At 43.1% G+C, this 144,179-nt stretch overlaps 4 protein-coding genes across 4 annotated transcripts; 1 reads left to right on the forward strand and 3 right to left on the reverse strand.

Moving 5' to 3' along the window:
• Nucleotides 1–530: 530 nt before the first annotated feature.
• On the reverse strand, nt 531–3,227 carry LOC139204905 (nestin-like). Its single transcript, XM_070834927.1, has 2 exons — nt 2,795–3,227; nt 531–2,692 (listed from the first exon to the last, which is right to left on the reverse strand). Exons 1-2 carry the CDS (start codon nt 3,225–3,227, stop codon nt 531–533), a joined length of 2,595 nt encoding a protein of 864 aa, XP_070691028.1.
• A 796-nt stretch (nt 3,228–4,023) lies between these two features.
• LOC139204906 (nestin-like) lies at nt 4,024–7,951 on the reverse strand. The gene is made up of 3 exons (XM_070834929.1): nt 7,148–7,951; nt 5,908–6,032; nt 4,024–4,096 (listed from the first exon to the last, which is right to left on the reverse strand). The coding sequence occupies exons 1-3, from the start codon at nt 7,949–7,951 to the stop codon at nt 4,024–4,026; spliced, it is 1,002 nt and encodes a 333-aa protein (XP_070691030.1).
• Nucleotides 7,952–15,114: 7,163 nt separating this feature from the next.
• On the forward strand, nt 15,115–30,969 carry capn7 (calpain 7). Its single transcript, XM_070835791.1, has 21 exons — nt 15,115–15,472; nt 15,775–15,883; nt 18,996–19,153; nt 19,258–19,325; nt 19,617–19,856; nt 20,293–20,379; nt 21,364–21,490; nt 21,872–21,957; nt 22,366–22,459; nt 22,597–22,743; nt 23,035–23,141; nt 23,337–23,457; nt 23,654–23,798; nt 23,968–24,067; nt 24,503–24,638; nt 24,756–24,831; nt 25,175–25,320; nt 27,227–27,289; nt 27,391–27,521; nt 28,872–28,964; nt 29,791–30,969. The coding sequence occupies exons 1-21, from the start codon at nt 15,371–15,373 to the stop codon at nt 29,933–29,935; spliced, it is 2,481 nt and encodes an 826-aa protein (XP_070691892.1). The 5' UTR covers nt 15,115–15,370; the 3' UTR covers nt 29,936–30,969.
• Nucleotides 30,970–37,193: 6,224 nt separating this feature from the next.
• sh3bp5b (SH3-domain binding protein 5b (BTK-associated)) lies at nt 37,194–91,361 on the reverse strand. The gene is made up of 9 exons (XM_070836016.1): nt 91,284–91,361; nt 86,890–86,952; nt 80,824–80,952; nt 47,502–47,666; nt 47,057–47,187; nt 42,580–42,622; nt 41,422–41,641; nt 38,685–39,032; nt 37,194–37,336 (listed from the first exon to the last, which is right to left on the reverse strand). The coding sequence occupies exons 1-9, from the start codon at nt 91,359–91,361 to the stop codon at nt 37,194–37,196; spliced, it is 1,320 nt and encodes a 439-aa protein (XP_070692117.1).
• Nucleotides 91,362–144,179: the final 52,818 nt, after the last annotated feature.

The raw sequence follows: 144,179 nt of genomic DNA on the forward strand, positions 1-144,179 counted from the left end.
CTCAAAGCGCTTTTACACATCCTTTTATCACATCCTCATTGACCCATTCACACATCATTCATTCAGGAGGAATGAATTTCTTTTGGACAGTAAATGCACAGCAGCAAAAAAGTTTATATGGATGGTAATAAAAAGAATTTCCATTTAATACAGACAAACCAAATACAAACATATACTAATAGTTTGTTTATCCAAAACTTTTTACAACCAAACATTCATTCTACACGTGTAAAACATGCAAAGATGAGTCAGTGCACAGTGAAATTAGATAAGTCACCAGAAAACACACTAAATGTTTGATATGCTGAGAAACAGAAGCTCTACAAGGAATCCTACCCTTCTTGTCTCATTCATTTTAATCAGTCAGTAAAATCGGATTAGGCCACAATCAATAAATGCCTTGACTTTCAAATGACATTCTTTGCTCTGTCTTCATGCTGTGCCTTCATACAGGAACACCCCAATCATCTTCCATGAAAGACTGGAGAGATGCAACAGGAGAGGTGTGCAACAAGAAACAACTTTGATATTCACAGTACTAACACTATCTCCTCCCCAGATGAGCTGGATTCACCCTCAGCTTCAGACTCCTCAGAATGGACCAGTTCCCCCTCAGCAGTATTTCTACAAATCATCTGCTTCACCTCCAAATGCATCTGCTCCTTCTCTTTCTTAGCAGCCAGGGCTTTAGATGACACATTTGTGTTTTCTGAATTCCCCCAAAACAAGTTGTCAGGAAACCCTAGATTCTTATTGGTTTGTTCAACAGCTTCATCTGGTTGATAAGTGGCACCACTCTCCAAGGAGGACATGCAGAAGTCATTCTTTACACCAGAGCTGAAGGAACCATGGAGACCGTTGTCTGTTGTCATTTGGCCGTTGTCATTTGTGTTCAGTAGTTTTGTTGAGTCCTTCACCACACAGGCATTGTTTTCATCAGGTACACTATCAGGCTCCTTTTTATGTGTCATAATGGCCTCATCAGAGCCTTTGACATCATTTTCAGTTGATTCAAATTCTTCACAATCATTGTTCAGATGTTTGATGTCAGTCTCCTCACTTGGCTTCTCTAGAACTGTTTCTGGAATTTCTGGAAATTTCTGACAATGTGTAACATCCTTAATTAGATGTTTTTGAGATACACAGGATGGTTCCACATGTACAACCTCTATCACCTGAGCGGGGGCAGCCACACCCTGCAGGTTTTCCTGATCTGCTGTTACCTGTAACACAGAGGTTGGGTCCTCTTTGTTGTTGGTTTCTTCCAAATCAGGCCTGCTGATGAAGTCACTAAAGCCAGAGTGATCTTCTGTTACATCAGCATGCGTCACCATGGACACATTGTGTTCATCATCTTTCTCTCTTATCTCTGGAGGGTCTTCAGGCTGGACCACCTCATTGGCCCCAGATTCTTTTTGAGGCTTTACAAGTGAAAAATCACTGGAATATGGGTGCTCATAAAGTTTATATATAACTGTAGTGGAAGATACATATTGATGATTTGCTATCACTTCAGGATCTGCACAGGAAGACATGTCCTCTGTTTTTGTTTTCCCAACCTCATCTTGCTCTGTCATTTCCTCAAAAGACATGTCTTGCAGATGCAGAATATTGTCACTCTCACTGACCTGCTGCTGTGCAAAGTGAGCGCTGTAGCTGTCTGTGGCTAGATTTTCCAATTTTTGTTCCACAAGTCTGTCTGCCTTTAACTCCTCAGTGTAGTCCACATTTGTGGGTACCATAGATTTGCTAAGTTCTTCTGAATGTTCTTCACTGACTTTACTGATAGTTTCTTCTGCATTTTCTGTATCATTTCCCAGGGTAGCATGCACACTTACAGTTATAGCATGTCTAACACCCCTGTCCTCAATATGAGTATAAACAAGATCATATTCCTCACCCAGTCCCTCCCCTTCAACTTCTTCACATAGATCTTCCATAGTTCCAAATCTCTTTGATTTGTCTTCACTCCACATTCCAGTTCCAGTCTCTATGATTCTCTTTTCCTGTTCATCTTCACTAGACTCGCCCATGTGTGATACCTGAGTATTGCTGTCGGTCTCATCGCTCTTGTACCGAATCAGAGGACAAGTGTCTGCCAGTGTGTTATCCTGAGCATAGCTGTTGCTCTCCGGCTCGGTCCTCCATGACAGAGAGACATTTTGAGGATCCTCCTCGTTATCCTTTTCTGCGTTTTCAGGAAGCAGTGCATGCTCTTGGTCCAACGCAGCATGCTGTCCATCATCATCTGATGTGTCTGACATTGAGGCCAGATTGTTGTCTTTCTCTACTGTTGCAAAATCCTGCCTAATTTCCTTTTCATTCTCTCTCATGCTTGCTGGTTCAGCGTGCTGTTGTTTTTCTTCATTTTTTTTAATGCCATGATTTGTCTTCAGATCAGTCCTCTTTTCTGTTACACTATTCCATGAATCCATCTCTTCTCCATCTGGGTACAACTTATCCTCAATGTCCATCTCATATGTTCCTTCTATAGAACAGCTTATTTCTTGCCTCATCTCAACTGCATCTTCCTTTAAGATGTTTTCATCTTGGCGAAAGCCTGTCACTTTTTTAAACACACTTTCTCCGAGGTCATCTTCAGACACTGGAGTGCTTGTCTTGGATTTGAAATTTGGTTTAAGTGCTGCCTCAGTTTCAGAATCTGAGGTTTCCACTTGCTTGTGCTCTGCTTCTTTGCCTATACACCTTTTCTCTTCCCATGCATCAATTGGAGCATGTGGGACTTGCAAATCTTTTTCAACATGTACATCCTTGTCAGATTCATCTGAAGAACCATAAGGCTCCTCTGTCATTCTGACATGGTATGGTGTGAGGTTGGTTGTGGTAAACGGATGCTGACTAACTTCATCATTGAAGGGTAGATCAGCGCTGAGGCCAGACTCAATCTGATAACTGACAACTGACTCAACAACTGGCCTTTCCTCAGAATTCCAATATTGTTCACCTTCACCTTCTTTGTCGCCCAGTGTTGTTTCAGCAAGAGCCTCCTGCTCATTAGGGGGTGATAGCGGCTCTGCATGGGTGACTTTCTCATGAACTTCCTCTGGTTTGACATTTTCAGCAGCTCCATTCTGCAGTAATTTTGGAAAAGGGTTTTTCCATGTTGCTGACTTAGTAGTGTCATCATATGCAGGTTTCATGGACACGTTTGGAGTTCCAATTAGGATAACAGGTTTTCTACTCCAGCTTGGTGTTGCAGTTATCATTGCTGGTGGTGTTCCTGTTATGCCACGGATAGATGACCAGCAACTAGTTTCTTGGCTAGCACACAGCTGGGTCAGGTAATTCTTTCTAACCCCCAGAGGACTGAAAACGGTATCTGTGGAGGACAAGAGCTCATGAATACACAATGAACTAAGTTATTGGAATGAAAATGACTTGCATTGATGTCTTGTGAATACACTGAGTTTATATAAAACCAACCAATATATTAACTATATATATTAGTACTATATTACTACTATAATAAATTCTGCAAAATATACGATATAGAAATCTGATATTTCTATACAGCATTGACTAGTATTTCACATCATGCCTCATATCCTTAACATGACATAGATACTGTGGAGAAATCTGCCTCCACAAAGCATTAATAAAACACATGTTCTTAATGGAGGTTGGGCACTAATGGGGATATATTGATCGCCATTTCCTTTCACCGTTGTCTAAATTACCAGCAAGCAAAGCCATATGGCTCACTTATCACTGGGGACTTCATTAGGTGGCTTGCACTATAGGACTCAAAGTGCCTACCTCTGCTTTCTTATTCAAGCTCCCTACCCACCCTGCTCAGTAAGATTAACAGGATTACAAATAGTATAAAACATGTCTCCCACTCTGAGGGGCTTTCAGTTAGACTAAGTAAAATTAAACCCTTACAAAGGGGAAGTATTAATGTAATGTGGAGATGACGGGAAGGATTTATGCAAAACATTGAGGTTCTAAACACTGCAGCAGAGAAATCATTGACATGGTGCTGATATATTAATATGTGTTATTTTAATTACCTGTGGTGGAACGGTTTCTTAACAATGAGATGTCTCCCCCGAGGCTTTCACTGTCCAGAACAGCTCTGTAAAGACAGACAACAAGAAAAGTACAGCATGTGAATATTGTGATATCTATAAATTGGATGAGTCATGAATAGGTCAATGCCGTCATGATCCTGGGCACAGAGTGGTGGCTAGGAAGAGGAGCAAAGGATGACTTTTGTTGCTCTTAAGCAGCAGGAACAGACTGAGGTCTGTTGTTATGATAATGAAGGAAAGGCTATGGCTCAGTGGTAGAGTGGGTCGTCCCTCAATCAGAAGGTCGGGGTTTCGATCCCCAGCTCCTATGGGTCAACATGTCGAAGTGTCCTTGACAAGACACTGTCCTTGACAAGACACTGAACCCCAACTTGATCCAAATTACATTCCTCCTGTATGAATGATGTGTGAATGGGTGACTGGGTATGGGTAAATGGGTAAAGCGCTTTGAGTAGTTGAAATAACTAGAAAGGCACTATACAAATACAGACCATTTACCATTTACCATTTGCCCTGTCAGTGAGGAGCAACACACTCTGCCATCAATTCCTTACATACACACACACACACACACACACACACACACACAATGACAGCAGATATTATGAACAGCCCATGCAGCACTAATACCACTGTCTCCATTCACACATGTGGACCACACTGATCTCCATTTGTACACATACTCATTTTGTGTCTGTCTTTCCTTACAAGATCCTATTTGGTGTGAATATAGTTTTGAGATACATCTAGGTGTAACAGCAGTTCAATGAGCAATGAATGACATTGAAATTTGTCCTCTAGTTTATCCTCCTCCCTCCTGCTCCCCTTTCCTGTTATTCTAGACTCCCATAGCTTCTAAACCAGTAGCTTCTCATTTGAAGGGTGAGGATCAATATTTTAAGGAGGGGGGAGAAGGAAAAGGGAGACACCACTATAGAGCTTACTTAGAGAGTAGCTATAGAGAGTTACACTGTTCAAGACATCAGAGACTGCTCTTTCAATTAGATGATCAGATGGCTGCACCCACTGTGGGCAGCTCTTTCTTTGTCAAGATCTCTTGCAGATGGAAGGGTGTTTGTCTTCACTATAACAGAGCAGCAAGACTAGAATGGGTTAAACCAATCATCTAAATTAGTGTTGACAATGATGACAGCTCAGCTGGATGGTTGTGGGGTCTCTCCAGTCTTATTATTATTATGATTCATTAAAATTCTAATATATGTGAAACTTTATTCTCAGCATAAACATCAAAAACGTTGTTCTGCTCACTGATCATACTAAAATTTCCAGTCTAGAACACCTGCACATGTGGAGGCAAATCTGATTTTCACCCAGTGATCACAAGATTACAATATCATTGATGGAAGTGCAAGAAAAGCAACATACAAAGCTGATATGTCAATATCTGAATAGATCAAACAACAGACTCTGCACATCTGCATTTCTTTAGATGTCTTGGTTAAGAAATGTAAAGAGAGGAATGCTTTCAAGTGTGAATGGAATGACTATATATTTACTCATATGAGACTTTTTAGCTTGGTTATATATGTCCCATCTCCAGCACTGTACTTAAGAGACAGACAGTAGATTGATATTGATTATCTCATCTCATTAATTTTTCCAGAGCACAAATAGAGTATGACATTCTGGATGGAATCATGTACATATTTTCTTATTATTGATCACTGACTGATCAGCTTTATATCAATAAATGTAATCATATACACAAGGGTGTGGAGATGGTGACTGTTTTGTTCAGGGACCATACCCCATATCTTGGAAAAGTCAATGTATGTGATTTGCTTTTTAAGGTTGCTCTAGAATCACACTTGCTTGATGTATAAAAGCAGCGTACCTGTACGTTGCTACCTCCAGGCCCAGTGAGATCTTCACCTGAAGTAGGCCTCGCTTCTGGTGGAGAACATGACCAATCTGCTTGAGCAGCTCCTCTTTCTCTGCCTCCAGGCCCTCCAAGTGATCCTGCCACAGGAAGTGACACAGAAAATAAAAAGGCGTGCAAGTTCTCACAGTGAAGTATAGTGCGTAAAAATGAACAGTCTTTGTTCTACTCTTCACACTGAATGCTGTTCATATTGCTCATAGTCATATCCTGTGGGTTGTTTAAATGGTGTTGCAATAAAACTGCACAAGTTAACACTGCAAGCACTGCACAAGACCCACAAATGATTAGTCCTTGTTACAAGTCATCCAGAACCACAGTGGGAGAAAGCAGCATTGTCCTAAAAAGAGCTTGATTTGGTTGCTTCACTCTGCTGACCTCCCTGTGACCCAGAACTAATCCCAACAGACCCAATTTATAAATATGTAGTCCATTAGTCCTTCTCAGTCCCAAATGTCCATTAAAATATTAAATGAGTATACTGAGGGAGGAAAGCCCCTGGGGGACTGACTCACAGATGCTCCTTAACACCTTCAGTGGGTCTATTCGCCAGGAAATGAGATATAAAAAAGGGTTCAAAATATCAAAAATATCTTTTGATAAAGTATTTGACAAGTCACGTAATTGAGATTCAATAGCACAACAGGTTCTGTATCCATAGTATCCATATTGACGTAAGTAAGGCAGAACCTGATAATCAGCTGTTCACATTTGCCTGGTTGGTCACTGCCTTTATTTTTAGGATCCATTGCCTTGTGATACTATGACAAAGACATCAAACACTGTGAAAGGTTGCATGCTTAATGAGATGACCCTGGGAAGATTGTTCTGACATGAAAGAAGTTCCCTAATTTGCAACAATTATTTTTCACAGATCTAAATAAATAAATAAATAATGGAAGGACTTTTCGCCTCTGCAGTAGTATATATAAATCAACTGACACTATGCTGACATATATGTGAAGTTTACTATTATGCTGAATGGCTTATTTGATTTATTGATTGGTAGAATGACAAAATTAATCCATCTCATCACAGAATAACTAGAATGAGTTTTTCAAGGCACCACCTTGGGCTCTGATCAATTGTGATTGCCATTTGTCATTTTACAGAGTTAACAGTTTCCTCATTCACTGAGAAAAGACGTATGGGCTGCTACCTGCTTAATGTTTACAGGAAGGTATGCTGCTCTCACCTGGAGTTGCTGGTATCTGGCTTCCTGTTGGGCTACAGTCTTCTTCAGATGCAGTCTGACATCATGAGCTGAAGCAATCTCCTTCTTTAGGACTTGTATTTTCAACTGGCTCTCGCTCACCTCCTGACCCACTTGGGTTAAATGCTTCCTGGCCTGGTTAAGTGAATTTTCTAGCCAAGCTAACTGCCCCTGATGGGCCTCTGCTGCCTCCTGCCATACCTCAGCAGCCCTCTGAGAGTACTCCTGTCCCAGTTGTAGGAGGTTCGGCATCTGGTTGCCCCTTTGAGCCTGTATGGGTGGCACTGTGGCTCTGGACTGGTTCAAAGTGGCTTCCCAGGGGGCCATATCTTCCTTGTGGGTTTTAATCAGGTACCTCATCTCAAGTTCCAGCTGATTGATCTTCTCCCTCAGCCAGATCTGGGCCGTCTGTTCCTCCTCCAACTCCTTCCTGCTTTGCTCCAGCTTCATCTTGGCCTCCACTTGGGCCTGAGCCTCCTTCTGCCTCTGCAAGTCTAGGGCTTGGAGCTGCTCTGCCAACCTGCTGATCTCTAGCTCTGTGAAGACCCTGTCCCTCCAGGCTGCATCCACCTCCAATCTTGCCTGCTGTAGCTCTTCCTCCAGACCATTCCGTCGTGTCAAGGCTCTGTGAGTTTGGACCTCTTTAGCAAGTAGCGCATTTTCCTCCTCAAGCAGTTTGACCCGGCCCAGGTAGGTCTCCAGGCGGCAGTTCAAGTTCACCATCTGGTGCTTCTTATCACCCAGGTTGCTGTGGTGAAAGGGTTTATGCACACTGTGGAACTCCATGTCAGTGTTAGACAACAGCCTCACTCAGTGCGCCGCTGATTTGATAGTCGAATGTATCTCCCTGTCCAGGCCTGAGTCAGTTTGTGTGAGTGAGGCTCCAGTGAGGCTCTGGTAGTGAGACAGCTGGCAAGAAGCTTTCTTTTCATACTTTAGTTAATGAAGGGGTTGGACACCCGGGCATAAGGGGAGGAGGAATGGAGAGGGAGGGGACTGAAGGCTGGAGGGGGGAGGGGTGAGGGTGGATAAGGAAGGGTGGAAAGGCAGAGAATGCATTAAGGAAAGAGGAAAGAATGGTGAGGGAGAGATTAGATTAGATGTAGGGTGGAGAGAGAGGCAGCGATGTAATTTAAGGTTAACTATTTCACCGCTGGTCCTTTTTCCAGATGAGGAAAAACCTCTGCTGAACAGAGGATGATGGATACAGACATTCAAATGTCATTAACATTTCTGTTGTGTGAGACATATGACTGTTCTGTCATATGTCTCACACAAGAATCACGACTGATTGAACATAAAAAAGATTTAAAAAATAGTAGTTTGCACCTAAATGTGTTTACCACGTTTTCAATGGACCTCTCTCCATCACAGGGTGAGTAAAATGGATGACTCCTCAAAAGTGTTGAGGGGGCTGCTGTTGAATTAGAATTTAATATGACCATAGAATGTTTCAGGCCTTCTCAAATAAAGTTACTCTCTCTCTAACAATTGGTGCCGTGACCCGGATTGGCAAACTCCGAGACGTGTCCCGTTGAGGAACCCCGGAGTGAGTGGAGGAAAACTTTTTCAGACAACTTCAAGGCGCGCCTGAGTAAGGGTAAGCAGAAAACCTTTTTGAGATAGAATTTCTGCACATTGGCCATACTCAAATCAAAGTTGTCTGAATAATGTTGTTCCTACATTCGCTAAAACATAAACCAAAACTGAGTATAACTAAACCGCATTGAAATGTTGTAGTCACATGTAAAGTACAGAACCACATAGTCACAGTTGAGGGAAAAGAAAATAAGTGTCCAAGGACAGCTAATTTGGCCTGATAAGGGACATAGAACTCACTGGGTAAATAACCACTGAGAGTTGTCTCCCAAATTTTAGGGCAGGACATTTTGCTTTCCTCCATACTGTACACTATTGTATATATTTTCCGGGTAGCTAACCGATGCCGCAAGGGCGATGCCGCTGATGAGAGCGATGCCGCGATGCCACTGATGAGAGCGATGCCACTGATGAGAGTGAGGAATTTAAAAAAATAAAATTAAATTAAAAAAATAAAATAAAATAAAAAATAAAAATAAACAAATAAGTAAATAAAATGAAAATAATAAACAAACAAGGACACAGGGACAAGTTTGTTATTTTCCATGACAATGTGGGCAGTTTCCTGCCTGGATGATATTGTAACTGAATAACGGGACACAAACTAAGATGTCTCAGAGTCACTGTGAATTAAAACGAGTGATAAGACTGGGAGAACCCCCAGCAAACAAGCGCACAGACTAATAGAGTCTGTGTAGAAGCTTCTTGTTTGGGTCCTCACTCGGGCATTAAGCCAATCACCGACTCAGATATGGCAGCAAGGACAACAGCAGGGTACAACCCCTACAAACAAATGATTCACATAACCCCTGATGACAAGTCACAGAGGGAATTGTGTGTGCAGAACATTAAAGAACTACAGAGTGACCCTCTTCTCTGTTGCTGTACTCCCTGCTTGGATGATGTTTTAACTGAATGAGGTGTTTGGCATTGATCAGTCACTACTGATTGGGGATCCCAACACCTGATCCAGGTCAACAAGCAGCTCTGTCGGGGCAATGGATTACTAAGGGGACAATTTGGTTTGGGTGTTTCAGAATCACTGTGAATTAAAACGAGTGGTGAGACTGGGGGAAACCCTACCGATCAAGCACTAAGACTGGTAAGAGTCTGCGTGGAAGCTTCTTGATTAGGTCCACACTTGGGCACGGGGCACTGTGCCATTCACTGATTCTGTACAGGTACGCATACAATATTTCACTATGTTAAAGCGAATGAATAAAGGATAAAAACAAGCATGGAGAGATAAAGGACTGGACCTTAAGAGAGGTCAACAAGCTCAATCGGTTCCCACCCCTTTGGGAGGGACCCCACATGGTAGCAAAGGCTGCCTCACACTAAAGAGAGGACTGACAGACAAACTGAATGACTGGATCCATGAGACTCACTGTTCCCTGACACAAGGCCTAAAAAGACAGGACGTTGACTGAGGTTCAGACTGACGTAAGAACCTCTACACCTGACCTAAGACTCTACTACTGACCCTGATCCTGGGGACGACCCCCCACCACCACTATCACACCCAGAGAAGTACATTTAACCTTTACTAGAACTCACACACCCACATAGATGCAATTGACATTCTCAGAGGTGTGCCTGATGAATATAAGTTAGCCGACATGTTAGCCGCTGGTTTTGAATAATTTCTCTACTGGTGGGTCACTATAAACAAAAATGTGGACATGATTAACTAAGTCCACTCTGATATACTACAAAAACGACCCTGGATTTTCTTTTAGCAGAAAGAGGTGGTGTTTGTACTTTATTTGATAAAACATTTGGCACATGAAAAACACTGATTAGCTCTATCTTTATCAAGTCCAGTCTGTGGTTGCAGTAACTCTTTCAGTAACTCTGTGGTTGTTGCTGTACTCCTTGCATCAGGCACCTCTGTCTAAAATGTATTACAGCTTCCATCAATGATAAATTTCCACCACCTCTGTATTAATTACTCCACTATTCTAATGAAGCTCTTCCACAGATTTCTCTCTCAGGATGAAGAGGATCCTGCCCTTGGCTGCACACACCATAAACTGCTAACGTTTAATACATACCCATATACAGCTATCCACACACTTAGAGGTGTGATACTTATAGATGTTACTGCTTATTGTGCTTTTAATCATATGGTTTAATCACTTTGTTTAGAAATTTCCACATGCACTGTGCAAGGAAGACTGCTTGCTGCTATTAACTGCAATTGAAGATCAGCTTACACATATTTGCCCACATATAGGTCACATTAATTTTTGCTTGCTGCCTAGATACATGGTTTAATCACTTTGTTTAGAAATGTCCACATGCACTGTGCAAGGAAGACTGCTTGCTGCTATTAACTGCAATTGAAGACCAGCTTACACATATTTGCCCACATATAGGTCACATTAACTTGCACTGCCTTTCCTACATATTGTATATTGATGTAGTAAAGGTATACCAAAAAGGGACGCCGACAAGTCTCCCATGTAATTGTGCTGCTTTCTGATGTGGTTGGTTGTTTGCAGATTGGGGCCCTGCTAGACGACTCGCTGCTGAAGAATACAGTACAATACACACAACATTCCTACTTCTTATTGGATTGACATGATAAAATCATGTCAAAAGGGGAATTGTTGAATTAGAATTTAATATGACCATAGAATGTTTCAGGCCTTCTCAAATGAAGTTACTCTCTCCTTATGAGAGTGAACAGAATATGTCTATCTGACCTCCACAGACGTGGCTTCTTCTGTATCGTTTTGTTAAGAAGATAGACAGAATGGACCAGACGGACCTTGATTGTAATAATTTTGTTGTGCTAATCATATTCTAAAGTTATGATTAGAGATACACGCCTACGCAAACAACATCCACAAGTGTTTGAATATTATATGATCACACCAGGGATGCACTATCTGTGACGCACACACCGAAATGGCCAGTTAGAGACAGTCACGTATAGTACTCGGTCCAGCCAACCCTTTAAAAAGCATATGCATGAAAGAGTCGGGGCTCACTGCCAGAGATCCATGAGGCCTCTGTCACTCCGAGCCCAGCGCTGTATGTACTTTACCTGTGACTTCTGTGACTTGAATAAAACTGCTATTGAGAAGTGCAGAACTCTCCGGCTGAAATTCTCAGACTGTCAATAAAAGAACTGGGAGAATCTAACACTGCCTTGAAACAAGGGGTGGCTCAACTTCCCCACAGGCTCAAATCATCCCTTTCTTCCCCACAGTCAATGATTCATCCTAAATACTAAACAATGTATGAAAGCGATTTGTTATCTAAACTTTTGTTCATGTAGTACTTTTCTATGTGAGATATTACATATACTATAAGAGAGGAGATTTCAATGATTATTATTAATGATATATGAACTATTGTCATGTTTTTCACTATTACCATATTGCTAATTATTAGTCACATTCCTATTGTCAGTGCTATAGTTGCTGTTAGTATGTTGGTTGTTTGTTGTGGTCTCTCTCTTAATTAAAGAATCAAGTCAGCTTTTGTTATTTTCAACACGTCCCATGATCAGACCCAAACCAAAACAACCAACAAGTGCATCCTGATATATCTCACTCTGTGCTATAGAGCACCAGTGTCGTCCCTCAACTATAGAAAACACAGTTGCACTTGGTGACATGTTGCTTCATAACCATGACCTTTGGAGTGGTCACTGTGGTCACTTACTAAAGAAAGAATTTGGGCCATTCATTTATATTGTTATTATCATGTGTTTTGCAACTAAAACCTGATGTTTTTCATAAGCCATAACTCAGTTGTCCTGGTAATGCCGGTAGGAGTGATTCATATGTGGAACAGTCATCATCTTTCAATTAGGTCATTGTGCAGTGTGCACCCCCTACATGAGACTGTAAGAGCCCTGGAAAGCTCCATCAGTGACAGGCTTCGTCACCCACGATGCTCCAAAGAAAGGCATCGCAGGTCCTTCCTCCCTGCTGCCATCAGACTTTACAACCAAATCTGCTCCCAGTAGACCAAAGACCAAGAAAAAAGGAACAAGTGCAATATTTCATATATATTTATATATTTATATTTTCCCCCATGTGCAATAGCCTTTCTATCACCTCATTCTTCACCATACATTATTTTTTTGTATATACTGTACATGCAAACATACATATATTTTATATTTTTTTATTCCCTTTCTTTGTATGTGTGAACTGTATCCTGTTGAATCAGAACTGCTGATGACTCGAAATTTCCCCATTGTGGGATAAATAAAGGAATATCTATCTAAACATTCTTCACCACTCCAGGAAATAGGACGTATCATAGATATGAAGTGGCAAAGGGAGATATTTCTAGTCCGCTCAGCTCACAGATCCCTTCGGCTCAGCTGTTAGTGAGAAGGCTAAGGTTACACTAGCAAGATTCAACATAAATTACGCTGCGTCCAGTTGACAATTAGTAAATATAATTTCACAACAACAACAGCTAGGTAATCAGCCTTATCACTGTACCCAAATTAATATGAAGATTTTCACAAACAAACAACAGGCCTCGTGTAACTACTGCCACTGCAGCCTGAGGCAGCCAGTTGAATGTGAGATGTGAGATGACCGTTGGTGCCGACTTCACCTACAGGATTACTGCCCTGATTTTCATGATCGCAGACCAAAGCTCCAAATCACAGGCTCTCTCCCGTGAACGGCCGTTATTAATTTAAATGTAAGTGTCAGTGAATTCAGAAGGGATCAGCCTACTTCCTGCAGCTTGTGTGTCTCCATCCTGTGGTGCTCAGAGGATGAGAGCAGCTACAATCACTGTTGGAAACAAACAAGCTTGATAAGCAGAGGCTCTTTCCATGTCCCTGTTGGTTATATGGGTGAACAGTTTCACTGGAACTACAAAGTAGGTGTCCATTATCACTTTTCACTTTTTACTTTTCGCCAGTCAGAATCGAGGATTCATCCAGACCATGGTATAAAAGTAATTACTGATAGAATTATTGATAATGATTGATCTGATACGTAATAACTGTGCTGATGTGCTTTTCTTCTACTTTATTAGAGATGCAGTGATTAAATGTTTTATATCAGCTGATAGATTGATGAAAGGGACCAATGTAACTCATCCTACTCATTAAAGCTTTCTATTTCTTCTTGTAAAGTAACATTTTAACTTGTTGCTGTTGATTGGCCACCAGGGGATGCTGCATTACAAATTCTCAACAGAATGTTCCCACAGCCAGTTTGTTTAAGGACTTGTTCTCCAGTGTAAAGAATATCTATATGTTGGGAACTGTTAAGTGTTATTTGACTATTTAGAGGCAAATTCTTCTAGTCAATTGTACTCATTAGAAATGTTTCAACAGGATGAGACAGAGGCAGGTCTGGCCTCAGTGTGTCCTGCTGTGTTTGCTCCATCTGGAGTTCTCATATCAGTTGCACACATTGTCAGTCAGAATTAGAGTGCCACCGTTATTAAAGTTGTGTTCTAGTTCTACAAAAGAGAAGAAAGGGTAAGAAGTTAGGCTATGTAGTAACTTTTCAGTAATGGTTGAAATTACCTGTTGATTTATAATATGAATGAGAGAGAGAGACAGCAACTGTATGAACAGTAGCCTATCTGAAAATTGTGTGCATGAGTATGTGTTTGTGTGTATTCCATTTAATATTCCATTAAAATAATGTAAACTTACTTTCAGTCAGTAAGTGATGGAGATGTTAAGTGTTCTGTTTCTACTCAGTACTAATAGCCCACTAAAGCAACAGTAAGGTGCATAAATAGTGTCTGTGAAGACATACCTTTTCAACTCACAAGTCTAAACTGCAAACCAGCAATATTAGCTGTTGCTCTCAGAACAATAGTAAGCTCTGTGGACACTTGTATTTTTACCTGTAGTGCAAGTTTCTTTGTTACTTTACCTGCAGAAATAAGAAAAAATGTTGGCTACACTAAATATTATTTGCTATACGTTTCAGAAGTTATTGCCTGGCACTGTCAGAGGCCAAAGCAGGGACTGTCTGTTGAAATGTCTTGGGTCGCTAATTTGCTAAGAATCGTTAGTAATTATTGTATTTACACAGTATTTTTTGTAGTTGAATTTGTATTTGTACTAGTATTTAAACAATCTAGGGGTTATTATAGGCTGAGTTATACCAGTGTCCGTTTCTATTGTACTATAGTATACCAGTTACTAACGGACAAGAATATGCTGCATTTCTGGTAAAACAATAGAAAAGTATGACTTTTTATTTTTACCAGGCTAAAAGCGCACTGCATAGTAGGACAAAATTCTAAATGGTCAAAATAACGGAGAATGGCACTTCTTACTCCCCGTGAATGCAGCACAGCCTGCGTCCTCAATGCGACTGCGCAGATTTTGTCTTCCGGAAACAACATATTTGTTCTTGCTTTGGTATCCGCTGGTCTAGTTGTCATCTGTCAAATGATGAAGCAAAACTTTAAGTAGCCATTTTTTACCACAGGATTAGGTTAGGACTATCTTTACTATGCTTTGCCAAGTTGATGAAACGAGTTGTGTTTCGAGCGGAAGATAGACGATTGTTAATTTGGCGGAGTACGGCAGTTAGCGGGTAGCTAGCTACCTGGCTAACTCAGCGCCTGTCCTTCTGTCAAGAAGTTGTGCTCAGCATGGACTGCACGGCGCTGGAGCTCGATGCTGTCAAATTTGCCAAAACAGCTGTTACCTATGACCAGAATGGCAAATATAACGAGGCTGTATTTTATTATAAGGTAAGTGTCCATGTGTTTGGACTGCAGAGGCGTTGGCTCTTGGCTCCTCTCACCTGCAGTGGGAGTAAACACTCACTTTCACTGGCAGGAAGCAGGTTGTCACGGCGGACGGAACCTAAATGTATGTTTAATGACATCAGAGGGTAATAGAAGAAATGTTTTCTTCATGTCAGATGTTCCATTTACTTAATGACTGTAATAGTGTAATAAATAGGTTTTTGAAGTCTGAGAATACCACTGACTGCCACTTATAGCTGTATCTTTTTATAACCAGTGCAAACTCTCTCCTGTTTTCCCTACAGGAGGCAGCCCAGGCCCTCATCTATGCTGACATGGCCGGCTCCAAACTGGAGGGGATCCAGGACAAAGTGAATGAGTACTTGGATCGAGTACAAGCCCTCCACAATGCTGGTAAGCTCACCTGGGGATTCACTGCTTTATTTAGCTTTTCTGGCTTCATCACAGTGATGTGAACAGTAATTACAGAAGAAACTGGGAGTTCAGTTTGTTTTTTTTTACATTATTTTCCATCCTTCCAACAAAGTAGAAATAATTAGAATCTTTTTTTTGCAAATCAGTATGCAGTTGTCATGCTGCATGTGCTCTGGGGCTGCTTTGCTTCTTCAGGCTCTGGAAACCTGCAGCGTTTGGAGGGCCAGATGGATTCAATCAAGTATCATTAAAACTACTTGAGTGTCATTGGACCCTCCAACAGGACAATAATCCCAAGCATTCCTCAAAGTCCACCAAGGCTTCAGGAAAAAGTCCTGGAAGATACTAGAGTGTCCGTCTCAGTCGCCTGACTTGTGTCCCACAGAATGAGTGAAATAATGACATTGAGTGCTGTGTGTAGCTGTTGCTTGTTCTTGCTGCTTCGAACATTATAACCTTTATGAAGGAAAGATTTATTGCTATAATGGACTGTATTATGCTTCATCAGTTTTACTATTTGGCAACTGAATGTAAGTACTACTGCTGTATTATTCAATAGACTAAATTCAGGTGTATATCTTTTTAACCAAAGATGTTTTAGGGAATGTGTTTTGCGAGTTAAAATTCTGTTTACACACCACTTCTTTATGTATGGTGCACTGCTAAAGTAAGGAGAAACATGTGGATAGACAGAGGTTCACTCTGAGTCTTGATGGCACACTGTGGCCTTTTGGATCAGGCAGATGAAAACACTGCATCCCTTCTTAAACTAAATCCCAGTCCAATCATCAATCACTCAATCAATATACTTTATTAATCCCCGAGGGGAAATTCCGTACTCGCCATGGCTTTACTGACTTAGTTCCAGAAGTCAAACGTGGGCATAAAAGACAACCTCTGTGGAAAAGATGCAACAAAGCTGCCTAGAATGAAAGGCTTTCCCTGTTTGTAGTTCAGTAAACACCAGAGTTAGAACAACACTTAACTATCCATCCATCCATCTTCAACCGCTTATCCGGAGTCGGGTCGCGGGGCCGCAGTTTCAGCAGAGATGCCCAGACTTCCCCGGCCCCAGTCACCTCCTCCAGCTCGTCCGGTGGGACCCCGAGGCGTTCCCAGGCCAGCCGAGAGAAGTAGTCCCTCTAGTGTGTTCTGGGTCTTCCCCGGGGCCTCCTTCCGGTGGGACATGCCCGGAAAACCTCCCCAGGGAGGCGTCCAGGAGGCATCCGAAACAGATGCCCGAGCCACCTCAGCTGGCTCCTCTCGGTGTGGAGGAGCAGCGGCTCTACTCCAAGAAATTCTGTCCATAAAAATAATGAACAAATAATGAACCGGTGACAAAGGGCAGCCCTGCCGGAGTCCAACATGCACCGGGAACAGGTTTGACTTACTGCCGGCAATACGAACCAGACTCCTACTTCGGTCGTACAAAGGGCCCCGGACCCCATACTCCCGAAGCACCCCCCACAAGATGTCATGAACCCTCGAGCACCCCATGGAGAGTGTGGAGCTGGTCCAGTGTTCCGTTACTGGGACGGAACCCGCATTGTTCCTCCTGAATCCGAGGTTCGATTATTGGCCGTATCCTCCTCTCCAGTACCCTGGAATAAACTTTCCCGGGGAGGCTGAGGAGTGTGATCCCCCTATATTTGAGACCACCACCCCGGTCTGCCATTCCAGAGGCACTGTCCCCGACTGCCAAGCGATGTTACAGAGATGTGTCAACCAAGACAGTCCCTGCACATCCAGAGACTTGAGGTATTCAGGGCGGATCTCATCCACCCCCGGTGCCCTGCCACCGAGGAGCTTTCTGACCACCTCGGTGACTTCGGCTTGGGTGATGGACGAGTCCACTTCTGAGTCCCCAGCCTCTGCCTCCTCAACGGAAGACCTGGCGGTGGGATTGAGGAGATCCTTGAAGTATTCCTCCTCCGACGACATTCCCAGTCGAGGTCAACAGTTCCCCACCCGCACTGTAAACAGTGTTGGTGGAGCACTGCTTCCCGCTCCTGAGGCGCTGGGCGGTTTACCAGAATTTCCTCAAGGCCGACCGGTAGTCCTCCTCCATGGCCTCCCCGAACTCCTCCCAGGCCCGAGTTTTTGCCTCCGCTACCGCCCGAGCTGCAGCACGCTTGGCCTGCCGGTACCCGTCAGCTGCCTCAAGAGTTCTACGAGCCAACAAGGCCCGGTAGGACTCCTTCTTCAGCTTGACGGTATCCCTTACTTCCGGCATCCACCACCGGGTTCGGGGGTTGCCGCCACATCAGGCACCAGAGACAACCACAGCTTCGAGCAGCCGCGCCGACAATGGAGGTGGAGAACATGGTCCACTCGGACTCAATGTCTCCAACCTCCCTGGGGATCTGTGAGAAGCTCTCCCGAAGGTGGGAGTTGAAGACCGCGGCGACAGCGGGTTCCGCCAGACGTTCCCAACAGACCCTCACGATACGCTTGGGCCTGCCGAGTCTCTCCGGTTTCCTCCCCTGCCAGCGGATCCAACTTACCACCAGGTGGTGATCAGTTGACAGCTCAGCCCCTCTCTTCACCCGAGTGTCCAAAACACATGGCCTAGAACATCCTGGAGCCACGTGCACCGATGGACGCCCTTGTGTTCGAACATGGTGTACGTTATGGACGATCTGTGACTAGCACAGAAGTCCAACAACAGAACACCACTTGCCGTGGGCAAAGGCCCGGCCACCAGGTGTTCGCATGTGAGCCCCAACCCCGGGCCTGGCTCCAGGGTGGGGCCCCGGCTGCGCCATACTGGGTGACGTCACAGTCCTTGTTTTTCCAGTCATCATAGGGGTTTTTGAACTGCTCTTGGTCTGGCCCGTCACCTAGGACCTGTTTGCCATGGGAGACCCTACCAGGGGCATAAAGCCCCAGGCAACATAGCTCCTAGGATCATTTGAGCACTCAAACTCCCCCACTACAGTAAGGTGGCAGCTCAAGGGGGATTTAACTAATGGAGGTATATTAGCAGTCAGTGGGCTGAACATGTATAATTGAGGGACAACCCCCTGGTACTCTGTTAAAACAGTGTCTGTTGTTAGTCCTAACCATTCCTTCTCATGACCTTTGACCACAGTCCAGGCTCAGAAGAGTGACCCTCTGAAGTCCCGGCAGCAGGTGGACCTGGAGCGAGCCCACTTCCTGGTCACCCAGGCCTTTGAGGAAGATGAGAAGGGAAATGATGATGAAGCAATTGAACTGTACACACAGGCTGTGGAGCTGTGCATTAATACGGTGGGTGCCCCCCCATCATCACTCTCGGACAGAGTGACTAATTTACGCTCAGTCTTCCCTCACATTATCCACTTTTGTTTCTCCTTCTGTGTTTGCAACAACAGTCTAACGAGACATCTGACCAGGCACTGCAGACCAAGCTGAAGCAGCTTGCACGTCAGGCCTTAGACAGGTAAATGTTCCTGAGTTCATACTGTTATCTTCTTGTAGGTATGGTTGTTTGCCCACCAGACAAGGCTGTGTCACGTCACGATGTGTGGCTCATCTCTGATACAGTTTGAGATGCTTTCAGTTAACATTCTGAATTGATGTGTTTTCAAGCACCCTATTCTTTGGCCTCCAGATTTTGTGTTCCTTTGTTCAGTATCCATAGATTTGTGTTGCATTATTTTCTGAAACACTTTTTAAAAGTGAGTAACTTTTCCATATTGAACTCACAAACTCCTCCACTGTGTTCTGTTAGGGCGGAGGGTCTTAAAGAGTCCCACTCCAAATCAACTCCAGCTCAGGCTCAAGACAGGACAGGGTCCTCTGGAACCAAGCCCAGCAATGTGGGCAGCTGTGGAGGACCGGTCCGCCAGTTCTTCCCCCTTGGGCCAGACTTCACACTCCATGACCGACCCCAACCCCAGCCTGTTCGGGTGGTCCAGTCCAGCGAGCCCCAGGGTCAGCGCTACACATCTGAGGAGATTGAGGTCCTTAGGTGCGACAGCTGGTGGAATATGTTGTCCAGTGATACTCCTTGTAGAAGGATTCGCACAGATGCTGTTCGTAGACCTTGAAAAATTCTATAATGCAGCTTTCCAAGGAACAGTCGAGGAAAAGGTTGAATGAAATGTCTTTGAGAATGGACTGAAAGAGAAAGCAAATGCATGTTTGACAAAAATTTTGTTTTACCTCTCTTGTTATGAAACTTATTTACACCAAAAAAAGGTATTTGGTCACTGAAATGTCCTGAAAATGTTTGTAAAGGGGGTTGGAAAATCTGACAAAGTGCAAAAAATGTCTGGAGAAAAAAATACAAAATTCATTACTTTGGCCACAACACTCCATGGAAAGAGAATAAATGTTAATCCCAGCAAAGACAAGTCTTCTTATCACAAGCCACAGTGCTCACTAAAATCCTTCTCAATTTTCAGGAGTACATCTACAATCAATGGCATAGCCTATGTGCCTTTCATGAATGTGGACCTGAGGGAGCGATTTGCCTTTCCTGTTCCTTTCTCGTGAGTTTGCTCTCTGTTATTTTATTTCAGTGTTTTTAAGGTTAGCGGCTCTCTGTCAGAGTCGATGTATGCTATTCAGGTTATTACATAAGCCAATTAACCATCCACTATATATTTTTAATTCCACTGAGCTTTCCCTCAACAAACACCTTTAGCATTCAAGGAAACGTTTTTTACATCTGTCCTTCCATTTAATTGAAATGCCTTTTAATCTGTGTTAGCTTTGTTTCGATAAACAATGCTACAGGTGACAGATTCAGTAGTTCTGCTACTATATCTGTCATATCTGAACTAAACTTCTGTCAAGTGAAGTGTAGGTCAGTGAAGCTCAGAATAAAATCAAATGGGGGAAAAACATAGCTGAGATGCCAACTTGTAAGCACATGGAATGAGGTATCATGTGTGGTAGATACCAAGTCCCTGAGGCAAGATGTTTGCCCTTTTTTCTCATTTAGTCCTATTAATAAATGCCATATCTTATTATTCTGGGACAGCAAAGTGTTTTTTCCAGTGCACCTAACATGTAAAGTATACTGTACATACGTTCAAATAAGCTCAATTTGGATTCTATTGGAAGTCGCCAGCGTTCCTTGCCTAAAGTTCGCACCAGAAGCAACGCATCAATGGTTCTAAAGCATAATATAGAGCCGAAATATAGAAGCATATCTTGGTGATTTGAATTGCTGTTTTTTGAACATTTATGCTTCACTAGGCATGCGGGGGAATAAAAAATTGACCACAAAAAAGTCATGTGGTCTGGTGATGTGTGTCTCTTGGAGACAATACAAATTGAGACGTGTAGAAATAGCTGTGTATGTTTGACAAATGACTGTAGTACAATTTAAATGCTCCAGAAATGCTTCAAGAAATGCTGGTGATTTCTTTGGAAGTCTAGATATGGTAGACATAAACCATCTTCAGCCAATATCAGTATTTGCTGAAAAAAAACAGTTAAACACATTTTAACCTTTTTTTTCTCACCAGGGACAAAACAGGGAAACTAGCATTGTCACCCAAACAGAAAGCAATCTTTTCCCGCTGGGTCCGGCCAGATGAGATTTGCAATAACCCCACTATGATCATGTCTGTGTCCAGCTTCAGCATCAAACAGGTCAGATCAAGCAGCTGGAGTCAGTGGATCCAGCTACTGTATGTGTTACACTAACAGCTTTTCGTCTGTGTATATTCGGTGGAACAGTGGATTATTTCATATTTATGGTTTCTAATATATGCCACATAAGTTTCACATTTTTTGTAGAAGTTCTTCTATACCCAGAATGCATAGCTGTGTTGTATGTTTCTGTTCTGTGTGTGTGTGTGTGTGTGTGTGTGTGTGTGTGTGTGAATGAATGTATGCGAGAATGAATGTATGCTTTGGTGTATAAAGATATTTGAACAGCATGATTCAGCTTTATTGATGGTGTATGTTCAGTATAATAAAAAGTTAACCTTAACTTGTATGGTGTATGTGATCCTCTGTTGTGTTGTCCAGACAGTGGTGTCTGACTGTTCCTTTGTGGCGTCACTAGCCATCAGTGCGGCCTACGAGAGGCGCTACAACAAGAAACTCATTACCAGGTACTTCATGTAGCCTCTGTGCCAGTATTTTCTGCTGCTGCTCTATCTGAAAATGTGTTTGATATTCTATTTATTGTTGGAACGTTATGTTGCTGTCACATATTATCCTAAACAAACAACAATTCCATCATCGTGAAACAGATCCACCAAAATCAATGTTAATATTAAGTATTATTAGTAATATTAGTATTTCTTGGAATGATCATGCAGACAACCAGAGTAGAACTGATCAATTATACAGTATGCTGTGTCATATCTGCATAGCCACACTGCACATCTGTTGCATCTATTCTTTACAGCAGGCAAACACAGGCTTAGCATATGCTTCTTAAAAAATTAGAAAAGATTAAACTTTGAGATTAATTGAGACTGTGTGTGTGTGTGTGTCTCCGTTCTCGTGTTTTACAGCATCATCTACCCTCAGAACAGACGGGGGGAACCAGAGTATAATCCCTGTGGGAAGTATATGGTCAAGCTTCACATTAACGGAGTTCCCAGGAAGGTAAAAGACAAATCACCACAGCCAGTTCATCTGTAGATGGAAAACATTAAGGGAGCAGCACAAGGCTCCGTCCCACTGAAACTCAAACTCATTTGCATAACATCCATCAACCCAGCAGCCTTTCTCTGTTGCTGCAGGTGATTATAGATGATTACCTGCCGGTGGATCGTAACAGAGAGCTGTTGTGCTCCTACTCCAGCAACAGGAACGAGCTCTGGGTCTCTCTGATAGAGAAGGCCTACATGAAAGTTATGGGAGGCTACGACTTCCCTGGCTCCAACTCGGTGAGTGACTAAGAGATGCAACCGTTCTTAAAGTATTTTTTCACCTGCTATGGTGGAACTGCTAAGGGTCCAACATAGAAGAACCTAGATAGATAGGATTTAAGTAAAAATATGTGGTTTTAAGAAAGTGTTAAAGTTTAAAATAGTATTGCTCTTTTATTCAAAGAGTCATGCATGTAACTGTACGGGTAGTCCGGAAGTTTGCTCTCAGTAGACATCATACCGATCAGTGTGTGATTTTGGTGAAGATATTAGATTTCAAAAAAGTCTGAATTGATTTCTTTGTTACAGAACATTGATCTGCATGCGCTCACTGGCTGGATACCTGAACGCATCGCTATGCACTCAGACAATCAGTCATTCAGCAAGGATGACACTTTCCGAATGCTCTTCCAGAGGTGAATAGAACACAGATGTACACAGACAAAGTTTGTTTCCTGGTTTTTTCTCCCACTCTCTATCTGTATCTGTCTTTTTGTCTCTGTGGCTTTTTAAAAATCGTTCTTACTTTTTTCCTTTTCTTTCCCTTAGTACATTCGGCTTCATGTGTTTTCATCCACCCTCTTTATTTGCATCTCTCTCTGTATTGCCAGGTTTCACAGAGGTGATGTCCTCATTACCACGGCAACAGGGGTGATGACAGAGGAAGAGGGGGACAGATGGGGTTTAGTGCCAACACATGCCTATGCTGTTCTTGACATCAGGGATTACAAGGTTAGTCCTACTATCTCTGCTTATAATTACCATTAGAGAGAATATGGGAAACATAAACCTTAATGACACATTTGGTTTGCATTGATCCGTGGATGAAGCTTAAGCCCTAAAGAGGGAATATTAGTTGTTTTCTACTACTAAAGATACTATCAAAATATATGCATCTGTTGTCTTTCTGAGTGTGTTGCTGTTGCAGGGAATGCGTTTTCTGCAGCTGAAGAATCCGTGGAGTCATCTGCGATGGAAGGGGCGTTACAGTGAGCGTGATGAGAAGAACTGGACACCTGACCTCCTCAAATACCTCAACTTTGACCCCAAGACAGCACAAAAGTTTGATAATGGTATTACCTGTCAGTTATGGACAGAAACCATCCACAATTAATATACTGCCAATGAAGTAACTTAAGGTCCGTCCCTAAAATGTTAGTGTCCTCAGCACAGTGCTTCTGTGGCAGGACTCTCCATCAAAAACAAATGATACATATATTTCCCCCCTGTGTTGCTCTCCAGGTGTTTTCTGGATCACATGGGAGGACCTTTGTCAGTACTATGATGTCATCTACCTGAGCTGGAGCCCTGCCCTGTTCAAAGAATCCTCGTGTATTCACAGGTGTGTGCGTGCATGCATTTCTTTTGCCACATTTTTACCTCTGCCAAGCAGGTTATGTTTCCTTTTATGCTATGTATGTTTGTCTGTTCAACAGCAGGATTATCAAAACTACTGGCCCGATTTTCATAAACTTTTGCATGGAGTCTACAACAAAATATAACAGCAACCTCAATAATTCTTAGAACTTTTTGGAATGGAATCCAGTTGTTTATTGTAGCTACAGTGGTAGATTTGCATATCATACAAGACTGGACCATTGGCCTTGGTGGTGGTCTGTCTCCTTCGAGTGCCCTTCTAGTGTTAACACTGAGATGGAAATGTGTATTGATTCTAAACTTTTTTCAACTGAGGCACAAAATAGTACTACCTTATAGTAGTCTGAGTATACAGACTCAGTGTGAAAAGTTGTGCGCTGGTTTTGTGTACCGTCTGCAGTAGCTGGGATGGGAAGCAGGGCCCAGTGAAGGATGTCTACAGTCTGGCCAACAATCCCCAGTACAAGCTAGAGGTCCACTGTCCAACAGGGGGTGCTGCTGTGTGGGTGCTGCTCACCAGACACATCACTGACAAGGTGAAAGGAGATATTAACAAAGTCACATCATGATGTATTTATATTGTTTTCACACACTATGCCAGTAATGTTTCCTCTGCTCAACAACTAATGGCTGTTATCTGTTTGTTTGTCCAGGATGATTTTGCACAAAACAGGGAGTTTATCACCCTTGTTGTTTACAAGACAGGTGGAAAGAAGGTTTACTATCCAGGTAAGGTTGGTTTTGTCTCTGTGGTAATGAGAAGGGTAATTGTACTGTAGAGTAGAGGCAGTAGGAATTTGATGGCAACACTGTCATGAGTATTTCTGCCCTCGAGTCACACACAAGGTCAGATGCCTTGAAGGAAGATTAGTCCATCTCAACCCCCCCACCCTCTCTGATACATCACTCAATTCACAAAGATAGCAGCAGACTTTTGGAGGAATAGTTCACCCTAAAATAATACACTACCCAGCAAACCTGTTACTTCCATGACTCTGGAATTTAAGAAAATCTCAACCATGTGTAAAGGTTCATATTCATTATAAATGAACTCTCCTGGCTCCCTCCACAGCGGACCCCCCTCCTTACATCGATGGCATCCGCATCAACAGCCCACACTACTTGACCAAGATGAGGCTGACCAGTGCAGGGACACACACTTTCACTCTGGTAGTTTCCCAGTATGAGAAACAGAACACCATCAACTACACACTGCGGGTGAGAAAGACTATTGGATAAACTTTTTTGCTTCCAGCTTCAGAGATTCTTCACAAAAAGCTCTTTGTGAATTGAGGGTTGTGTATCTGTCTGTCAGTATTAAGGCAGTCTTTTTTTATAGATGACATCAAAATCTAAATTCAATTAAATGAAAACAGCCTGAGAAGGTATTAAAAAGTATTACATGTAATTTATGAAAGTTTATAATATTTTCTTTTTCACACTACATGCAGTAATGTTAGTTATAAAATGCTTTTGTACCCAATTGCATTTAGGAGATGTTATACAGCCATTTACTAATGGTGAGATTGTTGTGACAGTGGAACATGGAGCTGGGAAGCTCATCATCTCATAACGGCAGGGTCGATTCTAGCAAAACCTTAGAAAAACACTGTAAATCCATCCATTTTCTGCTGCATATCCAGAGCGAGGTCATATTAACATAATTATTGATATAATTAGGATTATTGTTATTATAATTATTGTTATATACTGCTTGAAAGCACTGAAATGATATATAAAGGTGGGAAAAGTCTTAAATGTGACTTGGTTTACCCTGCAGAAACCATGTCATTACATTTTTTAATATCTTCCTATAATGGCAATTTTTTTTCTCTGAAGCAAACCTACACCTGTAGAAATCCAAGGTTTCATCGAAGGCTGCCCCTCATCATTGTCCCATCACTTTGTCACAGAGCTGTACTAGAACAAAGAATTCAAGCTTGGCTGATAAGATTAGTCTTCTCTTAAAAGTAGGCTCAAATGGATCTTCTCTGTGCTCAGCCAGTTAATCACTTGTCCCATGTTGTTTTATGAATCCAACCTTTACTCTCAAAGTGTGTTGTGTGTATGTGGACCACTGAACATGGTACACCCATTTTAAACTGATGCTTAAAGTATTACCCAGCAGATGGATATATATGAAGACATCTGTTTTTATGTGTTAGGACAGTATACCTAACACAGTAATTCACTTCAATTCACAAATGTACTAAACATGCAAAGACTGAAAACTTGCTTTAGATGGTTCATCCATGCTGCAATGAGCATGTCTTTTGTTTTAGTCAAATTTGTGCATTGTAATGCAGTGGAGAACAGCATCTTCTCTTCTCTCTTCTCCTCTCTTCTCTTCTCTTCTCCTTTCCTCTCCTCACTTCTCCTCTCTTCTCTTCTCTTCTCTCTTCTCTTCTCTTCTTTTCTCTTCTCTTGGCTGACATGGGAGGGTTGTCGGCTCATCTAGCTCTTTTGGTTACTTTCATTTTGAAAAACGATGTTTGAATCTCTTCACCTCCTTATCACAGTCCCAGAGCCAGTTTATAATCTCTCCTCTGAACCGCTCTTATGTGTGTATCTGTGACCCTAATACATTCTATAGTCATTTATATTTCATTGACTCCTATTGCTAACTGCAGTGAGGATTGTGGGGAATTGCTTATATTGAATATATTTACATATATATATGTGTGGTGATGTATTCTCTTTCTCTCTCCGCCAAGCCATCCGTGAAAACGGTCTCCCCTAAACTCAGATTAGTGTCTCTCTTTGAGAATTGTCTTGAGAATTTAATTCTCTCTAGTTCCGAGTTTTCACCAGAGAAACATCATTTTCTTTTCTGATGTTTCTTTCACCACAGCTCGATTTTGTGTGCAGATCATCATGAATAAACTAAGAGCTTTATTACGATGCGAGATATCCACCATTTGGAAACATGTTACACTAAATTGCTATGGAAGTATTAGGTAGTCCTTTTGTTGTTTGCTCCTTTCTATTCTTTAATCGCCACATTTTGCCTAAGAATTGCCTTGGTTGTTCATATTTATGTTTATGCTTTTTTGTTTGGTCAGTCTGTCTATTTGAACCCCATCTGTCAACACCATCAGCTCATGCTCAGTGTGTGTATCCATAGGTATACTCTGGATGCAAATTCACCTTCTCCAAGATCCCAAATCCCTTCACTCAAACCAAAAGGGTAAGTTATCTACACACCAACAAGTAAACAGACATCCATTATATTTTGTAGTGCACTGTAATCTATAATAATTGCGGGGGGGTCGCTGCTTCTGTTTTCAGATCAATGGCCAGTGGAAGGGGCTCAGTGCCGGAGGTTGTGGGAACTATAAGGATTCATACAAACACAACCCGATCTATCAGATGAACTTGGAGCGGTCAGGGCCACTGCTCATTGAGCTCAGAGGATCCAGGTCAGGTTGATGATACTGAGGACAAATGATCTGATATTATTAGGCCAGCACAGGGACCTCAATATCTAATAGTGTCCAGTCAATGTGCCTTTAAATGGTGATAGCCTTTAAATTCTGATTTTTGCTCAACCAGTGTCAAAAGTGGTAGTCTGTTAGGCCCTCAATACAACTTTTGTTATGCTGTCTGCTTTCAGTTCATTTGCTTACTCTGATCTCCCAGATGAGAGAAAAGAGGAGTTTGAAATTTAGATAAACCTAAGTCGGCTTCAGTTATTGCTGTGTGCTAAACATTATTTGCAGAAGCAAAGGATTTGCTGACCTATTGTGCTCCAGTTTTTATCTCTCAGGCTATACATTGACAGCATCATTAACCTTTTTTATGGAAAGAGAGATAACCAATTCATCATAATTTGTTACTTGCTACATTCATATAAATGAATGAATACAAAAATACAAATATAAATATAATAATGAATATCAATACAGAAAGAAAACCTCTTCTGAAACTATGCCAACCCCCTTTTTTTATATATTTTGAGGAGGTCTAATGATACTTGATAGCAGGAAATATTTCAGTCAAGTAAAACTTGACTAACTTTGCTATCAGCTTCACCTCAAGCTCGTAGTCTGTGTTTCTAAATGCTGTTTCAACAAAATGATCCTGGCAGGAAAAGTGGATTATTCAAATTCAGTAACGCAAACTTTTGGCATAAATCTGTAATGTTGGTATCAACCTTAACAAAAACAGTGGTATATCACAGTGGAGTATCACAATGGCAATATTTATAGCATTACATATATCATCGTCACCGTCTTTTTGAAATTTATATAGATATAAAACACCAAGCAGTCATGCTATAAATCTATACAAATATAGCAATTTGTGACACCACAGGAGCCATTTCATTCACTTCAGTTTCAAAGAGTCTGGTTGACTTGTTAACGACTCATTAACAGGATGACTCTGTGACTTTTCCATGCTGTGGCATTAGCACTGAGTGATCTAGACAGACATGGGTGTAAACTGCAGCTTGTGAAGTGGAGCTTGAGCCATAATTCTAGTTTTGACCCCGACAGTGAGTAGTACATTTTGCTGTCAGGGTTTAGATCCATTTGTCATCTCAGAGGGAGGGGTCGCAGCAAATCAATACAAAGTTGTTCTGAGTCATCACCTTTATCCTGTGATGAAATCCTAAAGGGAGTGGTCTGTTCTAGGATGACAATGCCCCCATCCACAAGGCATGGGGGGTCACTGAATGGTTTGAGGAGTTTGAAAATGATGTGAATCACATTCTATGACTGTGTAATCATCATCTGACCATCATCATTTCCCCCCATCTCTGTCTCCAGGCAGTACAGTGTTGGTTTTGAGATGGTGACAGTGTCAACAGTGGGGGATGCGGGCCCGGCTGCCTTCCAGAAAAAGAGCAGTGGAGATTACAGGTACAGATAAAAACAAGTACTGTGGAGCTGAGCAGGTGCTGACCACAGATCAGGCAACCAAGGTGCACTTTTAATGTAGGGGATTCATTTCGATCGTCTTCTTCACACCTACAGTTGAGACTGTTGGACTCAAGTGAAGTCAAGCTAATTTTATTTATACAACCTAATATCAAAAATTTACAAATTTACCTCAATCTGAGGTACCACAATCTGAACGGCGAACAACACTCTTAACTGGAATAAATGGAAGGAACAAAAAATAGTAATAGTAATAGTAATACAGTCAACAGGTTTGGGGCCTTTAGGATAGACAGACATGCATTAGAGGTCATGTGCACTGAACTTCACAGTCTGGTCATGTATTGTTCTGTCATTACAGAACAGTGACGTGAAATTTATTTTCCACCTCACTTTATAGAGGGAGAAATGTTACACTTAATAGAAAGTGGAAATGAGGGAAGGAAGTGATTATCAGTAATTGTATTAGTAAGTAGTAGTTAAAGGTTTTAATGCATCAGCAACAATATCTGACTGATTCAAGAACTGTTATTGTGGCCGTTTCCACAGCAATCTCAACACAAATCAGCATGATACCTGATGCCAAGCCTGTCTCTGGGGATAATATGCGCCTTTATTTTCATGTTGTCAAATCGTCTTCACTGTATCAATTTAATAGCAGTAGTCAAAGTAGGTGGAATTAGAAATGAAGGAGCTAATGATGCTGTTTTTATCTTCATTGAAAGTACTGCTGGGTTGTTTTCCTTCTGAACTGATGTATGAAAGTCTCTCTCTGTCTCCTTCTCCCTCCTTTAATCTTTCTCTCAAGATGTGGCTTCTGCTACATGGAGGCAGAACACGTCCCAGCAGGCATCTACAATGTCATCCCCACTACCTTCTTGCCCAAACAGGAAGGACCCTTCTTCTTGGACTTTGCCAGCACCTCACACCTCAAGGTCTCCCTGCTCCAATGAAGATGGAGCTGGGAGAGGGGACAGGACAGGGTTTTGGAGAGAAGGACTTACAAGGATATCATGGGATGTCTCTGAAACTTTATTTTGGATGTGACAAAGTGTCAATAAAACGCAAAGAGCCCAAAATGTGCCTGGCAGCTGTGACAACTTGCGCAGATTGTAGGCTTGAACTTCACTGTTGACTTGACAATACCACAGGAGAAAGAATAAATTATTACAAAGTAATTAACAAGACGAACTTCAGTATGGGATTAAACTGATCAATGGTCAAGGCATTCTTAGACAAAATAAAATACACTTGCCAAAAATGAAGTAGCCAAAAGACAAAGTTATTGTGATGAGAGCAACATCAGAGAGCTGCTGTACCTCCTGTTGCTGTGATAGGATTTAGTATCTACGATGCTGAGCTCACGCCCCCCCCGGGGCTGTCCTGAATACCATTCTAAGGGCTTCAAAGCTTTAGTGAGACCGACATGTGAATATTCAAATATTTGAAGGAGTCAAGCCAGGCTTCATCACCATCCAACTCTTGTGGCTGAATGGGAGCAAATCCCTGCAGCCAGGTGCAAAAAAGGGATGCTAATGCAGAATGTTTTTCTAACCTGAAGCTGACCCTCGTTAACCGATCATTAACCATTAACCAACAAGATTAAAATGTACTTTTTAGAATAGATGGATGTCTGTGACCCATTAAACGATTACCAATATAACAAATGTTTTTTTTTCCATAATACAGCTGTTGTTGATGTATTTAAAGCTCTCCACATGTTTCAAAATCTCTTCTCTTCTATCTGCCTCAAATCCTGCTGCCCTGCCGGCTGCAGCCCCCACCACCCTTGCTGCAGTGCCCAGTCACCAGATGGTGTGCACTGTTCAGTGTGCAAACTCCAGATACTACTGTAGCAGAATGGTGTACTTTTCAGCGCTGGTGGGTGGCAGAGGGCAGAGGGCAGAGATCCCACATTGTGCCCTCTGTCTCGTGTTAAGTTAACTTGTGTTAATTAACACTGTACTTTTGCTGCTTTATAATAGTTTTATACTTTGTACAAGCACTGTAGAAGCTATACTAATATTTTTTAACTGTAAAACTGATCAATCAAGATCTGTTGGAAAGCCTGAAACCAGAAGGGTGGATACTGTTCCAGCTGCAGATGAATGCCTATAGCTTTGGCCTGACATGTTAAACTTTCACATATGGCTGGAGTGTTATGATGTCCTCATACTTTTGTGGATCATAGTTGAGACATTGCTTGAAATTTGACAATGTGTCACTTGTTGAGTTATCATTGGTCTGGTTTTCTAAGTAGGAAAATAAGATGGTTGTTACACAAACATCAAAATTCATGAGCCCGTCTAGGTCAAATCAAGAGACTATTTCCAATTTGGCATGGCCCTGCTTTTCCTGTCTGTAACTTCAACTTTGTCTATAGGTCTCAATTGCTTCTCCACAGGAAAAAAAGGAACTATTGCAGGCTCAAATTTAGGAATGGGGTAGGAAATACAAAAACTCAAGCTGAAGTTGCTCACTACTGCAAAAAAAGCTTTGTTTTGGCGTGTGAAGAAAAAAATGTTTTTGTTTGCCAAAGCTCTTTTAAAGTCAGGGGGATAGAACAGTTGGTCACCTTAAATGACCGTGAAGGTTTATTTTATTCTCAGGAGCAGTGCAACAGAGTAGCACGACAGGGAATCCAGTATGGCAGCAGTTAAATGACGTCTTCTTCATATAGTCTGTGTATGCGATGGCTGAGTGAGAACTATCAGCATCATTACTGTACTGCTTGAGGCAGATACCATACAGTGTATGTGTTCTACCAAATGTTTGATTGTTACTGTCAACCTTATTACAGGTAAATATGTAAATGTATTGCCAAGTATAATCATCAGATTACTTTTATGCTGATATACTGAACTTTTCATCATGTCTAATTATGTTTTTTGTCAAACAAATTTTAAAGAGTATATCACCGTCTTAAACACAAGCAGTTTAAACAGTTTCCTGGGCGAGGTCACCCATCAGAAGGCTGTCAATATTGCTGCTATACTCTGGGGTGCTTATCTGCACAACACTAGCAAAGATTCAGTTACAACAAGGTCTGTTACAGTCGTGGATATGTTTTTGTGAATTTGCTGAATGAGATTCACATCTGTACAGGGTGTTGTGGTGTGAGCACATCCAGAAGTGTTCAGTGTTAAAATGCTTTGACACTAAGTCAAAGCATCACAATTCACAAACACTAAAAAAATGTTTTAATTTCAGTAATACTGTGAAAATGACCTTCTACTGGCCAAATTGAAAAAAAGACCAGAGTTTTAAGATTGAAAGCTCTAGAACAAAGTTTGATAAATAATGTTAACTCAAATTCCATTTATGTGCTTTTTCCAGACCTTTTTAACCACATTTGCTCTTCATCAGTAAATACTGTTTTCTCAGTTGTTGTGATGACAAATAAACCAGTTCCATCACAATTGAACAAACTCGACGATATGATTCAATTGAAAGCCCCTAAAAAATACCAGTAAGAAGACCTTGAGTTCAGATAATTTTTTTTGTCAAACTAACTAAAAGTTAAAAAAAACCCTCAGTGACAGACCGCTGACTCTTTTGCAGTGGCCTTTAGTTGCAAATGTCTACTTGTAGGGTTTACAGTAAAGTCAGTGTGACTGCAGCAGACTACATGTCATGGTTGTATTAGTGTTGAAGCGACTGTGCTTGTCATCACACACTGTAGCTCCTGTAGCACTGTCCCATCACAAGCTGGAAACATGTTTTGAGCATCTTTGCAAGATAAATGACTCAATTTGATTATTAGAATAGTCTTTGGTATAGTTTTCTCTATCTGTCTAGCAGCCTGTATGGTAATGTGTATGTGGCTCTCTTTTCAGGGCAGACTTCAGCAGACTGCATCAACGAATGTGGACACAAACTTCAAGCTTAGCTTTCTTATGCAATCATTCAATTTATTTTAAAACCAGGTAACAGGAAAAACTGTTAGCTGCCCCATCATTCCATGTGTAAAATCTATGATCAAACTGAAACATTGATACACTTGGCCTAGTTCATAATAATTCTTCTAGGGAGCATGGTGACAATTTTCACCCATAATTACTGTTACCAGTAAGTCAGCAAAGCCAGTGCTGACTGAGGGCTGATTGTCATAGTACTGTAATAGTGCTGGTGTGCTAAAAGGTGGAAATGCTCTGTTGAGAGGGGAACATAGCTTTAAATATCCACTCCTAAGAACTTCTGTCAAATACCCACTTGTTGATTAATTATACATCATTATTATATTAAATGCCACGCCTTTCTGCTGCCATATTCAGTTTTATCTTTTTCATTTAAATATGCAGCAACCTCGTTATTATTGTGTGAATGATGATGTATGTTTACAGAATTTGCACTAAATGGGTACACTGATGTGTTTAAATACAAGAAATTATATCTGCTCCTGTCTGTACTCCTTTATGGGGAGGGTTAAAGGGTTTATGTGGAAAGTTCACTCCCATTCTTACCTTCCTCTACCTGCCTCAGTTTGATCAGCATATATGATGAGAAAATTTCCTCTGTTTTAAAGGGCATTGATTGCAGCTTTGGTATTTGATTGTATATTTATTTTTTGTACTGATTAAGTTTCAGTAGTGGTTAAGTTATTTCTTCGTTCCTACGTTTACAGTAATTGTTTTGAAAATGTTGTAGGATTCATTTTGAAATTAAGAATTTTTATTAATATCCATTGTTACCCTATTTTCTTTTGTTGTCAGACAAACCATCTGCATAATATTGCTAAAATCAGGCCCATCCTGTCTATAGATGATGCAGAGAAATGAGTCCATGCATTTCTCACTTCTAGGTTGAACTATTGCAACTCCTTATTATCGGGCTGCCCCAATAAGTCGTTAAAGACTCTCCAGCTGGTCCAGAATGCTGCTGCTCGTGTTCTGACGAGAACTAAGAGAAGAGACCATATTAAGGCCTCTCACAGCGGCACCAAAAATGTTGTGCTCAGTGGTACTAGGGCACCAATAAATTTAGGGGTTCCAATTATGTGTGGACAATTAATACTGGCGGCACCAAAATGTTGGAGTTTGGTACCTTGTATGGGGCAATTTGGCTATCAGAAATAATTAATAAATATCAAATATAATCAATAATTATGTAAATTAATGGGGCTTTGTGTTAAGTCCACCTTGATTGGGGCACCACCTTGATAAACAAGAAACAAAATAGCCAATTTAATTGATTCAGCCATAATGAATAACTGAGAGCTGTGTGTGTGTGTGTGTGTGTGTGTGTGTGTGTGTGTGTGTGTGAGGGGGTTGTACATATGAATAGACAAAGGAATGTGACATGGAGGACTACAGAAGGTGTTGACTCCCTACAAAATGGGTCAGAGGCAGTCAAAGGAAAGCTAAGTGCTGTAGCCGTTAGCTTAGCTTTGTCTCTCTCTGTGTGAGTGTGTAGATTTTTGACCTGCTCTTCATGTAAAGCGTCTTGAGATAACGCTGTTGTGAATTGCTGCTATATAAATAAAGATTGATTGATTGATAGATAAAGGTGCAGGTCAGAGGAGAGGATGGTTAGTCTGTAGACCCTGTGTCAGTGTGAACAAACTAACTTCAAAACTACAACACATCACAATAATCAAACTGTGAACATTAAAGCAAATCAAAACAAAAAAAAAATGTGTTTCTTGGACAGAGTACCGTACGTAACTGTGTCTAATTGGCTGTTGGGGTTCGTGCGTCACAGATAGCATGATGCTATGATCTTCTAACACTTGTGGATGTTGTTTGCGTAGGCGTGTATCTATAGTCATAACTTTAGAATATGTTTTGCACAACAAAAGCACTGCAATCAAGGTCAGTCTGGTACATTCTATCTTTATCTATCTGCTTCTCAAAACAATAGAGGGGACACCTCTGTGGAGGTCAGAGTGACCTTTATCTGTCCACTCCCACAATGAGGGAGCAGGTAAGACATTTTATGGTAATACTAAAATTCTAATTTAACAAAACCATGTATATGCTATATATGCCCAGTTAGAGTTTGTTCCCAGTCCTCAAAAGGGAAGAAGAAGGTCTTTCAGTGTGCTGCTTTCTCAGCCTGTTGATGAACCAGGCTGGAAGAAGGTTGTGGTTCTTTGTCCTTGCTGTCCTGGTTGCAGGTTGGAGGAATCCGGTCGCTCCTTTGTTCCTTGATAGTTAGCAGCTTGGTGTTGGCCGTTTATCATTGTTCCTTGATAGTTAGCAGCTTGGAGTTGGCCGTTTATCATGACATTTCTCCCCCATTTATTAGTCCTGCTTTATACATACTGCAGCCAGCCACCAGAGGGTGATATTTGGGAAGCTGTCATGTTGACCATGAAGGAGAGTATGGTCTCCAACTAATATATATACCTATATATCAGGATTCAGGGCAGCATGGGTTCGAATCCCGGTTTCTGTGTGGAGTTTGCATGTTCTCCCCATGCTAGCGTGGGTTCTCTTCATGCACATTAGGTTAATTGTTGACTGTAAATTGCCCATAGGTGTGATTGTGAGAGTGAGTGTTTGTCTGTCTCTGTATATGGCCCTGCGATTGGCTGGTGACCAGTCCTGGGTGTACCCCGCCTCTCGCCCCAAGGTCGTCTGGGATAGGCTCCAGCTCCCCCGCGACCCTCACGGATAAGTGGTATAGAAAATGAGATGAGATGAGATGAGATATTCACACTTTAACTAACCTGTATCATCACCATGACCATCACCATCGTCATGCCAAAAGTAAAGTCTCATACTGTAACTTATTAACTAACGTATGATGTTTTTTTCACGTCTGTAATAATTCACACACAAGAATCACGACTCATTGAACATAAAAAAGATTACTTTGGCAAAAAATAGCAGTTTGCACCTAAATGTGTTTACCACGTCTTCAATGGACCTCTCTCCATCACAGGGTGAGTAAAATGGATGACTCCACAAAAGTGTTGAGGGGGCTGCCTTGAAACAAGGGGTGGCTCAACTTCCCCACAGGCTCAAATCATCCCTTTCTTCCCCACAGTCAATGATTCATCCTAAATACTTCACAATGTATGAAAGCAATTTGTTAACTAAACTTTTGTTCATGTAGTACTTTTCTATGTGCTTTGAAAAGATGAAAAACACCAGAAAAGCAAAATATGAGTCTGACTCTTAAAAACTTCATTAGGTACAGCTGCTAAACTGCTTGTTTATGCAAATGCATTTAGACATCTAGACATTGTCAAGATGTTGAAGTTACTAATATGGGGAAGAGAGGTGATTTCAATGACTTTGAACATGGCACGGCAATAGATACATTTGAGTTTTTCCAGAAACCATTATGTATAACCTTTTGTAGGTTTCCAGAGAATGGTCTGAAGAGTGTCTCCGAATGTATTAAACCTGGAAGCAGACAGGTTACAGTAGCAGAGGACCACACTGGCCTGGTAACCTTGCTATCTAAAACAAAGTGGTTGGTGAGTGTTCTCTATTAAATTCCTAACCCTCAACAAAAATACAGAGGGCAAGACTCAGAGGTCACAGCAGCAAAGCTATTTCCTAATTTACACACTAAAGCCATATAAGCCATATTTTCTGCTCCAGAAAATAAGTTGTGCTCCAAATGGGTTTACAATTATTGCTGGTTGCCTGACAGAGTCACACACTGAACATGCAAACTCCACACAGAAACTCCCTAGGTCCTTCTTGCTTCTTGGAACCTTCTTGCTGTGAGGCAACAGTGCTAAAAAAGAATGGATGCGGTGGCACCACCATCCATTCTTTTTAAAGTAGCAAAACATCACTTCATGAAGGGCAGTGATTCTTTCAATATTCTTATAATAATCACATGCAATCAATGTATTTCTATGATTATCTGCAATATGACTTATTGTATTGAAAGGACACCTTTGTATTTAAATATTTTGAAAGCTTCACCAACACATTTTCAACACAACAGTGCTCTTCATTTCCCTGGCATGTGAGTCTGAATGTGCTTGTCCTTCATGAGGGAAATGGGAGTAACAATGCTGCCAAGATGTACAGCGAAACTTTATATACAGAGTTTGTATTGTACTACAGAGTACTCAACAGCTCATAAAACATTATCATTATCATCATTATCACAGAGTTTCGGTCAGAATGGGTCAAGGCCAAAGAGTCAAAATCCCTCCAAAATCCTCCTTTTTGGTCCTCAGATATCTTTGACAAGGCTACAGTATGGCCGGCCTTCTGGGAACAGTTGTCTGTGTGTTTGGTGTTGTCAGTATGTGGGCGTTGCAGGTTCAGAAAGCTGAAGCGTGTGTCGAGGCTGAAGGACCTTGGTGCTGGAAATAGAGCTGCTGTTGTTTTTGGTGGTGGCTGCAGTATTCTCTAGATCCCCCTCTGCACCCTCTGCCTGGTCACCTGCAGTACAGGAGAAGGCCAATGTGTGGTTTATGTTTTCATGAGCATGAAGGGTGATCATTTTTCAAGACAAACTTTCAAGTTTAAATAGGCTTAGATGCCTTTTGAGTTTGTGACTTTATTTTATTTTCAAATTTGGAGGATAAAGCCCTTGAGATGCAAACTCTTGTTTTCATGGTGGTGCTCAATTTAAACAAAAAGCACATACAATAATAATCAGGAAAACAATTCAATGACATAAAGCAAGCATTACAATGACGCACGTACACAACAATCACAACCACAACCATGAATGCCATCTGCACAAAATAAATGAGAAATAATTAAAGAACACTGCCAGACAAAATATTGTGTTTAAGTAGTGAGTCAACATTTTAACTACAAATTGAAGTAAATATAATCAGAAATAAGAACAGGGGGATTTGAGATCAATCGGAATATCTTCAACTCCAAGACACTAAGGACTAGAAAATCCTGAAAGTACTGACTTGTTGATTTGCAGGTCCAAAAACTAAAATTATGTAAACCAACATATCATAACAAACATATCTTCAGCATTTCTGTCCTAAAACTTACTTAACAGCCACCATACAAAAAGGTGAATGACAGATCGAAAATCCACAAAAATCATAATTTTCTTCCCTGAAAGTGAAACCACACCATCAAAGAAAGAAATCACTCCAACACACAGCAGTAAATGTACTGAGAAATCGCATATATGTGGACACACACACACACATACACATACATACATACACAGCTCTCAGTTATGGCTGACTGAGGTAGGGAACTATTTCCTCTCTCCTGGAGGATTTGTACGTATGCCAGTGGAGCTGTCACTTAGACTAATATACATTTCTCTGGTGGAGCAGGTGTGGGTCAGATCGTAAATCCTTCCTACAATAGATCTCAAACATCATCCATCTCACTTCCCTGTGCTCTTTTTTCGTTCTTCTTTCTCGTGTGTAACTGCATGTGCTGCACAACTCACTGTTTCACACCAGCAGGTTAATACACCCAACATCTCCCTTCTTTTTATTGCAAGTTTGTGGTTATGATTTTTATATCTACCATACAGTGGTGCAGTTTTTTAATCATTACTGATTAATTACTGTATTGTTTATTGTATATGATCTCAAAAATAGTGAAATAAATGCTTTAGAATTTTGCTTAGTAATAAAATAATTGTTTAGACTTATTTTGTTTAACAGTATGTTCTAAAAATGAGAAATTGAGGCTATTTAGGGTAGAAAATTTGATAAGACGGATGAAAAGTTACTAAGTGTTGCTGGATTTGAAATTATTTCCTAAAACTTGGCTTTGATTTATTCAACAGTCCATCACCCACCTCTCTCCAGGTCACATTCTGGTGACGACGCTCCGCTGCACTCACTGCGAGGTCCAAGCACTGGCGAGATGAGGCTGAGGTCAGACAGCGACACAGTGATGGGAAGGTCCAGACTGCAGGGCCTGGACAGAGGAGTTGGGGAGGGGGAGGAGGAGGAAGAGGGAGTGGGCGACGGAGAGGTGGAGGAGGACGTGCACGAGGAGGAGCTGGCAAAAGAACAGGGGGATAGGAGCTCCTGAGGGCTACTGGGAGCTGAACTCATGCTGCAGGTGGAGCGAGTCTCAGAGTCTTCCTCTGGTATGATGCTGCCGCCAACACCAACCGCGTTGTCGAAACACACAGACGCCACTACAGGAACAGGGAGGAAAAATGTAAAGCAAAGGGCAACAAAGAGCAAGAACTTGGATACAAATTGTGACTAGAAAAAAGGGGGTGGAAGAAAACAAATGGAGAAAAAGGGAAAAGGTGTAGAGGGAGAGAAGGGAAAATGTAAAAGGAGAAAGGAAGGGAGACAAAAAGCAAAAAGGCAAAAGAAAAGGAAAGGAGAAGATGGAGGGAAACAGTGCAGGGGACAGACAAAAGAGGGAAGTTGAGTGAAAAAGGGATGTAAAAAGAGACATGGAGATGTAGTGGTAAGAGAAGAAAGGAAGACAAAACAAGTAAATGAGGAAAAGGAGTGGCAAGAAATGTCATTGGAATTGGAATGGACAGTGGAGGAATTGAGGGGAGGACAAAAGGAAGAGTGAAAAAAGAGGGGAAAGAAGGAGGGAAATGGATTGGGGAGGAGAAGGTGTGGTGAAGAAAGGATTAAGGCATGACATAACAAGAGACAAAGATAGAAGGGAGGAGGAGGGAGGAGGAAGAGAGAAATGAAAAGAGAAAGAACAGAATAGTGGACAAAAGAGAGCACCAAGAGCACATGAATGAATGTCACTGTCTGTCACATTGAGCCACAGCAGCATGGTCCTTCACTGTCTGCTTTGGCATTAGATGCCTAAACTGTTCTGAGGTAACTATGATAATGCCAGTGAATTTATTCTAGAGTCAAGGCCAACTTGATGCAATGGGCGCATTTCCACTTAATCTAAATCCTTTCAACTTCAATTTAGTAAATAAAACTGGGAATATTGTTTAATATAGAACAGCTTCTGTTAAAGTTTTATTGTTAAGATTTTGAGGTATTATGGTGCAATTTCTGCCTCACAAGTGCAAAGGAGATGAAGGTAATTTTTCTTATGGTAATCAAAGAAATGAAAAGAAGTGTAATTCAGTCAAGCAACATTTTTTCCATAAACAATTGTCAGTATCCCGAAGTTTATGATAATCCACAGACAGGTGAAAAAGGTTTTTGTAATGCTGGACACAGAATAAAATAATTACTAATTTAGAATATCATGTGTAGTGCTCACCGCACTGATAAATCTGAATTTGGAGAATGGAATGAAAACAATTAACTATAACTCGCTGTTAGGAAGCCGAATTATGAACCATTTATGGAAAACAGTAGAAACCATATTCTACTAAGGGATGCAGACAACGTAGAAAAGTGGAGTTGAGATGCAACTAACGCTAGGCCCACAGTGGTTTTAGGTCAATTTATTCCTGATTCACCCTGCTTAATAATCAGTGGAGGCATCTGGTCTCATGTTGTATCATATTTAGGCACATGTATTATGCCAAACAGAGATGATTGTAGTATTGATTTAAGATGTGTAACACAATGACTTGAAGTGTGCTGATCAATTGTAATTTAGTCTATTTTGGATTAAATGTATTCCTGGTAACCAAATAACAAGTGTGATGAAATGTAACTAAATGTGGGTGATGAAATGTGACCAAATATATAACTTTACAGTTTACTGTTTGTTTTATTAAAAAAAGAAAGACAAAATCTAATGGTGTCAGCTTGAGTAGATACACTATTTATTTAAAAATACACTGAGAAGGAACATAATGGTGTCCACTGGGACAGTGTAGAGTGAAAAATAAATTTCAACTTGCAAGTTGAGATGAACGAGATCTTAGTTGATAAGGTTGATCTAGTAATGAGGGGCAAGATGACCTTGTGGGCAGGGGCATCATTTGGCAAACTCAGCAGATTTGGGGCTATAAAAGGAGTGAGCATGTATTGTGTGGTAGAAACGTTCAGGAGCCGTTCAGGAACTGTTCATGGGCTGGTCTTGAGCGGGTCTCTGACTTTGTTGTCAACAATAAACCTCTAGTGCTCTGAATCCTGAAGTCTCCTGGTGATTTTTGAGAATCCTGATTTTAGATGCTTGGAACTTTGGAAAACTTTGAACCAAGAAGAAGTCATAAGCAATTCAGCATTATTTTCACAAAAGTTATGAAGTCATTGTGAAGGTTGTGACTAATTTAGTCATGTTTCCTCAGTCAGCTGCTTGTAATGTGTAAGCTCTTGTTGGTTAGCTAACTGTCCTCCTGCCTTTAAACAAATTTAAACTTGACCTGTTTACATCAACAACTGTTGCCTGTCCTACATATAACGTGCTATTCTAAAAGTAAGTTCACTGAACATATTTTACACTACCAAAGGCTAAATGACAACAGAGTGATTCCAGCTCCCCCAGATGTTTAGAGTGTCACCAGGTGAGCTGATGATCAGCAAGATGGGAAGGATGGACGGGTGTCTGAGTACAATAATACATTTCAATATTTAAAGGTAATGTCAATATTTAAGTAATGTGGTTCTCTTTCAGACACCTTGTATGGTACTCACTGGATATTCCATCTGACTCCACCTTAAAGCTGGAGTTGTTGTCCCCTGAGACACTATCGCCCTCTGCACCCACGCCTCGTCCCCGGGGGCCCATGGTGGAGTTTCGCCGTTGCTCGTGGATCTCGTCTGAGATCATCTCCAGGTTCCTGAGAGCAGTCTTATACTTGCCTTTGGCCTGAGACAACTTGGCCTGCCTCTCATCCACATTCTTCTTCAGGTTCTGGAAGGGAGACGATCAGTCAGAGAGGACGGTGATGACGAAGATCGTGGACAACAGATGGAGAACAATGCTACAAGACTGCATGGATACTCTATGATTGGACTGCCTCAGATATGGATAAGCGACAGGTGGCCCTCCATGAACAACAACAGCTTCAGTGCTCTTTTTCATGTATTGTTCAAGTAACAAAACTCTACTGGAGAGATCAAATACCATTCTTCCAAAAGGTATTCTCTCAGTTGGGGTTGATGTGAGATCTCGGGCCACATGTATTAACGGTGCATACGATGTTCATCAAAGGTCACAAGGTGCACAAAAAGGGCATGTAGACTAGGGATGTTTATTTCAGGCAAACATACTATTTGAAAGTCACTGTGAACTATTCGAAGATTCTCTGAATATGCAAGAATCACGACTCATCCCTAGTGTAGAATGATGTAGTGAAGAGAAAGCAGATAAATCACTCTGATGGTTTTTGAATTATTGACAGTTAGATGGCAACCCTAATAAAGAAAACACACACACTTTGTGACATGGAAACTCTGCTGTGGAAAAATATTGAGTGTTGAGTGTTGGACCCTACTGAGCATATGGTTTAACAAAAGAGAAGTGAATTATGCTGCAGGGATATTTTCATGTATCGACACTTGGTCTCCATTGGAATCCACTGCAAGCTGACTACAGGTGCTGTCTTCAAAAATGCTTTGTGTTGCATCACACCCAAACTGACTGTGACAATGCTAACAGTTGCAATTTCTGTTTGAGTCTGCAAAAAATTACTTTCTGATGACAGCTGATAGCACAAAGACTACCTAGCATGCACAAAACGTGGGGCTGGGGTCTAGCACGGCTATATAAACATTGGCAACAAGATCAGTATCATAACCTTCAGGAGGGTTAAGAGAGAAGTAAATCAAAGCTGAGCAGCTGTCACATACCTCCAGCTGCAGATAGTACTTTGCCTTCATCTCAAAGTAGGGCCTGTAGAGGAGGAGGAGGTCAGGACGGAAAGAAAACAGGCAAGATTAGATCAGAAGGAAAAATACGAACCAGCATCCCATATCATCACATCTGTCATGTGTACACTGTGTCTAAAGTCTAGTATGGTAAAACAGAGGATTAAAACCCAAGACCAATGATCAAGCAGACAAACCAGAGAGACAGAGGTCTGTTCAAGGTTTAATGCAGAAAAATTCTCCACTGTTACCAGACCACTCTATATAATCTGTGTACACATGACCAATGGCAGTCCAGCGGGCTGAGGGGATGAGATTAGTGGGTTAGCGAGGTATGCTGAGCCTAAAACCGGGGTTTTTCACTGTCACGAAGTCACCAATACTGAGGCTGCAAACATAACTTGGTCAAGAGGAGTTTGTATTCAGTGCTTAACTCAGCTGTAAACAGCACCTCCGTCTTTTCACTATTGATATTCTCTATGAGCGACGTAGATTCTCAGCTGAGGGAAAAAGTTATAGACAAACTTATTGAGCCATACATTAGTGATGCCACAAACCGAGGTTGTGCAGTTACAGTAGTGCAAACTGTAGCATCGGATTGTCATGGAAACCTACAGCATTCAGTTGGTGAGCAGATAATCTGTAATGTTAACACACACACTAAAAAATGTTCTGTTTGTCCTGTTTGTGACTCTTCATGAATAATATCTAGAAATGTTTTTTTTAAGTTTTCTTATGTCTCATGTTGGGCTCCACCAAATTGGTGAGGACTACATGTTTCTCTGTCTTTTGAACAAAGGTAAATGGTCTGTATTTGAGTAGTTGAAATAACTAGAAAGGAGCTCTACAAAGTGCTTTACATGACATCCTCATTCACCCATTCACACATCATTCATACAGGAGGAATCTAAGTTGGAGGAGACTATTCTTTCATACTCATTCACACGCTGAAGCCATGGAGCCAGGAGCAAGTTGGGGTTCAGTGTCTTGCCCAAGGACACTTCAACATGTTGACCCATAGGAGCTGGGGATCGAACCCCCGACCTTCTGATTGCGGGATGACCCAACTCTACCACTGAGCCACAGCCGCTCCTTCTCTGAACTCAGTTTCCCAGAGGCCTTTACATAGGTTCACACATATGTGCTAAACACACCTCTGGACCCCGATTTACAGCCACCATTGGCCAATGTGGGACACATGACGCTACAACCTCAGGTCAACAAAGGAGCAACCGGATTCCTCCAACCTGCAACCAGGACAGCAAGGACAAAGAACCACAACCTTCTTCCAGCCTGGTTCATCAACAGGCTGAGAAAGCAGCACACCTTCTTCTTCCCGTTTGAGGACTGCTAACAAACTGTATACATGGCTAAGCAATGGTTTAACCTTGATAATGTATTGGTTTGCTCATACTGAGTCCTGCATGCAACTAAGCATCCTTTCCTAACCTGGTACCTTTATCCTACAGTTTACAATAGGCCTTGACTGAGAGACAAAGCTAAAATAACAGCTACAGCACTTAGCTTTCCTTTGTCTACCTCTGACCCACACACCAGGGGGTCTGGTGGCCATTTTGTAGGGAGTCACCATTTGGTTCTCCCACCTTTTTGTAGTCCTCCATATTACATTGTTTCATATTACATTCCTTTGCCTATTCACATGTACACACCACCGCGCACGCACACACACACTGTGTTATGTTTTATTATTATGTTTTAATACACGTGCTACCTTCTGTGTATACAGAAGCTAGCTGTCAATTTCTACCAACATAACTGCTCTGGATGGCATTACTCTGGCCTCCAGCTCCACTGTGAGGAATCTGGGAGTCTTATTTGATCAGGATTTGTCCTTTAACTCCCACATTAAACAGATTTCTAGAACTGCCTTTTTCCATCTACCTAATATTGCTAAAATGAGGCCCATATGATGCAGAAAAATTAGTCCATGCATTTGTCACTTCTAGGTTGGACTATTGCAACTCCTTATTATCAGGCTGCCCCAATAAGTCCTTAAAGACTCTCCAGCTGGTCCAGAACGTTGCTGCTCGTGTACTGACGAGAACTAAGAGAAGAGACCATATTTCTCCTGTACTGGCTTCTCTTCACTGACTTCCAGTAAAATCTAGAATAGAGTTTAAAATCCTTCTCCTTACCTACAAAGCTCTTAAGGGTCAGGCTCCATCATATCTTAAAGAGCTCATAGTACTGTACTACCCTACTAGAGCACTGCGCTCCCAGAATGCAGGCCTACTGGTGGTTCCTAAAGTCCTTAAAAGGAGTGATGGAGCCAGAGCTTTCAGCTATCAGGCTCCTCTCCTGTGGAATCTCCTTCCAGTTTGGGTTCTACATTTAAGAGGCTTAGACTGCCAGGGGACTCCTATGATGCACTGGGCTCCTCTATCCTCCTCTTCCTCTCCATCATTATGTCTCATGTCCGCTTAATGTCTGCCACTAACTTGCTATCTTCCCTGGGACCTTTCTGTGCTTTTCTCATCTCTCAGGTTCCTGTGGATCCTGGTCCTGGTCCTGCTGCTGTGGTTCTCTGGCTTCATGAATCACTGCTGTGGATCGTCGGCCACTCGTCATATTTTTCAACATTACCATATTGCTGATGCAAATTTTTTTAGTCACACTCTTATTGCTAGTGCTATAGTCACTGCTAGCATGTTGGTTGCTGTTTGTGTTGTCCTTCTCTCTCTCTGTCTCTCTCTCCCTCTCTGTCCAAACCTCCACCCAACACAGACCCTGACAGAAAGCCCCCCCTCTGAGCCTGGTTCTGCCTGTTCTGCCAGATTTCTTCCTGTTAAAGGGGAGTTCTTCCTGCCACTGTTTCCTAATATAATATCTGATGCTGCTCATGTGGGGATTCTTGAATCCTTAATGTTGAATTCCTGAATCGTTGGGTTTGGTCTAGACCTGCTCTTTATGGAAAGAGTCTTGAGATAATGCTGTTATGAATTGGCGCTCTATAAATAAAGATTGATTGATTGAATGTGGTAATTTTGGATTTAGTTATTAAGTTAATTATTAATCAATAATCATTACATTACATAACATTTCACCATGTACAGTGTGCACTTATTTAGAAGGAATCTAGTAGCTCCTTTGTATTCTACCCCTCCATTTTCAATACCAGACACATTTACTAGGTTACGTTTACTAAAACCTTAGTTGAACAGTGTCTTTCTACAGCAGAAAACAAAACAACTTTTGGATGCATTGGAAATTAGATCAGCCTTGAGAAATATTGAGAAGAAATTCAGAATATTGCACAAGGGAATTCCTGGTGTGTGGAGTTTTTATTCATTATATTTGCATTTTATATTTGCATTTCAAAAGTGCCACCTGGAACATTACTAATACTGAGATTTCAGTAAGGCAGTCACATTTCCTGAATTTTGTTTGAAACAAGTTTCACTGCCAGTTTAAGCTAAAACAAGAAGAGCAACCTAAACCCTCCATACTTTAAAATAAAAATTACACAGATGTAAGTTAAAGATAAACACATCAAACCTCATCAGAGTTGAACAACTGTTTTAACCTGCTTGGGAACCAGAAACTACACTGTCTAGCAAAACAAACACTTTTTCACTTGTGGTGGAAGGACAGAGACTGATTTCTGTTGCTGGAAAGATTCATTATTCTGGATCTCAAGGGTTTTACAGTCAACCCTCAAATGTGTGTAAGTGTGACTTTAGGACTACAATAGATAACATTATGTTGGTGGGGACTTTATATCTTTGAACTCAACAAGTTGGCTAGCATCACCCATTAGTCAGTCATGCACTGACAGTCTAGTTTAGAAGCTCTGCAGCTTGGCATTTAGCTGTGCGCACATCTGTCAAACACTATTACTGTCCAAATATAAAATCAGACTGGAAACTAGAGCTTGCTGAAAATACTACTGTGTGCCTGTATTATAGCTCTATCCAGTGTTCAAAATAGCCTTCTGTTTAGGCCTGGTTTTGAGTCAAAATTATTAGTTTAACTTTGAATTGAAAGTTTCCAGTCTGAGCTTTGTTGGAAGTATGTGTTATGAACACTAAAAGTCACTATTATTCAAGAAGTAATATTTTCACAAAAAAAATGATAATTGTAAAAGAAGAGTGCAAAACATAATGAAAGTTGCAATTTTACAAGAAGTCATAATATTTCAATAATAAAGTTCTCATATGAAAATATGGTTATGTTAATGCACAACAGTTGAAAGCAAATAAAATTGCGACTTATATATGCAACTCAAATATTTCAGCTCTGTTCTCTAAATCACGTTTTCTTTGTAAAAGTGGCCCTAAAACTCCAAGCAAGTTTTACAAGTTATAACTGTTATCATCCACCAATATGGCTACCGGAATGCATGCTAAGCCATTTGTACGTTCTTTCTTTCTCTCTCTGACACGACATTATTCATTTGTTCATCTCGATATGCTTGTTAGCAGCAGACTGAGGCTCTTACTTGGACTTGTTGATGGTACGTTTTAGTTTTTTCTCCAGCTGCTTCATGCGGCTGATTGCTTCTGTATGTTTGGCTGCTGTCTCCTTGTGCACCAGTTCACTTCTTGTCTTGATGTGCTCCGCCTCCATCACCTGCCGCAGCCAATCAGAACTTCCTGTCACTATCTTTAGTAGCCCTTTAAGTGTTCAATGAACTTAGAATCTTTTCATCAATAAGTAGGCAGGAAAACCAAGCGGTTGCACATACTTTCCCATAAATAGAAGGCTACAAGTTTAAATTCTACACCAGCCATGTGTTAATTCAAACAATGTCATCTAGATACAACCACAAGTTTTATACTACTACTACTACTAATAATAATAATAATAATAATAATGATAATAATAATAATGATGATAATGTTCTCCTGTTTCAGGTGTCAGCTCCCCCTCTTCCCCTTCCTCACCTTCTGGGTGGCATGGTTAAGCATCTCCTGCCAGGCAGAGTCAAACTGCCGGTTATCCTCCTCCAAGAGCCTCTGCTCGGCCAAGGAGATGGTCTCCTTCGCTGCCCGCAAGACCTCAGTGGCTCTCTGGAAGTCCTGGGTGGCCTTCTGGGCCTCCAGCTGGGCCTGGAAGAGAGAGAGATCATCTATTATCAAAACCATCACATGGATTTTAGTCACTTTGGCCAGCAGGAGACATGTAGTCAAATTAATCCATGCATTTGTCACTTCTAGGTTGGACTATTGCAACTCCTTATTATCAGGCTGCCCCAGTAAGTCCTTAAAGACTCTCCAGCTGGTCCAGAACACTGCTGCTCGTGTACTGACGAGAACTAAGAGAAGAGACCATATTTCTCCTGTACTGGCTTCTCTTCATTGGCTTCCAGTAAAATCTAGAATAGAGTTTAAAATCCTTTTCGTCACATACAAGGTTCTTAAGGGTCAGGCTCCATCATATCTTAAAGAACTCATAGTACCATACTACCCCACTAGAGCACTGTGCTCCCAGAATGCAGGCCTACTGGTGGTTCCTAAAGTCCTTAAAAGGAGTGATGGAGCCAGAGCTTTCAGCTATCAGGCTCCTCTCCTGTGGAACCTCCTTCCAGTTTGGGTTCGGGGGGCAGACACACTCTCTACATTTAAGAGAAGACTAAAAACCTTCCTTAGTGATAAAGCAACTTGATTTCTTAAGGGTAATATTATCCAAAGATATTATGTAGCTTTAAAGTCATTTCAGTATGTCCTTGGTACCACACTTTCTCTGTCCAAATCAAAACATTGTCTCCATGTTTAAGTGTATGTAAAATCAAAATCATAAATGTAAAAACTGATTTGCATTGATTTAAAGGAAAAGAGTCAAAGGTTTGTATTAAAATGTTTCTATATTGATCCTTAAAACTTTTCAGAACAGACAAACTTTACCTAAAACAGAGATGTCAGTGCAGTTGTCATAAACTGATTTCAGAGGAATCACAACACAAAACTGGACACATCATCGAAGCTTGTTTTGCTAAATCTCACTAAACATCTTACTGCTGTACATTCCTTGAAATAAATATGGCAATAAACAACAGACACATTTCTTTCACAAAAACAATTTGCATTTAGAGAGAATACTGTACAACCTAGACATTTGACTCACAATCCACCCAGAGGCTGAACACCAAGCATTGAAAAACAGTGCAGTCCAAACAAGTTTGGGGGTCCAGAGGAGGGGGAAGGTACTAGAGCCTTATGAAATATCTACCTTATGACATTTGCTAATATTTTACAGTCGAATTAAATATTTAATTGCACAATAATGCAGCAAAAATACTAGTTCTGACTTCCTTCACATAATACTAATGCATGCCAAGTACTAATACATGACCAATAATGTATATAATCCAGAATGGACAGGCAAACCTGCAATCCTGTCTTCCTCGCCACATTGTTACCAGCGCGCTGACAGTATTTGATACTTGTCCTGGACAGTGTGTTCCTTTTCAGGTCCACAACAAGCTTTTGGAGACCTTTAAAGGTATACTTGGGTTCGGGGAGGTAGGTGATGTTCAAACAAAAAACCACAAATGCAGTTTCTAGCAACCTCATCTTAACCTTGAGGACAGTCCCGATCTTGGTCTGTGATCCATGAGTTCTCACTGTGGTCTCCTTAATCTTGATCTCTAGATGCTTCATGGTGTAAGACCATGTTAACTTTCTAAAGCAAGGGAACAGGGTCTGAAGGGAACCATCTTTAGTAAAAAATCTTTCCTAAATATAACATGAAATACACACAATATACAGGTTGAGAAAGTTCCTCCTGTTCATACTGGCTTTGAGGTGACCCCTTCAAACTGTAACACGACTGCACTGTAAGACATAGAGGACAAAGTCCACAGACCTCATTCAAAACTTCAGGTGAAGATAAAATGAAAAGCATGCAAGCAAAATCATGTGGCTATCTTCCAAATTTTCAGTGTTTTAGTCTCCTCTGTTTTTGAGCGTGTTTCCTGACTCAGCTGTGGTGGATGGAACTGCTGCCAGAACACATTTTGAGATCACAGTTTTTATAAGACTAAGAATATATTCTTACATGGCTGCCATTATGCTGTCTAGTGCTTTACCCCTCAGCCCTCTCTTTATGAATATCAGGGTTTACCTCTATCACAAAGTCTTTGGAGCACCACTCAGTGTAGAGCATACGTTAATCAATGGCCATGGCTGGATAAACACCAAGTATATAACAATTAAATGGTCATTTTGAAGAGTTTTGTTTGGTTAGGCTTTACAGAAAGGGGCAAGGGGATATCTCAAAGTGTAAATGTAAGACAGCTCAACCACCCTAAAATGCTGTTAAAAATTAGATAGATTGAACATAAATCATCACCATTACCATGACAGAGCATCATCTATAGCAAAGAAGAAGACCATAATTGTCTGGAGGAACCACATAACTACCAAACCTGAGATGAAATTCTCTTTTTTCCTCACACACCTCCACCTTATTGTCACTGGCTGAGCCCCTCGAAATTACTTTTCCCAACTTGTCTCACATGAGAAATAAAACTTATCCACATACCTCTGGAGGGAAAAGATAGTAGCACAAATTTCATGACGCATTGATATTAACATATATGGCTTTATATCAGCATGGCTAGAGCAGCATGGTGGTGTGGTGGTTAGCACTGTTGCCTCACAGTTCCGGGTTCAAATCCAGGTTGGAACCTGGGGTCTTTCTGTGTGGAGTTCACATGTTCTCACTGTGCTTGCATGGGTTTTCTCCAGGTACTCCGGCTTCCTCCCAAAATATCCCATGTCCGAAAGACATGCAGGTTAGGCTAATTGGTACCTCTAAATTGCCCGTAGGTGTGAGTATGAGCATGAATGGTTGTCTGTCTCTGTGTGTTGGCCCTGTGATCGGCTGGCGACCAGGCCAGGTTAGCTGGGATTGGCTCCAGCCTCACCGCAACCCTGAAGCAATATAGATAATGGATGGATGGATTAACACGGCTTGTGAGTGCTAGCTACCTAATATTTACATTAACATTAATTAACAGAAGTTGCTTACTGGCAGATAAACTAGAGAACAGCTCTTTTGTATCTTTATCTTCCCTAACTTTGACTGTTTTGTTTGGTTTTACATACCTTCACAGTGTAGAGAGCTCTGGAGTTCCATGACAAATCCTCTGACCTGAGAGAGAAAATGGCATCCTGTGTAACGGTCCTGGCTGTTGTTTGGCCTGTTCCCAGAGGATGAGGCTTCCATTTTTAACAAAACATACCTACTTCATGTCATCTCAGCATGATTTAGCCTAGTAAGTGTACACATCCTTCAAGATTGAGAAAGTTCTACAAGACTGTAATGTGGTTGAAAGGGAAACATAAATGAATTGTATAGTTTACACTAAATGCATATTTGTAAATTGAACAACCCCCCCAAATCCCATTTTTCAGTGTGTATACCACTAGTACAGTGCTGTGAAAAAGTATTTGCCCCCTTACAGATTTCTTCTGTTTTTGCTTTATTATCACACTTGCATGTTTCAGATCATCAAACAAATTTTAATATCAGACATAGATAACCTGAGTAAACACAAAAAGCAGTTTTTGAGGTTTTGAGTTTTTTTATTAAGGCAAAAAGCTATCCAAACCAACCTGGCCCTATGTGAAAAAGTAATTGCCCCCTCCTTGCTAAATCATGAATTAACTGTGATTAACCACATTTTTGAAAGTTGAGTTCAATTTCACTAGCCACACCCAGGCCTGATTACTGCCAGAGCTGTAGAATCAAGAAATCACTTAAATAGACAACATGAAGTAGGCTGAAAGATCTCAAAATGCAACACATCATGCCCCGATCTAAAGCAATTCAAGAACAGACAAGAAAAGTCATTGACATCTATCAGTCTGGAAAGGGTTACAAAGCCATTTCTAAGGCTTTGGGACTCCAGCAAACAACAGTGAGAGCCATTATCCCCGAATGGAGAAAACATGGAGCAGTGGTGAACCTTCCCAGGACTACCGGCCTACCAAAATTACTCCAAGAGTACATTGACGACTCATCCAGGAGGTCACAAAAGAACCCCAAACAACATCTAAAGCACTGCAGGCCTCACTTGCCTCAGTTAAAGTCAGTGTCCATGATTCAACAATAAGAAAGAGACTGGGCAAAAATGGCCTCCATGGGAGAGTTCCAAGGTGAAAACCACTGCTGACCAAAAAGAACACAAAGGCACATCTCACACTTGCTAAAAAACATCTTGATGATCCCCCACACTTATATATTCTGTGGACTGACGAGACAAAAGTGGAACTTTTTGGAAGGTGTGTGTCCCGTTAGATCTGGCATAAAACTAACACAGCATTTCAGAAAAAGAACATCATACCGACAGTCAAACATGGTGGTGGTAGTGTGATGGTCTGGGGCTGCTTTGCTGCTTCAGGACCTGGACAACTTGCCGTAATTGATGGAACCATGAATTCTGCTCTCTACCAGAAAATCCTGAAGGAGAATGTCCGGCCATCAGTTCGTGACCTTAAGCACAAGTGCACTTGGGTTATGCAGCAGGACAATGATCCGAAGCACACCAGCAAGTCCACCTCCGAATAGCTCAAAAAAACCAAAGTGAAGGTTTTGGAGTGACCTAGTCAAAGTCCGGACTAGAATCCAATTGAGATGCTGTGGCATGACCTTAAACAGGCCATTCATGCTCGAAAGCCCTCCAATGTGGCTGAATTAAGACAATTCTGCAAAGAAGAGTGGGCCAAAATTCCCCCACAGCGATGTGAAAGACTCATTGCCAGTTATTGCAAACGCTTGATTGCAGTTGTTGCCGCCAAGGGTGGCACAATCAGTTATTAGGTTTAGGGGGCAATTACTTTTTCACATAGGGCCAGGTTGGTTTGGATAGCTTTTTTCCCTTAATAAATGAAATCATCATTTAAAAACTGCTTTTTGTGTTTACTCAGGTTATCTTTGTCTGATATTAAAATTGGTTTGATGATCTGAAACATGTACGTATGACAAAAAAGCAAAAACAGAAGAAATCTGTAAGGGGCAAATACTTTTTCACAGCACTGTAAGTGGTTTCATAAGTACCACTACTACTAACATTTTCACAATCTTTATATGAAGAAATACTTGCTGAATTCTATAAGATGATTAACAAGTGATGTCTTGTTTCTCCCTCCCACAAAATCTGTTTCTCAGAACATAGAAAATATGCCAGTTACACGACATATTAGACTTTTTACCAATAGAAATATCAGCAAAATGTGGAGAATGGAGGCACGAGTTAGGTCCCACCACTTTTGCCAGACACTGTTGTATCCTTCTGTGAACCGTTTTTTCTATTAAAAAACTCCAGTCGTGTATTTGGGGACACTTTAGCCAACAATTAATAAGACATTAAGGATATAATCTAAAAGATTTTCATTTAAATAAATATCTGTTAAGTCACAGAAGTCAGAAGGAGAAGAAAGAAAAAGGGGAATGAGCCTATGGCCCACTGATAAAAGCCATTATGCTTATATTTGACTGGACTGAGTATGAAACACTTAATGACATTTAAATTAAAAAGACAAGCACAGAAAGTGGTGACACTCAGTCAGACAGGGACAGACATTAGGCTTTAAACAGCTGCTCCCTCCTGTTATTAGTTACAGATAGTTAGAAACTTGACAGGAGATCCAATATGTGGGATAAAATGCAAATCCCTGTAAAATTTGCTGAATATTCGATCAAATGTTGATTCTACTGATCCAGTTTGTGCCAAATGAGTTACTGTACAAACATTGCTGTCTGTTTGTGTTGCTCTCTCTATTGCCTCTCTAAGGCAAGTTGATCCACAGATCCAGCATCTTCCATCAGCTCTCTCGATCTCTAGCCTGCAGATGCTCTAATGTCACCACATGCTTAATGTAATTTAATTATCAATGGTCAACAACATGCCAACACAGCAAGACACAAACAATATCTGCCTTGTTGCCGTCACGTGTTTAGCTTTGTAGTCCACACTGCCTAAATGCACATGCTTACTTGCTTACTTGGGTCTCTTTCTAATTAAAGAGTTTGGTCTAGACCTGCTCTTTATGTAAAGCGCCTTGAGATAACGCTGTTATGAATTGGCGCTATATAGATAAAGATTGATTGACTGATTAATCATTACATGCCTTTAAAGTCAAAACACCTCTGACAATGTTGAGCTGACATGGTAAATGGTCTGTATTTGTATAGCGCCTTTCTAGTTATTTCAACTACTCAAAGCGCTTTTACATGACATCCTCATTCACCCATTCACACATTATTCATACAGGAGGGATCTACTTTGGAGGAGACTATTCTTTCATACTCATTCACACTCTGAAGCCATGCTTCAGGAGCAAGTTAGGGTTCAGTGTCTTGCCCAAGGACACTTCAACATGTTGACCCATAGGAGCTGGGGATCGAACCCCCGACCTTCTGATTGAGGGACGACCCACTCTAATGTCAAACATTATATTTTTGCTCTACTTGTGATAAAAATTTGAGAAAAGCAAATAGTAAAAGTTGTCTCTTCATTTTTCATCCCTCCAACAATTATAGCCTCACAGAGCCGCTGGTGCTGCAGAGTTTCAGTCTTGTTTTTCCTTCCTACCTCCTCCCCCTCCTCTTCTCTTGCCATGTTGCCCACAAAAAACCCATCCTACACATACTGTCTTCATTAGTCCCAACCCCAGCCTCCCTTATTCTGTCAGCACATACATCAAACACTCTGCTTGGTCTGCTCCAGTCAAAAAGGAAGAAAATATCAGACTGTTCTTATTTCTTCCTCCTCTAGTGGCAAGTTAATGTCTTCCCAGTAGTACTTTCTAGTTTAAAATTCCATCATTTAACAGACTTCATCCAAAAAACTATTTTTCAGTTTGTTCACCAAATCGTTTAGCTTAAACTGTTGACCAGTGTGCTTTTTGCATATTGGGGGGGTAAGTAAGTGAGTAAATACAGAGGGAATAGGAGGACTTTTTACTTAAAAGTCTGTCAAATCAAGTGAGTTTCTTTCAAAGTTACAGTCTGCTGAATCTTCATATTAGGATCAGAGGATCAGAGGACTGGAAGAGGAAAACTATGAGAATCCTCCACATACTGGGATTTTATGGGACTCATTCCAACTAAACAGTCATCACACCCAAACAATATTGATAATCAGCTGTGTACTATAATATAGTTAAATGTTGTACTAACAATGCATCCAAAATGTGTATATTTTGTTGTTTCTGTACAGTTAATATGTGAATATTTTGTTTAATAAAATAGTTAATAATCAAGGTTATTTTCAAAATTAATTTAATTACTTGTTAAGTGTTTATTGGGTTGCCTAATCACAATACCTTTATCACAAGAAATACCTAAGAAATTATTCTTCCATCTGCAAACTTACTCCATGCTTGCTTCATCCCTCATCCAAATCATGTACATTCTGATCTTGACTTACTCAGCCTTACTGTATTTCAATTTTTGGTCTCTCACCAGGCTCCAGCTACCTTGCAGACACACAGTGTAGTGCTGCAGTATGAGTGGGCTGTTCGTTTCAATCAGCTTTTGTCATCACATTGATGAGGGTGTTGAATTAGAATTTAATATGACGATAGAATGTTTCAGGCCTTCTCAAATAAAGTTACTCTCTCCTCATTGAGAGTGAACAGAATATGTCAACCTGACCTCCACAGACGTGGCTTCTCCTGTATTGTTTTGTGAAGCAGATAGACAGAATGCACCAGACAGACCTTGATTGTAGTGCTTTTGTTGTGCAAAACATATTCTGAAGTTTGATTATAGATACACGCCTTGCAACCAGCATCCAACTGTTAGATTACCATAACATCACTACAGGAACGTGCTATCTGTGACGCACGAACCTAAACAGTTAATCAGAAATGGTTACGTACGTTATGATATCCAACAAGCATTTAAACATGAGATGTTTGGAAACAGAACAGAAACGGGACAGGACACACCAGAGGGACACACACACCAGAGGGAGCTCCTCTGACCGGCCCTTCGGGGTCCGTCATGAGCCAAGCGCTGCGAGTACTTTACCTGTGACCAGAATAAACTGCTTGTGAGACCAGACTGAAAACCTCCGTTGAGTTCTTGAGCTGCCAATATAAGAACCGGACGAAAAAGATCTAACAAGGGGACACTGAGTCATCCACCTTCAAAGACGTTAATGCTCCATATACAAAACCAGTATTCACTGCTCCTCTGCCCAATCATCTGACCATCCCACTAAAAGAACAAGGACAAATGATTTGACAAAAATGCTAACATTGAAGAACTTGACTTTGTACTGCATTAGCAACGAGACACACAACAACAAAAACACTCACATATTCTGACTGCCTTAATTCCATCTCCAGTCTTGAGTCTTGGGAAGTGAGGTGGAATAAAAAGTGAGTCTAATGCATATATAATTACCTTCTGTTGAAGGTTTAACTCCAGATCCCACTGGAGTCAGCACTTAAAAAAGTGTCTTTGAAACGACATGTACTCAAGTGATCACTCCACAAACGTCTTTGTCTTGTCAGGATGACGAAGCAAAAACGTCATCCTTGTCATTCTCGTCGTTGACTTGAGTTGAGGTCATCTGTAAGTGCATCTCTTTTTTCCTTTTTTGGACCACCTCTAGAGCCTGCATCTGGGATATCAACAGGGAAAGAGTGGCTTGGTTTGGTTCACTGCAGCTTTAATTGTGTCCACACAAAGTGCATTTGAGAGGAGTCCTTTTTGCTCACCAGTCAAACAAGCTGTCATGACAGCATGGAATCAAGTAATTTCTGTGGAGTCACCACAATAACAAGTGAATTATGACATGAAGATTGCTGCTGTTGATCATTGCATAAGTCACAATGTACCCAAGCTTGATATTTGATGAAATTTGCTGAGCCACTTTCTGATGTGACCAGACAGCAAACCTACCTACCATCCTATTCATTATTGATTAATCTGTGAATGATTCTCAACTCAGCTTGATTTATCAGTTGGTCTTTTAAGTGTCCCTTTTAAGCTAAGGTTGGCTCAGGCCTTGGCCCAGCCCCTAGTTATGCTGCTATAGGCTTAGACTGCCAGGGAAATCCCCATGATGATTTTTCCCTTTGGATCATATCTACTTACGCTTATTCAAGATATGCCAGTATCTCATTCTTTTGCTTCATTTCTTTTCATACTTCTGGGCTACCTCCTGGGCTTCTGGATCATTTGCAGGTCACACAGACATTCGTTGTGTTGTGTCATTTGGCTTTTTATCTCCTTACTACAGTTTAGGAGGTTTTAGATGAAGGCAGGGTCCCCACACTGACTTGGACATTAAATGTGAGGATGCTGTGATGATTTTAAAGGTAATTCAACATCTCAGAACTGGAAAGTTTTGGGATAATGACAAGCCAATGATCAAATTTAGACCAAAGCCTTTTTTTCTTTATCTCCTCACCTGTCAAATTAAATTAGGATAGTCTGCCTCAGCCCTGTCCTATATTTTGAAAATTAAGTACTTTTAACACTATCAATTTAATAAAAAAAGGGCCTTTTTAAAAAAAGACTCATTCACTTGTACTCCTGCATAATATCCCACTCAGCTGCCAGCAGGATGCCTAACAAATGCTGATTGTCTAACAGTAAGAGAGTACTTACTCTAAGAGTAAGAGGTCTGTATTTTATTTTTATCTGAAGTCAAACATTTGTCTCCACCCATCGCTGTCACCGTTCCCTGGGTCCTGCCAGCTCCTTATCTGCAACCGCAAATAATGTCTTTGTTATCAAACTGAGTGAGAGACCAATAAACAGAGAAGGATTTTCTGAATGTACAAACAAAACAGTGAGTCAAGCTTAATATTGTGTGCATACTGTTACGACAGATGGATAAAACTGAACTGAGAGTTGTTGAAGAGGAGGACAGCAAGAAAACAGAGACTGGGGGAAAAAAGGGCGGTGAGAAGTCATTTAGAAAATTAACATGCAAAGGAAAAGTAAGATAGAATAAAGGCAGGAAAGAGATTCAAGTGAAAGAAAGGAAAGAAATAAAAAAAAGCAAGGAGGATGAGAAGCCTACACCTAACCCCATTAAAAAGTCAAAAACAGAGCAAGATAATATTTGTGCTCAGTACTCAGTTTGCACCATTTCGGGGGCAATTTGGCTATCGGTAATAATTAATAATTCTCTCATCTCATCTTATTTTCTATACCGCTTATCCATGAGAGTCGTGGGGGAGCTGGAGCCTATCCCAGCTGACTTTGGGCAAGAGGCAGGGTACACCCAGGACTGGTTGCCAGCCAATCGCAGGGCCACATACAGAGACAGACGGCCGGGTTCAAATTTTTGAACCCGGGACCGGATTTGAACCCGGGACCGGGAATCAGATTTATTGTCATCATACAGCAAAGTACAATGAGATTTCGCCTGACCTCTCCCATGTAACATACCACAAGACAAATAGAAATATAAAAATATAAAAATGTACAAAACAGTATAAAAGTATTTACAATATGTACAGAGCAGTGCAAACAGTTCAATGGCAGCATTTCAAAAAGTGAATATAGTGGCGGGATTGTGCAAAGATAGTGCAGTATGTTAAACTTGGCCTCTTCGTGCTTAGAGGCTGCTGAGGTAGTCCTGGTTATGAGTTCTTGGAGACAGGGGGAGGGGTGTGATGGAGGCCACAGCTCTGGGGTAGAAGCTGTTCCTCAGCCACAGAAGTGGTTCAAACAGGGGGTTTCCAGGGTGTGGGGTGTCCAGTGTGATGCTTCTGGCCTTTTTCCTCAGTCTGCTGGCATAGAGTGTGTCGAGGTGAGGGAGCTCCAGCCCAATGATCCTCTGAGCTGCCTTCACCACTCTATGCAGGGCCGTCCTCTCCGCGGCTGTGCAGCTCACAAACCGGTTTGTGAGGATGCTCTTGATGGTGCTCCGGTAGAAGTTGAGCATCAGCTCATGGGGGAGTTTGGCCTTTCTCAGTTTTCTGAGGAAGAAGAGTCTTTGCTGAGCCTTCTTCACCAGGTTTGAGGTGTTGGCAGTCCAAGACATCTGAGTGGAAATACTGACTCCAAGAAACCTGAGACTCTCCACACTTTCCACAGCTTGTCTGTGGATATGGGGGGGGGGGTAGGTCTCTCCCCTTAGATCTCCTGAAGTCAATGATTACCTCTTTTGTCTTGGAGGTGTTAAGGACCAGGTTGCTGTCCTCACACCACTCAGCCAGATGCTCCACCTCTTGCCGGTATGCAGACTCGTTATTGTCCGTGATGAGGCCCACTACTGTGGTATCATCTGCAAATTTGATTATGGAGTTGGAGATGTGGATGGGGGTACAGTCATGGGTGAAGAGTGTGAAGAGGATGGGGCTCAGCACACAGCCCTGTGGGGTTCCAGTGTTCAGAATAAGGGCAGAGGAGGTGTGGTGTCCTATTCTCACTTGTTGTGGTCTTCCTGTGAGAAAGTCCATAATCCACGAACACAGTGAGGAACTCAGGCCCAAAAAGTCCAGTTTGTTGACTAGCTTGTGCGGGATGACGGAGTTGAATGCAGAGCTAAAATCCACAAAAAGCATCCGCACATAGCTGTTGGGCCTCTCCAGGTGTGTGATCGCATCCTCCGTGGAGCGGTTTGCTCTGTAGACAAACTGATGTCTGTCCAGGTCAGGGGGGATGATGGTCTTGAGGTGTGAGAGCACCAGTCTCTCGAAGCACTTCATGGAAATGGGTGTCAGTGCCACGGGGCGGTAGTCATTCAGGTCTTTGGCAGATGACTTTTTAGGCACATGGATAATGGTGGAGGTCTTCAGACATGTGGGAACAGTTGTCAGGACCACTGCTCCTCCTCCTGCCTATGGCCAGAGGTGGCACTGTTTGTCTGTCTCTGTGTCTCTCTCTTTCTCTGTGTGTGATTGCAGGAGCGGAGGCAGCTGTGTGATCACCTGCAACTAATCAGCCTGTCTGCTACTTAAGTCTGGTTCAGGCATTCACCCCCTGTTGGTTTGTCAACTCTGCTGTTCCCTCTCAGACCTGTTCCTGCCCTGACTACGACCCCTGCTCTGCTCTGCCTTGCCTTGCCTGTCCTGGATACCGGCTCCTGCCTCCAGCTTCAGAACCTTGTTGAGCTCTGATAGCCTAGATCTGCCCTTGCACTCAGCAGCTAAGTTTTTGGATTATTTTGTTAGCTGTTCACCTTTCGTTTGTAGTCATCAGCCCCTGTAACTCGGCAGCTAGTTTTTGTGTTTTGCTTTGTTAGCTGTTCTGTCTTTTGTTGGGTTTTCTATTTTTGCGCTCTGCCATTGTTCCTTAGTTGTTCCCCTTTTGTTCATGAGGAATGGCAGCCTCGTCGTTTTGTATTTTCCGAACTCTGTTGTTAATAAACCCGTGTGAACCTGAGTTTGGGTTTGGTCCTGTGTCCACATTTTGGGTTCTCGGTCCAGTTCTGACAACAGTAGCAGTTTGCAGTGAGAGGTTGAAGATGTTTGTGAACACCTCAGCAAGCTGCTCTGCACACGTCTTCAGAACCCGGCCTGCCACTCTGTCTGGTCCTGCTGCTTTGTGCGGGTTATATAAATACATATTTTGATATATAATAAGTCTAATAAATAATATAGCTAATAAACAATTATTTGGAACTGAGAGCATACAAAATCTCTATCCAGAATTTACTTCCAGTTTTAAATGCTAGATTGGTGCAGCAAAATATTGCAGAGTTAATAAAAAACAAACTCAAGGGAATGACAGAGAAAGCAAGGGCATGGGGGAAGGACAGAGAGAGATGAGTAATGAAAAGATTTGAGAGCAACACAAGGCTGGCTTACCAAAACTGACATTTATCCTTCTTAATTTATTTAAGCATAGCAAAGGCTAAAACCACCCTTGGAGGCATTTCGAGACCATAGTTATATGCACCACATGGGAAATGTTTATATAGGCCAGTGGTTTCAGTGAGGTTAGAAAAGCTGGCTGTTTTTTTTTTTTCAAAGTTGCTGGTTTCGAACATCTGACCTGCTGAGAAAACCTGGATGGGGAAGATAAATGAGCAAAGTGTCCCTGAATAAGATGAATTAGAATACATCTTAGTGTAGAAACATTAGCAGACTCTGCCTATGTACAGTGTGAAAAAGGTTATGAGTACATTGTTACTGCTGTTGCTTTCTTTACAAATTTCAATGAATTATCAATCAATCTTTATTTATATAGCGCCAATTCACAACAGCGTTATCTCAAGACACTTTATCAGAGATTATATTGAGCAACAGTGGCAAGGAAAAACTCCCCTTTAACGGGAAGAAACCTCAAACAGACCCGGCTCAGTGTGGGCTTCTGTAAGGGTCCACGTTGAGTGGAGTGGGGGGAGAGAGAGAGAGAGAAAGAGAGAGACACACACACACAACACAAACAGCAACCAATGTACTAACAGTGACTGTAGCACTAACAACAGCAGTTTGACTATAAGATTAGCATTGTGGTATTGACGATCTGCAGCAGTGATTCATGAAGCCAGAGAACCACAGCACCAGGACCAGGACCAGGATCCACAGGAACATGAGAGATGGAAAAAGCACAGAAAGGCTCCGGGGAAGAAAGCAAGTTAGTGGCAGACATTAAGCGGACATGAGACATAATGATGGAGAGGAACAGGAGGATAGAGAATAGAGAGGAGTTCAGTGCACCATAGGAGTCCCCCGGCAGTCTAAGTCTATAGCAGCATAACTAGGGGCTGGTCTGAGGCCTGATCCAGCCCTTAACTATATGCCTTGTCAAAGAGGAAGGTTTTTAGTCTACTCTTAAATGTAGAGAGGGTGTCTGCCCCCCGAACCCAAACTGGAAGGAGGTTCCACAGGAGAAAAAGTTGTCTCTGAGGTGTTTGGGGCCAAGCAGAATAACTTCAGTTTTATCTGAGTTTAGCAGCAGAAAGTTGCTGCTCATCCAGGACTTTATGTCCTTAAGGCAGACTTGAAGTTTACTCAACTGATTGGATTCATCTGGCTTTATTGATAAATATAATTGTGTATCATCTGCATAACAGTGGAAATTAATGGAGTGCTTCCTGATAATATTACCCAGAGGAAGCATATATAAGATAAAGAGTATTGGTCCAAGCACTGAACCTTGTGGAACTCCATGTCTAACCTTAGTGTGGACAGAGGACTCATTAACATGTTCAAACTGAAATCGATCTAATAAATAGGACTTAAACCAGCTTAGTGCAGTTCCGTTTATACCAATGAACTGTTCTAGTCTCTGTAACAGGATGTGATGGTCAATGGTGTCAAAAGCAGCACTCAGGTCTAACAAGACTAGTATAGAGAGAAGTCCTCTGTCTGATGCCATAAGGAGGTGGTTTGTAACCTTCACCAGTGCTGTCTCTGTGCTATTGTTCGCTCTAAAACCTGACTGAAAATCCTCAAATAGACTATTAGAGTTTAAAAAATTACACAGCTAATTAGCTACTACTTTCTCCAGGATCTTTGAGAGAAAGGGAAGGTTGGATATACACTCCCCTCCAAAAGTATTGGAACAGTGAGGCCAATTCCTTTATTTTTGCTGTAGACTGAAAACATTTGGGTTTGACATCAAAAAATGAATATGAGACAAGAGATCAACATTTCAGCTTTTATTTCCAGGTATTTACATCTGGATCTGATACACAACTTAGAAGTTAGCACCTTATGTTTGAACTTACCCATCTTTCATGTGAGCAAAAGTATTGGAACATGTGACTGACAGGTGTGTTTTGTTGACCTGGTGTGTCCTGTTACATTGATTATTCAAACAATAAATAGTGCTGAATGTCTACGTTCAGTTTCAGATTTGGGTTTTGCCTGTGCAGACTGCATTTATAGTTAGAGGCGTAGACCAACAAGAAAACCAGAGAGCTGTCCATGGGTGAAAAACAAGCAATTGTGAAGCTGAGAGAAGATGGAAAATCAATCAGTCATTGCACAAACATTGGCCATAGCCAGTACAACCATTTGGAATGTCCTGAAGAAGAAAGAAACCACTGGTGTGCTAAGTAACAGACGTCGAACGGGTAGACCAAGGAAAACAGCAGCAGTTGATGACAGAAACATTGTGAGAGCTGTAAAGAAAGACCCTAAAACAACTGTTGGGGACATCAGCATCAACCTCCAGAGAGCAGGAGAGAAGGTGTCACAGTCTACTGTTCGCAGAAGACTTCATGAACAAAAGTACAGAGGCCACACCAGAAGATGCAAACCACTCATTCGAAAGAAGAATAGGAAGGCCAGGCTGGAATTTGCCAGAGACAAGCCTAAAAATTCTGGGACAAAGTTTTATGGACTGATGAGACAAAGATGAACCTTTACCAAAGTGATGGAAAGGCTAAAGTTTGGAGAAAGAGAGGATCTGCTCATGATCCCAAACATACAAGCTCATCTGTGAAACACAGTGGAGGTAATGTCATGGCTTGGGCTTGCATGGCTTCTTCTGGGATGGGCTCATTCATCTTCATTGATGATGTAACACATGATGGCAGCAGCAAAATGAACTCAGAAGTCTACTGAAACATTTTGTCTGCCAATTTAAAGAAAGATGCAACCAAACTGATTGGGAGATCCTTCATGGTGCAGCAAGATAATGATTCAAAACGCACTGCCAAAACAACAAAGGAGTTCATCAGGGGCAAGAAGTGGGAGGTTTTAGACTGGCCAAGTCAATCTCCAGACTTCAACCCTATAGAGCATGCATTTTACCTGCTAAAGAGCAGACTGAAGGGAGAAACCCCCCAAAACAAACCACAACCGAAAGAGGCTGCGGTGAAAGCCTGGAAAAGCATCACAAAAGCAGAATGCAAAAGTTTGGTGATGTCAATGGGTCACAGGCTTGATGCAGTTATTGCAAGCAAAGGATTTGCAACTAAATATTAAGTCTTTTCACGTTAATGTATTTTAAGTCTATCTGTTCCAATACTTTTGCTTGCCTAAAAATTTGGTGTTCCGTTACAAATAATGCTATCTTCTAAGTTGTGTATCACATCCAGATGTAAATACCTGGAAATAAAAGCTGAAATGTTGATCTCTTGTCTCATATTCATCTTTTGATGTCAAACCCAAATGTTTTCAGTCTACAGCAAAAATAAAGGAACTGGCCTCACTGTTCCAATACTTTTGGAGGGGAGTGTAGGTCTATTGTTAGCTAATACACCTGAATCAAGTCTGGATGAGGAGATTATTGAAGCCAATTCAGAAAGATCAATTGGAGAAAAACAGTCCAAATACACATCCAGTCTAACAGCTGTTTCTATGGTTCCTAGGTTTGAAGTTGGATCAGAGCCTGTTGAGGGCAGGAGGTGATGAATTTTGTCTCTAATAGTTAGAATTTTATCATTAAAGAAGCTCATGAAGTCGTTGCTTCTGAGCTCTAAAGGAACACAAGGATCAATAGAGTTCTGGCTCTTTGTTGGCCTGGCTACTGTGATGAACAGAAATCTAGGGTTGTTTTTTTAATTAGGGCCCGAGCACCAAGCGGTGCGAGGACCCTATTGAAACTGCGTGGGGGAAAAACGTGCAAGGGAGGAAAATGGGCAAGTACCCAAGAACCAAGAGGTGTACGGACCTCGTAGGCCCCGAGCAAGAAGGCCTCGAAAAAATACGTCAAATGCAAAAAACCAGGTGACCAGGGCCCAAAAACATAGTTGAAATGCAAGAAATTATTAGGGCCCGAGCACCAAGCGGTGCGAGGACCCTATTGAAATGCGAGCATGAAAAACATGCAAGGGAGGATACGTTCCAGTACCCAGGAACCAAGAGGTGTACGGACCCCATACTCCCCGAGCACGAAGGGGATGAAAAAATACATCAAATGCAAAAAAACCAGGCGACCAGGGGGCCAAAAACATAGTTGAAATGCAAGGAATTATTAGGGCCCGAGCACCAAGCGGTGCGAGGACCCTATTGAAACTGCGTGGGGGAAAACGTGCAAGGGAGGAAACGTGCAAGTACCCAAGAACTAAGAGGTGTACGGACCTCATAGGCCCCGAGCAGGTAGGCCTCGAGAAAATACGCGACATGGCAAAAACCAGCCGACCAGGGGGCTTGAAACATAGTTGAAATTGAAGGAATTATTCTTATTATTAGGGCCCGAGCCCCGAGTGAGCATCACTCGGCGAGGACCTATTGGATTTCACCATATTTAGGGCCCGAGCCCCGAGTGAGCATCACTCGGCGAGGACCTATTGGACTTCACCATATTATTATTAGGGCCCGAGCACCAAGCGGTGCGAGGACCCTATTGAAATTCGTGGGTGCAAAAGATGCAAGGGAGGAAACATGCCAATACCCAAGAACCAAGAGGTGTACGGACCTCATAGGCCCCGAGCAGGTAGGCCTCGAGAAAATACGTCAAATGGCAAAAAATCGAGGTGACCAGGGGGCCGGAAACATAGTTGAAATGCAAGGAATTATTATTATTATTATTAGGGCCCGAGCACCAAGCGGTGCGAGGACTGCGTGGGGGAAAAACGTGCAAGGGAGGAAACGTGCAAGTACCCAAGAACCAAGAGGTGTACGGACCTCATAGGCCCTGAGCAGGTAGGCCTCGGAAAAATACGTCAAATGAAAAAAACCAGGCGACCAGGGGGCCAAAAACATAGTTGAAATGCAAGGAATTATTAAGGCCCGAGCACCAAGTGGTGCGAGGACCCTATTGAAACTGCGTGGGGGAAAAACATGCAAGGGAGGAAAACGTGCCAGTACCCAAGAACCAAGAGGTGTACGGACCCCATACTCCCCGAGTACGAAGGGGATGAAAAAATACATCAAATGGAAAAAAAACCAGGCGACCAGGGGGCCAAAAACATAGTTGAAATGCAAGGAATTCTTCTTCTTCTTCTTCTTCTTCTCCTTCTTTTCCCAAATGAATTGCTTTTTTGGGGGCCTAAACATGCACGAAAACTCATGAAACTTTGCAGAAAATTCAGTTGTGGTGAAAAATTACGTATTTCATAGGTTTCGCAAATGGGTGTGACAAAATGGCTCTATAGCACCACCAAAACTCAGCCCCGGAACTGCGTTTTATGTACATGTACGAAATTCGGTGGGTTCATGTATCTCTTCGAGACGAACAAAAAAGTCTCTTGGAGTGATGACCTCAACCAAACAGGAAGTCGGCCATATTGGATTTTTCACGCATTTTTGGCGATTTACAGTGGACGTAAATGAACGAACTAGTCCGAGGGGGTTGAAGCGATCGACTTCAAACTCGGTCAGCTGGTAGAGAAGGCATCAACGATGAAAAGTTATTAAAGGTCTCTACAAAACTTTAACGGTTTGGGCGTGGCGAGCTGTCAAAGTTCAGTGTCTCGCCATGACTCACCATGAAACAGGAAGTTGTTAATAACTTCACTGTACATGATCCAATCAGCACCAAACTTGACATGTTTGATGAGAGTCCCGCCCTGAAGACATCTAAATGTCAATGTTCACTCACAGTCATAGCGCCACCTGGTGGCAGCAGGAAATGCTATGTTTTACATTATGATGGCTCAAGACCAGCCAGTTGATCAGATCCACTTCAAATTTGGTCAGGAAAGCCTCAAGACGTTGATGTTGGTCTGGAGCGAACACTGCGAGTCTCCGTCAAAAGCTGTTGCCGTGACAACGCGTCGATTTTCGATAATACATTTTCCTTCGCCATGAGCATTAAAAGTGCTGTAACTCCACTGTACAAGGTCCTATCTTCACCAAATTTATACCGTTTGATGACTGTCCAGCTCTGAAGACATGTACATGCCAGTTTTTAACAATAGTCATAGCGCCACCTAGTGGCGGGAGGAAGTGCATGTTTTTTTCTCGGACGTCTCTCTCTCCCAGCAGGTTAATCACAGCCATTTCAAATTTGATCAGTGGAGAGAAGAGGGTCTGCTGAACACGTACATGTACTACATGTAGAACTACATTCATTGCGCCACCTGGTGGAAACAGGAAGTAACACCTCCGTGCCAATAATCATTTGATTTGCATGAAATTTTCAGTGTAGTCAACACTTCATATACTGGAATACAGGATGAGATTAGTGACTGTTCTCTAGCGCCACATAGGGGACACAGGAAGTGACATGTAACTCCTTCATGCACTGTCCAAAATACATGAAAATTCTGAACCGCATGGAAGGGTCAGAGTCCAGCAACAGGACGAAGCCGCCGCACACCCCGACATGCAAGAAGGTGCGAGGGCCCTCCAACGCTGCTTGCAGCTTTAATTTTGTTTTTGTAATTTTAATTTTTTTTTAATTTTCTTCTATTAATGAGGAGTGGTAGGCGGATCTGGCATTACAGAGGAATTTCTATAGGTTTTCAGACTGTCTTGCCAGATTAAACGGGAGTTTTCCAATTTGGTGGCACGCCATAGTTTGCGTGAATATTGCTTAAACTCGCGTGTCTGGGAGTTATACCACAGAGCCTGTCTCTTTTCTTTAATTATCTTCTTTCTGAGAGGGACGATGGAGTCTATTGTCATTCACAGTGAACCTGCAGCACAGCACTATCGACCAAATAATCAATTTGGGAGGGGCTAAGATTAGCATAGCGGTTTTAGCCAGCAGTCTTCAAATTAAGAACAGACAATAGCGCTACTACATCTATCCATCAATTCCAGATGGCCTGTGGAACAAGTGGAACAAGTTGGCAAAGTGTGATACACAGATTTTAGAATTATACATGCTGTAAAATAAAAAAAAAAAAGGCCTGACAGATCCTGACCAATCCAATCTCACTCACTAGAATTAACCATTATTAATAATGAATTATATCACCACTGCTTTGTGTAAAGGTGCCCAGTCTGAATATGGAGACATGCTCTTGCTGCTGTGTGGTGACTTAGAGCATTTCATAATTAAAATAAAAAGGATTATCCTGATTATTCCAAATTATTATTACAGCAAAAAAGTAAAAGCATATGACGACTGAAGAAACTGTAACAGTAATGTCAGAAAAGGCACACTTTACTAGAAATTGGTGGGAATGTAATTAAAGGCCAAGTCAATAAACACAAAGAAACCCAGATGTTATATTTCAGTAAGGACATTCTCATATACTCCATTGTAAAATAGGACTAGGATACTCTAATTTTAAAATTAGACATGGAGTTCCACAAGGTTCTGTGTTTGGACAGATATTATTTACCTTATATACGCTTCCTCTGCATAATATTATCAGGAAGCACTCCATTAATTTCCACTCTTATGCAGATGATACACAATAATACTTATCAATTAAGCCAGATGTATCAAATGTTGACTTAACTCCAGGAGTCCTGGATGACCAGCAATTTTCTGCTGCTAAACTCTGACAAAAAGGAAGTCATTGTGCTCGACCCTAAACACCTTTTCTAACAATATAGCGACTCTGGATGGCATTACTCTGGCCTCCAGCACCACTGTCAGGAATCTGGGAGTTATCTTTGATCAGGATTTGTCCTTCAGCTTCCACATAAAACAAGCTTTTTCCATCCACATAACATTGCTAAAATCAGGCCCATACTGTCTATGAATGATGCAGAAGAACTAGTCCATGCATTTATCACTTCCCGGCTGGATTATTGCAACTCTTTATTATCAGGCTGCCCCAGTAAATCTGTAGAGACTCTGGTCAGCTGGTCTAGAATGCTGCTGCTCATGTACTGATGAGAACTAGAAGATTATATTTCTCCATTACTAGCCTCTCTTCAATGGCTTTCAGTAAAATCCTGAATACAATTTAAAATCATTCTCTTCACTTACAAGGCTCTTAACCCTCAAGAGTCTTGGGGTAAAATGGCAGTTTTTTACTACTTTTCATTTTACCTTTCTGTTTCCCATTAAAACTGATTAGCTTGCTTTCTTTGTGTTTGCGTCTTTGGCGCCGTCAACAATGTACGCCGTTTGACGTCCGAGACTCTGAAGAGTTAATGGCCTGGCTCCAGCATATCTTATCTATAACTCAGTACCATACTACCCCACTAGAGCACTGCACTCCCAGAATGCAGGTCTACTTGGGGTTCCTAAACTCCTCAAAAGTAGTGTGGGTCCGGGAGACAGAAATCCTCTCTACATGTAAGAGTAGGCTAAAAAATTTCCTTTGTGATAAAGCGTATAGTTTAGGGCTGGCTCAGGCCTTGGAGCAGCCCCTAGTTATGCTGCTATAAGCTCAGACTGCCGGGGGACTCCCATGATGCACTGGGTTCCTCTCTCCTCTTCTTCCTCTCCATCCTGATGCTTCATGTCTCTTTAATGTCTGTTACCAACTTGGTATCTTCCCCGGAGCCTTTCTGTGCTTTCTCCTGCTGTGGTTCTCTGGTTCCTGTGGGTCCTGGTCCTGGTTCTCCTGCTGTGGTTCTCTGGTTCCTGTGGATCCTGGTCCTGGTTCTCCTGCTGTGGTTCTCTGGTTCCTGTGGATCCTGGTCCTGGTTCTCCTGCTGTGGTTCTCTAGTTCCTGTGGATCCTGGTCCTGGTCCTCCTGCTGTGGTTCTCTGGCTTCTTGAATCACAGCTGAGGATTGTCTGCCTGTCATTGTTATTTAATACATTTTGTCAATGCATTAATAAATTAATGGTTTTAAATATTGTAGTCTATGATGTTGTGTGTGTGTGTTTACAATCAGGCCTTTATCATTTGTGTGTTGTCATGTTCTGAGGCAGCTCTACATTTTTTCGACACTTCTACAATTCAAATAAGAAAATAGTGATTAATTCACTTTTTGTGTGTAAAACATTTGTAGGCATGGTTTAATTACAGATAATAAGTATTTGGTCAATAACATCTCAATACTTTGTTATATACCCTTTGTTGGCAATGACAGAGGTCAAACGTTTTCTGTAAGTCTTCACAAGGTTTTCACACACTGTTGCTGGTATTTTGGCCCATTCCTCCATGCAGATCTCCTCTAGACAGAGCCGGCTCTAGCCATTTTGGTGCCCTAGGCGAGATTATGGTTTGGCGCCCCCCCGCCTCCATGCGCACATACTGCGCACATACCACCCCAAACATTAATGGACAACAGCCGTATGACAGACCTTAAAGGTTTAATTGTTAACAAACACACAATAGAATAACAAAATTACATAAATAACAATAACAAATAATTAAATGATTCAGATTCAGGTTTTGTGCAAATAATTTGTGCTCCAACAATATGAATAAAAAAAAGGTGCTATGTTTAAAACAGTGTAAAACTATATACACAATATGTATGTAAAACAATATAATATAACAACAGAATGCAATAGGTTGCAGTGTGAGTTTCACTTTATGTCTTATCCAAAGTCTCTGATAGCTTTGATTTAAAACTGTGCACGTCTGGACTTCCTCACGGCAAAGGCATCTATGGTATCATCAAATGATACCTGCCTAGAAACCTCCCGATTTATGCTCATCAAAGCAAGTCCATTAAGGCGCTCTTGAGACATTGTGGATCTCAGGTAAGTTTTGATTAGCTTCAGTTTGGAGAAGCTCCTCTCTGCAGCAGCAACTGTCACTGGAATAGTTACAGCAATTCTCAGGGCCACCCACACATTGGGATAAACCTCCTGCAGTTTCTTCTCCTGTAGGAAACTGAGAAGTTCTAAGGAGGTCATATTTTGTTTTGGCAAATCTGGGAAAGTTTGCAACTCCAGTGCCAGTTCCTTTCCATCCAGGTCTGACTGCCCACTACAGCTCAGGGTGTTGCTCAGTGCTTCACACTGCTGCTTCAGCTCTTCACTGGGCAGGTCAGGGAAGTTGACAAGCACACTGAACTTCTTCTCTACTTCACCCATGGTCTGTGATCTTTCCCGCAGTGACACAATGGAGACATCCACCACCACATTGAAAAAGGAAATCTCCATTTTCCTCAGTGCATCAGTCAGTTCCTCATCAGGAGCCTCATAGGAGAACTGTCTCTTAGTTGTTCGCAGTCTCTTCTGTTTAAGAACAGCTTGCACATTCATCTCGGCACACATTTCTTTGGCTGACGCTTGGGCAGAAGCAAATCCAGTGTCTCTGTAGCTGACAAGAGAGGCTTCAGTTTTCCTCAGGAGGTCAACTGCAACATCCATCTGCATTGTCTCAGACTGTAATAATTTGTTGACATGCTGTATTTTTGTCAGGATGTCATGCCATATCACAGTACAGATAGAGAAGCGATACGATCCAACCTCTTCAGCTAAAGACTGTGCCTCAATTTTTATGGCTGGATCTGTGGTGTTGTCTCTCACCTCTAAAAGTGCATCTCTGACTTCTGCAGCCTGATATCTCACAGCCTGTACGCTGTTGATTCGACTCTCCCATCTAGTATCTGACCAGGATTTTAGGGTTGTGTGTACATATTTTTTTAAAATGGACCACCTCTGAGTGGAGGCAGAAAACAGTGTGAAAAGCTTCTGCAGGTAGCCAAAGTAGCCAATGGCATCTGCAGAGCTTTTTGCCGCATCAGCTACCACCAGATTTACGGTGTGTGCTCCGCATGGTACAAATAAAGCTCTTGGATTTATTTCAAGAAGTCTGGCTTGGACTCCCTTCTTCCTCCCTTTCATGTTTGCACCATTATCATAAGACTGCCCTCTACAGTCTTCAAAGGAGATGTTGAGCTCTTCGAGTCTCTTTAGAATGAGGGTCGAGAGGCTTTCTCCAGTGGTCTCTTCTGCCTCAAGGAACCCCATAAAATGCTCTTTTATTTGTGGGGTGTCCTCAACTGCAACAAGTCGAATTATGACTGATAGTTGCTCTTTATGGCTCAAATCAGGAATGCAATCTAAAATGATTGAAAAGTATTTGGATTGCTTAATCTCATCAACCATAGACTCCACAATCTTTCCACTAATGCAATCTATTAGTTCATTTTGGATATTTTTTCCGAAGTAGGATGTATGGATGGCTCCTCCTTCCACCTTAGCAACATGCTGCTTTAGTACCGGATCGAACTGGGCCATGAGCTCTACCTCCTTAAGAAAGTTGCCATTATTTGGTTGGTAAAGTGTCTCTGTGGTCCCCCTGAGGGCAATATTTCGCTCTGCCAATGACTGAATGATGGCCACCAACCTGGTCAGGACTTCACGCCACCTCCTCCTTTCAGCCTCTATTAGTGCCATTTCCACTTTGTCTATTGTTTGGCCCTTGTGAATACGAGTCTCCAGTTCCTTCCATGATGTCATATGCCTATAGTGTACTGGACTGTTCTCATGAGTCCGGAGTATTTCACTGCAATTTTTCCAGTCATTAACTCCATCACAGATTAATTTGAATTTTTTTTTGGGAGAACAGCTTGCAACAGAAGCAGTATAAACTATTGTTTTTCTTGGAATACACCACCCAACTTCTCTTGATCTTTTCTCCATTCACTAATTGTCTGTAGAAGTGGTGCTGATGGCAACTTCTCCCATCCTCTCTTTTTGGGAAATTGAAGTCTGATTTGACCTCATAAGGCCCTCTGCTGACTAACTCAGTCCTCACTGTATCAGACAGGGATGGCCAGTCAGCAGGATCGATAGGGGCTGCCTTGACGGACTCATGTACATCTGGATATGTTGGAGTTGATGGGGTGTCCTTAGGCTGTTGAATAATATCAGTGAATGCTTTGCTGGTTCCTTCACCTGTTAGCAAATCAAACATAGATGCAAATATATATATATATATATATATATTAATCCTTCAGTAAGGATACACAATGATACACAAATTACAACACATCAAATAATAAACACATCTGAAGCATAAATTGATTTATGTGAATATTGTGATAAGAGTATTTGTGAATATTTGATAGAATTATACCCAAAATGTGTCTGGACTTGGCCATATCAACATTAGAAACATGACTGCTGCTGTAATATACAATTACAGAACTCACCTGCTTCATCAAGCTGTGTCTCACTTGCCGTGCTGCTGCTTGTTGCCTGACTTGTAGCTGTATTCAAACACAGTACATCCATGCGGTTACACCACTGCATTAAGTCTGTTGTGTCATTCTACTTCATATAAAGTAGGCGTTGTACCAATTATTTTATTTGATTGACATACATTTACTGTAATTAGTAACAAAGTTAAACTGTAACATTCAGTAATAATGATAATAATACTAATAATTGGCTAAACTTACATTCTTCAGCGAGTGGTGAAGATGTGAGCGAAGGCCCCTCTGCAGCAGCTTCTAGAGGCCTCTGCAAATATTTTCTCAGTGCATCTGGACAGATGTGGAGTAGATTTACCTATTACTGTACTGAGCAAACAAAACTTGTAGCTACAGCAGACAGACTGCTACTTCATGTGTTCAACATAACGTCATCAGTTATTATCTAGTTATGATTATTCATTACTAAAATAAGAGGTTGCACTAGAATTATATAGTTACACAGTAGCTGCAGTATCCACAGTAGCATTATTAGACAACTTTGCTTTATTTCAACTTAGCTAGCGTCTAGCTAGCATAAATTAAAAGTCAAACAGTATTTTTTAATGTTAAAAAAGACGACATACCTCTACACTGGGACTTCTTCTCCGCCTCCTCTTTTCTTCGCTTTCTGAAGGCCGCACCTGAGGGCTTGGACGGCCTTTTCATGATGACAAATATCAATGGCAAATATGACTTGTTGTTGTTGACGTCTGGAACCGCTAGCTAAGATGCGCCGCGATAACTCGCCCCATCCCCCCTCTTCCACTGTGTACGTGCAGGACAGGTTCAGGGTCAATCAAAGAATGAGAAATAACAGGGGCGGTTGTTGTTTATTTTTTCTGTTCTTGTTCATTTTTTATTTTCAAGACAGATCACGAGGAAAGGGCGCCCGTCTGGGATCCAAATTATTACTTGAATTTATTTTATTTTATTTATTGTTTTAATTTTTTTTTTTTTTTTGAGGGCTTGCAGCAGCGCCCCTTCAGCAGGTGGCGCCCTAGGCGATCGCCTATATCGCCTATGCCAAGAACCGGCCCTGCCTCTAGAGCAGTGATGTTTTGGGGCGGTCGCTGGGCAACACGGACTTTGGACCTTGGACTCCCTCCAAAGATTTTCTATGGGGTTGAGATCTGGAGACTGGCTAGGCCACTCCAGGACCTTGAAATTGCTTCTTAGGTTGCCCGGGCGGTGTGTTTGGGATCATTGTCATGCTGAAAGACCCAGCCACGTTTCATCTTCAATGCCCTTGCTGATGGAAGGAGGTTTTCACTCAAAATCTCACGATACATGGCCCCATTCATTCTTTCCTTTACACGGATCAATCGTCCTGGTCCCTTTGCAGAAAAACAGCCCCAAAGCATGATGTTTCCACCCCCATGCTTCACAGTAGGTATGGTGTTCTTTGGATGCAACTCAGCATTCTTTCTCCTCCAAACACGACAAGTTGAGTTTTTACCAAAAAGTTCTATTTTGGTTTCATCTGACCATATGACATTCTCCCAATCCTCTTCTGGATCATCCAAATGCTCTCTAGCAAACTTCAGACGGGCCTGGACATGTACTGGCTTAAGCAGGGGGACACGTCTGGCACTGCAGGATTTGAGTCCCTGGCGGCGTAGTGTGTTACTGATGGTAGCCTTTGTTACTTTGGTCCCAGCTCTCTGCAGGTCATTCACTAGGTCCCCCTGTGTGGTTCTGGGATTTTTGCTCACCGTTCTTGTGATCATTTTGACGGCACGGGGTGAGATCTTGTGTGCAGCCCCAGATCGAGGGAGATCATCAGTGGTCTTGTATGTCTTCCATTTTCTAATAATTGCTCCCACAGTTGATTTCTTCACACCAAGCTGCTTACCTATTGCAGATTCAGTCTTCCCAGCCTGGTGCAGGTCTAAAATTTTGTTTCTGGTGTCCTTTGACAGCTCTTTGGTCTTGGCCATAGTGGAGTTTGGAGTGTGACTATTTGAGGTTGTGGACAGGTGTCTTTTATACTGATAACGAGTTCAAACAGGTGCCATTAATACAGGTAACGAGTGGAGGACAGAGGAGCCTCTTAAAGAAGAAGTTACAGGTCTGTGAGAGCCAGAAATCTTGCTTGTTTGTAGGTGACCAAATACTTATTTTACCGAGGAATTTACCAATTAATTCATTAAAAATCCTACAATGTGATTTCCTGGATTCTTTCCCCATTCTGTCTCTCATAGTTGAAGTGTACCTATGATGAAAATTACAGGCCTCTCTCATCTTTTTAAGTGGGAGAACTTGCACAATTGGTGGCTGACTAAATACTTTTTTGCCCCACTGTAAATAAAGATTGATTGATTGATTGATTAAATGGTCTGTATATCTAAGCTGGAGGAGACTGTTCTTTCACACACATTCACACACTGAAGCTGCTTCAGGAGCAAGTTGGGGTTTCGTGTCTTGCCCAAGGACACTTCAACATGCTGACTCAAAGCAGCCAGGGATCAAACCAGCGACCTTCCAACTGATGGACAACCCACTCTACCTCTGAGCCACAGCCGCATGTAAGGAAATGGCTATGGACGATAAAGCTCTAAATCTCTCCCTGAACCCAAATTTATTGGCCCAACCAGCTTGAAGGCTGAACTTTTCGCAAAAGCCACCTGACAGTGCAGCAACTCCCCATCCATCTATTGTCAGACATTAGCATTTTCACACTGCCCACAATTAACAAATCCCACAGACAGGTTCTCACCTCAAGGTTGTTCCATACCTTGGAAGTTTGTCTACTGTGAGGGTAAACCATGTTCTCCAAATGCTAATTACCTCTTCACTTCATGGTAGTGATGTGTCCTCCCGTGCCGAGGCTTCGGAGGGTGTGCCGAGTAATCCAAGATTTTTTTTGTGAAGCGCGCATCGAGGCTTGTGTTGATGACGTATGTGGTGACGTTCGAAGCCTCGCGAGCTGACCGTACCACGTGACTGCTTCAGAAAGCGGTTCGCGGGTTTGACGTGCGGTTCAGAATATAAGAGACAGTGAAACACAATGGACTCTCCACTCAGTACTTGTAGATCAGAGTAAATAATAAACCTGCCTTTGTTATATATATTACCACAAAAACTGGAGCGCCTTTGTATAAGTTCCCTTAAAACAGGCATTTAAACTTTAAAAATCAGGAACAAAAGACTTAACAAGAATAATATTCATACTCACTAGTACCCCTGGTTTGGAATAACTGAAACAGACAATATATTAAGTGTATTTATTGTTTATTGGCATTATCATTTAAACACAATTGAAGCTTCACATGCCTTGCGATTGGCTGGCGACCAGTCCAGGGTGAACCTGCCTCTCGCCCGATGACAGCTGGATTAGACTCCAGCCCCGCCCGCGATCCCTCAGTGGGACTAAGCGGTAGAAGATGAATGAATGAATGAGTGAAGCTTCACATAGCAAAGCCATGGTGTCACTTTAACCACTCTGGCTGTCTTACTTTTATTTGTCCACTTGATGGCGCAGTAGAGCAAATGAAGCACCATGAAGCTTCGACCCATGTGTGACGCAATTTGATGGAAAGCTTCAATGCTTCATGAAGCTATATCTCGCCATCACTACTTCATGGCATACATTCTGACAAATAAATACCCCAACTGTTCAAGAACAACATCAATTAAAGAAAGCAGGACTGGACCTAGCCTTAACCCATCAGGATGAGTTGGACACAGAACAGTCTTGAGCTGCAAATAAATTTTTAGTCAGACTGAAGGTTGACCACTAAATAAAAAGGACAGAAGTCAAGATCAACATCAGAACAGCCCTCCACCAGCTCTGGTTAGCTGGCAACTTTCCTCCTCCCTCCTGTGTGTTTGTGTGTGTGTTACAGGTGCGTGGCAATTGATGATTACCTGAGTGAGCTCACCTGCGGCAGGGAGTGGTCAATTAATTTACGCTTCACTCCTGCTCCATAAAACCCAGTCAGACCACTACATGATGCCGGACCACTGAACAACTTTCCGTTAGTCTACCCAGCTACATTCTGTCTATCGTGATGCCAAAACCCGAGTTTGTTTCTGTGTCTAGTTCATGACCACTCTGCTCGCTCCGGTTCCAGTCCTGTCTGTCCGGTTTCCCTGCCTTGGATTTCGGTTTGGCAATCACCACACAGTGTTTCGGGTCCTTGCTCCTCGGGGAGTCTGTGTTAGTCCGCCTTTGTTTGTGTTATTCCCCGCCCGACCAGCCGAGGCTGTTTCCTATTTGAGTACATTGTCTTTATTGTGAATATTTTTCTGTTCTGTAAATAAATCCGTTGCTTTTGATTAACTAAGTACTGTGTGTTTGTCATCTGCGCCTGAGCCTCTGTCCCGTTCGGTGATGGGTACATGCATCACTTTAGCAGGGGAAATGCTTCACAACACATGGGCTGCTTCCCTTATATTTGACTTGACAAGTTACATTAAATTCTCTCTAATTTATCCTTTGTTATCTTAAAGATAACAGGGAGAGATTTAGAGCTTTATCGTCCATAGCCATTTCCTTACATGCGGCTGTGGCTCAGAGGTAGAGTGGGTTGTCCATCAGTTGGAAGGTCGCTGGTTTGATCCCTGGCTGCTTTGAGTCAGCATGTTGAAGTGTCCTTGGGCAAGACACGAAACCCCAACTTGCTCCTGAAGCAGCTTCAGTGTGTGAATGTGTGTGAAAGAACAGTCTCCTCCAGCTTAGATATACAGACCATTTAATCAATCAATCAATCAATCTTTATTTACAGTGGGGCAAAAAAGTATTTAGTCAGCCACCAATTGTGCAAGTTCTCCCACTTAAAAAGATGAGAGAGGCCTGTAATTTTCATCATAGGTACACTTCAACTATGAGAGACAGAATGGGGAAAGAATCCAGGAAATCACATTGTAGGATTTTTAATGAATTAATTGGTAAATTCCTCGGTAAAATAAGTATTTGGTCACCTACAAACAAGCAAGATTTCTGGCTCTCACAGACCTGTAACTTCTTCTTTAAGAGGCTCCTCTGTCCTCCACTCGTTACCTGTATTAATGGCACCTGTTTGAACTCGTTATCAGTATAAAAGACACCTGTCCACAACCTCAAACAGTCACACTCCAAACTCCACTATGGCCAAGACCAAAGAGCTGTCAAAGGACACCAGAAACAAAATTTTAGACCTGCACCAGGCTGGGAAGACTGAATCTGCAATAGGTAAGCAGCTTGGTGTGAAGAATCTAAAAGATAACAAAGGTCATCTGCATGAGACGAGCTAAAATCTTCTCAACTTAACCGATAACTTATCAGAACAATGTACAGCTAAATTAGTCTGGTAATGCAGTAAAGGAAAATGCAGTGTAACTGACCACTGACAGTCCAAATCGTGTTCATAAACAACTTTGAATGGTTTTTGTAACAGAGCAAATGGGCTACTGTGGGTAAATTTACTGGTGATTTTCAAATGTTTTGCCACCCAAGAGGCAAGAACAAACCCTGCCTCAACCTTAAAATTATGCATTTCAATTCTCCTTACACTTGTGTGTGCTTCTTTTTACTCCAGGGATTATGACCTATCCCTTCTCCCCTTTTGTTATATTCTACTTTTTATGTTTGGTTTTAATACCTTAACATATTTCTGCGCTTCCTTATCTTGCACAACCTTTCTAGGGACACAGGAAAAATGCAAATAATAAATGCAGTTTCACAGAATCTACAACCTCATCTCAGCTCCCCAAGCAGTTGACTACTTATACCTTTACAAATAGCACCTGTAGTGCTAAAAAACTGTAAGCAGCAATTCTTGCATGAAAGGTCTGACACAAATGCTACGATAAATTAATGATCTTGGTGCCTCAATCAAAAAATAACTAATGCTAACAAGGTTTGTGGTTCAAACCCCCATGGCAAAGCCAGATGCTAATATACATGGTTTTAGATGTTAGTAATAGTATCATGTCTTAAGTTTAAGTTTAGGTCATGTGTTTTTCTATTTCCTGTTTTATTGTAGCATTCAACTTTTCCCTCTCATTTCAGGTCATTTGACTTCCTGCCCTAATGCGTTTCCCTCTCCTGAGACTGTCTGCCCCACCCTGTTTGTTTCCACCTGTGCCTCCTTCCCTGGTGTACTGTATATATTGTCAAATCAAAGACTTTATTGTCACATACTCAGCAGTTACATGAAGCAATCACTGGCAATGAAATTCTTGTGTCTCTGGTTCCCAGTAACACTGCTAACAGTATCAAATAAAAACACACCAGCAAGTAAGTAAATATATATATATAAGGTATATACAACAACTAAAGAAAATAGAATAAAATGTACAGCTTAATAGATAAATAGAGGTGCAAAATTGTTTGTGTTGATTATGGGCAGTTTAAAAGTCTTATGGCCTGTCTGCAGTCTATTGTCTGCATATTTCCCTGTCCTGTGCCAATACACTTCAAGCTTTCCTGGCAGTGTTAGTGAATATCTTGTTGTGAGTGTTTTGAGTCTGGTCAGGTTGGTATCTGTTAGTAAGTATTTTTTGATAGTGTCTGTTTTTGGTGCCTTTTTGTAAAACACCATTTACAATCTGTTTTGCTTGTGTCGAGCTTTTGAGTCCATCTCTCTGTGTGTGCTTCTGGTCGTAATAAATAATAGCACTGGTGTCTGAAGAGTTGGTTTAAAATGGGTTAAAAAAGGATATAGCTGAAAACGTCCAACTTTCAGTGCCTCTTTTCTCCATTGACTATATTTCAGCACACTGAGGAAATGTTCACCACATATTCAGAACAAACATTTATCTCCTCATGAAAACCTGAATGCCATCTTATGAGCCTTTTACAGTCTCAACTGATGCCAATGCCTCCTGACTGAGCTCTAACAACTGTGTGAGCTCTTATCAAGACATGCAGGTGGCTGCTTCCCCTTTTATTTACACAACACACACGTACTTCAGTCTTTATGAGGACCCTCATTAACATGATACATTCCACAGCCCCTTACCCCAAACTTAACCATCACAAGTAAATACTTGACCCCAACCCTTACCCTAACTGATGTAACTGATGTTAAAGCACATAAGATACAGGGAAAATACGAAAAAAAACATGGTCATCTGTGAATTATCAACCTTTCATCATCTGAAAGGTTGATAATTCATATAAGAAGTATAACACGATGACCGCTCACTGTTAAATTTCCCTTTCTTGCTGCTTTATAAATCCTACCCATGTATCCAATCTTCTACCCAACCACCTGGTGTCCCCCTTTGAATGATTATTTACAGACTTGAGACTTGGACTCCACTCACACTTAAATCACAAACTAGGAAAACTTGCCCTACACACTTGACATGACTTGGTAAAATTCCCACACAATTAAAACACCAGCAATTATGACAACCAGCCCATGCATAGCTGAATGCTCAAAATAAATAATTCTCCTGTGAAAGGACTCTGCCTTAGCTATGTAAAAAACACAGCTTGAAAGGGAAAAAGATCAAATGACATCTTGCCATGTTGAATTGCCAGCATTCAGACCTGCAATTGACTTGCAATTTAAAAAGTATATGAAGTGGAGCCATACAAAACTTACCTAAACCTGACATCTATATGAGTGTATGTACTAATACTAGTGCTGTCATGAATAATATGTTTTGTAATTAATGGGAAAATGTATGTTTGTATGTAATTGACACAGCTGCATTTTGTTTATTTCCTGTGTCGTGGCAGCTATCATTACAACATGCATTGCTCAAAACTCAAATCTAACACATCATTTTCCAATGCATAAGAGTGTGTTTCTGCCACAGGTTGTATGTGTTCCAGTTATAGGCCCGACAAAAACAGATCTTTCAAACATTATGCTGCTGCTGTTGCTATCACATCAAGGTACTGTATATCCTGATAAAGCAGTGGCATCTGATAATTTTTTCCAGCTGTTTTGCTGAAACAAATGAAACCTGTTATGATCATAACCATGCCTTTAGTTCTTTCTTATGTTACCTGGGTATGCTGTGCGTCCCCATTTGTTTCTGTGTGTGTACGTATGTTTGTGTGTGCATTATTTCACATGTATACCTGGGTTTTGTTTTTTATTATTTCTGTGCATTTCAAGCCGACAGTTAGTCAGTTGATGGTTGTATTTGAAATCTGGACTTCACAGGAGAGAATCTATGTTCAAAGTGAAAAAGATGCTGTTAAATTTTAGTATTAGCAAGTATATACTTCCTTTGTGTTGATTATAGATAAATTTTGTGAATTTGCATTTAAATATCCATTATTACAAGCTTCAGTGAAATAGCAGTAATATGATAATAGTTTAAGAACAAATGTGACCAAATCCAAAAATAATTTGCTTATTTGCTTCAAAGAACAATTTGAACAAAAAGTCTTCTGGAAGAAACAAAAACATTCTGTCTTGTGTATGTATTTCAGTATATAATATTTCTACCACCCTTGCCTCAACACTCACTCGCACTGACTGTTGACTGACCTGTCTGGCCAATCTGCGGGCCTCCCAGTATGGCTTAGATTCCTCCACAGCCTTACCAATCTTCTTCACCAATCCATCCAGCTTCACCGTGGCCTCAACCAGAATTGAGCGTAACTTCTGCCTCGCATCCTGACAGAGACAGAGAGAGTGGGGGTGAGAGAAGCTTCAGTAACTGAATTTAGTCAACCACTAATCATGCAGATCAACTATCTTAAAAACTCCTTTTTTCAGCCTAAATCCAAAAGTGAATACCCATTCCCATTTACTCTGTACTAAACACACCTAATAAAAGTTTAACCTGAATTAGGTAACTTTAGACCTCTGCTGAAGCTAATTAGTGAAAAATCCTAATAGCATTTCATTGTGTTGAAAGAAAGCTTTAATGTATCAATCAAATCAACTTTATTGGCCAAGTTTGAATAGGCAAACAAGGAATTTGACTCGGTGAAGCTTGACTCTCTGTACAGTGAGGAAGTAAAGTAGAAATACTACAACAGTAGGAAAAGAATACAGGACAGTATAAACAATATATAACTCTTTAACAACAACGGTATGTACAATAGAGGCAGGTGTAGTGAAGAAATTGCAGTGCAAAAAAGTAGTGCAAAATGTTGCAAATGTGCAGGGGGGTGGAACTATTGCACAGTGGAACCTGAGACTCTGAGGCTAGTGCGAGTTCATCAGAGTGACGGCCTGGGGGAAGAAACTGTCTCTGTGTCTGGTGGTTTTGGTGTACAGTGATCTGTAGCGCCTACCAGACGGGAGGAGTTTGAAGAGCTTATGTGCGTGGTGTGAGGGGTCTGCAGAGATGTTACCTGCCCTCCTCCTGACCCTGGACAGGTACAAGTCCTGGATGGAGGGCAGATCGGCCCCAATTATTCTCTCTGCAGACCTGATTGTCCTTTGCAGTCTGTACCTGTCCTGCTTGGTGGCCGATCCAAACCAGACAGTGATGGAGGTGCAGAGAACAGACTGGATGATGGCGGAGTAGAAGGTGATCAGCACCTCCTGTGGCAGGTTAAACTTCCTGAGCTGACGCAGGAAGTACAACCTCTGCTGGGCCTTTTTCCGGACAGAGTCTATGTGCTGAGTCCACTTCAGGTCCCGGGAAATTGTGGATCCCAGAAACTTGAAGGAGTCTGTAGTAGACACTGTGCTGTTGAGGATGGTGTCGGGGCATTTCTCCTGAAGTCCACTGTCATCTCCACAGTCTTGAGCGGGTTCAGCTCCAGGTGGTTCTGACTGCACCAGTGGACCAGCTGTTCCACCTCCTGTCTGTATGCTGACTCGTCACCATCCTGGATCAGACCGATTACCGTGGTGTCGTCAGCATACTTCAGGAGTTTCACAGAAGAGTTCCCTGAGGTGCAGTCGTTGGTGTAGAGGGAGAAGAGCAGTGGGGAGAGGACGCAGCCCTGGGGGGTGCCAGTGCTGATGGTCCGGGTGCTGGAAGTGGTGCTCCCCAGCCTCACCTGCTGCCTCCTGTCAGTCAAAAAGCTGGTGATCCACTGACAGGTGGAGGTGGGCACAGTGAGCTGGGTGAGTTTTCGGTGGAGGAGCGTTGACCTAAACCAAACACAGGAAGTCGGATATTTTGAATTGCGTGTCAAAATTTGGCGATAAATAGGGGTTATAAATGAACGAACTAGTCTGAGGGGGTTGAAGCAATCGACTTCAAACTTGGTCAGCTGGTAGAAACAATATCAACAATTTTGACATGACTTTAACTGTTTGGGCGTGGCGAGCTGTCAAAGTACAGTATCTCAAACAGTCAAACACTTCAAATTTGGTCAGGGAAGCCTCAAGATGTTGATGTTGGTCCGGAGCGAACACTGTGAGTCTCCGTCAAAAGCTGTAGCCGTGGTGACGCAGTGACCTTCGATCGAAAATTTTCCTTCGCCATCAGAATTAAAAGTGATGTAACTCCACTGTACAAGGTCCTATCTTCACCAAATTTATACAGTTTGATGACTGTCCGGCTCTGAAGACATGTACATGCCCATATTGAACCATAGTCATAGCGCCACCTAGTGGCAGGAGGAAGTGCATGTCTTCTTTCTCGGACGTCTCTCTCTCAGCAGGTCAACCACAGACACCTCAAATTTGGGCCAGACATTCTCAAGACGTGGAAGATGCGAAGTTATGAAGCTCTTGAGGTTTCGTCAAACGCTGTCACCATGGCAACGCCTCCTTCGCCATGAAAAGCGAAGTTTGTTTTGAAGGTTAAATATGCATGCACACTCACCAAATTTGGCATACATGTCAGGAGGCCCAAAATAAGTCATCTGATTTAGTTCATGTGTTTGGGTGGGGCAAAATGGCTCTACGGCGCCCCCTACAAAACTTTAACGAACGTTTCACCTACATGTACCAAATTCGGTACATATATGCAGGACGATGAGACCTACAAAAAGCCTCTTGGAGCGTTGACCTAAACCCAACAGGAAGTCGGCCATTTTGAATTAAGTGTCAAAATTTCAGCAATTTACTGGGGTCGTAAATGAGCGAACTACTCCGAGGGGGTTGAAGCGATCGACTTCAAACTTGGTCAGCTGGTAGACAAGATATTAAAGATTTCTACAAAACTTTAACGGTTTGCCCGTGGCAAGCTGTCAGTGTAGATTATCCAGTGTGTTTCACACTTTTCATGTTTAGTCCTAACGTCTTAGATGAAGCTGTGGAGAAAAATCTGTGACTTTTCATCAACGTGGAGGGGATCTGGCGTGGCGGCAAAGTGCGACCCTTCGCCATGAAATTTCGATCACCCATAACTCGGTCACACAAGCTCCTATCTTTACCAAATTTCCTGTGTTTAATGGCAGTCCGGGTCTGAACAGCTGTGCAGGACAATTTTGAACGATAGTCATAGCGCCACCTATTGGCGGGAGGAAGTGTAACGTTTTACTCTCGAATGATTATCTCCCAGCAGGTTAACCACAGACACCTCAAATTGGGTCAAAACCTTCCCAAGACTTTGATGATGCTACGTTACGAAGGACGTGAGCTTTCGTGAAACGCTGTCCCTGTAGCCACGCCTCCTTCGCCATGAAACTTACGTTTATTGTAAAACTGGTCAAACGTGATTCAAACTTCACCAAACTTGGCACACGCATGAAGAGGCCAAAAATGAATAATCTGATCTGGTTTATGAGTTTGGGTGTGGCAAAACGGCTCAACGGCGCCCCCTGCAACATTTCAACAAAGCAGCCCCCGCGCTACGTTTGACCTACAGATATGTGCTTTGGTGAGTATATAGAGAATTAGAAGACCTACAAAAAAGTCTCTTGGAGCCACGTTGTAAACCCAACAGGAAATTTATTATTTTTAATAAAGTGAAAATTTGAATGGATTTTTGGCCATAAATAGGGTTCGTAAATGGTCTAAATACTCCAAGGGGGTTTATCAGATCTCCCTCAAACTTGGTGTGTGTGTTACCATAATATTAACGATGAAAAGTTATCAAAACACTGTGTAGAATCTTAAGGGCGTGGCCGTGGCGTGGCGTTTCGTTTTCAGAGCAAAAAGTTGATGGACAATGTCCAAGTACAGTTTAAACTTCACCAAACCATCTCAAATGTAGTGAAAACATTCCCAAGACTTTGTTGATGCTATGCTGTGAAGCTCGTGAGCTTTCGTGAAACGCTGTCCCTGTGGCCACGCCTCCTTCACCATAAAACTGGAGATTGCTGTAAAACGGCCAGGCATGGTTCAAACCTCACGAAACTTGCCACACACATCAAGAGGCCTAAAATGAGTAATTTGATCTGGTTTATAGGTTTGGATTTGCTAAAACGTCTCAACGGCGCCACCTACAATATTTTTTCAAAACTTTAACGAAGCAGCCCCCGCACAGTGTTTCACCTAGATGTTTCAAATTCACTGTGTATATGGCCAATGCCAAGACCTACAAAAAATCATGGGTCCATGTCCTAAAACCAACAGAAGAATTATTATGAATTCTTTAAATTGTGTCTAAAAAGATGCTCCAAGCAGGCAAGCTACACTGACCTGAAATGTGGTCATTTTAACCTTTTAAATCCTCTAAGATGCTTCTTTGATAATCTGTCTTCTTTCAGTGTAACTGCATGCATGGTAAAAAACTATTTTAGCTCAGAAATCACTAGAAATAGCAACATTTATTCTGCACTTATTTCATCTGCCACCACATACTGGCTTTCTAATGGATGTAAACCTCTTTGGAAGGAGTTAAAAATGTGTTTTCAGTGTGTGTTACTCTACTGCAACACTAATAAGGGAACATCTTATAGTGTCTGATCTCATGAATACACAGGTTCTTTGAATTCTACGTGTTTTGTGTACATTCTTACTGACTTACTAATTCTTCCACACATCAAATGCTGGATAAGAGTTTAGGATTAACGGACATCTACGTGCCCTCATTGCCTCGCGGTCACGGCAACAGCCGCAGACGACAGGATCTCAGTCTCTCGTGACAAAGATGGTCAGATTTATATGAAACTTTGGAGCGATTGGCGTGACGTACGCCTGGCTTCCGTGAAGACGTCACGCAAATTCACGCAGCCTCGGCCGAACCGCGCAGCCACATCCGCGGCTGCACACGCCCCGACGCGTGCACATTTGCGAGGGCCCTTCAATGCTGCTTGCAGCTTTAATTATTTTTCTCCTTCCAAAAGACATGCAAATTTGGGGGCCTGAACATGCATGAAAACTCACGAAACTTTGCACACGCATCAGTCGTGGCAAACAATTACATATTTTATGGGTCTCGCAAATGGGTGTGGCAAAATGACTCTATAGCACCCTCAAAACTCGAGCCCCGGAACTGCGTTTTATGTACGTGTACGAAATTTGGTGGGTTCATGTATCTCCTCAAGACATACAAAAATGTCTCTTGGAGCGATGACCTAAACCCAACAGGAAGTCAGCCGTTTTGAATAAAGTGTCACAATTTCAGCGATTTACATGGGACGTAAATGAACAAACTACTCCGAGGGGGTTGATCCGATCCACCTCAAGCTTGGCGATATATAGGGGTCGTAAATTAACTAACTAGTCTGAGGGGGTTGAAGCGATCGACTTCAAACTTGGTCAGCTGGTAGAAAAAATATTAACGATGAAAAGTTATTAAAAGTCTTTGTACAACTTTAACGGTTTGGGTGTGGCGAGCTGTCAAAGTACAGTATCTCGCAGTCAAACAGGAAGTTGTTAATAACTTGACTCTACGTGATCCAATCAGCACCAAACTTGACATGCTTGATCAGAATCCCGCCCTGAACACGTCTACATGTCAATATTCATTCACAGTCACAGCGCCAACTGGTGGTGGCAGGAAACGCTGTGTTTTACGCTATGATGGCTCAAGACCAGCCAGTTGATCAGATCCACTTCAAATTTGGTCAGGAAAGCCTCAAGACGTTGATGTTGGTCCCTATTGAAAACTGTGAGTCATAGCGCCACCTAGTGGCAAGAGGAAGTGGACCTCCTAGTTGAGGAACGTTCTCACTTAGGCCTCTCCACCCCCATCTGCTCCTAGATTAAAGACTTCCTGACAAACCGCCCACAGACTGTCAGACTTGGCCCCCACCTCTCCTCCACCATCCCCACAAGGTTGTGTACTAAGCCCACTCTTGTACACACAACTGTACACCAACCCATCCCTCTAACTCTATCATCAAGTTCGCCGACGACACAACCATGGTCAGGCTCATCTCAGGATGAGATGAGGGTAGACAGACTGGCAGCGTAGTGTTCAGCAAACAACCTCTCACTGAACACCACTAAAACAAAAGAACTCATCATATGGCACGTTTCCACTAGTACCTACTCGGCTCCAGGGAGCTATCCTGCAATGAAGGCAGTTTACTACTGGAGGAATGCCACAGACCACAACCAGGAGGCCTGATGATCCCCGCCAACATGGGGTTCTGTCAGCTGTCCCTGCCTGATTTCACAGGCTGTGAATGAGGATGTGAAGTCTCATTTACTGACGGGTTATGTGAATGTGATTACATGCTCTATCAGTCAAACAAATACTGCTCTAGCACACAGATAACCTACATACACATTCAGAGTACAGTGACCAACCTCCAGCTCCGTCTCACATCTGTTGATGTCATTGGTGGACTGGTTGAGTTTCTCCAGCTCCCCCTGGAAGAAAAGGAACAACAGAGGGGTGAAGCAACAGAAAGACAGGGAGAAGACAGGAATACATTAGAATACTGTAATTGGAAGTGAGGGAGAGGGCAAATTTGTGAGTGTCTAAGTAAAAGTGACAATCTATGTTTTTTTGAGAATGAAAGAACCAAAGTTGTGAAATTATCATACTGAATATCAAATAAAATGAAATATTAAATAAACTCTGACCAGTCAGCAATTTAGTTATTTTGTTAAGTTTGTACTGATCCAACATTTTCTTCAGTGGCACACATTCCAAACATCACCTGTAGTATAGTTGTGTGAGAAAAACCTCTTACTTACAGCAAACTCTGTTTTTTAAAACTGAAGCAATCAATGAATTACTGATTGCTGCTTCTTGTTTTAGGTGATAAGAAACTGAATGTGTTGAGGTTTTGGACATAAATATGGTATGTTTAGCTTAAGGAATTTGAGCATTTTTGTCAAGATTTTCTGGCATATTGTAACTCAAACAGTTAATCGTGTGTTTCCCCAAAGATCCCCACTGGATATCTGTAGTTTTTAAAGCTCAAACGAGTGGTCCATTAGGACATGACAGAAAATGAATCTGCAACTATTCAGACAATGCCTTAGTCAAGTAATTTTTGATGCAAAAACACTGAAAATACCAACTACATTAATCAAAAAAATATTCAGCAGATTAAAGTGATGGAAATTAGAATAATCATTAGTTTTTAAATTATTTCTCAAATTTTCGATCTTCAAGTCTTTACTGTCAATGTTCAGTTTCATGTGTGCTCTCTGGTTCATTAGAGTTGTGTTCAAAATAATACCAGTGTGTTTAAAAAAGTGAGTAAAGCTCAAAACCCTTATAATAGCTTTTATTTCCATACACGCAAATGCATTGGGAACACTGCACATTCTATACCAAATCAAAACATGAAGAAAAATGTATCAAATTTGTTTGTTACTTTACAGAAAGTGAAGAAAAAGGAATATTAGGCTGTTCAAAAAAATAGCAGTGTGCATTTTTCTTTACAAACTCAAATATTTACTGTATAAACTGAAAAATGCTTGAAGATTTAGATTTCCTGTGAATCACTGAACTACTATTTAGTTGTATAACCACTGTTTCTGAGAACTGCTTCACATCTGTGTTGCATGGAGTCAACCAACTTCTGGCACCTGTGAAAAGGTATTCCAGCCCAGGACAACTGGACTACATTCCACAATTCCTCTGTATTTTTGCCTCAGAAACAGCATTTTGAGGTCACCCCACAAGTTTTCTATTGGATGAGGTTCCAAGGATTGGGCTGGTGTTACGGCTGGACTGAGAACCCAAAAAATGTGGACACAGGGGAAAACCAAACTTAGATTACACACCAGTTTATTTACAATAGAATAGGAAAAAACTAAACGCTGAGGCTGCCACTCCTCACAAACAAAAGGGAACAATTAAGAAACAATGGCAGAGCGCAGAAGTGCAAAACAAAAGGCAGACAGCTAAAAAAACAATTTACAAACTTAGCTGCAGAGTCTCAGTACCATAAAAGTACCAGAAAAGCCCTGCACGTACCCAAATCTCCCGCGTAGCTCTCAGGCACCGGAACAAAAGGCTCACGGGGTGACTGAACCAAATTAAGACCTGGGTCTGGTGCTACAGGGGGGCCTGATGACAACTGTGCAGACTGAGAAGCCTCTGTGGACTGACGTGGAGTAAGCTGTGCTATCTGAGTGGAAAGTGCCATTACTTGACTGGTAAGCGCCCCAATCTGATTGAGCGTGGCTACATTACTCTCAGTCAACGCTCTTAAGGATTGCTCATGCTGCCCCAACAGCACCCCCTGGCTGGCTACAGCCCGGAGCACCGAAGGGTCAGGAGTGGCTTCCCAATTAGCATCTGTGTCCACTGGGTCCATAGTGGTCAGTTTGTACTGTTACGGCTGGACTGAGAACCCAAAAAATGTGGACACTGGGGAAAACCAAACTTAGATTACACACCAGTTTATTTACAATAGAATAGGAAAAAACTAAACGCTGAGGCTGCCACTCCTCACAAACAAAAGGGAACAATTAAGAAACAATGGCAGAGCGCAGAAGTGCAAAACAAACAAAACAAAAGGCAGACAGCTAACAAAACAATTTACAAACTTAGCTGCCGAGTCTCAGTACCATAAAAGTACCAGAAAAGCCTTGCACGTACCCAAATCTCCCGCGTAGCTCTCAGGCACCGGAACAAAAGGCTCACAGGGTGACTGAACCAAATTAAGACCTGGGTCTGGTGCTACAGGGGGGCCTGATGACAACTGTGCTGACTGAGAAGCCTCTGTGGACTGACCTGGAGTAAGCTGTGCTATCTGAGTGGAAAGTGCCATTACTTGACTGGTAAGCACTCCAATCTGATTGAGCATGGCTACATTACTCTCAGTCAACGCTCTTAAGGATTGCTCATGCTGCCCCAACAGCACCCCCCAGTTGCTGTTCTCTAACAAGGTGATTAACAGCAAAATTCACAACAGGTTTGATCCATGAATCGACCAATACATTTCCTGGTTCAATTAGACTTGATATTTAAACAGTCCTCCTCATCATGCTGTTCACATTTTGACATCATGAGACCAAGACGACACCTAACAACTGATCAGCAGCACCTCCCCATTGCGAGGCTTCAAACAGGAAGTCCTCAGACGGAAGTGTTCACTGAGCTTAGAGGGTCACAGAGTGTCATCAGCAGGTTGCAGCAGAGATACAGAGAAACTGGAAGAGTCACTGAAAGGAGAGGAGTGGACATCCTTTGGCCACATCCCAATTTATTGAGACATTGAAATTTTTTGTTGTGGTATACCCACCACTGTTGGCTTTTCTTTCAATAAATTGTTTAAGATGAAGAAATTACCATTGCATGGTTCTACTTAAATACCCTACTTTCATGATATAATATCACTGTAGCATTAACTTTTTACATTTTCCATAAGTTTCACCTGAAAGTCAAATATCCCTAACTTTTTGTGAGTAGTGTATATTGACACACAGCCACACAGTATATGATATAATTTCTTGTCACATGTGTAACCATGCTCAGTCACACTCTGTCACTGGCTAGTTCAAAACCCCTCGACTCTGCGTTGTGTATCTTTTTAATGAAGTTGGAAAGCAGAAATGTATTTTCTGTGCCGTTTATTGTCCATCTTATGCATGCCTCTCAGGAACCGACAGCATTTTTATAATACAATATTAAAACAATGTAATAAAACACATGTACCTGTAAATGCAAAAACTGGTCAGCAGATGCTGGCGTCTCGTGCACAGCACACTATAAAAGGAGCAGCACATTCATTTATGCTAACACTCGCTAGCTAGCGGAGTTTCTCAAACTTTCCATGAACATATTTAAACTGCTGAAAACATAATGTCTACACACTCTAATCAACATCCAAGTAGTTCATAGTGCACATATACTCATAAAATAAGCAATGTAATATAAAAAATAACAACAACGAATTCAATGAAAATCAAATTACAGCAAGGGGGATTATTTGCTATATACACTGTTACACATGGTTTTCTTGCACATTACTAACAAAATGTCTGGTGGTTACGTTGCCTTGATACTTAGACTAAAGGACGCAATTCCCCAGTTTAATTACAATATTCAGATCAATGGTGGTCCATTACTTGTATTTACTAGTAATGTAAGATTATGCTAAACTGGTTTAAGGTTTTAAGGATTTTATTTTTTAGTTGAATTATTTGGTACCAAGCTTTTAAGATTACACCACCACGCAAACCAGAAAGTTTAGAGAATATTCTACAAAAAGAATGTATGCAAGTAATCTGTGAGCTAATTTCAAACCTAGTAAAACCATATGAACTCAAAAAATTAATTAATTGACCCATAATCATAAACTCTTCACTAATCTTAAAAAATGTGTCAATGTTAAAAAAAAAAACGTACATTTATTTAAAATTGTTGGATGTTTCTCTATCAATGACCAAACTGGAGCTCTGAGCTCATAATTTGCCCTATTTTTGAACGACATCAGCAGCCACTGGATTTCTGAGACATTTGCATCCGAATGCATTCAACGTCTTCACATCATAACAGCAAGCAAAACATGTCACTCTACCTGTTAAGTTTACACATATCTGGTTTTAGAGATGTGTAGACTTAACAGGTGAAGTGACATGTTTCTTCTCGTTAAAACGAGACCCATTCCTGTCCTGCAGAAGCTGCAGAGTCTGCATGACTTTTCCTCTGTGAGCCGTCAGCTGCGGCTGATGCAAACGGACCACAGTGAACCCGCAGCCCTAAAGCCCACTGATCCATCCCATGGATGTCTTACCTGAATTCTAGGGTCCACGTCCTCCTCTCCATATTCCGTCTCGCTGTCCGACCTGTGTTCTTTCTCTGAAGAATCCATGTTGGCGGTGAAGGACAGATGTCACCGCTGAACAAAGGCAGACGTTAATACCAGTTCAGAAGGACCGAAGACGGGGGGACACATCTGTCTCAGCTAGTCACCAGACGTTAGATTCACGGGCCTTGCTTAGGTCCTCCGCTTGGATTAATTTCCATTAAAACACGGGATTTTCGACATCTAACTTATCCCCAGCAGGGCCGAGGTGCAACGGTGTCTCCCCGCTGACACACTGAGCTGGTGTTTAGCTGACCGGGGTGCTGCTTCAGACCGGCAACGCCCCCTTCTCCAAAGGGTATGACGGGTAATTAGTGCCCCGTAGTGGCGATAGCTCAGGAATATTCACTACTGAAAAGTAAGTAATTACATTTACTGAGGTGTATTTCTGTATAATACGGAGCGACTTGTACACTGAGTATTTGCATTTTTTGCAACTTTATACTGATGATATAAAAATTGAGCAGGACTATTGCATCAATGTGCAGAAGTATTTGGATTTGTCTTAACTGAATTTACGATTTTCTGTATCCATTGATATGCTCTCACCATGACAGGATTGCATCTATAGCTCACCACGTATAATAGACCCTGCCTTTTGGACTGAATGCTGTCCCTGTTGTCCTGTGAATGTGTGTCAGCATGTAGCCTACTGTGACACACATCTTCGCTCATGTGGCGGAGATGAATTCTTCAACATTTACTGTTCTGGCAAATGTATCCATTTCTCAGACTCATTAGTAGATAATGTTTCAATCCAACACTGTCATAATTGTTCCTAGAAACATGTTGCACTTAAACACCATTTTAAGAATACTGACAAACAATATGTAACATAATTATGGACAATGATTTAAAAGTAGCACAGAATTTTATTTAATATCATATCTGATGTGTCCAATGACTAGTATATTTGTGAGTAATATCATTTTCATCAAAACCAATTCTGATGAACAATCTGTCAAAATTAGATTCGTATCTAGACGACTTTCTTGACTCCCTAATGTTAACAGTAAATTTTGTTTCCCAGAACGATTTGTATTTGTACTGTAAATGTAAGAGTTTGCTCATTATCTGAACTTGGAGCACTCATTGAGGCCTGTTGTTTTTCCCAAACAGTTGACAGGCTTTTAGACCCCGCTCACTGACTTTTTAAAGCTGAACGTATTGTAGCGACCGTCGGGGTCACAGACAGCGATAGTGGCTGACCTCTTAGGCAATCATGACAAGTATTGCTTAAGAAAACCATTTATTATTGAACACACACAACAGAACAAATCAGAGCATGTTATTGAACCCAATGCCCACCTAACTTATGGTTCTCCCCAAAAGACATTAACCCTACCCATAAGTCCTTGCGGCGCAGCCCTGCCGACGCCACACAGCCCCCACCTAGCTGGATTAGCTGTCCCTAGCAAGTCCCTGAAGTGTGGAGGAAGCCGGCGTTGTCTCCTAGTAGCTCGCCATAGACTGCTGCTGATGGGAGGTGCTGGGATGGGCAATGGTTGGGCCTCATCTTCAGGCTGCCCGGTAGCTGGGGCCAGTAGCTGATATGGTGCCAGCCAATCCCGATGGAGGACCACCACTCTCTTCCGCTGGCACAGCTGCACCCGGTACACCACATCAGACAGTCTCTCTGATGTGGCGTACCGGGTGTCGGACACTGCTGCACAGCATGGTTCTGCCGGGATCTGGCCGGTCATGCTCCTCCGCCCGCTTGCAGTATCAGCACCTCTCCCCCTCGCATGGTCGGCGAGACAGGGCATCTGCATTTCATGGAGACGATCAGCACGATGGCAAATCTCAAACTGATAGTCTTGCAGTATTTCCAGCCACCTAGCGAACTGTCCCTCTGGCTCCTTGAAGTTCAGCAGCCAGGTGAGTGACGCATGGTCAGTCCGCAGGATGAACCTCTGTCCATACAAATAGGGCCAGAAGTTGCGAATGCCCAACACAGCAGCGAGTAATTCTCAACGGGTGACGCAGTAGTTCCTCTCCTGTTTGCTGAGGGATCGGCTGAAGTAGGCGATGACCTGCTTCCTGTGACGGAACAGACCCAAGACCCACGTTGCTGGCATCGGTGTCAATGATGAAGGTCTTTTCAGGGTCTGGGTAGGCCAAGACTGGAGCCTCCACCAGAGCGAAACGGAGCCGGGAGAAAGCTGCTGCGCAGTCGTCATTCCACCGGAAAACCCGACCCTTCTGTGTCAGCCTGTGCAAAGGGCTGGCGATGGTAGCAAATTCCTTGATAAACCTCCAGTAATAGGAGGATAGGCCCAGGAAACTGCGGAGCTCCGACACATCACCAGGGACTGGCCACTCCCATACTGCTCTCACCTTCGCAGGATCAGTAGAAAGCCCCTTGCCGCTGATGATGTGGCCCAGGTAGGAAACACTCCGGCAAAACAGGTGGCACTTTTTGGGGTTGAGTCGGAGACCTGCCTGGCGGATAGCTTGGAGGACATCCTGTAGATTCCTCAGAGCACCCTGGAAGTCTGCAGCATGTGCCAGGAGATCGTCCAGGTACACCACACAATGGTCGCAGGGAATGTTGGTCAGGACTTTCTCCATGAGCCACTCAAAGGTGGCAGGAGCATTGCACAGTCCAAATGGCATCACTTTAAATTGCCATAACCCCTCACCAATTGAAAATGCTGTCTTGGGACAGGCCTCTGGAGCCAGTTCTACCTGCCAATAGCCACTGCGCAGGTCTAGGGAGCTGAACCAAGAGGACCCGGCGACGCAGTCCAACGCGTCGTCAATCCGCGGAAGTGGGTAAGTGTTTGCGTGTTACCTCATTCAGGTGCCTATAATCCACACAAAACCGCCAGGTGCTGTCTTTCTTACGCACCAGAACTGCTGGAGCTGCCCATGGACTTTTGGAAGGCTCAGTAATTCCTGCCCGATACATCTCCTCCACCTTCTGCTGAGCTGCCAGCCACTTGGCCAGGGGCAGACGTTGAGGCCGGAGACGGATGGGGCGAGCCTCTCCAGTGTCTATGTCATGGAATACAAGGTTTGTGTGGGTGCAGTCCTTACCCTCAGCAGCAAAGACATCAACAAATGCCTCCAGCAGTTCCCTCAGTTGACGTTGCTGTCCCTCATCCAAGCCATGGCAACTCCTCTCTAGGAGATCGTCAACTGCCTGTTTGGTCTCTAGGGATGGCACCTGGGTGGCTGCAGATGCCAAGGTGGCTGTAGGCGCTGGCGGAGCTGTCTCTGCCAGCGTCTGTGCTGCCGTCACTGCCGCTCCCGCTTGTTGGCGTTTTTAGAAGGCTACAGTTCTCGTCGATAGCGGCCTGTAAGAGGGCTATTTGCTTATCAATATCCCTGAGCGCAGCCATCTTTAGATCCCACTTCTGACACCAATGTAGCAACCGTCGGGGTCACAGATGGTGATAGTGGCTGACCTCTTAGGCAATCATGACAAGTATTGCTTAAGAAAACCATTTATTATTGAACATACATAACAGAACAAATCAGAGCATGTTATTGAACCCAATGCCCACCTAACTTATGGTTCTCCCCAAAAGACATTAACCCTACCCATAAGTCCTTGCGGTGCGGTGCGGTGCGGTGCGGTATTTATTCTCTTTTGTCAATATTGCAACAATGCCATCTAAGCTAAATGCATGTCATCGCATTTTTTCAGTAAAATTTAATTCAAATGAAAACCCCATAGTGAGGTCTGTGTATTTTACTCATAGGACACACCTGGGCACATAAAATGTCAGCATATATGACTCGATACTACATTTTAGTGTGGACAGACAAACCTCCAGCTACAGTAAGCATAGTGGAAATACCATCTTGCACTGTATTCAACAACCTTTGAGAATCAAAGACATCTTTGGACTGAATATACTGGAGCCCTCAGAACAGCACCATCTGCTGTCAGGTGGAACACAAACATTCATCCATCCATCCATTATCTATACCGCTTATCCATCAGGGTCGCAGGGGAGCTGGAGCCAATCCCAGTTGACTTCGGGTGAGAGGCAGGGTACACCCTGGACTGGTCACCAGCCAATCACAGGGCCAATACCTAACCTGCACAAACCTCTTTGGATTGTGGAAGGAAACCAGAGTACCCGGAGAAAACCCATGCAAGAACGGAAAATTCCACACAGAAAGACCTCAGGTTCAAATCTGGATTCGAAGGCAGCAGTGCTAACCACCGCACCACCATGGTGCCATAAACATTTATAAGTCTCTTAAAATATGTCAGTTATGTAGAAGGGCCCAGAGTTTCTAAAGCGATAAACACACACTTTCTCTTGAGATTGTCACAGTCTGTTCTGCTGCTCTCCTGTCTACTGAGAGATTTCCCACTCATCTCCGTCTCTCTCACTACCTTGCCATGTAGTGGAAAAACTAATTCTGAATGAACGGAGAGTCACCAAACCTGAAAAGTGCAGTTTATTCTTTGCAAAGAAGGAGCCAATAACAGAGTGGTCATGCAGTCTGTTGATGGAAGCTTCTAGAACTATTTATTGTGGTAGCACCGTGGGGGGTTCAACCTGTAGACCAAATTGCTTTTTTTTTTTTTATCCCTCTTTGTTCTCTATCTGGCCTGGGCACATCCTGTAAACCATCTGTCACTTTGACACATCTTGGTTCCCTATTTGGCCAATACAAATTCTGTAAACCAAATGGCGCTTCTACATTTCTTTGGTCTCCATCTTGCAAATTACATTACATTTACCCCCTTTTGATTATTCCTTAATCATTCAATTATATTCATCATAATATGTCATCATAAAGTATTCATGAGTGTAACATGAGACTGTCTCTGGTAGTTTCTCCCAGCACACACAGATCAGACCGGACTCGGTTCACCGTCAACTCTTTTATTGTGACGCAAGCAAAACAATAATTCAGGCAGCTGGCTCCTGCTCTGGCCATGTGTCTTCCCCTCCTTCTCCTCAGGTCCTGGCGTGCTACCGTATAAATAGGGAGAGAGGCAATTTACTGCACCTGTTCCCAGATGCGCTGTTGTTACTTGCCTCTCTCCCACGCCATCTCCTGGGCCTGCCCTGCAACTCTCTCCGTTGCAGTTGAGTTCAAAACCAGCCACCCCTCCACAATGAGAAAGCCAATAATGAATCAGAAACAAAATGACAGGGGGGGTCAGGAATCCAATTAGGTTTTGGGAAGAGGTCTAGGAGAGCTTCCTTATCAGGTTTGTGGGTGTGCCCAGGCCAGGTAGAGACCAAAGAGGGATAAAAAAAAAAAAAGCAATTTGGTCTACAGGTACAGAGACAGCACTGGTGAAGGTTACAAATGACCTCCTTATGGCATCAGACAGAGGACTTCTCTCTATACTGGTCTTGTTAGACCTGAGTGCTGCATTTGATAACATTGACCATCACATCCTATTACAGAGACTGGAACAGTTCATTGGCATAAAAGGAGCTGCACTAAGCTGGTTTAAGTCCTACTTATTAGATCGATTTCAGTTTGTACATGTTAACAATGAGTCCTCTGTCCACACTAAAGTTAGACATGGAGTCCCACAAGGTTCAATGCTTGGACCAATATTACTTACCTTATATATGCTTCCTCTGGGTAATATTATCAGGAAGCACTCCATTAATTTCCACTTTTATACAGATGATACCCAATTATACTTATCAATAAAGCCAGATGAATCCAATCAGTTGGCTAAACTTCAAGTCTGCCTTAAGGACATAAAGTCCTGGATGAGTAGCAACTTTCTACTGCTAAACTCTAAACTAAACTTATTCTGCTCGAGACATATTTTCTAACAACATAACTACTCTGGATGGCATTTGTGGAGGTGTGGCTGGTTTTGAGTTCAGCTGCAACGGAGAGAGTTGCAGGGCTGGCCCAAGAGATGGCACAGGAGAGAGGCAAGTAACACCAGCAAATTGCCTCTCTCCCTATTTATACGGTAGCACGGAGGAGAAGGAGGGGAAGACACATGGCCAGAGCCGAAACCAGCGGCCTGATCTATTGTTTGCTCGCACAAAATAAAAGAATTGACTGTGAAGGGAGTCCAGTCTGTTGTGTACGTGCTGGGAGAACTCATGGAGACAAGATCTCATGCTACACTGGTGCCCAATTCACGGCACAACAAGGATGGTAGACCGTGTGGAGGAACAACCTGCCCAGCATCTTGCAGGGCTGGCCCAGATGCTGGGGCAGATGGCCCGGAGGAGCCAGGAGCAGGCAGCGGTGAACCGGCAGCACCTGGAGATGCTCCAGGCCCAGGCGGAGTGACAGACGGCGGTACTGGAGAGTCTGCTGGCCCAGACGGAGGCTGCATCGCTGCGCGGCTTCCCCCCCTCGACGCTGGCCGATCTCGTGGTGGACAAAATGGCGGCGGAGGACGACCCGCAGACGTTCCTCGGGGAGTTTGAGGCGACGGCGAGGGCATGTGGATGGCTGGAGGCGGAGTGCGTTTGCTCCCCCTGCTCACAGGGGAAACCCAGACGGTGGCTCTATGACGCCATCAGGAAGGCAGTATTGGACCGGACGGGCTGTTCACCAGAGGACCACCGGCGCCGCTTCCGAAGGTCTCGGCTGCAGCTCCGGGATGCGGCGACCAGGTGGCTGCAGCCAGAAGAGACCGCCGGAGAGGCACGGCTCGTGGAGATTGTCACCATGGAGCAGTTCGTGGAGGGGCTCCCAGCAAGGACGGCTGCGTGGGTCCACTGCCACTGTCCCACCGATCTGGAGGCGGCCATCACGCTGGTGGAGGGTCACCTGGCTGTGCATCCCCGGAACCAGGAGGATGGCCGAGCTCCGGCGGCGGAACAGACCACCCCCGCCCCCCACAAGAAGAGCTTCGCTCCATTGGCGCAGCAGGGAAACCCAGCCAGCACCGCCTTGCCGCCAGACCGCCAGCAGCACCGTCCCTCGGCTCCCCCCTCCGCGGGTCCCGGCTGCTACTGTAGTGTAAAAAGACAATTAAAATTTAAGTTAAAAGAAATTTAAGTTTGCATGCTGCTATATTGATTTAAACACTGGAACTATTGGAATAATGGAGTAAACACTGGAACACCTACATATATAATGGAGGATGATATGTTGATTGAAGTTTTAGTAATTATTCTGACCATGACTTATATTCGTCACCATGGTTTGAATACATATACTCCTCACTATGATTTTACATGTACTCATCACTGGACTGAAGTAAAACTGTGTGTATCCCTCACTCATTGACCCTCACTGTATCACATATCTGCTCTACATTAAAACAAGTGCACTTACATTAAACACTAAATTGAGGAAATTGAGGAGAGAACTTAGAATAAAAAATAAGAACAAGGTAGGTCAAAGAGATAGTGGTGTAAAATTTATACAACATGGCATATAAAATAAAGAAAGCATGCCCGTGCCAGTGCAGGTGGCTGGAAAGTCCCTACAATCCCAACTTTAGGATTACATCATCCAGGCCTCACACCTGGTCAAGGAATATAATGGTGTAATGTTACACTACTCAGACCTGACCAATGATTATAATGGTGTAATGTTACAATATAGCTTGATTGGTTATTTTGATGCTGTGATGAAAGGAAAGCAGGTGGAGCCTCATGAGAATATAAGCTGATGTACTGTATGTGAGAGCTCAGAACTCTCTGACTGTATGTACTGTGCAGATAGATTGTTCTCCCTTTGATTGCTGAGATTGATTTTCCTGATCATTTTTGACTTAAGTTGTGATCTATTAACCAGTGTTCTCGATCCATTGCGCACTGATAAGACAACTATAAATCTGGCCTAGTGGCTTAGAACCTTGGTTCTTTGCCATGTCATTAAGTGGCGAGCTTTCACCCAGGAGAAGTGATAGGACGAACACCGAGGGGGACCACAGCCTGAGGATCCGCACCCTGCCATCAGACTCACAAGGCCTACAAAATTAAAAGGTAAGCAGAGCCCTTGAAAAATCTGCAAATTTGAATCAGTGAGTGTCTGTTGGGAAGAGTGTAGGATCCGCCCAGGTAAAGGCAACCCTTTCATGATTTGCCTCCTTCTGTAACCTAATCTGATCTAAATTAATAACCAAAACAACACAAAATTAAAGCTGCAAGCAGCATTGAAGGGCCCTCGCAAACGTGCACGCGTCGGGGCGTGTCCGCAGTCGCGGACGTGGCCGCGCGGTTCGGCTGAGGCTGGGCGAATTTGCGTGACGTCTGCACGGAAGCCTTCATGGAAGCCTTCATGGAAGCCAGGCGTACGTCACACCTATCGCTCCAAAGTTTCACATAAATCTGACCATCTTTGTCACGAGAGACTGAGATCCTGTCGTCTGCGGCTGTTGCCGTGACCGTGAGGCAGTGAGGGCACGTAGATGTCCGTTAATCCTCAAGTCTTATCCAGCATTTGATGTGTGGAAGAATTAGTCAGTCAGTAAGAATGTACACAAAACACGTAGAATTCAAAGAACTTGTGTGTTCATGTGATCAAGCATTATAAGATGTTCCCTTATTAGTGTTACAGTAGAGTAACACACACTGAAAACACATTTTTAACTCCTTCCAAAGAGGTTTACATCTATTAGAAAGCCAGTATTGCCTTGTGGTGGCAGATGAAATAAGTGCAGAATAAATGTTGGTATTTCAAGTAATTTCTGAGCCAAAATTGTTTTTTACCATGCATGCAGTTACACTGAAAGAAGACAGATTGTCAAAGAAGCATCTTGGAGGATTTAAAAGGTTAAAATGACCACAATTCAGGTCGGTGTAGTTTGTTTGGTTGGACGGGCATGGAGACTCTTTTTAGACAAATAATTAAAAAAATTATAATAATTGTTCTGTTGGTTTTAGGACATGGACCCAAGAGACTTTTTTGTAGGTCTTGGCATTGGCCATATACACAGTGAATTTGAAACATCTGGGTGAAACAGTGTGCGGGGTCTGCTTCATTAAATTTTTGAAAAAATATTGTAGGTGGTGCCGTTGAGCCGTTTTAGCAAATCCAAACCTATAAACCAGATCAAATTACTCATTTTAGGCCTCTTGATGTTTGTGGCAATTTTCGTGAGGTTTGAATCATGCCTGGCCGTTTTACAGCAATCTCCAGTTTTATGGCGAAGGAGGCGTGGCCACAGGGACAGCATTTCACGAAGGTTCACGAGCTTCACAACACAGCATCATCAAAGTCTGGGGAATGTTTTCACTACATTTGAGATGGTTTGGTGAAGTTTAAACTGTACTTGGACACTGTACAGCAACTTTCCATCAACTTTTTGCTCTGAAAACGAAACGCCACGGCCACGCCCTTAAGAATCTACTCAGACTTTTGATAACTTTTCATCGTTAATATTATGGGCACACACACATGAAGTTTGAGGGAGATCTGATAAACCCCCTGGGACTAGTTAGACAATTTACGAACCCTATTTATGGCCAAAAATCCATTCAATTTTTCACTTTATTAAAAATAATAAATTTCCTGTTGGCTTTACAACGTGGCTCCAAGAGACTTTTTTTGTAGGTCTTCTAATTCTCTATATACTCACCAAAGCACATATCTGTAGGTCAAACGTAGCGCGGGGGCTGCTTTGTTGAAACGTGGCAGGGGGCGCCGTTGATCCGTTTTGCCACACCCAAACTCATAAACCACATCAGATTATTCATTTTTGACCTCTTCATGCGTGTGCAAAGTTTAGTGAAGTTTGAATCACGTTTGACCAGTTTTACAACAACATCCAGTTTCATGGCGAAGGAGGCGTGGCCACAGGGACAGCGTTTCACGAAAGCTCACGTCCTTCGTAACGTAACATCATTGGGAAGGTTTTGACCCAATTTGAGGTGTCTGTGGTTAACCTGCTGGGAGATAATCATTCGAGAGTAAAACATTACACTTCCTCCCGCCAATAGGTAGCGCTATGACTATCGTTCAAAATTGTCCTGCACAGCTGTTCAGACCCGGACTGCCATTAAACACAGGAAATTTGGTAAAGATAGGAGCTTGTGTGACCGAGTTATGGGTGATCGAAATTTCATGGCGAAGGGTCGAACTTCGCCGCCACGCCAGATCCCCTCCACGTTGACGAAAAGTCACAGATTTTTCTCCACAGCTTCGTCTAAGACGTTGGGATCATCTGACAGTATTTTGAAGTAGATCTGCTCATTCGTCTAGTCTGTGAACGCCACGGCGTAAAACAAGACGTTTCCTGTTGCCACCAGGAGGCGCTATGAGTGTCGGTGAATATTGTCCTACAGATGTGTTCAGGGCCAGACTGTCATCAAACGTGATAACTTTCATTCAGATATGATCATCTACAGCCGAGTTATGATCCATTTCCTGTTTCGTGGCGAAGGCTAAAGTTTGAGGCTCCGCCCACGCCATGCCGTTCAATATTCTACTCTGCCTTTGATAACTTTTCATCATTAAGTCTTCCACTACAACATAGTCAAATTTGAGCTTGATCAGATGGACGGTGTTGGACAAGATAGATTTTTTATAACCCCCAAAATGGCCAAAAATCATAAAATTTTGACACTTTATGCAAAATACTGGACGCCCTGTTCATTTCTTGGTATGGGTCCTTGAGACTTTTTTGTGCGCCTGGATGTCATACATGTGCTCACCAAATTGCATGTTTCTAGCTCAAAGTGGTGGGAGGGGCTGCCGTTTAGGGGGCGCTATAGAGCCATTTCTGCATGCACATATTTCACACCCATAAAATATCGAATTTTTCGCCACTCCTGAAATGTTTGCACATTTCCTGAGCCTTGCACCGCGCGGCCACGTCCGCACGGACGTGGCCGCGCGGTTAGGCTCAGGCTGGGCGAATTTGCGTGACGTCTGCACGGAAGCCAGACGTACGTCACGGCTATCGCTCCAAAGTTTCACATAAATCTGACCATCTTTGTCATGAGAGACTGAGATCCTGTCGTCTGCGGCTGTTGCCGTGACCGCGAGGCAACGAGGGCACATAGATGTTCGTTAATCCTAAACTCTTATCCAGCATTTGATGTGTGGAAGAATTCAGTCAGTAAGAATGTACACAAAACACGTAGAATTCAAAGAACCTGATACCTGATGATAAAGACGGGATAGAGTATTGGCAAACTGAGCAGGAAATAAGTCAAAAATTGTGGCAACTTACAAAAATCATAAATCTGACCCAAACTAAGCAAGAGTTTCCGGCTGTACTGTGGGAGAGTGTGATACGGAGATTGTGGGTACCAGGTACCCTACAGCCCATCCTAAACCAACTGTGCAGACAGCCTTTGGCTGCGGTGACACTCCCTTTGCATCCTTTTTTAGGGATTCCTGAGAATCTAACAATAGCAGGACAAAATAGAGCAGCAGTAGATCCACGGCTGCAGATAAGGATTGTCCCCAGAAGGGTTGAGTGGGAAACAGGCAAATTTGGGTACATTATCAGAACCAAAGTTGAAGACAGATCTGAAGACTTGAAATATAACCCCACACTAACACCAAAACTCACACAGGCTGTAACTGTAAATAAAATAATAGTACTAATAAGAACTAGAGGAGAGGAAGAGCCAGAAATCACTAGAAACGAGGGAAACGCTAGACAGGGCTTTATGGGAGCCAGAATGGTTAAAGGAGAAGGGTTACTAACCCCAGTGGAATTGGTAGAAAGATAACACGCAGACCATGTCAGACAGATCAGGCAGTGCATGAAAAAGTGGAACAAAAGAACGTCAGGGAGACTTCAGTGGCCAGAGAAGGGAACCTTTGATGCAGGATGCTGTAGGGAGGTAGAGGCCAACATCAAACACTACAAAGCAAAAGACACGAGTAACAGTAGAGAAGGAAAACGTGCCAGGGAACGAGAGGTGCTAGGATGGTTCAGAGAAGTGGCTAAACAGCATGTGCTAGATGTTAAACAGATGCCTGCCCTGACGGAGGAGAGGCGTGGCCCGAAGAAGCAGACCATGCCCACTGCCCCGATGGAGCAGACGCGACCACCTCCATACTCACCTCAAACAGCACCCGTCCAAGCCAGACAGTGTGTGGTGCAGGAGGCAGCGCTTGAGACAGAAGGTGAGTTAACAGGAAAGTTTGTGATAAACTGGAGACAGCCAAAAGAGGCCTCCCACGATGAAGAAACACTTAGTACGTATTCCATCAGCTCAACACGCAGTGAGAAAGTAACACCCAAAAGTGCAGGCTGCAAGACACCGGACACACCAAACCAAAGAGCTGAAGACGGAGATAGACAACAGTATGAAGAAATCTCGAGGCGCCACTCAGCAGAAGAAAGGGGCTCTGGGCTCGTAGGGGAGAAGCCGAGAACTGACTTCCCAATGCCAATGTGCAGCAATCTGGAAGGGAAAGAAGAACTGTGGGAAGGACAGGATCGGCTGCAGCTTACCAGCCCCGCACCACCTCAGAGAATTGGGGAAACAAGCATGCAGTTGCGGCAGAGGCTTAGCCAGCTTCAAGACATGGATAAAGAAGCGAGGCGCCAACTACACCTACTGAATGAGTCGTTCAAAAAAGACTCAGAAAGCCTAGACAGAATGGACAGCAGACTACGAGCGGAGCCGCAAAGCTCTACTCAAAGAGTAGACCTGACACTAAGTGGAACAATGACAACAGCTGAGGACGAGATAGCTCAGATCGTCCAAGACGCTCGGCAGAATGCCCATCAGCAAAGTGTGGCGAGGGAATCGTTGAATTGGACCTAACCCGAATAAGGTTAAGGATAATAAATGTACCGACAACGCCACCTGGGGAAATTTCGCCCCCAGGAAATTATTTAAGAGTTTACTCCCTGTACCCTGTAATATCCTGACAAAATGGACCCCACTAAACTGGACTATGAGAAACTGGGAGATGAATGCCCAGCCAAATTCCTGCGCGTCCTCCAAAGACGCTGGAATGAGGAGACCGAGCCCCATGGAACCGTGACATTGCCACTCAATGCATGTTCAAAACAGCGGTAAGGAAGGCCATGCCGCCAGAGGTGCAGGAGCGGCTGGACAACATTGTTGGCCTGATGAGAATGGAGTGGCCACTGTTTGCTGAGCACACCATACACCACGTGGAGAAAACAAGAGAAAAACAATGAGGACATGCAAGTAAACAGGCAGCTGGCCAACAAGCTCACGCAGCTCCAGCTGAATGAAATACATTCACGAAACAAGAAAGTCAAAGGCACAATGCAAGCCCCTGTGACTACACAGGTTGAGGCACCCCTAACAACAGCTGCATTCCAAACACCAGGGCCAGCTCAGCCTGGCCCTCCAGCTCAGCCCTACCCTCCAGCCCAACCCTGCCCTCCAGCCCAACCCTTCCCTCCGACTCAACCCTACCCTCCAGTACAGGCCTACCCTGTAACATGTTGCAGTCTCTATGTTGGCCCACAAGGGGTAGCAGCAGCTGTCACGCTGCCACAACAACTGATCCCTTGGTTTCAAGTAACCAATTCTTCTCCACATGTCACACTCCTGATTGCCAATGGACATGACTCACATGACTTAGGCCCAATGATAAAATCAGCGCTGCAGCAGACATTGTGGAATCCCACTCCGTACAAGGATGTGTACTCATCCTCTAATGGACAATATCTACGCATATCCCTGCGCACCTATGACGAAGGTACAGGAGCCCAAGTGTTGCTAAGTCAGAGACCCCCTACCCAACTGTCACTATCAGAAGAAAATGTCAAGCTACTACATCAGATACCACCTAGCTTGTGGTCACAACATAAGACAGACATAGGGCTAGTCAGGTCAGCACAGCCAGTTCACATTAAAGTAAAGGCAAGAGCTATGTTGCCGTACAAGAGACAGTATCCGCTGAAACCACATCACCTGGAAGGGATAGAACCCACCATCAAGGGCTTGGTAGCAGAGGTGTATTAGTACCAACAAAAAGTCCGTGTAACACGCCAATTTTTCCCATCAAGAAACTAAGCTCTAAAGACTATAGACTTGTGCATGATTTGCGTGCCATCAACTCCATTGTGGATGCGGAAATTCCTGTGGTTCCAGATCCACATACATTGCTTTCAAATATTCCACATGACGCCTGCTGGTACACAGTCATTGATCTATGTTCAGCTTTTTTCAGTGTGCCATTACATCCAGACTCACAGTATCTGTTTGCTTTCACATTTCAGGGACAGCAGTACACATACACACGTCTTGCACAAGGTTATGTGGAGAGTCCATCCATCTTCAACAGAGTGTTGGCACATGACCTCCAACACCTAGAGGATGTTTCTACGATCCTGCAGTACGTAGACGACCTTTTAGTCTGTAGTTCCACCAAGGAACAGTGTGTGTCCAGGACTCTATTAAGGTCCTACACGCCTTAGCAAAAGGAGGACACAAAGTAAGCAAGGACAAGCTACAGTTTTGTCAGTCACAAGTTGAGTACTTGGGCAGACAACTGTGTGGCAGTAAAAGAGCTATTGCTCCCTCACAGATTGAGGCAATAACAAAGGCTCCAAAACTGCAAATGGTGGGGCAAATGTTGTCTTTTTTGGGGATGTCTGGGTTCAGCCGCCCGTGGATCTGTGACTATGCCATAAAAACAGCCCCATTGCGTGGGTTGGTGCAAGCTGCTGGACAAACAAGCAGTTCAGCAGTGTTGCAATGGACTCCCGAGGCAGAGGGAGCCTTCCAATCCCTAAAGCAGGACATGCAAACGGCGCCGGCACTTGGTAACCCTAACTATGCTAACATGTTTCATTTATATGTTGCAGAAAGAGCAGGATATGCATGTGCAGTGTTGATGCAAGAGATTCCCACGGGTAAGCAGCCACTGGCATACTACAGCACCAAGATGGACAATGTGGAGACAGGTCTTCCTCCCTGTTACCAAGGCTTGGCAGCAGCTGCTTTTGCCTTTCAAAAGGCATCAGCTATTACAATGGGGCATCCAACCACTCTGTACACGTCTCATCAACTGCATGCTTTGATCACTAGCCCCAGGTTTGTGTTAACACAGGCTAGGAGGACAGGCTACGAGGTAATCCTCTCAGCCCCAGAACTTACAGTCCAACGATGCAACACAATTAATCCTGCCACACGCATGGTGATTCCTGTAGAAGGAACGCCACATGATTGTGTTCAGTCAACAGATGTGTTCCTGAAACCACGAGAGGACCTGCATAATCGGCTTATTCCAGCAGAACTAACCCTTTTTGTAGACGGTTCCTGTTTCAGGGATGCCACAGGAAACCATGCTGGTTATGCTATTATACAACTGCAGTCTAATGCCACCTTTACTGAGGTACAGGCTATGAAGCTCTCTCAGCCTTGTTCAGCTCAACTGGCAGAAATCAAGGCTTTGACTGCAGCTTGTCGCCTGGCAGCAGGTAAGACTTTAAATGTCTACACTGACTCACAATATGCCTATGCAGTCTGCCGTGTACATGGCGTTATCTGGAAGCAGAGAGGCTTCCTAAGAGCAGACGGTTCTCCAGTAACCCATGGAGAAGCTACCTCAGCCCTGCTAGATGCCATACATTATCCAAAAGCATTAGCAATCATTAAGTGCGCAGCACATCAGCAAACTGATTCTCTAATTGCTAAGGGCAATAATCTGGCAGATGAGGCTGCAAAAAGAATAGCCACAGTCACCTGCATGGGGCCACTCCTTGTAGCAGAGGATTGTGAAGACATCAGTGCAGCCCCTCCCCCGAGACTGTGACCCTCTCAGTGTCTACAACTGGGAAACAGGACAATGGAAGACCTACCCAAGGTCCCCAGACACCTAGAAAACGGGGTTTAATAATCCCATTGGCCATAACAATATGGCTGAGTGTGTTCAGCATGAGCAACTGGACCACAGAAGATGAGATAGAACAGGAGCAGATGCTCAGTGGCAGCTGCAAAAGGCCAGATACCGATCAATGAAGTAACCACACTCACATATGCCAGAATAGCCCACTACAACCAGACACTGATATTGGGACCAGGGACGATGAGGATAGATACATATGCAGTCCATGAACAATGCCTGATGGAGGGGACAGTGACGGTAATGGTAAAATGCACAGGATACCAATGCACAGAGATAAGCTTGCGCAAGATCATGACAGTTGAAGCGGCAACTAAATTGGTTTGCCTGCAGGGACAGCCCCACAGGACAAGAACATTGAACCATGCCACACGTCAGGGAACTGAAGATGAGATCTTAGGGAGAGAAAATGATTTGTTCTATCAGTGGTTAAAATACTCGGCTAGGCAGATCAGCCCACAAGCTTGTCTGACATGTTACAACCCCAAAAGAGTACCTGAAATATGGCCAGTTCCAGGGATAACAGATGACACCTGTAGCAAGCGTACCACATGTTTCGCTTATTGTACTGCCGTTATGGCAAGCTGGCAAAGCAAGGACGCTGGCACATGGACTCAGAACACTTCAGTGTGCCCAAAACGCTTGAGTAGCACTTTTGAAAGTTGGACTCCGCCACTCACCAAAGTACCAAAAGATTTAATACATCCGTACTGTGTGGCAGGAGGTAAGCAGCTAACTAACACCATAACACAGCTCCACCGCCATCTCATGGAGACACTTAACAATCAATCTAGGAAGACAAAAGCAGCCAACGCCAGCCAGTGAGGAATAGTGGGCAGTGTAGCAACAGAAGAAGGCCTCCTGATTGATTATAGGTGGCTGCGCATGCCAACAAACAATCCCCGATTTCAACAATTTGTGATAGGGAAAGCCGCTAACTACCCCTTTACCGTAGTCAGCACCACACAGAAGGCAGGGATAAGATGTGAACAACTGGTAACCAAAGGGAAAATGAAGTTGCTAGTTATGCAAAATAATACTTTTCGAACCCAGTTCCAGCTCCCTTTGTTAGAAAATGGCCAATGTGTTTTGGCTCTGCAATGACAATCAACAAGTAAAAGAAACACTGCTTCCGGGGTGGACAGGCATATGTGCCCCTGTCATGGTAACTGGACAGCTCACTGTATTCAGTGGACACAAGGAAAACAAAACTAGAGCCAAGCGCGAAACAGCTGACATGTGGAAACCTGATAACAAGGTATATATAGCCTGGAACCAGGAACCTGTAGGTGTCCCTCGTGATCACTTAGCAATAGGAGAAGATTGGATAACATCAGGACAGGCAGTAGCATGGGTGTTTCCATTGATAAATGCCCAGTATACGGCCCGCAACAGCAGATGGATCAACTATCTGTGGTACAACCAACAGAGATTTATCAATTGGACTGTTTCAGCCTTGGAAGGAATTATGCCACAACCCGTTACTGGCAGAGGAGCATGGGGTATGTAGCTACTTTGGGGAAGAATGCTGTACAGTAATACCCACGGTGACAGGAGAAGATGGCAATCTCACAAAGGTCATAAATGGTCTTAAAGCCCTTAGAAATGAGCATGTAAACAACTCAAACTGGAACACTAAAAGCCGAATTAGTGATCAGCTCTGGGAATGGTTCAATGGTCTGTCCTGGAAGAGAATCTTCCAAATACTGGGGATACTGGTGGGAGGCTTTCTCCTGGTAGTAGCGCTAGTCATGTGTGTAATCTTGCCCATAACCTCAGCAATGATTAAGAAGGCAGCCAAGTCAACGCTTCCAGGAATGTTTCCCCTGCAGGTCCAAAACAATGTGTACGTCAATGGTGAACCAGAAGCAGAGCCGTACTATGCTAGCACATTGCCTGTCGATGACCCTGAACACTGGTATGAAAGAATGACGCCTCGGCAGTAAGACAAACTCTTCAAACTGACATGGGAAAACGCAGAAAAAAACCCAAATCGCAAATGACACTCTTATAATCCCATCTTGCTACGCGTGTTGCAGACGCTTCCCCTTGGTCCAAGGACGATCAAAAACCCATGTGCAGGTTTCACATCGCTCTGTGCATTCAAAAGATTTTCCATTGCCTCCACTGCCCCTACTCCGCCGTATGACAAACCTCACATTACAATCATGGACAACTAACACATACATGCTGCCACACAGTTTGGTAGCTACTTGTGATAAACTCAAGTTGAAATACGACTACTGCCTTGCAGCATTTGAACAAAAAAAGGTGAAACAGATGCTTCTCTCCACCACTTACACAATGGAGGTGATTTCACTATACCACAATTCCATTCTTTTGTTTTCCACCCATCTCTGGTTATTTAAGACAGGGCGCACTAGTATAGAATCCATGTCCAAAGCGTATAAACGCCGGGGAAAGGGCAAAGGTGTATGTAGGTGATGTAGGGCTTGTTTCCAAGAGAGCGAGGGCTGGAAACTACTGGCAAAAGATGAGGGATAGCTCAGGATGCCTTAATCTTATGTCATATCACCCCTCAGACAATATGGCAGAACGCCCAGAACCTGAAGAACGAGGTGGCCCTCGTACGCCACCGGGCCCCATGCCCCAGGCTAATCCTACCCTGCCTGTGGGGCCTGCCCAGCACCTTGTTGGATACAACTGGCTCGACAGCGCATGCCTGCCACCAGCTGGTCCCTCAGGTCAGCCCCTGACCCTACTATCCCGGCCACCGCTGATGCCACAAGGATCGATGTACCAGCAGTCTGCCCTGCCAGGACCCTACCGGATGCCCCCTCTGCCCGTCCAGCCGGCACCTACCCTCAACTGGCCCCATAGACACTCTGGATACCCAGCCATCCCACTACTATCAGTCTTTACTAACAGGCTATGTACCGCAGTCCTATAAAGTAGCAGTAATTAAACCTCTCCTGAAAAAGCCTACTCTTGATTCAGGTGTGTTAGCTAACTATAGACCTATATCCAACCTTCCCTTTCTCTCCAAGATCCTGGAGAAAGTTGTAGCTAATCAGCTGTGTAATTTTTTAAACTCTAATAGTCTATTTGAGGATTTTCAGTCAGGTTTTAGAGCAAACCACAGCACAGAGACAGCACTGGTGAAGGTTACAAACGACCTCCTTATGGCATCAGACAGAGGACTCCTCTCTGTCCTGGTCTTGTTAGACCTGAGTGCTGCTTTCGACACCATCGACCATCACATCCTGTTACAGAGACTGGAACAGTTCATTGGTATAAAAGGAACTGCATTAAGCTGGTTTAAATCCTATTTATTAGATCGATTTCAGTTTGTACATATTAATAACGAATCCTCTGTCCACACTAAGGTTAGACATGGAGTTCCACAAGGTTCAGTGCTTGGACCAATACTCTTTATCTTATATATGCTTCCTCTTGGTAATATTATCAGGAAGCACTCCATTCATTTCCACTGTTATGCAGATGATACACAATTCTACTTATCAATAAAGCCAGATGAACCCAATCAGTTGGTTAAACTTCAAATCTGCCTTAAGGACATAAAGTCCTGGATGAGCAGCAACTTTCTGCTGCTAAATTCAGATAAAACTGAAGTTATTTTGCTTGGCCCCAGACACCTCAGAGACAGCTTCTCCACTACCATAACTGCTCTGGACGGCATTAATCTGGCCTCCAGCTCCACTGTGAGGAATCTGGGAGTCTTATTTGATCAGGATTTGTCCTTTAACTCCCACATTAAACAGATTTCTAGAACTGCCTTTTTCCATCTACATAATATTGCCAAAATCAGGCCCATCATATCCACTGATGATGCAGAAAAATTGGTCCATGCATTTGTCACTTCTAGGTTGGACTATTGTAACTCATTATCAGGCTGCCCCAATAAGTCGTTAAAGACTCTCCAGCTGGTCCAGAACGCTGCTGCTCGTGTTCTGACGAGAACTAAAAGAAGAGACCACATTTCTCCTGTACTGGCTTCTCTTCATTGGCTTCCAGTAAAATCTAGAATAGAGTTTAAAATCCTTCTCCTCACCTACAAGGCTCTTAAGGGTCAGGCCCCATCATATCTTAAAGAGCTTATAGTACCGTACTACCCCACTAGAGCACTGCGCTCCCAGAATGCAGGCCTACTGGTGGTTCCCAAAGTCTCCAAAAGTAGTTCAGGAGGCAGAGCTTTCAGCTATCAGGCTCCTCTCCTGTGGAACCTCCTTCCAGTTTGGGTTCGGGGGGCAGACACCCTCTCTACATTTAAGAGTAGACTAAAAACCTTCCTTTTTGACAAAGCATATATTTAAGGACTGGCTCAGGCCTTGGACCAGCCCCTAGTTATGCTGCTATAGGGGGACTCCTATGGTGCACTGAGCTCCTCTATTCTCGCTCCTCCTCTTCCTCTCTATCGTTATGTCTCATGTCAGTCAAATGTCTGCCTCTAACTTGCTATCTTCCCCGGAGCGTTTCTGTGCTTTCTCATCTCTCAGGTTCCTGTGGATCCTGTGGATCCTGGTCCTGGCCCTGCTGATGTGGTTCTCTGGTTCCTGTGGATCCTGGTCCCGGTCCCGCTGATGTGGTTCTCTGGTTCCTGTGGATCCTGGTCCTGGTTCTGCTGATGTGGTTCCCTGGTTCCTATGGATCCTGGTCCTGGTCCCGCTGATGTGGTTCTCCACCAGCCAATGGATGTGCGTCTGTCCAAGGCTACAGCCTGTCCGTCCTTGGGAGCTGGATCTCTCCTTCACTGTGGTGCTCCCGGAGGTTTCTCTTTTCCCACTGGGTTTTTTGAGTTTTTCCTTCCCGAAGAAGGAGGGTCATAAAGGGCAGGTGATGCCTCGGACTGATCCACAGGACTGATCCATTGGCCTCATCGACTGCTGGACTCTTTATTAGATTGTTTGTTCGCTTACACTTGTTATTTCAGTGAACTTTGTAAAGCACTATGAGACACTCTGTTGTGATATTGGGCTATACAAATAAATTGAATTGAATTGAAATACCACCGAGGTATGCGCCACCCGACGATTGGATGCAACGCAACGACACCCCCTGGCCACACAACCCCTAGCCCCCACTATCAGTCCCACTTCAGGAGCCTGCAGTCCCTGCCGCTCCACCGTCACTTGCTATCCCTCTCAATGACGTCGCTGATGATGGCGATGATGACGACGACGGCCTCATCGACATCTTGGCTCGGATGTCACTCTCTGCCTGCGCTATATGCGACACAAGGGACTTTGCTGTGTCAAGGCTATCCCATTGTGCCGGTGGAAATTAAATACAGGGGAAAAAAACATAGAGTGAAGGTAGCTGTAAGCAGCCGCCTGGCACACCCCCTGATTCTGGGGACTGATTGGCCGCGTTTTCATGGTTTAGTGGGACAGTGTGCGGGGGTGCGCTTACGAACCGGAAGGGACATGTAGTGTCTGTGCTGTGCTCAGCGGTGACACAGGGTCGTCCGACATTGCCGAGGGGGAGGTGGAACCCGCGACGCCTCCGCCGGAGACACCGAGGGTTCCCGAAATCCACCCCACAGAAGATTTTCCACTCGAGCAGTCTCGTGACGATACCTTACGCTCAGCCTTTGACCAAGTGATAAGGATTGATGGTCACTTGGTGCGCCCTGACGCAGCGCACACCTACCCGCACTTTTCCTTGCGGAGGGACAGATTATACAGAGTGAGTCGGATTAATAAACACCCAGTTGTTGGTGCTGAAAAGCCGCCGGTTTTCCAGGCGGCTCATTATAACCCGATGGCTGGTCACATGGGATTTGCCAAAACACTAGACCAGATAATGGCCCGATTGTATTGGCCTGGCAATCGGGGGGGATGTACGCCGCTGGTGTGCATCCTGCCCTGAATGCCAGTTGGTTAACCAACCGGCCATACCAAGAGCGCCATTGCGTCCATTACCACTGATGGAGGTCCCATTTGAGCACATTGGCATGGACCTCATCGGGCCATTTAACCAGAGTGCACGCGGCTATCGCTTTGTGTTGGTCCTGGTGGATTATGCAACACGATACCCAGAAGCAGTGCCGCTGCGCACCATCTCTGCAAAGAGTGTGGCACAGGCACTGTTTCAAATAATCTCCTGAGTGGGGATCCCGAAAGAGATCCTCACTGACCAAGGCACCTTGTTCATGTCACGAACACTGAGAGAGCTTTACGGATTATTGGGCATTAAGTCTGTTCGTACTAGTGTCTACCACCCTCAGACCGATGGGTTGGTGGAGCGGATGAACAAGACATTAAAGTCCATGATCCGTAAATTTATTCACGATGATGAACGCAATTGGGACAAATGGCTAGACCCTCTGTTGTTTGCAGTGCGGGAGGTGCCCCAGGGCTCCACGGGATTTTCTCCTTTGAACTGCTATTTTGCAGGAAACCAAGAAGGGTGCTGGACCTAATAAAGGAAAACTGGGAGGATGGTCCAAGCCCCAGCAATAATGAGATTCAGTACATCCTGGACCTGAGAGCAAAACTCCACACTTTGGGAAGGTTGTCACGTTAGAATTTGCTCCAGGCCCAGGAATGTCAGCAGCGCCTGTACAACAGAGGGTCGCTGAGACAATTTTCACCGGGAGATAAAGTACTTGTATTGCTCCCATCTTCTAGCTCCAAATTACTCGCCAAGTGGCAAGGACCCTTTGTGGTCACACGGCGAGCGGGCGACGTGGACTATGAGGTTGAATGTACTGACAGGGGAGGAGCCACACAGATATACCACCTCAACCTCCTCAAAATATGAAGAGAGGCGGAGCCTGTCTTTCTGGTGACGGCAATCACAGAGAGAGATGAGTTGAGGCTGGAGGTACCAAATTCCACCAAATCCGCTCCGCTCCATTTTGATGATCTCTCGCTGTCCCAGAGAGCAGATGTAGCCAAGTTGCAACAGCGTTTTGCTGATGTGTTCTCCCCCCTGCCAGGACGTACCGACCTCATACAGCACCACATTGACTCTCACCCAGGGGTGACAGTGCGTTCACGGCCCTATCGGTTACCTGAACACAAGAGAAAAGTGGTTCAGAAAGAGCTGGCAGCCATGTTAGTGATGGGAGTAATAGAAGAGTCCCACAGTGTGGACTATCGCAGGGTGAATGATGTGTCATGGTTCGATGCCTACCCAATGCCCCGGGTCAACAAGCTCCTGGACCGGCTGGGCACCGCTCAATTTTTCACAACTCTGGATCTGACCAAGAGCTACTGGCAGATTCCTTTGTCTCCGGAGTCGAGGGAGAAAACGGCTCTGTACGGATTGTGCCAATTCGTCACATTTCCGTTTGGGTTGTTTGGGGACCCAGCCACCTTCCAAGGCCTCATGGACCGGATGTTGCATCCGCACGCTGCATATGCTGCCGCCTACCTGGATGACATCATCATCCACAGCGACACCTGGGTGGAGCATGTGCGGCGGGTGGCCGCGGTACTGGAGTCCCTGAGGCAGGTGGGGCTCACGGCCAACCCGAAGGAGTGTGCAGTTGGACGGAGGGAGGTACGGTAAGGGGAACCACTTGGGTGGCGGGCAGGTGCGTCCACAGGTAGATAAGACGGCAGCAATTGCGGCCTGTCCGCGACCCAAGTTCAAGAAAGAGGTCAGGTTCTTGGGACTGGTGGGGTATTACTCGGTTCACACCGAACTTCGTGGACCTCACCAGCCCCCTGGCCGATCTGACCCGAAAAGGTGCCTCAGAGCCGGTCCAGTGGACGGAGAGGTGCCAGCGGGCGTTTGAGAGGGTGAAATAAGCTCTCTGTGGGGACTGCTTCTGCACACCCCTAACTTCTCTCTCCCCTTTGTGTTGCAGACTTATGCCTTGGACAGAGGGCTGGGGGCCGTTTTGTCTCAGCAGGTGTGAGGAGTCGACCGGCCCGTGCTGTACATCAGCAGAAAGCTCTCAGAGCGAGAGAGCAGGTGCAGCACGGTGGAAAAAGAGTGCCTCACCATCCGGTGGGCGGTCGGCGCCCTGCGTTACTACCTCCTGGGACACCCATTCACCCTCTGTTCGGACCATGCTCCACTCCAATGGCTCCACCGCATGAAGGATACCAACGCCCGGATCACTCGGTGGTATCTGGCTCTACAGCCTTTTAAGTTCACGGTGATCCATAGACCAGGGGCACAGATGGCTGTGGCCGACTTCCTCTCCTGCCCCTCGGGGATGGGGGGGAAGTGGGTTAGGCTGGACGGTCCCCGGCCTAAGTTGGGCGGTGGAGGTATGTGGAGGCTGGTTTTGAGCTCAGCTGCAACAGGAAGAGTTGCAGGACTGGCCCAGGAGATGGTGCAGGAGAGAGGTAATTAGCACCAACACACCTGGGAACACTTGCAGTAAATTGTCTCTCTCCCTATATATGCAGTAGCACGCCGGGGCTTGAAGGAAGGAGTAGGCCAATCAGCCACAGTACTGACCTTGGTGGGAACCCTTATTATCAGGCTGCCCCAATAAGTCGTTAAAGACTCTCCAGCTGGTCCAGAATGCTGCTGCTGCTGCTGCCATGTTCTGACAAGAACTAAGAGAAGAGACCATATTTCCCCTGTACTGGCTTCTCTTCATTGGCTTCCAGTAAAATCTAGAATAGAGTTTAAAATCCTTCTCCTCACCTACAAGGTTCTTAAGGGTCAGGCTTTCAGCTATCAGGCTCCTCTTCTGTGGAATCTCCTTCCAGTTTGGGTTCAGGGGGCAGACACCCTCTCTACATTTAAGAGTAGACTAAAAAACGTCATTTTTGATAAGGCATATAGTTAAGGGCTGGCTCAGGCCTTGGACCAGCCGCTAGTTATGCTGCTATAGGCTTAGACTGTCGGGATTCCTCTATCCTCCTCTTCCTCTCCATCATTATGTCTCATGTCTGCTACTAACTTGCTATCTTCCCTGGAGTCTTTCTGTGCTTTTCTCATCTCTCAGGTTCCCGTGGATCCTGGTCCCGCTGCTGTGGTTCTCTGGCTTCATGAATCACTGCTGCGGATCGCCGGCCACTTGTTATGTTTTTCAATATTACCATATTGCTTATTTTTTTGTCACACTCCTATTGTAAGTTCTATAGTCACTGTTAGTATGTTGGTTGCTGTTTGTTCTCTCTCTCTCTCCTTGCCACCATTGCTCAATATAATATCTGATGCTTGCTTATGTGGGGATTCTTGAATCCTTAATTTTAAAATTCCTGAATCATTGGGTCTCTCTCTTAATTCAAGAGTTTGGTCTACACCTGCTCTTTATGTCTTGAGATAACGCTGCTATGAATTGGCACTCTATAAATAAAGATTGATTGATTCGTATCTCTTCAAGACGTACAAAAAAGTCTCTTGGAGGGATGACCTAAACCAAACAGGAAGTCGGCCATATTGGATTTTGCACGCAGTTTTGGCGATTTACAGGGGACGTAAATGAACTAACTACCAGCTGACCAAGTTTGAAGTCGATCGCTTCAACCCCCTCGGACTAGAGAAGTCATCAACGATGAAAAGTTATTAAAAGGTTTCTACAAAACTTTAACGGTTTGTTTTACATTATGATGCCTCAAGACCAGCCGGTTGATCGGATCCACTTCAAATTTCTTTCCGTCAAAAGCTGTTGCCATGACGACGAGGCGATTTTCAGTAATACATTTTCCTTCGCCATGAGCATTTAAAGTGCTGTAACTCCACTGTACAAGCTCTTATCTTCACCAAATTTATACCATTTGATGACTGTCCGGCTCTGAAGACATGTACATGCCAATTTTGAACCATAAATAATAGCGCCACCTAGTGGTGGGAGGAAGTGCATGTTTTATTCTCGGACGTCTCTCTCTCAGCAGGTTAATCACAGCCATCTCAAATTTGATCCAAACATTCCCAAGACATGGATGATGCAAAGTTATTATGCTCTTGACGTTTTGTCAGACACTGTCACCATGGCAACGCTGTTCGCCATGGAACAGGAAATTGCTGTAACTTCAGTGTACATTATCCAATCTGTTTCAAACTTGTCACGCTGAATAAGAGTCCCGGCATAAGAGACACCTAGATGCCAATTAGTGACCACAGTCATTGCGCCACCTGGTGGCAACAGGAAGTCACACGTCTATGGCAATGATCATTTGATTTGCACGACATTTTCACAGTGTAGTCAACACTTCATATACTGGAATATAGGACGTGATTAGTGTGAAAAAGGAGGGAAAAACTTTTTATTCGAATGGTGACCGTGATGAAAGGGTGAATGGCGCAAAGACGGTTGAATGATGGACTGAAAGAGGACAAGATGGTGACCATTTTAAAGCTTGATTGGAGTGTTTCGCTAAAAGTATGAAGGAGCTATGAGTGCTTGAAGTTGGTTGAAGAAATGGAAAATTGTGCTGTAACTTGACTGTCCAAGGTCCTAACAGTCTGAACACAGTCCCAGTCTGAAGACGTTTACAGACTCATTCTGAACTACACTCACTGCGTCACCTGGTGGCAACAGGAAGTTAGACCTCCGTGCCAATAATCATTTGATTTGCATGAAATTTTCACAGTGTAGTCAACACTTCATATACTGGAATATAGGACGTGATTAGTGGCTGCTCTCAAGCACCACATAGGGGACACGTAACATGTAACTCCTTCACGCACTGTCCAAAATACATGAAAATTCTGAGCTGCGTGGAGGAGTCGGAGTCCGGCAACAGGACAAAGCCGCCGCACACCCTGACGTGCACAAAACATGCACGAAAAGTCAGGAAAATTTGCACATGCATCAGTCGTGGCGAAAAATTACGTATTTTATTGGTCTCACAAATGGGCGTGGCAAAATGACTCTATAGCGCCCTCAAAACTCGAGCCCCGGAACTGCGTTTTATTTACAGTTACGAAATTTGGTGGGTTCATGTATCTCTTCAAGACATAAAAAACAGTCTCTTGGAGTGATGACCTAAACCCAACAGGAATTCGGCCATATTGGATTTTATGGCGATTTACAGGGGTCGTAAATGAACGAACTAGTCCGAGGGGGTTGAAGCATTTGACTTCAAACTTGGTCAGCTGGTAGAAACAATATCAACGATGAAAAGTTATTAATAGCTTTGACATAGCTTTAATGGTTTGGGCGTGGCGAGTTGTCAAAGTTCAGTGTCTCGCCATGAAACAGGAAGTTGTTAATAACTTGACTGTACATGATCCAATCAGCACCAAACTTGACATGTTTGATGAGAGTCCCGCCCTGAATACGTCTACATGTCAATATTTATACACAGTCATAGTGCCACCTGGTGGTGACAGGAAATGCTATGTTTTACGCTATGATGGCTTAAGACCAGCCAGTTGATCAGATCCACTTCAAATTTGGTCAGGAAAGCCTCAAGACATTGATGTTGGTCCGGAGTGAACACTGTGAGTCTAAATCAAAAGCTGTTGCCGTGGCAACGCAGCGACCCTCGGTCGAAAACTTTCCTTTGCCATGAGCATTAAAAGTGCTATAATTCCACTGTACAAGGTCCTATCTTCACCAAATTTATACAGTTTGATGACCGTCCAGCTCTGAAGACATGTACATGCCAATTTTGAACCATAGTCATAGCGCCAAACCCAACAGGAAGGGGCCATGTATTGTGAGATTTTGAGTGAAAACCTCCTTCCATCAGCAAGGGCATTGAAGATGAAACATGGCTGGGTCTTTCAGCATGACAATAATCCCAAACACACCGCCCGGGCAACGAAGGAGTGGCTTCGTAAGAAGCATTTCAAGGTCCTGGAGTGGCCAAGCCGGTCTCCAGATCTCAACCCCATAGAAAATCTTTGGAGGGAGTTGAAAGTCCGTGTTGCCCAGCGACAGCCCCAAAACATTACTGCTCTAGAGGAGATCTGCATGGACAAATGGGCCAAAATACCAGCAACAGTGTGTGAAAACCTTGTGAAGACTTACAGAAAACGTTTGACCTCTGTCATTGCCAACAAAGGGTATATAACAAAGTATTGAGATGAACTTTTGTTATTGACCAAATACTTATTTTCCACCATAATTTGCAAATAAATTCTTTGAAAAAATCAGACAATGTGATTTTCTGGATTTTTTTTCTCATTCTGTCTCTCATAGTTGAAGTGAACCTATGATGAAAATTACAGGCCTCTCTCATCTTTTTAAGTGGGAGAACTTGCACAATTGGTGGCTGACTAAATACTTTTTTGCCCCACAGTATGTACCTACATGACTGTTACATTTCCAACATAGATTATTCTGGAGAATACCCATTTTGAAAAGTTGTGCAGGAGTAAAATAAAACCGGTGGAGTATCTTATGAGTGAGCTTCCCTCGTGCTTCTCTTGTGAACCATCCCATAGAGGAAATTATTTTAAGCCATGAATCCTTATCTATGTCCACATTCAAATCTCTCTGCCAAACAAGTCTCAGACTCTCACTATTGTCATACATGGTCCTAGATGCCATTTTATAAAACACTGAGGCTGATTGACACTTATGAGGCAGTTTAAAATATGTCTGTGCTGAATAATTGGGTTAAGCTCTTGGCCTCTAAATGGAATTCTTTGTGATAGAACGTCAAATGGAGCAGTGTTTTCTTGTTCAATGGCCACCCATCCTAAATCAGCACCCTCCCCTTTGAAGTGATTTACAAGTTTACTCATCTCAAAGGCCATGTTGTACAGCTCTACATTTGGCAGTGCAAGCCCACCATCCCTTTTTGTTCTATACAGCTTCTGCAATTTTATCCTTGGTTTTTTGCCATTCCACAGATAATCTTTAACCATTTGATTATACTGAATCAAATATTCTCTGGGTATTGAAAGTGGGAGCATCATTGATAGATAATTAATTTGACTCCTCAGAGCCTCCTTGAACTCACTTTCTTGAAGTAGGGAAGAACTGAATCTCCATCTTGGCATTCTAGTCCTATCAATGACGGGTAACAACTCTAGCAACACTACTAGTGTGTGGTCTGATACAATAATATTCCCAATTGAACATGTGACAACAGATTGCAAAATGGACTTGGAAGTCAAAAAGAAATCTGTGTAGGATTTATGAGGAGGAGAAAAAAAAGTATAATCTCCAATTTTCACACATACTCTTCACTGTCAATGCGGCTTTCGTGTTCCTACAACTCACCAAAGTACTATGGTACAAAATTGGGTCCATCACCAAATTAAAATCCCCTCCAATTACAATATCATAGTTTCCCATTTGTTGAATTTTAGCCTCCAATTCACCAAAGAAATCTGGCTCATCCCCATTTGGAGCATAAATATTAGCTAATATATTGAGGTGACCCTGTATTTTCTGCCAAGATTAATCATCCTACCTTCCGTGTCTTTAGATACCTTGATACATTTAAATTGCAATTTTTTGTTGATTAACGTTATAACTCCCCTTTTCTGACCTGGTCCAATACTGCAATACACCTGACCAACCCAGTCTCTACATAGTTTTTCTGACTCCAATACTGATAAATGCATTTACTGCATAAATACTATATCATACTGTTTTGACTTCAAAATTGACATAATTTTCTTCCGCTTACTTAAATGCTTGAGACCCTTCACATTCCAGGAGGCAAAACACACATTATTCACTCTTGATGACATTTATAGAAATTACAAAAAAAAAAAAAGAGCAACATATACACATACAAAGCCTTATTCTCTTCCTTATTTTACTGCCATAACATTGGTCTCCCCCCTCTAATAACCCGTGTGAATAACTTTCACATTCAACACAGTACCACTGTCGGACCATGAACCGTCAATTGAGTGACTTACCCACCCACTCCGACAGCATTTATGCTCTGAACTATCCAAAACCAAACAAACAGTCTTAACAGATTATCAAATGAGTCTCTGGCCGTAGTGCCCTGCCCCATTAATCGTCAGAATTCAGTTATCACCCAATAACACTCACGCATACTTCCAATGTCACTGAGATCCAGTTTTGTTAATGTAGTCCATAGCTTGCTTCGGGTCCTTGAAGCACTTATAGCCCCCATTATCCATGATCCATAGGGTCGCCGGATACAGCAGAGCTAACTTGATCTTTCGACCGCTAAGGGCCTTCTTGCACTCTCTGAACCGCTCCCGTTTCACCTGTGTAGCTCTCGCAAAATCAGGGAAAATCATAATTCGCTTGCCTCCCCATAGCAGCTCCCCTTTGCTTTGTGCTACTCTCAGTCCCCCGACCGAAGGAATCGAACAAGGATCGTGCGTGGTCTCTCGGTGTCGGCCTCGGTGTGGGGGACCTATGTGCTCAGAGCCAGCTCTACCCAATGTGGTGCCCTAGGCGAGATTTTAGATGGCGCCCCCCTCCATCGGCGATTTACATGCACTGACAAAAGAAATGGAATAGCATTGCTTTTATCATTGTCTTTAATTTGTAAGGTAACGTCACCAAATTTACATACTTAACAAATCACAAATTAATACAAAAAAATGTGAAATACAATATAAATACCCTTACCACAAAATAAACTGGACTTAAATATCTCAAAAGTATGTCTGCAGAAGAAGAGGAATGTTACAGCTATTATATAAAAATGATGATTCCTTGAAAAAAAAAGAAAAACCTAACAGATACATGTTGTCTACTATGCATGTATAATATACCATGCACTGTTATTAGACAGCATATGCATATTAGATTAGATACCACTTTATTGTCATTACAGTGAAATGTTGATTAGTAGATGCAAAGAAGCAGTAAACTGCAGTTTAATATGGCATGTGGGAATGCTAAGTTATGGAGTATTATTATTATTATTATTATTATTATTATTATTATTATTATTATTATTATTATTATTATCAGTAATATTAATATTAATAATAATGTGTACTTTAAGACTGACGTAAAGTTTAAAACAATTAACATGCTTTAGATAATATGAACTGTAACACAACCAACAACTAGCGTTAAAAATCAGATACATGAAGGGTTGAAAATGGAATAGCATTTTGACTGACTATTAAAAGCAGGAAAAACGTTAGCTAGCCAGAATGCCAGATGGAAATAAAACAAGCATAGATTAGGCCAATGTAGACACCTACTGAGTAGGTTTAAGCTATACAGATGATCCCTAACAGTAAAGACCTCTCCATGCCGCTCAGCTACAGAAATATAATACTGCTTATTTACTGATTAGCATACGATGTTGAGGCTAATCGCTCAGAAGCAAGTTGACAACTTGCTGTTACACTGTGATAACTACTACAACTGATGCTGCTTCATGTCATGACTTATCTTTACTTTACCTCTTTCTTTCTCCCGTTTTCCTCTTCTTCTTTTCTTTTTTTTCTTCCCTGTGCTCCGGACAGTTTCAGTTGTTTTGACATGTTTACAAGGTTCTCTGGGGTCACATCAATAAATTCACCCCTCCCCCCACAGAGAGCGAGCAGGTAATGATCAGCCGGAGGGGAGGGGGAGAGCTTTACATTTGAATCAATGTGAGCTTTTCCATTTTAAGAGTTAATAGTAATAACTAGTTTTAATAGAATTATATTCAAGGTATTTTTTTCCCCTTTTGTGGCGCCCCATGGAGGCCACGGCACCCTTAGCATTTGCCTATATTGCCTATTGGAAGAGCCAGCCCTGTATGTGCTTGTTCAATCTCCGGTAGCTTCATGTTATCCTCCCAACCGAGGGCTGACTGTAGCAGTCTGTTAATAAACTCCACCATATCACTAACTTCACTGCCCTCCGGTACTCCCACCACTCGGAGATTATTACGCCTGCTGCGGTTTTCCATATCCTCGAGTTTATCCCGAAGTTCATCCACCTCCGCCTTGGTAACCACCGGGTTAGCTTCCCAGGATGCTTTCATCGTCTTGTGTGCGTCCTTGAGCTACTCCAGCCTCTTCTCCATGTCTGTCGCTCGTATAATGAGTGTTGACAACTTTCCTTCCACTGACATAGTCGTGCAACGGATGTCATCCCAGCTGGCCAGGTCAGTTGAAATCTTCTGCAGCATGGTGAAAATATTAGCAATGTCTTGGGCAAATTGTTGCGGCTCTGAAACAGTAGTCCCGCCGTTGCCGCGATCTTGGCAGGTATTTTGGGAACGTAAATGCTTCTTAATATCGCCACCGGTCACGTTCTTCATTTGTTTCTACATCTTTTAGTCAATAGTTTAGTCTTTTGGGGCACTACACCTACCAGCAATGGTTTTGGACAAAAATATCAGGATAAATTCAACAATGCTTGACGGAGCGCATTACCTAGGCAGCCATCTTGTCAATTGCGTCATGTGACCCCTCCACTCACAGGTGTTTTTATGCTCTTCCTCACATTGTTCTGGGCACATATTTCACATTGACTAAACACCTCATCCATGTGCATCTCTTCCTAATAAATTGATTGGTGTTTGGTTGGATACTAGACCGTTATGGGAATCAGCTGCTTTGTTCCCGAGAATCTTACAGTCTCAACAAATTTGTCAGACAAGGGGAGGTGTGTGCCATAATTTGGATTTACACATGTGTAAGTGGCTCCCGTATCCACCAGCATTGGTGTTCAATTTGAACCTGCAGCATAGGTTATTCAGCTTCCACTGTTACCGTTGGAAACTGACCCTTCCCAGTAAGACTCCTTGGGCGCCCCTAGTAACCAAAATCTGGCCTTGCCAAGGGGTTTGCAGGACCTCTTGCTCCCCATTGCAAGGGCTGATATGGATGTTGTCGTGTTCGTTTATTTCGAATGAAGACAGGCAACATCGCTCATTTAACCCTTTAACCTTCTGCTCAACCATATGGTAGAGCACATTTTGACTCACTATATCTTATTGAAAACATGTTTTACTTACGACATCTCAACCGTTTGGTGGGGTCTGTTCATAAAAAAACATTGATTTTTGTAATTAGTGCCCCAAGGAAATAAAATATAGAAAGAATAAATTTTTTCATTGCTTTTTTCTTGGTGAGAACGTTAAAGGGTTAAGGTGTTTTAATGTTTGTGAATGTAGCAGCATAGAAATTGTGTTGCCATTATTATGCTCGGACGGTGCCAATTGGCAGCACCATAGCCAACCACTGACGGCGCCATGGCTATTTAAGGGGTGGATTTCCCCCCTGCTGGCTCACCCTCTCTGCTTCCTGGTTGGTTGCGTCACTGCCGGCTCAACCACGCTCGCATCGGGCAGGTAAGGCGGCTAGTCTGCTCACCTTCTGCGTAGGCCTGTGGGTTATTATTAATTGCTGTGTTGTACTGCAGGGCCCTTGGTTCGAGTGCCCCAGAGTTTGTTTTTTTTGACCGTGTATCCTGCTCACTGTCAGCACGGTGATTTTGCGGTCAGGTGTGTGGCGTCAGCAGCTGACTACACAGTTGGCGCTGCTTGTAGCTGGGGACTACTGCTGCTTTGTGGGGACCTGCTTTGTCTGGATCGCTGCTGCGTTGTTTGGATCGCTGCTGCGTTGTGTGGATCGCTGCTGCTTTGTGGACATCGGCGCCAGTGAGTTTCCTCGGCATGTCCGCTATAACGTGCCGATTTCCAGCATCCGTCTGGTGGAGAGGCTCTACTTCACCAGCTGTGGACCTGCCTTCTTAGGACATTTGCTTTTCCCCTGGCATACAAGTATTGCGTGGTACTCTGGTGTGCTGACTGTTATTAATTGACTGGCTTGATTGGAGCCCTTTTAAAGTCTGTTTGCTGGGGGTGTGGGTTGCATTTTTTTTTCATTTAGTTGCCTTGCCCCATTGTCTTGATTATTTTCGTATTTAGATTTATCTGTTTAGATATTTCATTTGGGCAGAGTTTTTCTTGTGTCTTACATTTTTTTTCTTTGTATTTTGAGTAATTTGTATTTGGCACCCGGTAGTTTTGTTAAAATTAATTTAATTGATTTCTGCAGCCATTTATTTGTTTGTTTCCAAGTTTTTGTATATTGTTTGTTGTTCTATTGGTTTATTGTAACCCCACTAACCCGTGTGTGTGTTCCTTTTGTTTTAGTTGCTGAGGTCCGGTGGTCTGGTGGTGGGATCCCCTTTTGTGTGCTGTGCTCCCTGGGATTCGGGTATCCTTCACGTGTGTGTGTGTGTGTGTGTGACTGTCACGGCTGGGTGTCTTCTCTTTTTTTGTTTTTGTTGGGATTCACCGCTCCATCAGCTCGTGCACCGGTATCCTCAGCTTTAATTTAGTCCCCTAGTTTAATCTCTGTGTGAATGGTGTGTTTTTATATCGTTTTAATCAAATTTTGTTAATAAAAGATCCCAAAGTGGCGTTGTCTGGCAACTTGATTTGTTAAAAGTAGAGTAAGAACGACTATTTTTTTATTTTCCTGACCCTCCGCTCGCCACATAAAAATAAAACATAAGCATGGCCATGGACTCCATCTGTTCTCAGAAAACCACAGTCAGCAACTCTGTAGCCAGCAGATAGCAGAGAGAGCCCCGGGCTCTGTATAATGCATCAATTTGTAACATTCGGATATTGTGGATAAAATTGTGATTGGTTTAGACGAGGTGGGGAGAGGCCATGGTTTACACTTAGCACCCTTGGAGGTGCACAGGCTGGTCCCAGCCTCTTGGCATCACGACTTCCAATCCAGTAAAGCTGAACCTGGAAAAGGTACCCTCCCTACTCTAGTCTCATGCATGATCATCCTTCAGTGCAACATATCCCTATTGTGTCTATCTTGTCTAACCGCTACAACAGTGGCATCCAAAAGACCATCTCTTGTCCTTGGAGCTCCCCTATATGAAGTTGTTAGTGTGGTATATGTAAGCTTTGAGTGTGCTTTCTTGCCATTATCTCCCTTATGACTATCATGTGTCTAACCCTTCAGAACCTGGGGTTAGTGCTTGTATCCCTCTAACATTATGAAGTTGGCCAACTCTATAGCAATACATTTAAGCAATATGTGTTAAGCGGAACAGACTGGCTTAACCCACAATGCAGACACTGACCACAATTGGTTTGAAGACAATCAGATTTAATAGAAACACAAAATAGAGCAGGAAAGGGTAAGGGACCAGGGGAAGCAGGCTGGTGTAGCGGGGAACAGGGCCGGAGTGGAGACCGGGGGAACAGGCTGGTGTTGCGGGAACCAGGACTGGAGTGGAGACCAGGGGAAGCAGGCAGGCGTAGTGCGAGGGAGAGGGCCAGAGTGGAGACCAGGGGAAGCTGGCTGGAGGTGCAGGTAGCAGGGATGGAATGGAGATCGGGGTTGACAAGCTGGAGTGGCAGGGAACAGGACCGGGACGCCGACCAGGGTTGACAGGCTGGAGAGGCAGGGAGCAGGACCGGAACAGAGACCAGGGTAGCTGACGGGAGAGGAAGACAAAAACGGAGCAGAGATGAAGAGCAAGAATATCTTTCATAGCAAGGAACTGCTGGATCGAGAGCCTGAAGTGCACCATTGGAAACTGACAATCAGGCAGTGAGTGAGTGAACAGAGCTGGGTGAAGTAGGCAGGGAAGGAGTGGGCGGCTGATTGCCAATCGGGAACAGGTGTGTGTGGTTTGCAGGTATGTGGTTGGAATGACCTTCAGTAACCTCCTGGGGGGAAAATCACAGGATCCTAACAATATGCCCTGTCCCTGTGAATACAAAGTAGTAAATAAAGTACAAAATAAGGCACTATGAATAATATGTTCTCCATACATCATAAGGCACTTGGAATAGTAACTATATTCTTCACTAATACTATATTCTCCACAATGTCCATATTCAATCCATGTGCTGCGCAATTGTGGATATACATTAACAACCGGTGGTGGCTGCTCTGGTGAGGCTGCTGGTTTGCAGTGTTGGTTGTGTGGCGAGCGGAGGGTCAGGGAAATAAAAAGATAGTCGTTCTTACTCTATTTAACAAATCAAGTTGCCAGACAACGCCACTTTGGGATCTCAGCCCAAAGAACTGAATAACGCACCTTTAAAGGCGCACAGGTCCGTTCACTCAAATAGCAAGAGACAGTGTTCCAATCTCAAAAAAAATATAAGTTTTATTAACAGAATTTGATTAAAATGATATAAAAACACACCATTCACACAGGGATTAAACTAGGGGACTAAATTAAAGCTGAGGATACCGGTGCACGAGTTGATGGAGCGGTGAATCCCAACAAAAACAAAAAAAAGAGAAGACACCCAGCTGTGACAGTCACACACACACACACGTGAAGGATGCCCGAATCCCAGGGAGCACAGCACACAAAAGGGGATCCCACCACCAGACCACCGGACCTCAGCAACTAAAACAAAAGGAACACACACACACCGGTTAGTGGGGTTACAGTAATCCAACAGAACAACAATATACAAAAACAAATAAATGGCAGCAGAAATCAATTAAACTAAACAAAACTACCGGTTGCCAAATATAAGTTACTCAAAATACAAAGAGAAATAAGGTAAGAAACAAGAAAAACTCTGCCCAAATGAAATATCTAAACAAATAAATCTAAATACAAAAATAATCAATACAACAAATCAAGACAACGGAGAAGGGCAATGAAAACAAAAATGCAACCCACACTCCCAACAAACAGACTTTAAAAGGGCTCCAATCAAGCCAGTCAATTAACAGTCAGCACACCAGAGTACCACGCAATACTTGCGAGTGATGTAAGCCAAGGGAAAAGCAATTGTCTCAAGAAGGCAGGTCCACAGCTGGCGAAGCAGAACCTCTCCACCGGACGGACGATGGAAATCGGCGTGTTATAACGGACACGCCGAGGAAACTCACTGACGCCGATCTCCACAAAGCAGCAGCGATCCACACAACGCAGCAGCGATCCACACAACGCAGCAGGTCCCAACAAAGCAGCAGCGATCCACACAACGAGCAGCGCCAACTGTGTTGTCAGCTGCTGACGCCACACACCTGAGCGCAAGAATCACCGTGCCGACAGTGAGCGGGGTACACGATCCATTAAAAAACTTCGGGGCACTCGAACCAAGGGCCCTGCAGTACAACACAGCAATTAATAATACCCACAGGCCTACACAGAAGGTGAGCAGACTAGCCGCCTTACCTGCCCGATGAGAGCGTGGTCGAGCCGGCAGTGACGCAACCAACCAGGAAGCAGAGAGGGAGAGCCAGCAGGGGGAAATCCACCCCTTAAATAGCCATGGCGCCGTCAGTGGTTGGCTATGGTGCTGCCAATTGGCACCGTCAAAATATAATAATGGCAACACAATTTCTATGCTGCTACAGTTGCTCTCCAGGTCCCTTAACCACCAACATCGATAGAAGTTATGTGTGGCTGGGTTCTCAGACTCCAAAAGTGGCTCCCCCCTGCGAGCCTTAGAGTCCACTCTGGTGGGATACTCACTCAGAGCGTGGCTCGATATGCATTGAACTCAGTTCCATCTGCTTGTGGCTCCAACATCCACCCGTTGTAACTGTGTCTGAACAGATTTTCCATGGCAGGAGCCCCAAAACATTGGGCTCACACAGCCTTAATGTCCCCAAAGGCCAGCAGTTTGCTCAGTCTCTTCCTCAAATATTCTTCACTTCCACTTACTCGCACCTTCATGAATATCAGGCAACCTGGCGACCAGTTCTGCAAAGTCGAGTGTCTGCCATGGCACATAATGCCATAATCTGGAGGAGCTTGTTGTTTGTTTTTTATTTGGTCCCAATTGATTCTTTTTCAAACTGACCATGCGCTCTTTAAGATTTTTCTCGAGTCCTCTTTTCTTTTGTCTTTTCTTAGTTTTATCTCTAGCTTTATAATCACAGCTCAAGACTTATCTTATAGATGGTATTATTGCTATTGACCAGTTGGCATGGCAGGGGGCTAGGGCCAAGCTAATATTAGCAGGGCTGCAGTTAATGGTGGGCGGAGGCCCAGGCAAGGGCTTCATGCCAAGACTAGATAACGTCAAAGGCACACTCCTGATCAAACCACCTCTCAACATAAAATGGACACCAAACCACACCTCTTACACTATGTTACAATTGTCTTACAATGGTAGCTAATTAATAATATCTGATGCTTGCTCATGCTCATCCTTAATTTTGAATTCCTGAATCATTGGGTCTCTCTCTAATTAAAGAGTTTGGTCTAGACCTGCTCTTAATGTAAAGTGTCTTGAGATAACACTGTTATGAATTGGCGCTATATAAATAGATTGATTGATTGATTGATTAATGTACCACGTCTATCTCAATTTTTAAACTGTGCCAGAACTGCGAATTGCTTTAACTATTGCCTTACACTGTCACACACATTAACTTGGATATCAAACTCCTTGACTGAAAATATCAAAACTCGACTTTACTCACACTTCAGCCACGTTTATACAAATTTATCTCAGCATTTATACTTGTGCATGCTCATACACTTCAATAATTTAAACAGTGCATGTTCATCAGCTTCAGCAATTTAAACAGGAAGCTTGAAACCCAGTCATATGCACATGGAGAAGATCTTCCCAATAATGACATCTCTTCCTCTCCCTTTCACAGCTCACACTCACACATAAACAACCACATAAACACATTAAGTCTTCACTGACCACTCATTCATCTGAGTCACAGTCATGCATTTTAAGGTATCTTAAAGTGTTTTACTTTATTTCATTTTTACCCAGTTGGTTACAGAATCACAATTATGTATATTTTCTTTTCACTAATGCTCAGGAGACGTTTAACATTACTCATCCATGCATTACCACAGACAAAGTTTTTGCTTATGAGTTTAAAATACTGGTTTGCTTTACCAGTTTTATGTGATTTACCTCTATATTGGCACATTCGTCTCCAAATATTCAATTGAGGATCAGATTAGAATTTTGTTCACTTTCAAAGAGGTCTCAGGCACATCGAGGTCTCAGGCACATCCCGGGATGTTCTAATCAGATATAATAACTCAAAGGTACGTATATGCTAAAACAAGCCCCAATACTGACCGGAATGACTTTGTGAGCTCTAATTGAGTCCTGTGGTTGTTGACACTTTTTCCTTTTTTCTTTTACACACAGTCAACCCACTCACAGGCACTCAGCTCCTTGTCTAGTGGATTTCTTCATGTATAATATAAATTTATTAGAAAATACTATAGCCGGTTTGGTAAACACCCTCATGGGCGCTAGTGGTACAACTTAATAGGGTCTATTGTGTCAACATGGGTGCATCTCTTAAGCAATAAATTGCCCTGTAAACACACTGCTTCCGTAGCAGACTTTAATTCCAGTCCCGGCTCATCGACCAAGAAGAGTCAACACATTATGTCACACTGCCGGGGGCTCCAGCGACCAGTCCTTCTTATTCATTTTTTCACAAGAGGTCTCCCACCTCTGTCACACACACACACACAGCAGAGGTGCACACCCTGTAACCACAGAAGGCCAACACAGGCTGCTGTTAAGCCCAAAGGTCAAAATTCACAATACACAAACAGCACTTCCCCGTGCTTTCAACAATTTGTAGTACACAATTTGCAGCAGCCTTCCTGCATGCAGGAGACAAGGTTGTGAAGGGTGTCCTGCTGATTCTCATGCTCTCAATTTGAAAGGACCTCAGTGCTGTGAGCAGGACGGTAATACAACAGTGCTAACCTAGCAATCCCCACCCAGAAAAACTTGATCCAAAGTTAAGTTCAAGGTTAGAGTTTAGGGTTAGATAGTTAGGGCTACAGGATTTAAGGGGTAGGGTTGGGTTATTGTTAGGGTTAGTTTTGGGTTAGGGTTTAGGATCAGGGTTAGAGGGTTAGGGTTTAGGGTTTGAGGGTTAGGATATAAGGATGAAAACCACCTCAAAGTGATACTGGAGCCCATAACTTTTTTTCTGTAGGGTTAGGGTCAGGTTAGGTTAAAAATGCAGCAAAGGGTTAGGGTTAGGGTTAGTGTGACCATAGGAATTTACCCCCCCGTTCAACTCCTGTCATGAGTTTTGAATGGTGCAAGGTCAAAGGTTCTGGCTCAGAGATCATGCGCAGCAACTCAGTATCTCTCAAATTGTCTGTATGACAATTTGAGGTGTGTCCTGACTGTTGCACTGTACTGTGCATGGAGGTCCTTCAGAGAGTGAAGCAGTACCCTCCTTTGCTATTTGATTTTATTTTTCTTTACTGTATCCTTTTTTCCCCGATAACATGCGACTATTCTCATTCCTACACAGAAATCTGGCCACTTCCTCCCTTCTCACTTGTGAAGTTTGCTTTTTGTATCTCACTTTGTTCTTTTTTGCTGAGCATTTTCGGCTTTTTCCTTTGTCTCTCCAGTCTCCTCTGTAATTTTTGTGTCTTTTGTTTTACTCCTGGATTTGCCGTCTTACTTTGTGAATTTGAGACCTCTGCCTTTTCCTTTCTTTCAGTACTGAGTTATGGTATGTGTTTGGTCTTTCTGCACTTAGCTCCTCACAGTCATGATCATCAAGTTGGTTATTCATGGGCTAAAGATTGTGTAGCTGCTGCTAGCATGTTTGTGGATGGTGATGGTGGAGTTAAATTTAGAACATCAGCAAGCTACTGTACCTCCTCTGATTCTCTCTTTACCCACTTTCCCACTTTCCCTTTGCTTGAAATGGCATCTATTGGGGGAAGATAGGCTCCCCTGCTACAAAATTCCAGATGCAAATCTTAATCTTTGACTAACATTCCTACCATCACTGAATTATTGGTTTTAAGACTTTTAAAGCTGCTGTTTATGTTCCACAGTAGATGTCATCGTTAACCTACTTAATTCTGCGACATTATGAAATTGTGCATGTATATTAAGTTATATATTGCTTTGAATTATAAATCAATGCAATTCAGACATGCATTAAATCAATTTTTTTAAACATAACTGTGGTGCAACATGATGATGACAATCACAAAGACGGGAAACACACAAGGGCAGGAAGTCAAAAAGCCTGAAACGAGAGGAGAGTTAGTTTTCACATTAAGACAGGAAGTGAGAGACAAGACTAGACACAAGTGAACTCAACAAACTTCAATTCAATTCAATTCAATTCAATTCAATTCAATTTATTTTGTATAGCCCAATATCACAACAGAGTGTCTCATAGTGCTTTACAAAGTTCACTGAAATAAACAAGTGTAAGTGAACAAACAATCTAATAAAGAGTCCAGCAGTCGATGAGGCCAATGGATCAGTCCGGTGGATCAGTCCGAGGCATCACCTGCCCTTTATGACCCTCCTTCTTCGGGAAGGAAAAACTCAAAAAACCCAGTGGGAAAAGAGAAACCTCCGGGAGCACCACAATGAAGGAGAGATCCAGCTCCCAAGGACGGACAGGCTGTAGCCTTGGACAGATGCACATCCATTAGCTGATGGAGAACCACATCAGCAGGACCAGGACCAGGATCCATAGGAACCAGGGAACCACATCAGCAGAACCAGGACCAGGATCCACAGGAACCAGAGAACCACATCAGCGGGACCAGGACCAGGACCCACAGGAACCAGAGAACCACATCAGCAGGGCCAGGACCAGGATCCACAGGATCCACAGGAACTTCACAGACACGAGACATAACTTTATTAACAAAATGTCTCCTTGAATTGGGGGTTACACCACCTTGACATTTAATGAAGTTGACATGACCCACACAATAAAAACTTAAATATAATATTCAGATCAATGATGTTTATTATTTCTGTTAAGTTTGTCTAGTTCACTCGTGTCTAGTCTTGTCTCGCACTTCCTGTTTTATTGTGAAAACTAACTCTCCTCTTGTTTCAGGCTGTTTGACTTCCTGCCCTTGTGTGTTTCCCGCCATTGTGATTGTCTGCCCCGCCCTGACTGTTTCCCCTTGTTCCCATTACCTCTTGTATAAAAAGCCTGCGTCTCCCTTTGTGCCGTGCCAGATCGTCTTGTCTTGTTTGAGCGTTCATGTTGCCGCTAAGTCTAGTTAAGTCTTGGAAAGTATTGTTTGCCTGTGTTCAAGCCATTTTAAGTATTGTTTGCTCTCTTGTGTCTAGTGATGGCGAGATGAAGCTTCATGAAGCATTGAAGCTTTCCATCAAATTGCGTCACACATGGGTTGAAGCTTCATGGTGCTTCATTTGCTCTACTGCGCCATCAAGTGGACAAATAAAAGTAAGACAGCCAGAGTGGTTAAAGTGACACCATTGCTTGGCTATATGAAGCTTCATTCATTCATCTTCTACCGCTTAGTCCCACTGAGGGGTTGCGGGGGGGGGGGCTAACCCAGCTGTCATCGGGCGAGAGGCAGGTTCACCCTGGACTGGTCGCCAGCCAATAATGGCTAGCGTGCTAGCCATTATTGGTGCTAGCGTGGGTTCTCTCCGGGTACTCCGGCTTCCTCCCACAATCCAAAGACATGCATATTAGGTTAATTGGTAACTCTAAATTGCCCGTAGGTGTGAGTGTGAGAGTGAAAAGGTTGTCTGTCTCTGTCTCTGTATGTGGCCCTGCGATTGGCTGGCGACCAGTCCAGGGTGTACCCCGCCTCTCGCCCGAAGTCAGCTGGGATAGGCTCCAGCTCCCCCCGTGACCCTGACGGATAAGCGGTATAGAAAATGGATGGATGGATGGATGATAATGCCAATAAACAATAAATACACTTAATATATTGTCTGTTTCAGTTATTCCAAACCAGGGGTACTAGTGAGTCTGAATATTATTCTTGTTAAGTCTTTTGTTCCTGATTTTTAAAGTTTAAATGCCTGTTTAAAGGGAACTCATACAAAGGTGCTCCAGTTTTTGTGGTAATATATATAACAAAGGCAGGTTTATTATTTACTCTGATTTGGTATTTATTTAGCTATATTACTTATCAAAGTAAATAAGATTACTTACTTAAAGATTAAAGATTAAATAAAATGATTTTCATTTATTAATCAGTTGTGTGACTTTCTATTTTTGGAGATACTCATGGTATGACAAAAAGGCTAAGGGAGTAGACAAGATAAAAAAAGTTTGGGAAACATTGGTCTGTTTATTCTGATGGCAGGGACAGAGGGGGGAGTGGAAATTAATTTGGAAGGTTTGTGATATTGTCAGGACTCCCACCTCTAGACGGAGCTAGAGGCAGTTTCTCTGTGTGTGTATGTATGTTTCTGTTTGGATGTCTAGGTCGGAGCTGAGGAGCTGATTACTGAGTGAAGCCACCTGCGGCGGGGAGTGGTTCTCCAATCCACTTCACACACACCTGAGCCATAAATATCCACAATGTCCACTACCGGACCGTAGATCTTCACCCAGTTAGTTCTGCTCTAGCTCATAATCAGTGGATTGTCTCTGTATTCCTAGTACTAAATATTGTATTCCTGCCCAGCCTGTTCCCCGCCCGTTCCGGAGCCACACCTCAGCCGATCCAGTTCCACGCCATCCACCTACCTGCCCGGGTTACCATCTCCCAGCCGTCAACCTGCCTACCGGCGACCGGACCCAGCTCCCTAGTCCTACCTCACCCGCCTTCGCGGATCACCCGCCCGCTCCTGCCTCAGCCGTTCGGGCCTCCGGACCCTCATTCCCCCACCAAGCTAAGTAGCTTCCCCTCACGGACTGGTCCGGAGCTGCTGCGGCTCGCTCGGCGCTAGCCGGTTGCTACCGGCGGTTTACTACCTGCCGGTTTTGTCTACTTTGTTTATCATCTGAATAAACCTCCTTTGTTAATTCATTAACTGCGTGCTGGGTGTTTGTTGTCTGCACTTGAGCCTCTGTCCCGTTCCGTGACAGATATGTAGTTGTACTGTTTGATAGGGGTTCTTTTCTGGTTTTCTGTAAAGTAATTATTTACAATTGTAATAATGACTATAGAAAGAAAAGTGAATGTGCTTGTGCAACTTGTTGTTTTGGGACTGTGCTTGTGGTACTAGGAAGGACAACCTGTACAAAAAACAAGGAGGGACAGTTTTTTTTATTTGTTTTTATTCAAAAATATCAATTTTTCCACAGTGCGGGGGACTCAGGTGGTTTCTTTTTTGGCACAATATTTCTCCCGCCTTTGAAAATACCCTTTCACAAGGGACAGATGAAGCTGGGGTACAAAGAATTTTCACAGCTAGTTTGTACAAATTTGGATATGTCTGCTGTTGTCGTTTCCAATACTCCAGGGGGTCCTGCAGTATTGTGATATTTGGCTCTCCAAGGTACATTTGAACTTCCACTGTTGCATCAGCCATGATGTTTTGGGTTCTTGTCTACTGGACTGTGGTGTTAAATTGCTGCCACAGTCTAACAGGCTGTAACATGTGACTGCATTCAAATACACAATTACGATGTATCCCTTACATGAACTTGCAGGCTGAGAAGCTTCTGATGTGTGCGTGGCTGTGAAGAGGATGATGATGACATGGTATTGGTTCTCATTACTGCAGCACACTCAGTTGTGAGCCTCCTCTCTGCCTCTGCTGCTTTATTAGGGCTGAAGAACCCTATTTTTTTTTTTTAAATCTCGGGTCGAGGAGTGTTGCCAGTGACATGATGCTCATTTGCTGTAGTATGTTTAGCTTCTCCCTCAACTGGTGTCTGAGTTTTTTGACCATTTCTCTGCTCTCTGGAGTTTGCAGATTACCCAAATCCTCCTCTTCCAGTGCTTGATGCAAAATAGAGAGAAGGGGAATGACTTTTGAGCCCGATACCTGCTTCTCCTCTGACAGTTCCACTGTTGCCTCATGAAAAGGTGACAGCCCTTTCAGACAATCTGATATGATGTCATATTCTTCAGACATTAGTGGAACCAGGTGTGTGCGCAGGCCTGCCAGAGCTGCTCCTACAGGCTCTCTTAGGTCGTATAGGCGCTGGAGCATATGATATGTATTGTTCCAGCGTGTCTCCACCTCTTGAATTAATTTAAGTTGTGCCTGGCCCATCTCTATTTGCATCTGCGTCAGCCTCTCGTTAAACAAGTAAACAAAAAATACATTAATTCAAATGTCACTACAGCAGCAATTTGAACAAAACAATGCAACTTAGAATATTGCTATCAAAAAAACAATACTTACCTTTGCAGTGGTGCTACTCTTGAAGTAGCAAACTATTTTTCTTGACTTTGCTCAAATTTCTGACAACACAGGGTTTAGGTCCAGAGCCTTTTTGACAATTAAATTTAGAGCATGTGCCACACAATTCGTGTGATGCAACTGCTTGGCACAAGCTCCCATATTTGCGGCACCATCAGTCACTAAGCAAATGACTTTGTTCGTTATTCCCCATTCTGCCATGAGTGCTGATTTTACATTAGCCATATTTACGGCAGTATGTGCTTGGGGGAAATGCAGCACTCCTAAAACAACTGACTGCAAAGCAGTAGTCATCAATGAAATGACATGTCACTGCCAAATATGCATCAGTCTTTATAGAGGTCCACATATCAGAGGTCAAGCTCACAGCAGTTGCCTGAGAAACCATGGCTTTGGCTTTCTCCTTGGACTCCACGTACCGTTTCTCCACCATAGCTTTCAAAGCCTAAAAGAGGAGAAAGATAAGAACAATCTTAGAATAGCAATGATGGAGAAATGGTGAAAAAATGCTTCATGTGCTCGCATACACACCTGTCTTGTGGAGAGAACGTAGTTGGGATTTAAAGCTTTAACAAGCTTTCTGAATCCTTTGTACTCAATAATAGTGAAGGGCTGGGAATCCTCAATGACCATGTTCACCAAGGCCTCATTCACAACATTCTCTCCTGATGAAAAATAAATGTTACATAATATATACATATGTGTGTGTGTGTGTGTGTGTGTATATATATGTGTGTGTATATATGTATGTATATGTCTATATATGTGTATGTATATATATATGTGTGTATATATGTATATGTGTGTGTGTGTGTGTGTATATATACAGGGTTCACAAAAAGTTAGGGATATTCGACTTTCAGGTGAAATTTATGGAAAATGTAAAAAGTTAATGCTACAGTGATATTATATCATGAAAGTAGGACATTTTAGTATCAGCATGCAATGGTAGTTTCTTCATCTTAAACAATTTATTGAAAGAAAATCTAACAACAGTGGAGGGTAAACGAGGGTAAACGTAAAATTGGGATGTGGCCAAAGGACATCCACTCCTCTCCTTTCTGTGACTCTTCCAGTCTCTGTATCTCTGTTGCAACCTGCTGATGACACTCTGTGACCCTCTAAGCTCAGTGGACACTTCTGTCTGAGGACCTGTTTGAAGCCTCCAGTGTTGAGGTGCTGCTGATCAATAGTTAGGTGTCGTCTTGGTCTCATGATGTCAGAATGTGAACAGCATGATGAGGAGGACTGTTTAAATACCAATTCTAACTGAACCAGGAAATGTATTGGCGGTGGTTCATCCTGAAATTTCACCTGAAAGCTGAATATCCCTAACTTTTTGTGAGTAGTGTATATGTATATATATGTGTGTATATATATATGTGTGTGTGTGTGTGTGTGTGTGTGTACAGTGGGGCAAAAAAGTATTTAGTCAGCCACTAATTGTGCAAGTTCTCCCACTTAAAAAGATGAGAGAGGCCTGTAATTTTCATCATAGGTACACTTCAACTATGAGAGACAGAATGGGGGGAAAGAATCCAGGAAATTACATTGTAGGATTTTTAATGAATTAATTGGTAAATTCCTCGGTAAAATAAGTATTTGGTCACCTACAAACAAGCAAGATTTCTGGCTCTCACAGACCTGTAACTTCTTCTTTAAGAGGCTCCTCTGTCCTCCACTCGTTACCTGTATTAATGGCACCTGTTTGAACTCGTTATCAGTATAAAAGACACCTGTCCACAACCTCAAACAGTCACACTCCAAACTCCACTATGGCCAAGACCAAAGAGCTATCAAAGGACACCAGAAACAAAATTGTAGACCTGCACCAGGCTGGGAAGACTGAATCTGCAATAGGTAAGCAGCTTGGTGTGAAGAAATCAACTGTGGGAGCAATTCTTAGAAAATGGAAGACATACAAGACCACTGATAATCTCCCTCGATCTGGGGCTCCACGCAAGATCTCACCCCGTGGGGTCAAAATGATCACAAGAACGGTGAGCAAAAATACCAGAACCACGCAGGGGGACCTAGTGAATGACCTGCAGAGAGCTGGGACCAAAGTAACAAAGGCTACCATCAGTAACACACTACGCTGCCAGGGACTCAAATCCTGCAGTGCCAGACATGTCCCCCTGCTTAAGCCAGTACATGTCCAGGCCGGTCTGAAGTTTGCTAGAGAGCATTTAGATGATCCAGAAGAGGATTGGGAGAATGTCATATGGTCAGATGAAACCAAAATAGAACTTTTTGGTAAAAACTCAACTTGTCATGTTTGGAGGAGAAAGAATGCTGAGTTGCATCCAAAGAACACCATACCTACTGTGAAGCATGGGGGTGGAAACATCATGCTTTGGGGCTGTTTTTCTGCAAAGGGACCAGGACGACTGATCCGTGTAAAGGAAAGAATGAATGGGGCCATGTATCATGAGATTTTGAGTGAAAACCTCCTTCCATCAGCAAGGGCATTGAAGATGAAACATGGCTGGGTCTTTCAGCATGACAATGATCCCAAACACACCACCCAGATAACGAAGGAGTGGCTTCGTAAGAAGCATTTCAAGGTCCTGGAGTGGCCTAGCCGGTCTCCAGATCTCAACACCATAGAAAACCTTTGGAGGGAGTTGAAAGTCCGTGTTGCCCAGCGACAGCCCCAAATCATCATTGCTCTAGAGGAGATCTGCATAGAGGAATGGGCCAAAATACCAGCAACAGTGTGTGAAAACCTTGTGAAGACTTACAGAAAACATTTGACCTCTGTCATCGCCAACAAAGGGTATATAACAAAGTATTGAGATGAACTTTTGTTATTGACCAAATACTTATTTTCCACCATAATTTGCAAATAAATTCTTTTCAGACAATGTGATTTTCTGGATTTTTTTTTTCTCATTTTGTCTCTCATAGTTGAAGTGTAGCTATGATGAAAATTACAGGCCTCTCTCATCTTTTTAAGTGGGAGAACTTGCACAATTGGTGGCTGACTAAATACTTTTTTGCCCCACTGTATGTATACACACACACACACACACATATACACACACATATATATATATAGATATAGATATGTGTGTGTGTATATATATGTATGTATGTATATATATATGTATATCTCAATAAACAGGTAATATGCAGATCAAAAATTATTGTTTTCAAATAGAAACTTACAGTGTAATGTTTTTTTTTTTACCTGAGCTTGATACACCTTGGTTGGTCTCCTTGATTTCATGCAGGGCCCTGTAATGCCTCAGCATTGATGAGGTGTTGTTGCTGTATACCAGCTCTTTGGTACACAAAAGACACTTCACCTTTTGAAATACCAGGAAATAAAAAATAAATTAGAACAAGCGATGTGCGATGTTGTCACACTTACTTATTACAGTTCACTTATTATTGCTATGTGCCTACCTTATTAGGAGAAATCAGGTGTTCCCAGACAGGGGAGGATCTTCTCTTTCTTGCTGGTTCCATGAGGAAAAAGAGTCGCAAAATGATCGCAAACAAATGTACCGCTGGCAAAAATCTACAAGTACTGAGGGGAGAGTCCATTGTGTTTTGCTGTGTCTTATATTCTGAATCGCACGTCAAACCCGCGAACTGGTTCCTGAAGCAGTCACGTGGTACGGTCAGCTTGCGAGGCTTCAAACGTCACCACATACGTCATCAACACAAGCCTCGATACGCGCTTCACAAAAAAAATCTTGGATTACTCGAGCCTCGGCACGGGAGGACACATCACTACTTGTATCAATAAATTGTTCAACTGTCTGGAAGCTTACTGCTGTCATGCTTTTGAGTCTTCCCTGGTTCAGTGCCTAGACCTAGTAGTAGACTACTAAGTAGTACTAATGTAAGATTATGCCAAACTAGTTGATGGGGTGTTTTATTGAGAATTTCACCTTTTTTAATAATGTCTTTCATTTGTAGTGCACTTTACACATTAGCAAATCTCAAAGTGCTACATAAAACACCAATAGGCAACAATTGAAATATCAGCCAGCATCATAAAAACAGCAAAAGAGAAATGTTTTTATTCCTTTTTTAAAGGACTCTACAGTCTGGTCTGATGGTCCGGAAGTGAATTTCACAGGCCGGGAGCTGCAGAGCAGAAGGCCTGGTCTCTCATGGTGGCGAGTTTTGTCATGGGGATGTGGAGATGAGATGAGTCATTGGTATGGAGGGAGTGTGTTGTGGTGCGTTGGGTGAGCAGTTCCTTGCATAGGGGGCAAGGGGCGTTACTGTGGACCGTATTCTGGCAGGGACGGGTAGCCAATGAAGGGAACGCAGGACTGGTTTGATGTGGTCGTGTTTTTTTGTAAGTAGTCTGGCAGCACTATTCTGGATGGACTGGAGCTTCAGAAGGTTTTGTTTGAAATGCCAAAGAGGAGTGAATTGCAGTAGTCCAGCCTGGATGAGATAAAGGCATGGACAAGTTTTTTGGCATCGGGTACGGTGAGTGATGGACGGAAACTTGTTTTTGAGATGAAGAAATTAGGGTCCATGTTTATGTAAAGTTGGGTCAGCGTAGCAGTGGAAGGATATTCTGTAGTGGCTGATGACCTAGCCAAGGGGAAGCATGTACAGTGTGAAAAGGGTGGGGCCAAGGAGCAACCCTTGTGGAACCCTGCCGATGACAGTCTAAGCCCTTGATTTGGCTTCACCAATGGAGATATATTCAGTCCTGTTAGTGAGGTCGGACTGCAACCAGCCAAGAGTGGTGTCACAGAGCCCGATGGTGTGGTTGAGGAGGATGTTGTGGTCGACGGTGTCAAAGGCTGCAGACAGATTAAGGAGGATGAGGAGGGAGGGTGAGCCTGCGTCTGCTGCCATCAGCAGGTCATTGGTGACCGTGATCAGACCTGTTTCAGAGGCGTGAGCAGGCCGGAACGCAGACTGAAATGTTTCAAACAGGAGGTTTGATTTGAGGTGGTTATAAAGTTATAAAGCAGCAACAACTTTCTCCAGAACCTTTGAAAGGAAAGAGAGGTTTGCTATGGGCCCATAATTTATGAGGATCTCTGGGTCGAGGGTGGGTTTTTTCAGTAGTGGCTTGATTATGGCAGTTTTCAGTGGGGATAGAATAGAACCGTACTGGAAGCAGAGGGAAAGGGTTCGAGGACGCACGTGCTGGATCTTCTTGATAATGTCCAGAATCTCCTGCTGGGAGCCTCTTTGAAAGAGGCTGTTGAAAAACAGAGGCTCCACAAACAGCCACATTCCCGGGGCCTCATCAGTGACCCGTGTTGTCTGAAAAACCTGCCATACCTTGCAGGACAGAGCTGTAAAAGGCCAGGTAGATCCACTTCATTTGATTTTATTAAGAAAAGCTGCTTATCATAACCCAGGCGCCCCGGTTTCCTTAGCAGTAATCGAACAGTGTCAAGAGCTGCTACTCAAATCCAGTGCCGGCCAGACCAAAAGAAGTCCAGGATGGTCCGCTGAACTTCCTCTACCAGGCCTATTGGTGGTGTCAAAGTAATGAGTCGAGGCAGCCAAGGTTATTGGCAACCTTCCCCTATATGGCATCTGGGGCTTTCCATCAAGACAACTGAGCACACACTTTCTCCTTAACTCCCTCCCAGTTCTTTTTCTGGAAGTCCTCTGAAACCAGAAACACTTTAAGTTCCATCTTTCCCCACTGAAGTCCACCAGGCAAACTCAGCAATGCGTGGTCTCTCCACTGTCCCACCAGAATTGTCTTGCTTTTTCCCCAATTCACCCGTGCTTATGAAGCCTTCTCATAGAGAGACAGGGAGTTCTGCATTCATTGTACATCCTGCTGGTCTGCAATAAATAAGTTTACATTGTCTGCATAAGCAGACACAACCAGGGGGCAACAAAGATCAGAGGACCCTGGTAGTAAGAGGCCTCTGAGCCGACTTCTCAGCCTGCACAGTAAGGGCTCCATGGAAATAGGACAGCTCTGCCTGATCCCTCGCCTCACAGGGATTGGTCAACTCAGACGAGCTACTGTCTTCACCAAACATTCAGTACCAGCGTAGAGTAAATTCACCCACCTCAAAAACCCATCACCAATTCCAAAAGCAATAAACAAATAAGAGTGATCCACCCTGTCAAATGCCTTCTCCTGATCCAGTGACACAATACCAAAACTCAAATTATCATATTTACACACATCAAATACATCACGAATTAAAAAAATATTGTCCATAATTGTCCTGTCTGCTACACAGTAGGTTTGGTCTGTATTTACAAGTATTTCCAGATAGTTTTTTTGAAAAAGCAGAATCCAGAGCAGCTCCCTCTTCCATGCCTCTTCCACGCTGGGAAGACTCTCCAGGAGCTCCTCGCTGCTCTGCATGCAGCACTGGTCTGCTCCAAAGAGGGAAGTATAGACTCCACTGCATGGCTCCTCATCTCGTTCGGTGGTCACTCTACCTCCTCGGAGCTTCAGGCAGGTCATCTGCCTCCTCTGTGCCACAGATCTCTCCAGGTTGAAGAAAATGGAACTGGGGAAAGTGCAATCTCACCAGAGCTCCCTTCACTCTCTACTGCAGGAAATAGCTCAGCTCCAGCCTCTTTTTCTGCGGTGTGGCCTAAGGTGGGATCCAGGTCCCCGTCTAATCCCTCTTCATTGTTTTTGATGGATTTTTCCAGCTCCTCAACTGCAGCTTTAATTCTTGCAGTAGGGTTGGAGGTGTGCTGTTGGCAGACAACACAAATGTTCTCCTGACATCCCACCACTGTTTCAAAGAGCTAAAATCATTTTTTAAAATTTTCCACTGACCCCAAAAGCACTCAAAGTTCTGATAGAAATTACTGTCGTGCAGAAGTTTGTTGTTAAAATGCCTGTAAGACTTCATCCTTTCACCTGGTGAGATTAAAAGGTCTATGTGTACAAGATGGTGGTCGGTAAAGCCCATTGCATTTATAAAACTCTGCATTAAAGAGGTGAGAGAACATGGACCTTCCCACCACAATCCCCAGTCTACCTCATCAACTAAATTTGAATGGGTCTCTTGTAAAAACAAAACACCAGAAATTAAGCTCTTTTCTGTCTGTCTCTCCCACCATTAATGTTTAAAGACCCTATTTTTAGATTTTTCATAGGGGAGGTAGAGAAGAGGAACAGACAGGAAAAAGCCAGCAAACAGCAGTAAAGAAGCACCACGTAAACCATGGTAAATGGTCTGTATTTGTATAGCGCCTTTGTACTTATTTCAACTAGTCAAAGCGGTTTACATGACATCCTCATTCACACATTATTCATACAGGAGGGATCTAATTTGGAGGAGACTATTCTTTCATACTCATTCACACACTGAAGCTGCTTCAGGAGCAAGTTGGGGTTCAGTGTCTTGCCCAAGGACACTTCGACATGTTGACCTATAGGAGCTGCGACCTTCTGATTGCGGGACGACCCACTCTACCACTAAGCCACAGCCGCCCCGACATGATCATATTTTCTTGGCCCTGGTCCTAACAGTCCTCCCTTTTGTTGCTTTCCTAGCAACAAAAGAGTGTTGTGATGTATTTTTTTTAAAGCGGAAGCGTTTTATCATCTAAGAGGTCGAAACCAACAAGTCTCTTAAGTGCACCAACTGAACAAATAAATGTATCTGTGTCACTAAAGTAATCACTCACTTTGACAGATTGATGTTCCGTCAAGAAACTCATTTATTTCTTCCAAAGAAAAGAGGTTTGCATTTTTACCAAAACATTCACTAATAGAGACAGTGTCCGACTCAGTCATACTCCATATCCTCTCCCTCACTGATATTTGGCTATATTAGATCCAATCTCTAAATTCTGTTCTTAACTAATTTATTATCAGTTGGAATTCCTTCCATGCCACTCGTGGAAGCAGCTTCCTCAATTAATGCTGGAGGCTGCGGTTCAGCACTACTCTGGTCTTCTGCAGCCGCAGCGGCCTGTTGCTCTTGAGACCGAGCATCTTCTTTCGTATCCAAATTATTACTATTAGAAATGTTAGAAATAAACAGTGATAAAAACACAACTAAGGCTTTGTTCATCCTTGACGCAAAGCACAGCTTGTCATGACCTGCCTGTTTTCCTACCGCTAACAAAACCTCCTCCACGGTGACGCTACTATCTGGAGGGACCATCCGTATTCCCTGCCAGATAGACGGAGGTGGCTTCTCGGCGGACGCCATAATCCCAATCAAAAGATTGGCAACAATCAAAAGAACTGTAGATACAAACAATTGAAAAAAGATGAAAATCTATGAAAAGGGATAGAAAACAATCCAAATCTGCAACTCGCACGTCCACCACCGTCACTCACGCTCACTTACATACTACGGAA

Source organism: Pempheris klunzingeri, chromosome 8 (genome assembly GCF_042242105.1).
Source record: "Pempheris klunzingeri isolate RE-2024b chromosome 8, fPemKlu1.hap1, whole genome shotgun sequence".
NCBI classification, from domain to species: Eukaryota; Metazoa; Chordata; class Actinopteri; order Acropomatiformes; family Pempheridae; genus Pempheris; species Pempheris klunzingeri.

Excerpts from the sequence above, each read along its gene's own strand:
- sh3bp5b (XM_070836016.1), bottom strand. The coding sequence starts at position 91,361 with ATGGATTCTTCAGAGAAAGAACACAGGTCGGACAGCGAGACGGAATAT. Across the intron at positions 47,188-47,501 it reads TTAACCATGCCACCCAGAAG|GTGATGGAGGCGGAGCACAT; the intron begins GTGAGGAAGGGG and ends TGGCTGCGGCAG. Across the intron at positions 41,642-42,579 it reads AGTACTATCTGCAGCTGGAG|AACCTGAAGAAGAATGTGGA; the intron begins GTATGTGACAGC and ends TCTCCCTTCCAG.
- LOC139204906 (XM_070834929.1), bottom strand. The coding sequence starts at position 7,951 with ATGGAGTTCCACAGTGTGCATAAACCCTTTCACCACAGCAACCTGGGT. Across the intron at positions 6,033-7,147 it reads CCAGATACCAGCAACTCCAG|GATCACTTGGAGGGCCTGGA; the intron begins GTGAGAGCAGCA and ends TTCCTGTGGCAG. Across the intron at positions 4,097-5,907 it reads CTGGAGGTAGCAACGTACAG|AGCTGTTCTGGACAGTGAAA; the intron begins GTACGCTGCTTT and ends CTGTCTTTACAG.
- capn7 (XM_070835791.1), top strand. The coding sequence starts at position 15,371 with ATGGACTGCACGGCGCTGGAGCTCGATGCTGTCAAATTTGCCAAAACA. Across the intron at positions 19,857-20,292 it reads GAGGAGATTGAGGTCCTTAG|GAGTACATCTACAATCAATG; the intron begins GTGCGACAGCTG and ends CTCAATTTTCAG. Across the intron at positions 22,460-22,596 it reads TTAACGGAGTTCCCAGGAAG|GTGATTATAGATGATTACCT; the intron begins GTAAAAGACAAA and ends CTGTTGCTGCAG.
- LOC139204905 (XM_070834927.1), bottom strand. The coding sequence starts at position 3,227 with ATGATAACTGCAACACCAAGCTGGAGTAGAAAACCTGTTATCCTAATT. Across the intron at positions 2,693-2,794 it reads AATGACAGAGGAGCCTTATG|AAGCAGAGCACAAGCAAGTG; the intron begins GTTCTTCAGATG and ends GTATAGGCAAAG.